Source organism: Balaenoptera acutorostrata, chromosome 14 (genome assembly GCF_949987535.1).
Source record: "Balaenoptera acutorostrata chromosome 14, mBalAcu1.1, whole genome shotgun sequence".
Lineage (NCBI taxonomy): Eukaryota > Metazoa > Chordata > Mammalia > Artiodactyla > Balaenopteridae > Balaenoptera > Balaenoptera acutorostrata.
Genome location: NC_080077.1, coordinates 49,337,520 through 49,481,698, shown reverse-complemented (window position 1 = coordinate 49,481,698; position 144,179 = coordinate 49,337,520). Strand labels below are relative to the sequence as shown.

The 144,179-nt window shown below is 43.7% G+C and overlaps 2 protein-coding genes and 1 long non-coding RNA gene across 6 annotated transcripts in view; 1 reads left to right on the top strand and 2 right to left on the bottom strand.

Moving 5' to 3' along the window:
• Positions 1-212: 212 nt before the first annotated feature.
• LOC130704743 (uncharacterized) lies at positions 213-2,022 on the top strand. Its single transcript, XR_009005194.1, has 2 exons — positions 213-776; positions 1,723-2,022. It is a non-coding gene; the product is annotated as an uncharacterized LOC130704743 (long non-coding RNA).
• A 47,542-nt stretch (positions 2,023-49,564) lies between these two features.
• On the bottom strand, positions 49,565-90,674 carry TRAF3IP2 (TRAF3 interacting protein 2). Of its 3 annotated transcripts, none has more exons than XM_007190712.2 (9): positions 90,218-90,674; positions 77,525-78,361; positions 67,419-67,605; positions 63,588-63,766; positions 61,438-61,526; positions 57,668-57,736; positions 56,468-56,584; positions 52,614-52,688; positions 49,565-50,175 (listed from the first exon to the last, which is right to left on the bottom strand). In XM_007190712.2, the coding sequence occupies exons 2-9, from the start codon at positions 78,351-78,353 to the stop codon at positions 50,029-50,031; spliced, it is 1,692 nt and encodes a 563-aa protein (XP_007190774.1). In that variant the 5' UTR covers positions 78,354-78,361; positions 90,218-90,674; the 3' UTR covers positions 49,565-50,028. The 3 variants fall into 3 exon arrangements, with proteins under 3 accessions (XP_007190774.1, XP_057383885.1, XP_007190773.1); XM_007190711.3 differs by having other exon boundaries at positions 49,566-50,175; positions 67,413-67,605; positions 90,218-90,673; XM_057527902.1 differs by lacking the exon at positions 90,218-90,674 and having other exon boundaries at positions 67,413-67,605; positions 77,525-78,357.
• Positions 90,675-134,544: 43,870 nt separating this feature from the next.
• Positions 134,545-144,179, bottom strand: part of FYN (FYN proto-oncogene, Src family tyrosine kinase) — a 211,331-nt gene continuing 201,696 nt past the window's right edge. Inside the window, exon 12 of one of the 2 annotated variants that reach the window (XM_057527835.1) lies at positions 134,545-136,080. In XM_057527835.1, coding sequence (XP_057383818.1) covers positions 135,872-136,080 — 209 coding nt within the window. In that variant the 3' untranslated portion in view covers positions 134,545-135,871. The remainder of the gene's footprint in view (positions 136,081-144,179) is intronic. The other variant, XM_057527834.1, reaches the window with a different exon arrangement.

Genomic DNA, 144,179 nt, shown 5'->3' with positions numbered 1-144,179 from the left:
TTGGCAATTGTAAATAATGCTGCTGTGAACATTGGGGTACATGTATCTTTTCGAATTAGTGTTTTTGTTTTTTTCAGATGTTTTTGTTTTTTTCTTATCTGGAAGAAGAGCTTTAAGAGGGCAAGCAGAAACATACAAGGCTTCTTGAGGCCTAGACTCCAAACTGGCACACTGGCACTTCTGCCTCATATTGGACAGAGCAGGTTGTGTGACCAAGCCCAGATTCAAGGGGGCGGGAAATAGAATTCACCTTTTAGAGAAACTGCAAAGTGACATGGCAAAGGGCATGAGTTCACACAGGGGTGGAGAATTGGGACCATTAATACCATGGTAGGAATGACCAGAGCATGCTTGAAAGTAGAAAGGAAGGGATATGTAGGATAAAGAAGAAAGTGAAGTAAGGAGGAAAGATCAATACCATAGGTCAGAGAATTAACCTTTGAAAAAAGGAAGGGTACTTCTGGGAATGGAAAGAGGGGAATTCGGTTGAATTAGATTTAACAAATTAAAATACAGGATTCCCAGTAAAATTTTAACTTCAGGTAAACAATGAATAACTTCTGAGTATTAAGTATGTTCTATGCAATATTTGGTAGGCTCTCGGTACACAGTTTGCTATTTTTATTAGTTTAAATACCATTTAAATATTTCTATAATGCAGTACTTGGGACACATTTATCCTAAAATATGTTTCCTTATTTATTTGAAATTCAAATATCACCAGGCAACCTGTATTTTGACAACCCTACTTTGGATGAATTTTAAATAAAGCCATGGTAAGATAATCTACAAAGGGCTAGACGGGTGCATTTGGGGATTTAATCCTGGGAGAAGTTTGGAACAGCTGCTATGGATGCTGTGCAGTGTCAGTGAAAGGACTGCTGATCAGTAGTGAGGCCCACTTACCAACAGGCAGCATGACTTTTTCTTGGATCAGCAGTAATGCTTGACTGCTGGGAAGCAGTGGTAGGAACAGAGACAGCCAGTGCAGGCGACCACCTTGGTCTGACTGCGTAGGAGACGCCTGGGGAGGAGTTTGGGGCATAGTTGAAATGACTAGGGGTCCAGATTGTACACGGAAGCAGGTGAAACCAGAAGGTGAATTGGGAGGCAGAAGATGAACAATTATTCATTTTCATTGGAAGAGGTGGAAGTTCACAGAGAAGAAACAGAATTTACAGTCTTGGAAGAATAGTTCTGTGATAGTGGGGTTAAAAATCCAATTTCATGAGACAGAACTGGAGCTAAATTTAAAGCAAGAGCTCTGGAGACAAGGTACCTAGTTTTGCATTCTAGTTAGGTGATCTTGGTCAAATAATTAAATTTCTGTATGACTTACATTTTTTTTTGTGGTAAAACATGAATAATAATGGTTCTTACCTCATAGGGTTACTGTGAGGATTAAGTGAAATAAACTATATGAAGTACCTAGAACAGTATGTCTGGTGTTTACTATGTTTTATTATTTTAAATACCACTTACATGTATCTATAATCAATAAATGTGAATACTTTAGAGAATATTATTTGAATGACAGTGGCAAGTATACATTGTATGTTCTGCCTTAGCTAACAAATGCTGTGTCTGGAAAATACATACACAATTAGCTACCTGTTGAAGTTGGAACTCATGCAGCCTTTACCACTTAAGGTTTTCTTTACTGTTACTACAAGAAAATAATTATCATGCTCAAGTCATATCTGTCTCCTCATTTCCCCCTAGGTGAACATGCTTTGGGATTTTCATAGTTTGAGTGATTCCTGTGGGCTCTACCACGCAGCAAGTTAAAGAGGACAAGATTCCTCCCTGGGGATTGTGGTTCTGGGAACGTGAGCAGCTTGTTTTCATGAGAGCTGCACCCTGACGGGGCCTACTGTTAGGAGCTGTTGTGTGGGTGGCTGTGTTGTTTTTAGTTGTTTCTTCCATCCTACACTGTTGTTTGTATATAAAGATTTTTGAAAAGTGAATGTTTTACGGGGCTGTTTTGCTTATACAAAGAAAATTAAAACAATTTCAAAGTAATTACTTGTGTTTTATATTTTCTCTTTTAAAATAAATGAAAGTATTAATTGATATTGCCTGGAAAGAAAATGAAGACCAAAGAAATGGCTATACTCTTAATGTTTTAAAATAGGGTAATGTTATTCTCTGTTTGAATGGAGCCTTCTAAGGAATGACCACAGTCTCATACACAATCGACTTAAATGCATTCTTTATCTTTAAAAGGAAGCAGAATAGGATCATTGAATAAATCACATGTGTTCACAGCCTTGTCTGATGAAATCATATACTACACAAACACATTATTCTCTAGTCAGGAGGGTAAGCGGACATTTGAAGCGGGGCTTGCCCTGGCGGAAACCTTTTTTTGTTTAAAAAATAGTGCAGTGAAAGACCACACAGTAGATGATAACAGAAAATATCTTCCATGCCTTCCTCTACCTTTATACTTTCTCATTCTCCTTTGTTCTCTAGGGACATCTGTTGTAATGATTATTCGGTATAACTCATAGGTACATAGCAGAAGGCATATCATATTTCATTTATTATTTTGTTTATTATAATTATTGCTCTCTTTTACATCATGACATTGTAGGTTTTTAAAATATTTTGTTTATAAAAGATACGAAAGATGTTATAGGAAATTTATTAGTTGGCTGTAAATATCTAAAGAGTAAATGTTTTAACTCTGAATTTAATAAAATTATATTTTAGGAAGTCTAGTAGACTTTTATCAAGCTAAATCTTAACGAGATAAATATACTGAAAGATGAATTTCATTTTCCTTTTTTACATCAATTGCAATGTTTTGTTTTTTTTACTTAGGCATTTGAAAGATTCGTAATTATAAACAACATTGATAGGAGATTTTGGAGGCTTTAAAATAGGTCCATTATTTCAAATGTTTTCAACATTTTGATAGCTGATTTGCTGTATCTATATTATGGATGCAATTCAAAATTCAAGTTTTTATGTCTTATTAGGTGTTCTTATATTGCCTCCCAATTTTGCCCTAGGTTGATCCCCTGAGGATTTTTGAAATTTATGTTTGAAACGGTTTTTTTTAAATGAAATGCAGTATTTTTATTTGAAAGAATTTCAAATAAATGTTATTTTTATTACGAAAAATGTCAAACATACACAAAAGTAGAGCAAATAGTATGACAAACCCCCAAGTTATGTCTGAACTTTAAGTGATATGTTAGTACAGGTACTACACTACATTTGTTAATGCAGCATGTTCAGGGACTCAAGAAATGCTTGTGGCTTACTGCACACTTGAAAGAATTTGTATAAATCAAAGTTTTACAAATATTCAGTCATTTCCCAATCTATAACAGATTGTATTTCAAATGTTTGTTGGTCGTTAGCCAATTTTTGGACCTACAAATGTGTTTCTCATAGAAACAATCTTGAAATGGCTATTAGCTTTTCGGGCTAGCTCTCAGTAATTTATCTAATTCACAGTTAAGGGAACCCAAACACCATTTTTAACATTTCAGTGAGAAAATGCTTCCTTTGAAGCATTTGAAGTCCTAGGGAACAGCACCACCCATCTTCCCTTCCACTAAGTATGGGAGATAATGGGAGCAGAGTCAGAAGACTGTAATGAAGATTCACATCCATGATGCGTCTTCAACAAAAGTAGCAGGAACTCAGGACAGTAGGAGTGTGGGGATGGGAGTGCACTCTGTACATTCCATTCTGAAATGATTTACTATTTCCTCTGCCAGTGGAGTTTGTTTGTATCCTTTTTTTTTTTAAAGGACTTTTTATTAAAAAAAAAAAAACACCTTCACAAATACTCTGTTGTATCCAAAGTTTTCATTTTACAGACTTTTTTAAAAGCAGGCTTCTGGTTATTTTCTTCTTTGAATAAGTTTCTGACACAGGGGGAAGTTATTTTCACTGGCTGAGATATGCCCAAGACAACAGGAAAAGATTCCTGACTAGTAAAACGTAAAATTGGAATATAAACATAGGTACTAAACTGCAAATAAGTCAGGTTGTTGGAATAATGTCTATAGTGAGCTTACAAGTAGTATTAACCTTTTAGAGTATCTGGGAATGACAAATGAAAGCACACCTTTGTCATGCTAACCTATACGCTCATTCTTCCAAATTGACCTTACATTCCTACTCTTCCAGGCTCTTATCCTGGCAGCTATTATAGGCTCCAGTCTTAACCTCCTCTGTAGGGAACGTGTATGCTTGTGAGCGACTTGACAGCGGGCCCCCAATGCTAGCTAGCCTCATTTTCCAGAGGTAGTAATGCCAGTACCCTTATGTACAAAGAAAATCAAACATCCTTTGTGATGAGTCCGCTGAAGGTCCCACAGCATGATATGCCACAGCTTCACTCTGACCCACGCTCCCAGAAGATAAAGAGGGTCCTGCTGTGTGTCGAGTACTGAGCTAACAAGGTGCTTTACATATGTTACTGTATTAGTCCTCATAGTAACTCTGAGGGATGGGGGTGCTGTCCTCATTTTACAGATGAGGAAAATTTCCAAGAACTAGTTAGCAGTGGAGTTAGTGAGTGGCTGGATTCAAACTGGGTTCAAACCACGATGAGGGGAATGAACCCACATATCCCTCATTTGAACTTGCCCACCAAACCAGCTAAGGGAAGAAAACCAAAAAGCCTTCTCTGAGTTAGCTTTACACTTACCAGCAACTCTTAGAACTGTGGTTCCTCTGCCTGGGGGACCTGGGCCCTGCAGCTCCAAGAGCTAGCTCATATCCTCAAGATCCCCCCAAATCCAGGGTAAGCATGTCTCATCTCTGCCCTTCTGAAGTCTCAGGTAAATGCCTTGCCATTATCACTAGGCTCCTGCAGCTAGAAACCCAGTCATCCCTAACCCAGATTAGGAAACTCTGGAGCTTGATATTAAGGCACTGCTCCGGAAGAACCCTTCCACTGGAGTGCCTCCCTGCCTACTGACGGTGCTGAGAGTGCCAGAGGAGAGGCTCCTCTGCCAACCAGCGTAACGTGGGAAAATCTGCGTGAAGATAGTAGTCAAGAGGAAAAGAAATAAGATTCAAGGAACTGGAGTTGTCAGGTGATCCTACAAAAGAGCCTCTAGGCCCACAGACGTTTCGTCTGCATTAGTAACTTCTCCAGTAACTTCAAAGATAGCTACTTCTAGATCTCTGAATTCCTAACCACTGATGGAGAGTCCAAATTTAAGATATCAGGCTCAGAAACTCCCAGAAATAGCCTAGGGCAGTCTCAAAATATGTTCCTGGGAACTTGTTAAAAATGCAAATTAATGAGCCATCTCAGACTTACTGAATCAAAAGTGGGGTCCAGGAATCTGTGTTTTAACAAGCCCTCCAGGTGACCCTGGTATTCACTAAGGTTTGAAAACCACTGGCCTAGGAAGATGAAGGATGATCCCAGGTTCTCCACATTAACCTAGAATTAATCTGCAACAGCTACCTGAGGTTAGATTCTACCCTCCCACCTCCCACCCACCTCTAACCAGTGCTGTGGTTAGAGTCGGGTGACTCCCTCAACCAAGACTAACTGCCTAGTTGCTCATTTTTTCCCTTGAAAACTCCAAGGAAAATTCTGGGTAGACAGCAGATGACTGAATTGAAATTTTAAGACTCATTGTTTATGATAGGGGAATTGGAAATAATTTAAATGTCTATTAATAGGGATTCGATTAAAAACAAATTCTATGAGGGTTGGGACCAATGCTGACCAACACTACGTTTGCTATATTCTCATTGCCTAATACAGCATAAGTATTCAATATTCATTAATTGAATGAATAAGTGAATATATATTCATATACCTTCAAATTCTGAAGTACAATGCAGCCTTTAAAAAAGTTTTCTAATTGCAATCTCATTCCCACAGATTTACCCCAAAACCTGAAAGCCAGTGTTTATAGCAACTTTATAATTGCCAAAAACTGGAAACAACCCAAATGTCCTTCACCTGGTGAATGGATCAGGAAGGGACTGCATTTGGGGAAGTAGTTGAGGGCACCTCATTTTACATGTTACTGTTTTAATGATAAGAATTTATTTGTGTATTATATAATTAAGAAATAAACAACATTTTATAGACTGGCAGGATAAACACCCAAAATGTCAATAGAAGTCATCTGTGGTTGGTGGGATGACAAGTGATTTTTTTTTATAGAAAAATTTTATTTTATAGAAAAATTAATTTCTAATTTTTCTATATAAACAGGTTATGCTTTTATAACTAGAATAAAAAACAAGTTATTTTAAAAACAGGGAGTGGGAAACCCAGGAAGCATGACACATGAAAAATTTATACAAATTAGAAACGTGGGGGACTTCCCTGGCAGTCCAGCAGTGAAGACGCCGCACTTCCATTGCAAGGGGCATGGGTTCCTGCTCGGGGAACTAGATCCCTCATGCCACACGGTGTGGCCCAAAACGAAATAAGAAAAGAGAAAGTTATAAAAATAGCCAAAACAAAGTTTCACTGGAAAAAGAATTTGTATACTCCCTCCTCAAATTTAATGTCCATACAAATTACCTGGAGTACTTGTTAAGATGCAGATTCTGATTCCAAGGATTTGAATTTCTAACAAGCTCCTGGTCCATAGAGCACTTGAACAACAGGCTGTAACACTGTTGTCAAAAGAACAGGCACTAACTAGCCACATATGCACTTGAAATGTGACTAGTCCAAATTGAGGTGTACAGGTGTAAAATACACACTGGATTTTGAAGACTTAACACACACACCAAAAATTGAAACAATATTTTTGGACATATGGCGTTAAATAATATATTAAAATTAATTTAAGCCTGTTTCTTTTCATTGTTTTAATATGGCTACCAGAATATTTTAAATTACATTTGTGGTTTGTATTTTTTGGCTTGTATTTTATTTTTATTGGACAGCACTGATCTAGAATAACTATTAACAGGATTTTACTTCACTCTGGGTCTTAAATCACTAAAATAATGCAGGAAAAGGATTAACACCTCATTAATGACCAAATTGGCAACTTTTGTATATTATTCATTAAGTAAACATCCTTAGGATTTCTTAAAATCTATAGGTAGAGGTTGAGACAAATAGAAATCATAGACTTTTAGATCAGAAGAGAAACTTTAAGGTCATCAAGTTCAAACACCTTGTCTTATGGAATTATTTATCAATTTGACAAAGATATATTCGGTACTTAATATCTGTAAGTACTGAATAGGTACTTACGTGATGGGCAAGTAAGTAAGGTGAGCGCCTACGCTGGAGAAGCTGAGAATGATGGTAGTGGTCTGTAACGGCACCCCATGAGGCATGGGGACAGAGTGTTCTCAGACACAAAGGCAGAGGCCAGCACAGACTCCATTTTCCTGAGGAAGATCTAACAAGCTCCAAACAAAGAGGGCTTACTTGGGCTGGCTCTGAGTTTCCCCAGGTTTTATAGCTTCTGTTTGATATCAATGATGCACATAAGGCTTTAGGATTAGATGTGTATTTAAATAATCAACATAAGGGGGCTTCCCTGGTGGCGCAGTGGTTGAGAATCTGCCTGCCAATGCAGGGGACACGGGTTCGAGCCCTGGTCTGGGAAGATCCCACATGCCGCAGAGCAACTAGGCCCGTGAGCCACAATTACTGAGCCTGCGCGTCTGGAGCCTGTGCTCCGCAACAAGAGAGGCCGCGATAGTGAGAGGCCCGCGCACCGCGATGAAGAGTGGCCCCCCGCTTGCCACAACTAGAGAAAGCCCTCGCACAGAAACGAAGACCCAACACAGCCATAAATAAATAAATAAATAAATAAATAAATATTAAAAAAAAAAAAAAAAAAAACATAAGGCATGCTCTCTCCTCTTTCACACAAAATAGATGCACTATTATCAGAAAGCAAGGAAATTTAAACCTGAGAAACTTTGGAAGTTTGAACATGGTTGATGGAAGCAGAATGAAATTTGAAGTGTAGCACAGCCAACCTTCAATTATATGTGCAAATGAGGGGCAAGAATTGCTGAGATGATTAAAAGCTATGAATAAAAGAAGATGCTCAGTTCAGCAATTATTTTTTAAAACTTATTTATGAGGAATATTTTATATCAGGGGCATTATGACTGAAATTTTTTCTTATTTGTTACATTTCCTTTCTGTGAAGGAATGAAAAGACAAATTTAGGATAAATAATAAAGCATTTCAGTGAGCTAAAAAAATTCTTGTTACTTCAAGTGGTAACATGGGCTGAAAATATGAATAGCCCTTTACAATTTTTTTACGTTAATATCTGGGTCCCTCCCCCCCATAATATTTCAAGCATTAATAATGTAGTGCTTCTTTAAATCAGGTTGCTTTGGTATGCATTCTTAACCTATAGAGAAGCAGCTTCAGCGGACAAGCTTCCCTCAGTACATCCACAGACCCAAAGGCCCTCGTGATCATGGGTTGGATCTAATCTGAACATTTGTATTACTCATTTTCAACCAATATTTTTAAAACTGCCCATCTGGAAAAAGTCAAACCTACCTGAGAATGGCTGGACAGCCCTTGCCCAAGAGTGAAAAACTGCCTAAAGCCATTCAAAACCAAAACTTGAACTAAGCAGAATAAATAGTTCTGCCTAGGAATTGTAACTACATTCCCCTGTCTTTGAGAGTAATTGGAGAGACTTCCCTGGTGGCGAAGTGGTTAAGAATCCACCTGCCAATGCAGGGGACACGGGTTTGAGCCCTGGTGCAGGAAGATCCCACATGCCAGGGAGCAGCTAAGCCTGTGCACCACAACTACTGAGCCTGCTCTCTAGAGCCTGTGAGCCACAACTACTCAGCCCGCATGCCACAACTGCTGAAGCCTGTGTGCCTAGAGCCCGAGCTCCGCAGCAAGAGAAGTCACCGCAATGAGAAGCCTGCGCACCGCAATGAAGAGTAGCCCCCGCTCTCAGCAACTAGAGAAAGCCGGCGCGCAGCAACGAAGACCCAACGCAGCCAAAAATTTAAAAAACAAAAGAGTAATTGGAACAGCATATTTAGAACCCAGAATGTTTGCTTAAGAACCAGCAAGTTTTGCCTCATTCACACCAAAAGGTAGAGTGTATTGAGTCTTCAGTTGGCTTTAAATATTCCTAATGATTTTTTAAAAATCTTATTCCCAAACATGAGCAGCAATTATTATAGGAAGTGGCCTAATCTTCTTAAATAATAATCTGCCATCCCCCCACATACAAAAGGAAAACCCATTACGACATCATTTAAAAATGTATCTGTTGGGGCTTCCCTGGTGGCGCAGTGGTTGAGAATCTGCCTGCTAATGCAGGGGACACGGGTTCGAGCCCTGGTCTGGGAAGATCCCACATGCCGCGGAGCAACTAGGCCCGTGAGGCACAACTACTGAGCCTGCGCGTCTGGAGCCTGTGCTCTGCAACAAGAGAGGCCACAAATAGTGAGAGGCCCGCGCACCGCGATGAACAGTGGCCCTGGCTTGCCGCACCTAGAGAAAGCCCTAGCACAGAAACGAAGACCCAACATAGCAATCAATCAATCAATCAATCAATCTTTAAAAATTAAAAAATGTATCTGTTGTAAAGACACCTGTTCTTTGGATCAACATGCTGGGGGTGCAGGAGGTACCCATCTTGGAATATCGACACGTAGAGATCCCGAATTAGGGGCATTTGGGATGATGAGACATTTACAAAAGGTTTAGATTCTGGAAAAATATATACATGTAAGTGTAGTCCAATAATGTGGTAATTTAGGTATGAATTCTTTTTTTCTCAAATACAGAGTTTTAGGAGAGGATGTTTTAGAAGAACCAACACACTGCTCATGTCTTTTATAATACCAAGCTTGCTTTGCTATTTTCCTGAGTTGCGTCAATAGAAGAAATATAAAATGATAATTAGTCTCCTTGCCACGTCATCAGAGGTTTTATAAATTTATAATTTTGGCATGTTTATGACACAACTTTCACCCTTATTTATTTCAGATGATTTTATTAGCTGGTATCTTCAGGCTATGAAAAAACACTTATCTTTTCTAAGCTTTCCATGTCAGTTGGTCATTAGAAAATTCATGGTCTTTTTGGAAAAAATTCTAACATTCCAGCCTCTTAAATAAGTATTTTTTCCCTCTATGACATTAATTTCTTCCTTTAAGGTTTTACTTCAGCTATAATTTTAGAGTACAGGTAAATGGGAAATACACATAATAATAACTGCATTTAAATTTATAATGTGCTGAATCTCTTTTGAAGGTAGTCTTGTAATAAAGAAGGAATTCAAAAACAGAGAACCTCAATCTAGTTTCTGTGAAAACATAAGAAAGCTACAAATCTGCCAACATTTCATTCACATTGAGCTATACATTTCCTAGGCACATCTACCCTTACTAGCAGGCAGAATTTTCTTTCTCTCTCCAGAATAGAATATGGATAATAAAGATAGATAGACATTGGTAATTACTTGGCTTCAAAATTATGCTTTCTTCATGTACATAGATTCAGGAGCAAAATGTTTAGAGAACTGTTTCAAATGTATCTTGGGTTGTGAACACCAACCACGGCAAATCCAAACTATTCATTCTCTTACTCTCCTAATCCACTGTTTCATACCTTCTCCTCCTCAAGCCACCAATACCTCCTTCCCTCTTTCTTTTTCAGCCCTTGTGTCCTATTTCACTGAGAAATAGGAGTAATCAGAGAAGAATATCCAGAGATCCCCTGGCCACCAGCACAGTCACCTGCCAGTATCTGTGCATATTCTCTGCCTTCCTTCCTTGGAATGAAACATACCAAGCTCTGTATCTCTGCGGCTTGTGCACTAGATCCTATCCCTTCCCCCCTACTCAAAGACAGTGAATCAGCAACCTTTCCCTCTCTCCTGCATCATCATTCCCACCTTCTCTACTGGCTCATTCGCATTCGCATAAACTGCTACCACTTTGGTGGAAGCAGCTCTCAGCGCTCTTCCTGGATTCTTGCAGTAGCCTCCTAAGTGGTCTCCTTCTTTCAGCCCTTGCTCCCCTTCAATCTGTACTCACCTCAACAGCCAGAATGCTTCTGTGAAAATCCAAAATTTTACTGCTCCTTTGCGCAAAACCCTCCAGAGGCTTCACATCTCACTGAGGGTAAAAGCTGAAGTCCCTACCAAGGCTTTCAAGGCCCTATTTGGTCTTCCCTGCCCTCGGCCTCCCCTTACCCTCTAACTCAATCTTCTGCTTTTCTCCCTGGGCTCTTCCTGCACCAGCCGCAGGGACCTCTTCATCTTACCTCCAACACCAGGCACACTCATACCACTTGTACCAGATTGTTACATGGTCCGTTCCCTTACTTTCTTTTGATCTTTCCTCAAACATCACCTTCTCAATAAAGCCTTTCCTGTCCACTCTTTAAAATTACAGCTGCCCCGCCCCACTCCGCCTTCCTTGCTCTATTTTTCACTTATTCCATGTGGTGAAATACTATGTATTTTCACTTATTAATTGCTGTTTATAGTCTGTCTGCCCCCATCCCAAGCAAAATCCATGAGTGGATGAGACTTTTTTTACTTCCCTCCCATATTCCTGGTATATTCCTGAAACATAGTAAATGCTCAATAAATATTTGTTGAAAGTATGACTCTGTCTTTATGAGAATGTAACTGGAAAATGACGTGGGAGTATTAGTCATGCTGACTAAAATTTTAAAATCTATTTCGCCAATTCTATTTTACAGACATAATTTAAACATACTTTTAGCTTCAGTTGGGTCTCTATAGGCATTTCTTTTCATTTAGAGGTATTGTGGGACTCTCGTATACTTTAAGAGAAATATACTGTGGAAAAAAAAGGTATGTATCAATTCCTTTTGAACTCTCATATCTTTCAATAGCTTGCTATTTAATTTTTTTTAATTCAATTCAGACATTCAAGTATTTATACTTATTTTTTTATGGTTCCTAATCAAAGATGATCTGCTATAAATTTCCCTCTAAGCACTGCTTTATGTGCATTGTACAAATTTTGATATGTTGTATTTTCATTATTATTCAGTTCAAAATACTTTCTTGTAATTTCCCTTGTAATTTCTTCTTTGACCTATGGGCTATTTAAAAATATGTTAACTTCTAGATATTTGGGGATTTTGCACATGTTTATATTGACTTCTAATTTAATTCTATTTTATGGTCAGAAACTGTATTTTTATAATTTCATTTTAATTTTTTTGAGACTTGCTCTACAGCCCAGCAAATAATCTTTCTTGGTGAATGTTCTGTGTGCACTTGAAAAGAAATGCGTATCCTGAAGTTTTCAGATAAGGCGTTCTATATATGTTAATTAGACTAAGTCCGTTGATTGTGTTATAAAAGTCATGTTTATCTTTGCAGATTTTCTGTCTATTTGTTCTATCAATTATTTTATCAGTCAAACAGGAGTAGAAATCTCTGTTAGTGTGAATTTGTCTGTATCTCCCTTTGGTTTTATTAGTTTTTACTTCTTGTATTTTGAAGCTCTGTTATTAAGTGAATGCATATTTAGAATTGTTATATATCTTTCTAATGATTGACTCTTTTATTATTATGAAACATCCCTCTTTATTTTTGGTAATGTTCTTTGACCTAAAGTATACTTTAATATTAATATAGCCATTTCAGTTTTCTTATAATTAGTGTTTATATTGTCTATATTTTTCAATCCTTTTGCTTTTAATCTATCTCTATGTTTAACATGTATTTCTCATAGACAGTATACAGTTAGGTCTTGCTTTATTTTCCAGTGAGATTTCTCTGCCTTTTAATTGATGTGCTTAGTCCATTTACAGCTACTATAATTATTGATATGGTTGATTTAAGTCCGCTCTCTTGCTCTTTGTTTTCTATTTATCCCATCTGTTTTAAGTTCTTTTTTCTTCTTTTCCTGCCTTCTTTTGGGATATTTGAGTATTTTTAAATCATTCTATCTTCTCTATTGTTTATTAGTTATGCCTCTGTTTTAGCTTTTTAAGGATTACTTTAGGGTAAAACACATATCTTTAACTTACCAGAGTCTACCTTCAAATAATATTATATCAATACTATTCACCTTACAATAGTATACTTCCATTTCTCCCTTCCAATCCTGTGTTTTTATTGTCATTTTACTTCTGCATATGTTTTATACACCCACAGTACATTGTGATTATTTTTGTTTTAAATAGTTAATAATCTTTTAAAAATTTATTTTATTTTTTGGCTGCACCACACACCTTGTGGGCTCTTAGTTCCCTGACCAGGGATTGAACCCAGGCCCCAGCAGTGAAAGCACAGAGTCCTAACCACTGGACCACCAGGGAATTCCCTAAAATTTATTTTATATTTATCCATATGTATACCATTTCCAATGTTCATTCCTTTGTGTGTATTCAATTTTCCATCTGGTATTATTTTCTTCAGCCTGAAGAATTTTCTTTACAATTTTTTGTAGTCCAGGTCTGTTGTTGACAAATTCTCTCACTTTTGTTTGTCAGAAAGGGTCTTTTTTTTTTTCTTCAGTTTTTAAATTCTTTAATTTGTTTCAAAGTTAAACCCAAGACACACTGACTTCATAGGAAATCCACTGAGAAATGTTTTTCTAGGCTGAACACCTCTTTTCCTTTAGTCTCCCCCAACAGAGTATGTACATGTTAATTACTTTCATTTTATAATCACTGCTGTCCCACCACTATACCAAGATCACCTAAACTGTGTGTGTAGTATTCTGAATGTTCTTAGTTATACCCTAATTTCACTAACTGCAAAAGATTTTCTGGGATAGCCTGTCACTTGAATTCTTTGGCTACTTTTGAAGATGAAGTCCAAAGAACTCTTAAATGATTCTCCTTTTGTGGGGGGGGGGGGTGGCGCTGGTGGTGGTATTTTATAGGCATTAGCAACTAGCACCTGGGGCTGTGCTGATCCCATCTGGCATCCCTGGGAGGCAACCTATAAAACCAAAGAATCACTTGATGCAGCAGCCAACTAAGTGACTCAAAACTGAAGGTTAAATTTAAAGAAAAAACTAATTTAGAGAAAAAATGGTAATCCTAGAGCAACTCATTCTAAGCAATCAATCATTATGCGCGTGTGTGTGTGTGTGTGTGTGTGTGTGTGTGTGTGTGTAAGGCACAACCAGAATGGTAATCCTAGAGGAACTCATTCTAAGCAATCAGTCATTATGCCTGTGTGTGTGTGGGGCGGGGGGGGGGGGGGGCGGTGTGTGGAAGGCACAACCAGATCAATTCAGTGCAGCCTGGTAGGTCCCAGATGACTCTCCTTTTCGGGAGACTGTGATCTGAGAGAGCAGAATCTGGCAAGTGGCCAGTACCAGTAAAGAGCAGCCATGAAGTGCTGGCAACATTTATATTCCACCCTGCTCTGGAGTCAAACCTACAGGTTCTGGAATTCCCTGGCGGTCCAGTGGTTAGGACTCATCACTCTCACTGCCAAGGGCCAGGGTTCAATCCCTGGTTGAGGAACTAAGATCCCACAAGCTGTGCGGCACAGCTTTAAAAAAACAAAAGCAGCAACAAACCTACAGGTTCACTTGGGTCCCACAGAGCAGTCAAGTCCACTCAGAAGCAGACTATAACCCAGCAGGTAGACTTTCCCACTTGCGAACACGTCCAGAAAGGGTCTTTCTTTTGTTTTCATTTTCAAGGTTACATTTTCTGTATAAAGAATTCTAAGTTGATGATGTTTATTTATTTGCACGTTTGTTTGCTTTCAACACTTGTCTTCTGGCTTGCTTTGTTTCTGATGAAAAATCGGTAATCATTCTTATTTCTGTTCCCCTCTATGTAATATATCTTTTTTTCCTCTGGCTGCTTTTAAGATTTTCTCTTTATCATTGGTTTATGGCAACTTAATTATGATGTTCCTTGGTGTGATGATCTTGTGTTTATCCCTCTTGGGGTTTATTGAATTTCTTCAATCTATGAGTTAATGGTTCTCATCTACTGTGGGAACATTTCAATCATCATTTCTTCAAATATTTTTTTCTTGCCACACTCTTTCTTCTACTTCTGAATTATACTCCTTGATGTTGTTCCACACTTCACTAGGGCTCTGTCCTTCTTTTATTTCTCCCCAGTGCTTCAGGTTGTATAATTCCCATTGTCCATTTTTCAGGTTCACTGATCTTCCACAGTGTATAATCTGCTGCTGTAATGCCCTTCCAAAGAAATTTTAAATTTTTTATTTCAAATAATGTATTTTCAGCTCTAGAAGTTATATATGATTTTTAAAACTTCTTAATGTCTCTATTTAGATACTTTACTTGTTTCCAAATTATTTCATGTTTTCTATTACATCGTTGAACATATTTATAAGAGATATTTTAAAGTCCTTTCCTATTAATTGTAATAGACTGAGTTTATCCTAGTTATGAGTTACATTTCCTTGCTTCTCTATGCATCTACTAATTTTCTTTGCTGCTGGACATTGTACTCACCATACTGTTGAGCTTCTAGACTTTCTTGTCTTCCTTTTGAGAGTATTTTATTCCAGCAGGCAGTTAATTTACTTCCAGATCAGCTTGGTCCTTTCAAGTCTTGTTTTAAAGCTTTGTTAAGATGGTTTTAAAGCAAAAGGAGTCAAAATTTTTCTTTAAAGGGCCAGGTAGTAAGTATTTTAGGCTCTACAGGCTATATATAGTCTCTTTTGCATCTTCTTTTTTTTTTTAAACAACACTTTAAATACGTAAAAAACATTTTTGTCTCAAAAGGCATTCGAAACCAGTTGGATTTGTTCTGTAGGCTGGATTTGCCAACGCCTGTTTTAAAGAACTCTTTAGGGCTACTTTAGCTGTACGTTTATAGTATGGCCTTTCTGAAGTCTCTATTAAATGCTGTCAGTCAGGGACTATTCAGTGTCTGAGATTTTACCCTACTTGCAAGCCTACAACAGTAGCCTAGATGCCGGCAGAAAACAGGAGACTCCTAGGTCAGAGACAAAGGATTTTATTACAGCACAACAGGCATCCTGCGCTTCATATTCTCCTTGGTTTCCTTTGGTCCCTGTACATCATGGGGGCATTGCAGAGTGGATCCAAGTGGATGTTACACACACAGTGGATCTGTATCACAGCTGAGGAACCCTGAGCTTAGGAAACCTCTCATAAGATAGCTGCTAGCAAACCTGTCCAAACTTTGCCCTGGAAGGAGCCATTCTCTTTATTACCCTGGTCAGGAAACAAATTTGCCCTTTGTCCTGGAGGGTGACACTATAGCATCGAAAGGCTATTGGATATACAAATATCCTTGGAAAGGTAATCTGGGACAAAATTGTCACAAGACATGGAAAAATGTCATGGAAGATTGTTTCTTAGCACCCACATGTTCAAGAGGTCTCTCTACCGGTTGAACTCAAATGCTTCCCATCTCTGTTAAAGTGTTGCTTAAGTCTCAGATCCCCAGTAGTTCTTTCTCTGAGAGTTGTTCTTCTCCCAGTAGTTTTGCCTGGCCTTATGGGGTCCTATTTTATGCATGTGCATCTTAATATTCAAACAAACACTCAAGATGACCCTTGCGCAGATTTCTGGAACTCTTGTCTCTGCACATCTTTCTCCTCTCTGCTACTCTGTTCCTCAAACTGCAGTTACTTCCTGAGCTCCAATCTCTTAAACTCAGCAAAACCACCGTCCTCTGCTTAAGTTTTCCTTCTTTGTGAATTCACAGAGAGCCTCCAGGCAGAAAGCTGGGGCATTTGTGGAACTCAACTCATTTGTTTTCTTTTCCCAGGAAACAAAGTCCCATACAAACCGTTGTTCAACTTCTGAAAATGGTTGTTTTATATATTGTTTTATTTGTATAACTTTTTATAGCAGATCTAGTCTGGTACTGCTTACTCTATCATTGCACAACTGTCTTTTTAGCATTAACTTCTTTGTGTTTTGGAATTTTGATTTGCACAATCACTGAGTGGGAGTTATTTCTGTTATTCTTTCTTACCCCATCTCCAATTTAATGAATATTTTCATCTGCCCTTATCCCCATTCCAGGCTCCAGTCCAGAAACAAGATCTTAAAATGGCTTTAGAGGACTCCTGCTCCTTATCGATATTAGGAATACGTCTAATCTAGTAACTGAGCCAGCTGGTATCTTAGTTCACTTGCTGTAATGATGTTTTTTGTCCTTTTCCTTTCCTGGGTCCACTGCTTCTGATAAACCCACAGCTCCAGGAAGTATATTGGCAGTAGTTTTGTCCAGCCTCCTTTTATGAGGCTGGGAAAAGTCAGGTGACCAATCATCACTGGTTACCTGGAACTAAGGGATTTCCAGAAACTCAGGAGTTTCACTGGTAAAGCAGAGAGTGTCCTAGGGAAACCAGGATGGTGGGTCTGCACCAGTTCCTGGCTTTCAGAACAATGCTGGCTTTGGTCTCCATCTTGACTAGAGCATTTTAGCCTTGGTATTCCACCAGAGCTAAATTTCCAGTTGCCACTAGCTGTTTCAAGACCCAGGCCCTGCCTGATAGGCTGCAGCTTTAGCCCAGCTCACTGCTTTGCATTTCTGTTGTGTTTCTAGTGCACAAAGATGTTTATCTTGTTTTTTTGAGCCCAGCAATGACCTTTTGGTTTTCTCTTTTTCTACTTTATCTGCCTTACCATGTGTTTAGAGCATACAGGATGAATTGAAGCATGAATTCACTGTGCCACCTGACTGGAAATTCTACCGATTCTTTTTCAATTTGATATTGACTTAGTTTAGGAAATAATGCAATTTAATAGCCTGCTTTGTTTAGAAACCCTCCAAGCCCTTCCAGTCATTTTGAGGGACTTCAAATTACAGAAATTCAGGTGAATAGTCTCTGTCCATGCAGTGGCTGAATTCTCTGTTTGAGGGCATTGTAACTCAGTACTTGAGTTAGCATAGAACAAAGGAGAAATAGCATCCTAACTGTGCTCCACTGCACAACTTTCATCAACTTGGTTGATGAAAATGGCACCAAATACTGCTTTGCCATCATCTCCACTTCCACTTACAGCTACCCTCCTTTTCTTATTCATCCCTTCCTGAAGACGCAGAAGGAAGAAAGTCAAAGGGAGGCTTGGGGCAGTGGTTTCCAACCTCTTTCTTACGCAACCCTCAAACTGTTTTTGGAGAATATGTGGATTTTCAGACCCTTTGACATAACTATGGAGCCCTCCCATATAGTTACTACCCTTGAAATTGGGCAAAAGGAGCAGGATAAGCCTTTCTGCTTCCTTGTTTGCCTCAAATTATGCTGTCTACATTCTCTTAGATATGAAGATTTTTAAAAAGTTTTCAGCCTTTTGCTGTTGCATTCTGTTGACAATAACAATCCAGTTATTTGTCTTGCAGATTTGCACTGTGATCTACAGTAAGCGTTCAAACTATTTCTACTGGATTAAAGAGTTTTTGAACATAGGGGTTTTCACATTTCAAACCCAAGTATCTAAATATCATGTAAACCAAGCTTCTATCATAATGCAAAACTAGCGAAGTAGCAAAAATACTTTCTAGAGCAAAGTAGTTCACGTAAACAGCTTAGCTCTACTTAGAAAAATAGTCCCATCACCCAGCTTTGGACTTCTGTTTTTAACTGAAGTGGTAGAAATGTGTACGTGGCCATTCACACCGAGACATTTAAAAGTTGGTATCTTTAAGAGCTAGTCTATTTTTAACAAAAATAAAATAAATATGTGAGTTAACTGCTCACGTGATGGAATTAAATATTTTCTGGGAAGTAATTTAGTAATGATTCAAGAAATGATTACCTTATTGTTTTGTTAAAGAAACTACTTGGAAAACGCCTTGCTGGGTATCTTAAAATAACTCCATAGGTAGCTGGTCTGTGACTCCTGACCCGGGTTGGGGGTGTGTACGGAAAAGTTGCAAAATGAAATAGAGAGCCATTAGCAATTGAGAACACACTTATTTAACTGGGACTAAATATTGCCAGACCAAGTTTTGTGCTAAAATTAGACATTGGGGTTGGTCCAATAGCAGCACAAGTTATAATCCTTTAGAAATCAGAGTCTGTTGGTTCAAATCAGGACACCACAACATGAGAATATAAATCACTTACATCTCCATTGCAGGACAGTAGAGTTACCAAAGCTAGAATTACTTCTACCTAAAGGTTGGATTTTATTTTATTTTTTCTTTTTTTGCTTTTCTTTCATATATGAAAAGACCCTTTGAAAATGATATTTAATTTCCTAGTGCTTTGGCCCCATGCATCAAATGTATATATATATGCATTTAGGTAGGTACTAGGAACAGCATACTAGAACCTAAGAAAATTAATGGGAAAGGTAATGTGGTATAGTGGAAAGAGAGTATATCTTGGAGTCAGACCCACCTGCCTGTGAATCCCAGCTCCACCACACCTTCTAAAACCTTGGAGAAATCACTTCATTTCTATGGACCTCAGGTTTCTTACCTGGTTTTTTAAAAAAGCAGAAAATGTCAGGCACTGAGAAAATGCCTTCCCCTTTCCCCTCTGCACCACCATCAGAAGACATTTAGATAGACAGAATTTCATTAACTTAATATTTACTGTGTGCCAGGCATTGTGCTACGTATTATCTCATTTAGTCTTGACATACCTATGAAGTAGCGGGGCTTAAACAGTCCTTATATATGTCTTTAGGCTTTGCTTGCCTAAAGGTACATGGCTAGAAAGTGACAGACCCAAGACTAGAGCTCAGCACTCTTAACCACTATGATTTCAGACTCACAAAAAATCAAAACTTAAAGATATCCTACCAATTAAATGCTGCGAGAAATGTAATGACAAACCATTAGTTTCTCACCAGATTTAAATTTTTTTTTTAACCAAATTTAATTTTGATACATGTATTAGTTAGGGCTGCCATACAAAATACCACAGACTGGGTGACTTAAACAACAGAAGATTTTTTCTCACATTTCTGGAGGCTAGAAGTCAAAGGTCAAGGTGTGGTAGGTTTGGTTTCTTCTCAGGCCTCTCTCCTTGGGTTGCAGATTGCTGCCTTCTCTGTGTCCTCACATGATTATCCCTCTGTCTATTTGTCTGTGTCCTAATCTCCTCTTCTTATGAGGACACTAGTCATTTTGGATTAATGACCCCATTTTAACTTAATTACTGCTTTAAAGGCCCTGCCTCTAATAGAGACAGTCACATTCAGAGGTCTTTGGGGTTAGGGCTTCAATATATGAATTTGAAGGGACACAATTCAGCCCATAACAATGCATATATAGCATAAACCATGTGATGCCGAATAAAGAAAGCAACTAAACCCCCCAGAGTGTTCTCTATGTGTCACACACTGTTCAAAACACTTTACACATATTTATTTAATCCATATGAGCTAGGTACTATTCTTAGCCCCATTTGTTACTGAGAGGTTAAGTAGTTTATCAAGTCACGTAGCTAGTAAGTAATAGGATAGGATTTGAATCCACACAGTCTGACGCTAGAGTCTGTATTCATCCACTACATTATACTGCCCCTCTCAACAAGAAGCATCCCATTTGGGCCAAAGAAACAGAAAACACAGTAATATCTATTTGAAGTAAAATTATGATTAAACTTCAGAAGTCTGTATATGTTTAATTAGCAATTACTATGCTGTCCTACATGAAAAATAATGAAGCAGCTTTCGTTTATTCCTTGGTTATGGCTGAAGTAATAAATCAGAGTCACTTAGAAAATGGCAAAGAAAAATTCTAAGTAAATTTCTAGCATTCTATTCTATGTAATGAAGAATTAATACAAAGCATTTCTCTTCTAAATCTTCAAAGGCAAATAGTACCCACAATGAAGCATTAATATTTGAAGACCTAGGACACATATGCCTCACCTCTGATTTTTCTCGTTAAGTGGGCATCATTCCTGCTTCAGCCCACTTACTGAAACAAGAAAAGGAGCTGAGTTCCATGTCTGGAGATGGTGGTCTCGGGGATAGCAATACGCTCCTTCCAGCTACTGAAGTCTGCAGGCCTACAGAAGCAAGAACTTGGAGCCAGATGTGACTAGAAAGAGAAATTGTAAACTACCCCCACCCCCTTCCAGAATCCCCCAAACAGTTAGGAAGGAATGTAGGGTTCCCACTGCACAAAGGAACAGGACTTGAGCCAATTTAGTTGAGTCTCAAAGGAGAGCGTTCATCAGCTCACATCTGGTTTAAATCCAAAGTGAACACAAGAATAGATTTGGGGTTAGGAATAAAATCACTGCTGTGGTACTCTTTGCCAGTCATTTTAGTTTGTCAACAGAGCCTCTGCCTTCAAGATGCTTACAATTTGATGACGGTGGGTATTTACAAAGATGGGATAACGAGAGTTTACAGAGCACTCACAGTCAAGTTCTAAGGTGAACATAATCAATATGAAAATGAAGAGTGGAGATACTTGTTACTGCTGTTCAGGATTTTAGAGACCATTGCTGACTGGAGTTAAAGGCAAGCTGACTGGAGTTAAAGGCACACTCACTGGAGAAAAGTTGGGTGTTGAGATGGGCCTTGAAAGACGGTGTAGGATTTGCTTGGGTGGGGGGAAGTGAAGGCATGTTAGAGGATTCAGTAGCAGCTGGGGCACGAAGGCAGGAGTGAGGGAGCCCTCCAGGAACAACAAAGAGACCTCGTCTCTGGAACGGACAGATTTGGGGGAGTCATGGGAGGTACTTTAGGATTAGACACAGTGGGGTCAGATGATGAATATGGCTCAAGCTGGAGGTCAGAATAATTCTGTTAGTTGAATTGCTCATTGCAATCATCTCAATTCTCTAAACATGTTGGTAAGAGCATGTCTCAATAGAACTAAGTGCTTTGCCACTACTGTATATAAAAGGATAACTAGTAAGAACCTACTGTACAGCACAGGGAACTCTACTCAATACTCTATAATGACCTACATGGAAAAGGATCTAAAAAGGAGTGGACATATGTATATGTATATGTCATATGTATATGATTCACTTTGCTGTACCACAGAAACTAACAACATTGTAAATCAACCATACTCCAATAAAAATAATAAAAAAAGAACTAAGTGCTTTGCATTCAGTGGCATGTTTGTTATCCTTAAGGCTGCTCAGACTACAACATACACTGTGGACCGCTGGCCCTTCAGATTTCTGTCATGCCTAATTGAGCTGGGGGATCATGCACCTGTTAGCCGTAGGCCTGCATAGACTCAGGCCTGGCAGGAGGCCTTGGAGCAAACTCACGTGGTTTCTAAGGGCCCTGCTGGAGTTGGGAGGAGGGTGCCACTGCCCCGCGAAGGCATACAGCCTCAGAAATGACTTCAACTTTTTTGAATCAATGAAATACACATTCTCTGTCTGCATTTTATAACCCTTCAGGAGGGAGAGCTCTAGGGAGTTCTGAGACGCCCCACCCGCTCACCGCCCCGCCATGCTGTCTTGTAGTAGAAAGTTTTACAGTCTCACAGACGTTTGACTTCTGACCCTCCTGTGTGACGTTAGACAAGTTACTAAAGTTTCTGAGCCTGTTATATTTTTTAAATCTGTAAAACAGTCCAGTAACTATGCAGTTACTGTTCATTCTCTTCCTCCTCTTTTGTGACTTCTCTCAGTTGCTGACATTTTTGAAGAACATCTTTTTCTAATCATAAATGCTCTCTGCTATCAAGGAGGTGAAAACCTTACCATTTAGGAGGCCTATGGATCCTGAAGGAAATATGGCGGTGGGTAGAGTTGGCCTGCCCCTCCCCCCCCCCCAATCATGTATTTATCTCCTCAGGCTAGGATTTCAAGTCAACCAGAGCCACTCCTCCGGACAGCACAGAGCTCAATAGGGTCCAGAGTTCTTGGAAATCATGTCAGAGTAGAGGGATCAACTATCTTTATTCGTATTGCGTTTAAAAGAAGAAATAATGGCTTAAAGCCATTATGTGGCCTAAAGCATATAAAAATTAAGGTTACATGTGACAAAGCATTTTATGAGTTCAGAAACAGTTGGGCAAGGCCATAAACTATCATATTACTAAATTGCTACCATTTCTAATGTTCAAGTCTCCAACTACAAGTTTGTCCTTAGAAATTGCAATGTGCTCTCAGTAATTTGGGTGTACCCAGTTGTGCTTCCAGCTAAGAAGCACATAGGGTTTGCTGGTTAGTATTCTGCCTATATTTGAATCCTAAAAATAACCACCTCATGAGAACAAGATGAGCTTTGTGAAGATTATATTCCAGTTGGTTAGAAACGGAAGGTACATTTTTCCCATTGCCTCTTGCCTTTCATTTCTAAACACATTTGTCTCTGCTCTGAAGCAGAGGAGACTATTAGAGCAGCTGCAGTGAGCAGCTGTAGAATCTTCTGTCATCTGCTCTCTGGCTTTGCAGACTTTGTCCCATCCTCTGCTCCCAGTTGTCCTTTTCTTTCTTTTTAAAATCACCTGCCCTCCTCAGGTCCTGGCTCTGTCCCTGCAGTGATTTTAGGGGATTTTGCCTGGTGTCTCCCCGCTTTTACCATTCTTTACCGTAAACAAACAAACAAAAAATCAATAGTGAAAACATTTTTATCTTATGAACAACAGCTGGAAGGGGGAAAAAGTCTATCAGCCAATATAGACCTGCTTGCTGCCGCCCCTGCAAGTTCTGTCGGTCATTTTTGGTGGTGCTCTTTTCCATGTGCTGCCATTTCAGTACAACAGAATGCTCTACTTTTACATTTGCATGCAGAGGCCAGACGATTACGACTCTTTGAGGGGAAGCCCGCCACAGATTACCTTGAGAGAAATGATTTATTCATCCTGTGCACAGTCAACAGCTCTCCCAGAGGCCCTAACCCACAACTTCGCACCGAGTGCTTGGGGACTGTCTGAGCCACTCCCAGCATCCCTCTCAGTGCACAATAAGCTGTTACGAACCAGCAGCTATAGAACGCTTTTTTTCCCCCTAATGTGTAGTTGAGCATAAACCTCTCTCTAAGGCAGCTTATGGGAGCTAGTGCAGGACAAGTTCCTTTGCAGAGTATGTTAAAGTAATTTATGTTCCATGGCTTTTAGGGAAGAGCCAGCTCATTTTGACAGGTCCTTTTAATGTTGTTTGATTTTGAACACTTAGAAAATAAGCTTGCATTCTTTTTCTCCTTTTGAAAAGCTATTATGTGGTTTTGAAACATACATATTTTAGATCCCACATAATATATTACCCAAATATTAATTTAAAACAAAGTATTATTTAATATATCTGATTTATAACACATGACGTGCACCAAGCATAGAAATCAGGTAAAAACATATTATAAGTCTTATTCTACTATGTCAGCAACAGAGAATTCTGCCTTAAAAAACAATATAAATCATCTTTTGCCACTGCTCTCTGAAAATAATTGGTGGTTAACAAAATCAAAATTGCACCTGCAAGAACTGCCAGGAATACCTTCAATGTTCACTGACTGCACTCTCCCTTCTCTCCCCCCGCATCTTTAGACTCAGGGAACAGCAGCACGGCGTCCACAATAAAAAACAAAAGTGAAAGAAAGGAAAGGAAGAATTTGTAAAATTTCTTTGGGTGTGAAAGAGGATGGATCCTAGCATGAACAGCATATAAGTACACAGACAAAGCATACCTAAAATAAGGCAGTACACACACACCAGACTACATATGTGGATATGTGTGCACATGTGCGTGTGCCACTGCCCATTTTCTCACAGAAGTACAGCAGCTTCACTACCTAGAGGTAAATATCAATATATCAATGCTATATGTGAAAAAGAAAACCCAACACTAAATTGCCTTTTTAAATATCGCAAAAAAACAATAAGAGTATCTTTGCTTAGAAATGTAAAAATAATGTGCTTGCAAATGCTAATTAATTAGAACTGAGAGTAGATACTTTGTGAAGAGTAGATAAGAAACTAGAACAGTTAGACCTCAGTTGGCCTGGGCCAAGTGTGAAAATATAGAATCACAGAAGCTTGGAGCCAGAAGGATTTGATTAGGCTTCTATAAATCACATCTTAGAGGCATGAATCCCCTTGGAAACATCCCAGTCAGGTGGTCATTCTGCCCTGGTTTTAAATACTTCTGTTGTAAAGATACTCATTACTTCCAATGCAACCAGCCTCAAGTTCTTATTTAGGGAAGATAAACTTATCTGTACCTATGTACATCCATTTGGTTCTTCTTCCCCTTCAACCCACAGAGACTAGATCTAATCCCTCCTTCAACCCTTCAAATATTTGAAGACAACCATGATGCCTTATAACTGCCCTGTAACTGAGCTGTCACTAACCTGGATTGTCTCCTAAACCGGTCAGCCAGGCACTTTATCCATCCACAACGCTCTGCAGCTGAAAGATCTTCATTCCTGGAGTAGACTGGTGGTGGTGCTTCTCAGGTGATGGGCCTGTGATGTGACTGTACTGTGTTGACGAGTTACTGCTGAAGACACTGGAGCCAGAGAGGGGAGATCCTAAACCGAGAGAGCCCAGGGAAGAGCTTGAGTCTTAATTAAGGTGATGGCAACAAAGGCAGGCACTGTGATGTTTCACCTGTGCCGAAAAAACAAAAACAAAAACTATTACTTCATGTCACTGACATTCAACCAAGCCTGTAACTTTGGAGTTAGCACCTTGAGCTCTAGTTGTACCATCAGTTCTGCCACTGGCCAGTTGCATGCCCTGGGGAAATATTCCCCACCTTTCCAGAGTTGCCTCTGTGATGTTCAAAGGTATATGCTGCTTTTCTGCCTAGAAATGGGGCTCCTCTCCCGGTCTCAGTTTAGATGTCATTTCTCCAGGAACCCTTTCCTGACTCCCACCCCTACCTCACCCTGAGACTGGCCTCTGTCTTCCATTGCACCCTATGTTCACCTCTATTGTAGCCTCACTCCATTGTGTTTTAATCACCTGTTCACTTGTCTGTGTCCACTGTACTGGAAGTTCTTTAAGGCTAAGAACTCAGTTTTGGTCTCCAGCACTTAGCTCAGTGCCTGGTGTATACCAGAACTCAGAAAATATTTGTTGAAAAAAGAAGAAAGGAAAGAAAAGACTAAGAGGGAGAAGATAAGATGAGGAAGTTGGGGTATATTATCTATCTAGCTTCTTATAGCTAAAACTCTGCAATTCCTTGTTCTTAAGTTCCATCTTTAATGTCAACCACAGACTTTTAGAAATTCAGATTTTTCTCTAGTAAGAAGATAAGTTTCAAGTGGTTACACCAATTAGAAAAGCTATAAATATTTATACATGTAATACAATTTTAGGACTGAGATTTAGAGTTCATTTAACGAACTCGAAGTTTATTTTATATATGAAGAAACTGAGGCAAAATGAGTTTAAATTTGCCCAAACCCACCTGGTTAGTGGGAAAACCAGGTTTCAGACACTGATCTCTTTGTCCCTGTTGGGCTGTACCCCCCAACCCTTCAAGCTCTGTAGTTGCCCAGCCTCAGAGACTGAAGAAAGAGCCCGGAGATAGCAACAGAGCCATCAGTGGTTTATTGGATAGGGGGAGCTTACACAAAGGATCCTGGAGGGAAACCGCACCATGTGCGGCAGACAACGGGCAGGACGTGACAGCAGTCTTCACTACCGGGGCAGCGGAGAAGGAGGCTACCATCTACAGGGGGAAGCCTGGTCAGGTGGGCTCACCAGTTACCAGGGACAAATTAAGCCCTATAATTAAGAGGATTGGATAGTCATGTGAGTGACGCAGGCACTGGTCAAGCAGGGGATGTATAGAGAGCAAGAACACAGCCATCTTGAATGGCCTAACCATACAGCGCCCAAACCAGGATAGCTGGTCTCTAGTCTTCCTTTTTGAAAGAGCTGCTACAAACACGGCTACAAATGAAAGTGACAGATGTTTCTCCTTTTATGTGATGGTTATATCAATCCACAAGTTTCTGGCTGTAAATGCAGCTTTGATAAACACCCTTCTCTGCTCCTAGAGAAACTTATGAAAATTACTTCTCTTTCTCCCAGAAATGTGGGAGGGTGGTACCATGCTTCACCAGGTTGTCACCATAAGTTGTTTGCTAAACAGAGTTGCAGTCATATGAATTGCTTTCAGCCAGGTTCGCTATCAAGGCTCAGTGTTCTGGTATTAAGCCATAGGGTAGTGCTGCAATGAGACCAGCTTCTTGGCGAGTAGCCCTGAGGTGCAGCTGTAAGGTGACCCTGTGCAGGCTTGAGGCCAGAGCTCAGTGCTCAGTGCCAGAAACCTGAGCCAAACATTGGAACTAATTCCCAGGGCACTGAATTGGTCTAAAGTAAAATTTTAGATGAAAAGATTTTTTTGTTTACTCTGAAGAACCACTTCATTTTTTTAAGCTCACAGGAAAGTTAGATGTTTTGCCACTATACTTGAAATATTCTCCAGAGGCCAAACCTTTAAAAAAGAAGACGAGGAAGGGGAAGAGGAAGAAGAAGAGGAGGAGGAGAATAAGAGGCTTTAGATTATTTGAAAATATCACGAGAATATTTCCTGAAAGCAACATCTTTCATAAGATATGCTAACTGGAGAACCTTTATTTCTCTGTCTTGGAATATGCTGTGAAAGTTGTCAGGTGGTATTGGGGTGGAAATGGTAGAGTACTGGTCAAGGTGATGGTAATGACTGAACCAAACTCTGAACCCACACAGATTTTTTTTTTTTAATTTTATTTATTTATTTATTTATGGCTGTGTTGGGTCTTCGTTTCTGTGTGAGGGCTTTCTCTAGTTGTGGCAAGTGGGGGCCACTCTTCATCGCGGTGCGCGGGCCTCTCACTATCGTGGCCTCTCCCGTTGCGGAGCACAGGCTCCAGACGTGCAGGCTCAGCAATTGTGGCTCACGGGCCTAGTTGCTCCGCGGCATGTGGGATCTTCCCAGACCAGGGCTCGAACCCGTGTCCCCTGCATTGGCAGGCAGATTCTCAACCACTGCGCCACCAGGGAAGCCCCCCACACAGATTTGAATTCAGCACACAGTCCCACCACTTCCTAGCAGCTGACCTTGGGTAGTATACTTAAGCATGGAGACTATGTTATGTATTGGGGTTTTCAACCTGGCTGTGGTAGAATCACCTGGATGCTTTCCAAAACATCCTTGCCTGGGCCCCAGACCAGATGAATTAAGTCAGACTCTCTGGGGTGAGACCCAGACAAGGATAGTTTTGGAATGCTCTCTGGTGATTCTAATGTTGCAGACCAATGGCACAGTGATTATAACTTTGGTGCTGGAGTCAAATTGCTTGGGCTCAAATGACAGATATGCCCTTTCATGATATTTGACCTTGGCCAATTTACTTAACCTGTGTGACCCTCAATGTTCTCATCTGTAAAAATGGGTTAATAGGAGTTTAGAGTTATTAGAGGATTAAGTTAAGTAAGTCATGTAAAAGCACAGTGTTGTGCTTGTGTAAAAGCATGTGTTGTGGGGCTTCCCTGGTGGCGCAGTGGTTGAGAATCTGCCTGCCAATGCAGGGGACACAGGTTTGAGCCCTGGTCTGGGAAGATCCCACATGCCGCAGAGCAACTAGGCCCGTGAGCCACAACTACTGAGCCTGTGCATCTGGAGCCTGTGCTCCGCAACAAGAGAGGCCGCGATAGTGAGAGGCCCGCGCACCGCGATGAAGAGTGGCCCCCGCTTGCCACAACTAGAGAAAGCCCTCGCACAGAAACGAAGACCCAACACAGCCAAAAATAAATAAAAAAATAAAAAATAAAAAATAAAGCATGTGTTGTAAGCACAGTGCTTACAACATAGTAAGTATTCAATCATAGCTGCTATTGTAATTTTTATTATCCATAATTCCTTTAATTCACATTGGGTGTAAAGCCCAGTTAGATCCTGTTCACAGTCCCACAGAGAACACTGAAAAATGAAAGATAGCTTACTAATGAACATGAAAATAAGTGGAAAATTTTTATAGGGATAAATATTTGTGTGCAACCTTCTTGTTAGATTTTGAGCGAAAGGGTAAAGTTGAGTGAAAGGAGTCTGCACTGACTCAAGCACCCATGGGAACTTCATTTTATCATTTCTCCACCTCATGGTCCCAGTTTTAAAAACCTGAAAATAGGTAAACACAGAGGGAATCAAGGGGATACTTTTTGGAAGGAGGGAAATAGAGGCTGGAGGCCTCTAGGTCGGAAGATATTTCTTAGTTCAACAGTGCATCTCAGTAGTTCTCAAACTTTAATAAACATCAGAGAATCATCTGGGTGCTTGTGAAAACACAGATTGTTGGGCTGTGCCCCTGGAGATTCTGGGAGTCGGTCTGGAATGGGACCTAAGAATTTGCATTTCTGACAAGTTCCCAGGTGATGCTGATACTGCTGCTTTAGGAACCACACTTTGAGAACCACTAGTGGCTAGACATGGAGCACTTGGTAATCTGGATGTTCTTAGACCCTGTTGGCTGTTCAGGTTGCTTTCCCATCTGTGCCCATAGAGAGGTGGTAGGCACCCCCAAAATCTCTCTTCTGATGACTTAGGTACTGCCATCGAACAGTGTTGGTTTTCTATTCATTGGTCCTTTCTCAGCCTGGAGTCTCAAACTGCACTTGAAGTTTCCTTATTGTACAGTCTTAAGTTCCAACAGTAGAGTTGCATAGTTCATTCCAGAGAATGGTTGGGTATTCATTTTTGCCCACTGACCAACCATACACCACCTTATTCCCAATTCTGCCAGGGTTGTTGCATATCAAGACAGAGCCCGGATCCAACAGTGTCTTTCTACAGAGGCCTCTTCCTCCTACCTAGCATAGTTCAAACTCAAGAACCTGGGATTTTTGGTACAGTCTCAACCTCTTTGTTTAAAGGACATCAGGGCACATAGGCAAATCAAGACTACCATTCCCCAAATCCAAGACCAAACTCTGTGACAATCCTGGGTCACATATGTTATTAGAAACTTGGGATGATAAAGGACTATCACTCAATACACCCACACTGAATCTTGCTTGAAGATCATCTTATCCTTCCAACTTCACAGTTTCTGTTAACATCACTTTTATCATAGCTACCCAGACTCAAAATTTAGGCATAATGATCTCTAATATTTGTTGAGTACTTAATCCTCACAACAGTATGAATGGATGTTATTCTTTCCATTTTATGCATGAGGAAACTGAGTCTTAGCAAGGTTAAGACATAGCTAGAACCCGGAATCTTTGTCAGTTTTATTCTCTGATATAGCCCAAGTGCCTAGAACAATGTCTGGCCCATACTGGTGTTCAATATATATTCACTGAATGAAGGGAGGAGGGTCATACAACAAACACGTGGAAACTGGGATTTGAAACCAGACCTGTGTTAACCACTACGCCACACTTGCTCTTGCTTCAGCTTTGGCTCTCCTTTTGTAATCCCATAAACTCATTCCCCCAAATCAGTTATGAGTCCTAGCAAGTCCATTATCATGATATTTCTTGAATTTGGCCCTTTCCCCCCCACCATTTCTGCTGCCACCAACCTACTTAAAGTGTTTGCTATTTATTTCCTGAACTATTGCTATTTTTTCCCAACATGCAGTCTTTGCAGACCCCTGTGTTACCTGCACGACTTTTACCAGATGGTTTTTCACAAAGCACATTCAATACGCATCATACCTCTCCTCAAAGACAAGGGAAATCATGTGGTATAATGAAATATTAAGGAACTAAGGATAAGAAAACCAGGGTTCTGGTCTCAATTCTGTGACCTTGGACAAGTTGTGTGTCCTTCTTAGGCTTCAGTGGCCCATTAATAACATTAGGAAGTTGGACTGGGTGATCTCTTCCCACCCCAGCATTGTCTGGTGGTTAGATGCACCCTGACTGTAGAATCCTACCTGGAATCCTACCTTGTGCCTCCAAGGGGTTCAGAATGAGATGAATACATACATTTTCATCAAACAAGGCAGAGCAGTGTAAGTGCCCTCAAAGAAGTAAAGTTAGGAGCTATAGCTGTTGGGGAAGGGAGAGATCACATCTGGTTACTAACGGGGAGTATGGATGGGGCACAGATGCTGCTCTTCCTGTCATGTCAGCCCATCCGTAGCGTGCAGGTCCTTACCTCACTGATGAGAAGAGGAGAAGCTGCTGAGATCCCAACAGTTTTTTTTTTTTTAAATTAATTAGTTAATTTATTTATTTTTGGCTGTCTTGGGTCTTCGTTTCTGTGTGCGGGCTTTCTCCAGTTGCGGCGAGCGGGGGCCGCTCCTCACCGCGGTGCGCGGGCCTCTCACCGTCGCGGCCTCTCTCCTTGCGGAGCACAGGCTCCAGACGCGCAGGCTCAGCAATTGTGGCTCACGGGCCCAGCTGCTCCGCGGCATGTGGGATCCCCCCAGACCAGGGCTCGAACCCGTGTCCCCTGCATTGGCAGGCAGACTCTCAACCACTGCGCCACCAGGGAAGCCCCCAACAGTTTTAAGCTTTAAGCTGTGGCAGAAATCCATCATGAGCACTAAATCTCTAATTCAGAAGCTATTGGCTCAAGACACACAAATTGGTCTAATGCTTAGGAAAGTGCTTATGGGGCAAAAAGGAAAGAGAAAACAAAAGTGGTTGACATGTTCCTGATAAACGCTCCGTGTCTTGCTCTGACGCTTAATAGTCAGGCGGCCTTGGACAGGCCACTTATCCTCTCTGAGCCTTGGTCTCACCTTGGTTCCCCATCTAGAGATTGGGGATGATAATATCGACCATGCAGGATGGCTGTGAGGAGATGTAGTATGTGAAGCCACACTGGGAACACAGTAGATGTTCAGGAACTTTTATCCTCCATGTTACCTCCTGCCCCTGTAACGTGGCCGTGTTGAGAAACGCCCTTTAAATAACCCCTGGGGGCAGAGAGAGAGAGAGAGAGAGAGAGAGAGAGAGAGAGAGAGAGAGATCCTCCCACATTGGTAACTCAATAGTATTCTATATACTCTGCCCTTGCATACATTCAGGTATTGGAAATCATGTGCCATATTTACTTAAGAAGCTTCCCTACCCCTTTGTAGCTATTAAAAGAACAGGGTAGCAAGGGAAAATCAGAAGTTGTCCCTGATTTATCTGTGGCTGAAGAAGGAACTAGGGAGGTACAGCGAGCAGCATTATTTCTTCCTCCAGGTGAACTAATGAAGGCTTAGAAGAAACAGCTGCATCATGGCCAGGGTGGCCTAACCTTGTCCTTTCAGTTTCATTATATGCTTATCCGGCCTTCAAGCAGCTGTTGTTGACAGTCATCACTGCAACCAAGGAAAATGTATGTGACCAAAAAAACTACATTTCATTAAACTTTGGATTGAGGAAGTAAATGTATAGGATATAATTATTATTTTTTAGAAATTAAGGAAAATCATCCACTCATTCAGCCTTCAAATATTTATTGACAGCTACTATTGTAACAAACACCATTCTGGGCACTGAGGATACAACAGCAACTAAAACAAAAATCCCTGCCGTTTGCAATTTCTATTCTAGTGGAAGATGTAGAAAGTAAAAAAGATAAATTAGTAAGATATATAGTATGTTAGGAAGTAGTTAGTGCTCAGAGGAAAAATAAGGTAGAAAAGAGGACTATAAAATATCAAGAGGTATGTTGGATGGTGATCCAGGGAAGGTCTCATTGATAAGGTGCTTTTGAAGTAAAGAACTGATGGAAGTGACAAGCCAGCCTTGAGGATGTCTGAGGGACAGCTTTCAAGACAAGGGGTCCTGAGATGAGAGGGTGCCTGGTGTGTCTGAGGAGCAGCCTGGAGGCCAGCGTGTGAGCTGAGCATAGAGGGAAAGCAGTCTGAGATCTGGTCAGAAAGAAAACAGGCCAGTTGTATGGGGCCTTAGAGGACATGATAAGGATGTCGGCTTTCACTGGTAGTAAGAGGAAAAGCTCCAGGGAGTTTGGGCAGAGGAAAGATATTATACAACCATTTTTATTGAGTGCTTGCTCTGTTAGATTCTATTTTAAATGCTTTATTTGTAATCCTCACAATTATCTTATGAGGTAGGACCCACTATCTTCTCCATTTTACAGCCGAGGAAACAGAGGCCCAGAGAGGTTAAGTAATAACTTGCATGAGGTCACACAGCTGATAGGGACGTGGTGAAAATTTAGACCCAGGCCAACACTTAACCACCTCATTGTCCTGACCCCAAATGCTTAAGAGATTGAGACTGAGGGGTGTATTTTCTTTCTTGATATCTGTATTTCCAGAGTACACTTACAATGAAATCACTTCATACTCATTCATAAATACAGAACTTCTTTGCTTAAACTGATAAATATTCCAAGTATTCTGCTTTATGATTTCAAGTTTAAAAAAAAAAAAAAAAGCCCTCAGGGACTTCCCTGGTGGTGCAGTGGTTAAGAATCCGCCTGCCAATGCAAGGCACATGGGTTCGATCCCTGTTCCAGGAAGATCCCACATGCTGCGGAGCAACCAAGCCTGTGCGCCACAACTACTGAGCCCATGTGCTGCAACTACTGAAGCCCATGTGCCTAGAGCCGGTGCTCTGCAACAAGAGAAGCCACTGCAATGAGAAGCCCACGCACTGCAACGAAGAGTGCCCCCGCTCGCCACAACTAAAGAAAAGCCCTCAAGCAGCAGTGAAGACCCAAGCAGCCAAAAAAAAAAAAAAAAAGCCCTCAGATTAGCATATTAACAAGCATCTTGACATGTTTCGCTTTAATTATGCAGACAGCAATTTCTTTTTTGCTTCTAATGTAGAGGTTGATCTGGAAATTTTTTATTTTATTGCTTACAATCTTACCCTAGCTACCTAAATCACTACTATAAGATTTGACATCTATAATTTATCATTTTCCTCTGTTATTAGATGAAATGCCCTTTAAAACATTCCACAGCAAGGTGAACACAAGTCAAGCTTGCAAAGTTCTAGAAAAAAGAATTGCAAAGAATCATTAAAGAATAATGAAAGTTGATTTATATAGCATATGATATCAGGGCTGCCCAGTTTAACAAATATAATTATTCCAAGTCATTTTCAGAAGGCCTCTAAATTTCAGCACTTAATTTTCATCATCTTTCAAGGAATAACAACAAAAATATGTTACTTTTATAAAGACTCTAAAAGCGAACTCTTTAATTCATTTCTCTGGATTTCACTAAAGTGAAGCATGAAACAATAGACAATTTAAAATATAGGAAACCCAGCTTCCTTTTACTGTTGTGTGACTTTAACATTTTACTGCTATAGCCAAGAGTCCTTAGTTTCTGGGGCCAACAGCCTTTTGCATGCTGATTTTGCAGAGAGAGTCTCTCAGGAGTTATTACTTTTGAGTACTATCTACGATGACTCTACTCTCTGCAGGAAGTGGGAGGTAGCAGAGTTTGGGAATGAAAACACTGAGGGAAAAATCTCTCCAGATAGAACTGTCAACTCAATCTAATTTTAGGTTTCGGGCAGAACACATAGCTGTACCTTCAGCTACCTGCAAACATTTGCCTCTCAGGTGCCCATCATTGAAGGACTACAACCAGGACAAACAAAAATAATGAAGTTTTCTATCATAATATTTTTTAGTAAAATAGGTGATGTGTCAGAGTATGTGTGTGTATGCAAGCACGCGGGCAAACCATGTGCGTGTACCCCTACATTCAAGGTTTCATAGCGTTCAGAATAAGGAAGATGGTCCAAAAGGATTTCTTTCTATTTTTCATAAACTCTATTTAATTTTTCCTTCCAGTCCCTCACAACCAAAAGGACTAATAGTCCCAGGCTCAAGACCTCAGAAACATGTTATTGAGTTATGCGAAACAGGAATAGGAGACATTTTTAGTCATACTTTTTATGTGGTAGCTATTTTGGTATTGAAACAACTAAATCAAATCTAACAAAGGTTTTTGAGAGGAAATGGTTAAAAGGGCACGTCTTTCCTTTTCTAAAAGGAAAACCACAGCAAAGTATTCCGATTAGGAATAAATTAAAGAGCACTACACTTTTCTGTAAGGGTCAGGAAGCCAAACTCTTGGCCTTGAGCTGCTTCTCAGCCCCACCCCAGCTGACCCTGGGAACGAGGCACCCCCCATCTCTGTGTGAACTCAACAGTTGCTGTCAAGTCCTGCCATTCCTCTGCAGAAAAGAGCCAGGGATTTTCTGGCTCTTGCCAGAAATCAGAGTCAGAAGGAGGTAGCTAAGGTGCCGGGGGGCTTTCTATAGTGTCCCAGGGCCAGCTTTCTGTCGCCAAAGGAAAATTCCCTAAACTCACTAAAGCCAAATCTCACATTTTGAAAAGTCTCCAAAAGAAGTTTCATAAGCTGTTTTGCTGCTAGAAGATTAAGCTCTCATTTCCCAGATTACATTTTTAAAATATAATTTCCTTAAATTCAGCAGCACTTTTAATCCATGACACTCGCTGGTAGACAAGAAAAACAATTCTGCTGTCTTCACAATCAATTTAAAGTTTACAGATGTGACGTCTCAGCACTTCATGTCGTGGTTAATTGCCTTATACTAACATCTGATGAATATATATATATATATATATATATATATATATATAAAATGTTCTTTAGATAACCTGTGCAGCTGACATGTGATTAGCTGGGAAATTGGGGCTGTGAGGTGTCCCAAACAGCTGAATTTGATCAAGATGTCATGCACTCTTGACCTCTTTAATAGACTATTTTGCTCTTTTGACAGCATTCAAAATCTACTTGTCCTTCAAGGTCTAGCTCAGTTCCTGCCTCCAGCCCAAATCCTTGCCTGACCATTTAAGTTCTCACTGAGATCTTCCCCCTGGCACCACCTTAAGGCCCTATTACCTGTGCTGCTACTATGGCATTTGGATATGTCATCGTACACCCTATTTTATTCACTGACTTTCAAGGGCTGTGCGCTTTCTCTTTGGCTCCCCATAGTGCCCAGTGTGGTGCTGAGGACATGTGGATGCTCCGAGGTGGAAGTGAATCAAATGGACTTACAGCCTTTTTCATCATTTTCCCTATGATCATATCTAGGGCTAAAATTTGCATTATTGCTTTTTATTTCTCCAGTCACTGTTCCTTAGTGACCCAGGAGCATCTAGAAGGAGCTGCAAGTTAGACCACTCCTGGAATAGGTTGGTCACCTGTGGTTTTTGGCTTGGATGTCACTGTCTGTACCACCCATGGAAATGGGAGACAAGTTATATCCCTTATGACTGTAGTCATTAGGGAATTACCAGTGAATATAAAGAGAAAAAATAAGCTAATGGAACAGAGAAAGAAAATATAGAAAAGGATGAGGGGAAAAGAGATGGGGAAGAGGCAAAAAAAAAAAAAGCTCCCGCAATCCTACCCTCTGATGTACATACGTTTCCTTTTTAAATGACAAAACATGAAGACTCCTCGCAAGTATATTTAATGGATGATTACTTGCACATCTTAATAATGTTTGCTCTCTGGGGAATCATATACAGAAACAACTGCCTTTCCAGTTTGAATTAGGAATAAAGTGGAAAGGCAGTTGCTTTGGGAGGAAGTAAAAGCAAAGCCTAGTAACACTGGTGCATTGTATGAGGCAGTGAGAAATGACAGTTCAGAATGAGGCAGACTTCTCTCTTCAGTGATCAGCCTGCTCGGCCCTCAATGAGTCCGTGAGATTCCGCATTTTATAGGTTGAGCTTCCCACTGGCAGCAACTGAAGCAGTTTATTATGCACATCTGTCACGTGATCCACTTCATCAACCAAATGGAACTGGGAGAATAAGCCACCCTAACAAGATCCTCAGTACCCTCTTAAAAACTACTTACAGATGTACTCTTCCTCTGAGGGGGTACAATGCGTTTCCTTGTACTGTGCCACATGATACAGGAAATGCATTATCCCCATCCAAATTCAGGCATACCAGGAGGAAGCCCATGAAAAGAAAGCAGCTCAGAAAAGCACACATGGCTTTTGCAAAAGTCCTGAGAGGGGCTCCCACACCAATTTGTGATAACGGCGGATAAAATCCCAGGCCTCTGAAGCTCGGTTCATTATAAATGCTAATGTCCACGCAGGGGAAAGGAAACCACATCAGCAGTCGGCATCGACACAAATGTCGCTAATGCTTTCTATTTATGGTTGTCGCTGAGTCCCCTCAGCAGTATGCCAGATCTCTATTTGTGTTGTAGCTTTAACTACTTTATGTGCTTTCACAACTCGCTATGTTACGTACCCATAGGTGATTTGTGCTTTCAGACTGTGTCTGGTGAGATGAGCGGCCACACGTCTAATCTTGAGTCGGGAACCATCTTGTTCCCATTCAGATAAGATCAAAAGAATGCTTTTGTAGATGCATCCAGGAATAGTAACACCTGCCATTGTTAAATCTTTCTGTTTCAGTTGGGGTGATCAATTTATCATTCAGTCCGTCAGCCAACAGATATTTATTGAATACCTGCCACGTGCCAGGCACTGTTCCAGGCATTGGAGATATAACAGTGAATAGAGCCCTACCATCAAAAAGATTACATTCTAGATGGGGGAACGGGGAGACAGCAAACAAATATGGAATATGTCAGAGTGTGTCAGTCAGGATAGGCTAGTTATTTTGTGGTAATAAACAACCCAATCTCAGTGGCTTAAAACAACCAAGTTTATCTCTGACTTACACTGGGTGTTCACTGCAGGTCAGCTGGGGGCTCAGCTCTGTGCAGCTACACTCTGGGACCCAGGCTGCCTGGAGAATACCCATCTGGAGCATGGCCAGTCTCTGTGGGAGAAGGAGAAGATAGAGTGGTGAACTGTGCACTGGCTTATGCCCGAAAGTGACACACGACCCTTCTCCTCACGTGGCACTGGACAAAGTAAGTCAGGTGGCTGCACCCAACTTCAAAAGGTGAGGAAGTGCAATCATATCATATGTTTAGGAAAATCAGGCACACTTGGTGGGCAGAACTGTCCCAATGATGATGATTGCTATGAAGAAAAAAAGCAAGGTAAAGGAGATGGTGTCTGGGGAGGTGGTTTCCACTTACAGAGATGGTCAGGAAAGGTCTCTCTGATATGGTGACATTTGAGGAGAGATCCCAAGGGAGAGAGAGAGGGCCGTTTGGATGGGGTGGGGACAGCATCCTGCAGAGAATACAGCAAGGGCATAGTGTGCCTGGCATGTTTGAGGAACAGCAAGGAAGTCAAGATGGCTAGAGGGGAGCGAGCAAGGGGAGAGCTGTAGAAAAGTAGGTCAGAGACATAAGAGAGAGTTGTGGGACCCAAGTGAGCACCTTATTATAAGGGTTATGGCCATTGCAGATTTTTGGGTGAAGACATGATCTGAGTTAGGTTTTAAAAGAATCCTGTAGCTGCTGTGAGGAAAGTTGAGAGGTTCTTGCAATAATCCAAGTAAGATAAGAGAGTGGGTAGTAGTCAGACTCTGGAGAGAGTTTGAAGGTAGAACAAACAGAATTTGCCAATGTATTGCTGTAAGAGAAAGAAAGGATTCAAGGATGACCAGAAAGGTTTGTTTCTTCTAGTAATCCCTGGATACACATAAGGACTACTTCATGTGACTTTTGAGAATCTTCAAATTTGGCAAAATCATATAGCACATAACCTCCCTCCAAAATGAGTTGAGAGTTGAAGAGCCAAGTGGAGAGATGGTTGCTGGGTGGTCAGCTTGATTCATGGACCATCTAAGGGACATCTCTCCCACACTGGCCTAATATCCAGTCTCTCTTAGGGTTTTGATCCATGTTACTTTATAAAACCAGAAAAATGAGCTTCATAATTACAAGCAAAACAGGAGCTTATGACTGAGTCATCCCAACCTCATCCCACTTCTCCACTCCTCTGTGAACCTCGGGTATCACTACCAAGAAACTCAGCTATACAACACAAGATCTGTCCTCAATATATGCTGGTATAGTGATGTGTCACCAATTCTCCTAAAAATAGGTTGAATAGAAATCTTAATAAATACAATAAAATAACATTATGGTGTTCTTCTGAATAGTTTCCCCTCTTTCTCCTCACCCTGTCTTCCCATCACATGGTTCTCCCCATTCGCCACCACCCATCAAATGGCCACTAGAGCTCCCTACTACACCTGGGCCTTCTCTTATGTCTTCTCCAGCTTAGGAGAGCACAGGTTGAATGCACAGTTTGCCAACTACCGTAATGGAATGAATAAGTAAAGGTCATTGCTGTTTTGTTGTTTTTTTTCCTTGGCCGCACTGCGCAGCTTGCGGGTTCTCAGTTCCCCCATCAGGGATTGAACCCGGCCCACTGCACTGAAAGCCCAGAATCCTAACCACCAGGCCACTGGGGAACTCCTTATTGCTGTTTTTAAAAACTGTATATTTTTGGTATTTGTAATCAAAAGCATTCGTTCATTCAAAACATCTTCTTGAACTCCTACCATGTGCCATTTCCTCTTCTAAGCACTGGAGACACAGCCATGAATAGAATGTGGAAGTAATACATATTGTTGAAAACTGGGAGAGCATAGAAAAGTATTAAGAAAAGATAAACTTTCCACTAACTCACCACTGAAACATAACTGCTAGTAACATCTTGGTGCCCTATCTTTTTCCAAGCATACATATTGTTCCTCCCTGCTCTTTTGAATAAAATTTACAACTTTGGACTTATATAGTACATTTTTTTCTTTAAAAATTCTTTCGTCTTATAAAAATAAATCATAGCAGATGCTCAGTAAGTATTTGTTGAATGAAAGAATTAATTATAGAAACAGTAAATTACAGAGAAGCAAAAAATTAAAAATGAAAGTCATCAATAATATCACTACTAAGAGATAGCATCACTACTAATAGTTTGGGTTGTTCAGCATGGTTTTGAATAATCAACATATTTTTATAACATCGCTCCACAATGATTATTTTGTAAATGACAACTTTCTCTTTTTTCCTAATTACAAAAGCAACATGCCATTGTAGATATTTTGGAAAATACTGAAAACTACAAAAGGAAAAACCAAAAGTTATTTGTAGTCCCACTGCGCTGAGACTACTGCTATTAATATTCTCCAATCTTCTTGGAAATTTTTTTCCAATCTTTTTTTTTTGAGCAGTACAGTAGGTTAGTTAAGAGCCTGGGCAAGTTACTCAGCCTCTCTGAGCCTCAGATTCTTCATCTGTAAAATGATACTAGTAGTACCCACTTTGTAAGATTGGTGTGAAATTTAAATGAGATAAGATACACAAACTGTTTAGTTTAACATCTGACTGACCCATTATAAGTGCTTAATATGGGAACTCTTACCACTTTGCAAGACATTTCTACATAGTTGGTCAGACTTTATACGTGAATTTTTTGTCCTCTTTTTCTTGAAGAAAGAAACAACATTCCTCAATCTCATTAAATTTAAAATTCTGAGACGATCTCAAATTTTCAGAAAAGTTGCAAGCAAAGTACAAAGATCTTTTCTCCCCTGAAATATTTGAAAGGAAGTTGTCAGTCCGATTCCTCCATCACCCCTGAATATCATAGCTCACATTCTACAACTCAAACAGAGACATAGCTCAAACAGAGACATTCCCCTACAACTCCAGTGCAAACAGCAAAATTGAGAAATTAACATTGGTACACTGGGGTCTAATCCTCAGACTCCAGTCAAATTTCTCCATACATACCTTATAACAAAAGGATTCCAGTTCCAAACCACACCATGCAATTATTCCCCATGTCTCTCCAGTCTCCTTCAATCTGGAATAGTTCCTCCGTCTTTCCTTGACTTTAATATCCTTGACACTTTGAAGGAATATGGGCCAGTCATTCTGTAGAATGTCCCTCATATGATGTTTACTCATGATTAAGTTATGCCTATGTCTTTGTCAGGAGTACCACAGAAGTGATGCCGTGTTCTTATTGTATCTCATTAGGTAACATACCCGTTTTGGCTCTAACAACCTGTGCTGGACCACCTTCCTACACGGATACTCCTCTCACCCCACCTGGGCTCTGAAACATCCTCTTCACCTGCCTCGACGCCAACATCTCGCACTAGGCGATGCCTTTGCAAGAACACTCCTCTTACCCCACGTGGGCTCTGAAACCTCCTGCCAGGCTGTCCCTCCCACCCTCAATCCTCAGCCCACCTGGGCCACCCTGCACTGAGCCATCCTCTCAGCCTGCTTTGGCTCTGACACTGAGCTAAGCCGACCCTCTGCAGGGGTGGCTCTCTTGAGCTGCTTGGGCCCAACACTGGCACCAGGTGTCCCACTCGTGGGATGCCCTCCTCACCCCACTTTTGCGGTGTTCTAATTCTTTAAAGATTTCTATTATCTATGTATATAGTATCAGTTTTTCCTCAAACTAGAGGTCTGCGTATGTATTATTGATGATCCATCAGTAATAATGTGTTGTCATTTTAATGATGATCTAAAAAAAACTTACATTATAAAATATAAGCATATCTGGGATGTTTGTTTTATCACCACATACTTTTAGTGTTGGTGCTTTGTGTTTAAAATTGGGTTGGTACCACGTGATTGTTAATGTGTCAATATTTAACTTTTAAATTGGTGGTAGTTTTAGATTGGCATTCCCGGCATCAAAATACAAAAACCATCTTGATTTCTGTTCAGTAAAAATTATATTGCGTTTTCTTACCAACTATAAATCTAAAACTGCTCAGTGATGAGATTTATGTCTTTATTTAATAAATTAATTTTGACTTTCCATCATAAAAATAACCATGCTACTTTAATTGTCACAGGCTGATGAAAAAAGAACTGAGCTGGCTGACTTAATACACAAATGATGCACTCATGCAAAGTGAAAGCCAAATGAATCATGGCACTGGTATAAATGAAGCTTTACAATAGTTCAAATAGAGGAAAGTAGAGAGAAAACTGAGTCATTACAGGTCTCTTGGTATCATAGGTTGAACTCAAAAGAAGCTAGGCAAAGCAGTCACTTTTTTCAGATTATTGACAGATGTGTTTGTGTGTGTGTGTTTATATGACATATCAGCTTGCAAATATTCTCCATGAAGGACTTTTGTTAGGAGCTTTTTAAAAAAATAATTATCAATATTATATTTTGGAGAAAACCATTTTTAGATGAGTTGGACCAATTAAAATAATCAACTGGTGGTTTCAACTGAGTAACCTGATGGAAGGAAAAATTATGGTAATGATAATGATTGTGAATCAAAGGACTGTCCATCGTGCTCAAAATCAAATATTTAGGTCAACAATTGAGACATAAAATGCATAAAAGCATCTTATGCTTTTATAATTACATGTATAAATTGTAATTAAATCCAACATTGGCTACTTAGTTTCAGCAAAATTTTACCACTTTTACACTAAATTAATGTTTCTTATTTGAATTTATCTGGTGATCTTGTTTTTATCTAGCTTGTTAAATTTGATTTCTTCTTATGGTTTGTTTTAATTGTGGTAAAAAAAAAAACACATAACCTAAAACTTACTGTCTTAACCATTTTTAAGTGTACAGCTTGGTAGTATTGAGTATATTCACACTGTGTGCAACAGATGTCTAGAACTTTTTCATTTTGTGTACTTATAGTTTTTAATGAGCTATAAGTATAAAGCATTTATACCTAATTATACATTGGCACATATTTAAGGAAAAAGATGATGAAAATTATTTAAGTCAGCATGGAAGGTGGTCTCAAGAGAACTTTTTCCTTTTGGGAAAAAAGGAAGAGGTTTAAGAAACACTAATCAATATGGTAATTAATTTCCAATCTAAATGTTTGTTTAGGCCCACCCCCACTTTTCTCCCTGGCTGGATAGTTCACAGTGGGCTGTGAGGAGAAGGCAGTGATACCTCATTTCTTGGAAAAGCAGAGCCAGGGGCGAGCATAGCAGTTTTCCCAACCTGAATTCAAAACTTCCTTTTAAGTAATAGGTATAATATGAACACAACACTGCCTTTCAAATTACTTTTCAAAATAGTTTCAAATCCATTATCCTATTTTTGAGGCCCCATTGTAAATCTCTAAAGTTAGTTTCCTTTAAAGTCAAACCTCATTGCCAAGTTTGATATGTTATAACTCTAATCATCCAAGCCAGTGCTGCTGGAGTTTTGCTCCTTAGCAAGACGCTGGAGGGAAGAAGGCTGTCTCCAGGTGCTGTGATTGTTCTGAGTCTGCTATGGCCTCTTGCAGGCCTTATTAAGAAAACAAACCGTGCTGATTAGTTTCTCTGAAAAACTAGATGGAAGTTTTCAGCTTAAAAGCTCATATGCTGACCTCTCCTAAGGCTTCATTTTTAAAATGAAAGTTTTTTGTTGTTGTTAGGATTTGCTATTTGACTTTTTAGAAATAAGAAAATATCCAAAGTTCCCATAAATAATCATTAATTATGAGGTGGAAAGCAAGAAGGAAAGGGCAAGAAAGGAAGGAAAATTTATTATTTACTATGTGCCAGGCACTATTCTAGAAGCTTTATATCACCCATCTTACCTTATCCTGACAACCCCCCTAGGAGTTGGTTCTGTTGTCCCCATTTCAATGGCTGAGACTCTGAGAGGTAAAGTAACTTGCCAAAGATCACACAGCTTGTTAGCGAACAGGGATTCAAACTCAGGTTTGTCTGATTACCACTCACTCAAGTACGAAACATGTCAAGACACATCACAGATCAGCTTGGTCAGTTTTCTGCCGCAGATTTTGTCTGGGGAAACTGGACCATGCCGATACTCATTCATGGAGAAAGTCTCTCTGCCCATTCCAGCACATTATCATTCTCTGCTCTCTCGCTCAGTTACTTGTGTATTTAGCTGACAGACTCAACTTTGAACACTCCCCAGACCCTACCCAACAGAGTGCAGAAATCCCTTTGCTCTCTCGCAGCTGATCCCAGCACCGGCTAGGTTTCTGCTCCCCCAGATGTGGAGGCCGCAGTGTAAAAAGCACTTCCTCACCTTGCCACTACAGTATTGTCTGCAGTATTGTCTGGCACTTCTTGAGGCACGGGTCTAAGCTGCTCTTTAGAGAGGCCTGATGTATGCCCTGTGGGCTGCACTGTCATTTACTGGTTTAATATGCACACTCTGTGATGCATTTTTATACTTCCCCATTTCTTAAATTCCATCTCCTAACTCAGATCTCATTTACATGGTGATTTATAGGGCCTGAATATTATAATCTAAAAGGTGCATGCGGAGAGGAGTGAGCACATCTTCTATTTATTAGGAAAAGTCTCCAATCATCTGCTTCTTTGAAAATCTGACCTTGAAACTGCATAAATGAGAGCTCAGTCCCCGATCATAGTGAGGAGCAGGGAAAAGGGACCAGCTGGCCCATTTGCTTAGCATCTACTGTACGCTGCCTTGGGTTATCTCTTTTCACATGATGGCCTCTCTCCCCAGTTAGATTTTAAATAATTGGAGGGCAAGAGCATGTATCACTGATCGTTGTGCCAAGCATAAGCCCCTTGCACATAGTAGGCATTTAGTAAATAACTGGATGTTGGTTGCTGATCTGTGACTCACTGCTGCTTAAACCTCCCCATTCCCCACCACACCCCTGACCTTTCTGGTTTAGCTTTTACATGACAGTTTCATTAGAAATGGTAGCAGGAGCTTCCCTGGTGGCGCAGTGGTTGAGAATCTGCCTGCCAATGCAGGGGACACGGGTTCGAGCCCTGGTCTGGGAAGATCCCACATGCCGCGGAGCAACTGGGCCTGTGAGCCACAACTACTGAGCCTGCGCGTCTGGAGCCTGTGCTCTGCAACAAGAGAGGCCGCGATAATGAGAGGCCCGCGCACCGCGATGAAGAGTGGCCCCCACTTGCCACAACTAGAGAAAGCCCTCGCACAGAAACGAAGACCCAACACAGCCATAAATAAATAAATAAATAAATAAATAAATAAGTTAAAAAAAAAAAAAAAAGAAATGGTAGCAGGATGGAACCAGAACTTTCATGCTCACACTGGGGTATCAGAGACTTCTGCTTCACGTGTCTTTTCAAAGAATAAGTATAGGCTGGTATCCAAAGACCTAGTTCAGAATCTTGAATTTTAAAAACTTGACTGTGGGAAGGCCCTGCCCACTCACTTTGGAATGCCCCCCCCCCCTTAAGCATACTATACAGCATGGTTTAGTGCCTGGACTTGGTGACACCACTTTGCCTGGGAGGGCTAGTGCATGAGACCCTTTCCACACTGACACCACAGCTTAAATTCATTCTTCAGGCAGCCATTGTTTTTTCTTATTAGGGTCAAAGATAAGGTGATGGGTGGAAGGGCAGCCGGGGCTGGGGGGACAGGACTCTACAAGAGGGGCAGGAGCTGATGCTGGGCATGTCGTTGGAGGAAAGAAGGAGCCCATACAGAAGCAGGGGATGGGGTTCAGGTGCTGTGGAGCATTAACTGCTGCCTGAGAGTTCTGCACTCAGCCGGCTGGCCCTGACTGCACAGTTCTCCTCCGGCTGGCTGTTTTGCCCAAACCTAGTTTAGAATTGTCCGTGTTCTAGGAACCTCTTATGAATGAGCATCTTGCTTTGAAAATCAATTTGAAGCCAGAGTGGAAGTTTTCTTTTAGTTACAAAGTGAGAGCAAAGAAAATAGGACTATCCTGCTGTATTATTTTTGGCCTTGTAACAGTACAAAGTCAACTTTTCTTTCTGACTCAGGAGCGTTTTATAAAATCTCCACATTTTGTGTACATTTCAGACACGAGAATCTGCCACCCCAGACCCCATTTGAGAGGGATGATTTAAAGCTCAGGGAAACAGCAGCTCTCTGCAAGTTTCTGAGTAACTGAACTTCGTTATAACAACAGATTGGAAGATAGAATCTGTTAATCTCCAAACTCAAGGAACCCTTGACCCCTATCCCGGATAACACAGGATGCTGAAAATTGGTCGGGTCCCTGACTCACCTTCTCACATTTCTCCTCCCCCTGGAAGAATGCAGCTTTTGACCACCGTGCGAGCATGAGAGCTGGGCCTCCCTGTCACACCTCAATGAATGCGTGACCAGGTGGATTTCTGTGCCGGGCGTCGCCTGGAAGGTGGCAAAAGCCAGACAGGTACCTGTGGCCCAGCTGCTGCTCAGCTACGAGGCTGGCAGCCAAGCCGAGCGCCAGCTTTTCGAAAGCAGCCCTTTTGATAACACCGATTCCATTTCCCTCACCAGAGCCTTGGGCTGATTGAGCAACAGCCAGCTTCTCTGGGTAACAGAGGAGGGGAAAGTAATCCAAACACAGGTTTTATTATAAAAACCTGGGAGTGAGAGAAGTATATTTATTCTGTAAGATAACACACCTGCTCAGTGCCCGGGAGGCTCATTTCCATCAGTTGCCATGGCAAACTCGTTATACTTCAAGGCCATGTGGCTTTGTTTCCTTTTGAGAGCTGGTCCTTGTCCTACCTTTTCTAACAACTGCAACACAATGACATGGAGGCCTGCGACAGCATAATTGATTTCTCCTTCCCTCTATCAACGGTTCACATTTGTTCCGCACAGGACTGAGCCTGCCTCTTCCTTTGAACTCCTGGCTAACCACGAAGGCATGCTTCAGAGAGCCGTCCTCATTAACATTCCAGGTCTCCCTTCCCTGTCAGCGATAAACAAGCCCCGCATCAACGGCCTCCTTCCTTCCAGCTTTACAAATGAGTGGCTCAGTTCCATGTTTCGCTGCAGATCCAGGTGCCCAGGCGCACAATGCGGGGCTAAGAAGCACGCGGGAGAGACTAAAAATAGAACAGCAGTTTTGGACGCATACCAGAGCAGCTACTTCATCTCAACTTGCTTTGCACACTAAGCCTAATGGGATCCATCAGGCATGAGTTCTCTCACTCTCGCCGCCCTCCCTCTCCCACTCGCTCTCCCTCCCCCCCCCCCCCCACCTGCCATCTACCGTTGTCAGCACCTTCCTGGTGAAGGGAGCAAAGCAGGTCAGGCCAGGGACAAGAAGTGTGTGCCCTCCTGGTCTTAGTTTACGAGTCCTGGGAGATCTGGGGGCTGCAATTCCTCCTTCCGTACAAGCGTTTCTAGAAAAGAGCAGGCAGGTCCAGAACATGGTCACCTTTGCCCAGGTACACTTCGCTCCTCCAAGACTTTCATTGTTTAGCAAAGGCTCAACTATCACTTCCTACACACTGCAGTAAGTGTGACCTAGCCCCAAACTCAGAAGTTTCTTGGGCAGTTAAATAGAGAACTAAACTACACTATAGCGTTCCTCTCACAGGTCCCACCTGCTTGGCTTGAGGCTAAAGATTTGGGAGCAAATGCACCATCACAGATGGTGGGGCTGTGGCTCACGTGGGTGGGTGGGAAGCACGTGACTGCCCAGGGTCTGCGAAAGCCTCCCACCAGCAATTCTATCTGAAAAGCCTTTTGCAATAGAAAATGGAACAAATCAGTATGAAGTTAGGAACATGCTGTCCTGCCTGGGCACCAGGCCTCCCCAGTGCCAGCTGTATTGAATGAGCGAGGCTCCTTTGTGTTGTTGACGTGTCTCCCTTCTTGCAGCCTCCCTCCACCCAAAGGAGAGTTAGCCAGACCCACACATTTCTCATGAAGGCTAATGCAGGTGTTCCAAACAGCTAAGTATTACTCCAAGGAGTACCACTCGTGTGGAATTAGGAGAGGGAGGGAGAAAAAACAGAAAAGAAGAAGAGAGAGGGAAAGATGACTATCACAGTGTTAAAAAATAAAAGCCTTTTCATTGTTGTTGTTTTGGAGATTGGCCAGATACAACGAAAAGAAATCAATCTACTGGCGGGTTTTGTCTGTAAGCTTCTGGAAGGTGTCAAGATCTTTTCAATTGTGCCTTGGTTTCATAGAATAGCAGGATAAAGTAAACATGCCAAACTACTTCAAGAAAAGTCACCCTCCGTACAGCAATAATTAACCCCCCAAAGAATTTCCCACAGAACAAGTTGCAACGTGATCGTTTAATCCTCCAGTCGCCAGAGGACAGAGGTGCATCTTCCCTCAGCCTTCTCCTATGTTCATGAGGCTCAGTTTACCTCCAGGAGATACTGGGTCATTTGTTGAATAAATCTACCATCAAAACCTAGAAAGTTTTCTAGGTTCACCGAATAAATGTCTGTAGACTGGAAGCCAGGGTGTTCTAGCCCAAGGGTGAGTTTAGCAGAGCCACGGTGCCTCTGCACCTCACTTTTCTCATGCCTAAAGCAAAACTGCAGAGGTGCATGATTTCTAGAGTCCTTTCCAGACTGAAGATTCCCCGGCAGAAATAAATGATATGGGAATTAAATTTTTGTTGGTGATTTCATTCATCCTTTCTCGTTCTGGTGGTGGTTTATTTGGTTGGTGGGCCCTTATAGAACGATGTAGCTTGAAAAATATTGCATAATTCTTCAGGGGGAGAGGCATTTCTTCTTTGTGGCATTTTCCCACAGTCTAACCTTCCTTCTCTTTCATTTGCCACTAGGAGGTGGGTCTCACTGATTCTTCTTGGTTCATTAAGAAGAAACAGAAAGATCGTGTGTTTTGAGAGACTCTTTCTGGATCATTTCCCAGTGGTCACAGGACTTTGCAATTCATTTGGCAAAGGTGATGGTGACAATGGGGCATTTGGCAAAGTGGCTGAGGTGGCAGATGAAGTGACTGAGGTTAAGAAGGCTCCTGGCAAAACATCATGAAACAAGGTCCGGAATGTTCGAAACGGAGGACCTGCCTCCCTCGCAGACACGGCTCCGAGAAGAGCTCAGTCTTTAAACAGGTGATTTGTTTAATAAGAAGCAAAGAAAAAGGGTATCAACAACAATTCTGGGGGTCACTGAGCCGAGAAAGAGCTAGTCTAATACTTTGATTGTAGCCATGAACTGAGATGCCTTTGAATAATACAGAAATTGAACTAACCAGGCAGATATTCTGAAACCAGTCACTGAAATTAAAAATCACGTTTTAAGTTTTCAGTTAGTCACTAAATATCAGACAAGACTCTAGCCTTGCACTCCGCACACGTCACCCCTAACATCAGTTTAGGTCTGAATAAAGCTTTGAGGCTAAGAGGTTATTTTTACTGAGTCAGCCCTAGCCCACTTCCATCCCCTGCATACCTGCAGATGAATGCAAGAGGACCAGGGTAACTTCCCTCATTGTTCACCTCGGGGAGGAATAGTGGCTGAGGGCTCAGGACAGGCCTCCGAAGTGAGGAAGGGGTAATAACATCACATTATTAAACCTCCACACACTAGAAACATTTCAGAGTAATCATTGCTGATGCCATTTTTGTACAACTGTGTGTAGAATCTTTAATGATGGTGTCACCTCCAAAAAAAAAAACAATAAAAAGAGAGGAGGAAGCCTTGATGTTTGTGTCTGGGGTGTTTTCCAGGCATTTTGAGTTAACTAAACAAGCACATCAGTTTTACCAGGTCCCAAATGCTATGACACTAAAGGTACTCGTCATAGAGTCTTACAAATGAGGACTTCGGGTATACTAGCTTTTCTTTTCTTTTCCAATTTTAAAAACAAAGACATTCACTGTACCCAGCAGACATCTAGGTTATAATGTAAAGAAAACCAGTGTTCTTTGCAATTCATCAGCAAAGTTTCTTATTTATAGTTGATAAGTACTCGTCTTCCTGAGAACTATGATTTTATTTAGAATCATGGTTGTGTGTGGTACAAACAAAGTTGTTTTGTTCAAAAAATTCTACTGCAGGAATAAAGCTTTCAAGATTAAGTTAAAAGGGATTGTTTAACTCTCTGGCCTCAATCCTTTAATACAAAGTAGTCTGTTACATTTGTCTAATATTCTATTTAAGCAGCTTTATTGATGTCCTTGGAAGCACCTGCCCAGATAAATTAATATCTATCTATGTCCTTTGAGATAAGCGAAACACAATTTTACAAAAGAGTAAATATTTTATTATTTGTACATGAATCAGTTTGGTCTGAAGACACACAGCATCTGGCTAACTCAGAAAAGTAGCCCAAAGCGATGGGAGAGTGCTTGCAGTCGTTGACATTTATCGCAACGTCACTTGTATTGTCTACTTGCTAAGTGCTGAGAGCCCATTCTGGACACAGTCAGACTCTTAGGAGGAACCTGCAATGGGCTTAAGAAGCAGGGAATGCAGAGCATCCATGGCCTCTGTTTCAAAGACAAGGTCCTTTGAAGTCTGGGGTGGCCGGGAGGAAGAGGACCCTGCAGAACAGGTTTTCTGGGGTGGGAGGGCCCCTCAGGGAGAGACTGAAAACAACAGCCCTGAACGCGGCCACACAGCCTCAGCCAGAAGAGTGCCCGGCAGAACAGGGGCCCAAACGGGGCACGGCCCCCCGAGATCTGGGGATGGAGGGAGTCACAAGGGAACCACCTGAAGTGTGGGCAGAGGCCCTCGGGGCGGAGCTACATACTCTTCCTCTCTGAGTAGCCGCAGCAGGATATTTTTTTTATTCTTCGGCCAGCTGTAGATGTGAGTGTTCTGAAGCCAGGTGGGCACATGCTCCTTGGGGAGAGAGAGTGACAGAAGCAAAAGCCATTAGAGGAAAAACCTGGACTTCTAGATCCCAGATTCAGTTCCCAATTTTTCCTTCATGGGCGTCTCCTACTAAATTCTTCCGGGAGTCGTACCGTTCTGCTTTCGGAAGGGGTTCGAGTGTGAAATGTTCTTGGCTCCGGGTGCAAGCTGTGTAGCTTGTTATGGAAAGCACCAGGTGTCCAGCATCTTCCTTCAGTCTCCCAGGCTACCTGCCCTTTGCATCTCAGTGTGCTTTTCACCACCCTCCCATAAAAGGGGTAGGACAGAAGTCATGCAGAGGGATGTGAATTCCCCTGTGGCTTCCGCAGAAGGGTGCCAAGGCTTTGGGCTTAATCTAATTCATTATCCTTTCACTCCAGCGACAGGGCTGGCTCACAGAAGAAGAAGCCCACCAGATCCCAGTTATCGGGCAAAAGCAGAACCTGTAAGCCAGGGATCGTGAGGGTGCAGTTTCAGAGTGCCCTCGGGGAGTGGACATTCTGTTGGGGAAAGGAAGACAATAAGTAAAATATATAGTGGGTTCAATGGTAATGCAGGCTGTGGAGAAAAATAAAACAGAGAAAAGGGGTAGGGAGTTCTGGGCAGGGATGAAAGATCTGCAGTTTTAAATAGGGTGTGAGGGACAGGTCTCACTGAGAAAACAAGCAAAGACGTGACAGAGTAGAGGGAGCAAGCTTTGTGGATGTCTGGTTCCAGGCGGATAGGAGAGCCAGTGCAAAGGCCCTGTGGTGGAAGCATGCTTGCCAGTGCGGCCAGAGAAGAGTGAATGAAAGAGAGTAGGGGAGGGGTTTTGGAAGTAGAGGGGGCTGTATCAGATAGGACCTCATAGATTTTTCACTGAGTAGATAGGACTCCTTTGGGGATTGCAGGATGAGCTTAGACACAGCACCTGCTGCAGGTCAGGCGCCGTGCTGGGTATTGACGATGCCCAAATGAAAAAGACACAATTACTGCCTTGAGGAGTTCACAGTCTTAGGATGGAGTCAAAATGTAACTATTTTCTAGGCCATAGCATGCCAAGTGGAGCAGTCTGCCCTGAGAGCCGGTAACAAGGGGACTGTTTGAAGAAGTTTAAAAAACATTAACAAACCCAACTAAAAGCTGGTCTGCTTTTTTCTATCACCATAACGCTCCAGTAATTCTAAACAATTACTCCCAACAGCCACAGCCCCAGCCCCAGCCACGCACCACTGACTCAAGGTACTATAATTAAGAGCTCTCAAGAGAGGGACTATTCAGTACCTCGGCATGGGGGAGGAGCCGTCAGGAGAGGCTAGAGGGATTGGGTGCTATGGGGATAAGCGAGAGTTCGCCGGACAGACAACCAAGGAAGGGCACTGCAGAGCAGTGAGAGCACAAGTACAAAGGCACAGAAACATGAAAGAGTGGGGCGTGTGTGAGGGCAAGCTGACAGAGGCCACCGTGCCCAGAGTGTAGTGTCATCTGTGCACACGGTGGCACGAGGGAAGGCCAGGCAAGCGGCACAGCCCTCTTCTGAAGGGCCAAGCACGCCATACTAAGGAAGACCGATGTGATCTTGTAGTCAGTAGGAAACCACCACAAAATTTCTAAGCTGGACAGAGACAGATCAGATCTACATTTCGGATGTTCTTGTTTGATGGCAGGACAGAGGATGGCTTGTACCAGGTCAAAGCGGACACAGGGAGACCAGGAAGAACATGTTGCAGTGAAAGCAGTCAGAGCCGCCTGGGCGAGGGATGGAAAGCACACTGTTGGCAGGCTGTGAACTGCGCAACCCCAGGGGTCCCGTTCCCATAAATGGAACCCTCCCTCACCCAGGGCAGAAGTCTCAGTGCAGTCCTGACATCTAGGGATCCTCCAGGGTGGGGCTGGGCCTGAGCTCAGGGTGCTGTGGTCTGGCTCCCAAGATGTTTACTACACTGCTGCCTTTGCTTCTCCAAGCCTGGCTTGGGGCCTCAGATGGTTTTGCCCCCGTTCTCCAAATCTGCTGGCCTGCCCTTCCAGTGAAAAAACCCTCATATGACCCACAGCAAAGTTCCCTTCGGTAACTGTATGGGTTTAATTCCCGCATTCTACAGCTTTGAGAGCTGAACTATGTGCAACAAAACATTTCCTTGGAACAGCCTGCAAAAAATGCACACATCTTGACTTTTATGTGCAAGAGATAAGAAGTATCAGATGAACAGTCTCTTTTCGTCTCACGAGTTAAAACACAAACTACTTCTTTGTGTGTGATGGCTGCTTGAACAATTAGGAGGGTCTATCAGGTTAAGCTCTGAAACCTTCCTGACTCATGCTGGTCAACTGAGTGCTACAACCTGTTGATCTTTCTGGCAACACTGCAATCTCGAAGGATGGATAAAGAGCTGACAAGCTTTTCCACTTAAAGTCCCAGATAACAAACAAACCGTTTGTTTGTTTACCTTCTTAGCACTTGGGAAGAGCACAGGGATGAATCTGAAGTTCATACTTCCTTGTTTTATGAACTCAATCTGCATCTGGAAGAGAACACACTTGAAGGATTAATTTCAGGAATGAGGATGAGGAGTTAATGGTACCTACGATCATGCAAGCCCGCACAGGATTTTTATTCTGATTTCCTTCAGTGCCGCACACTCATAATCTTAAACTCTCCATCACACGTGTATGCCATTTGCTCATTCATCCGTCATGTATCAAAGGCCTATTGAAAGTCATGCTCTGTGGTCAGGGGGCCCGGCCAGCACCACCACCTTCCCCGCCATGCTGTGAAGGCAGGCCCCGCACCCCAGTGCCCTGGTCGCGCTCGCACTGGACTCTCCATCTTGTGCATATCTTTAACAACAGCTTCTGTCTCTCCCCAATCTTCTAAAGACACTCTCTTTATCTTCTCATGCCATGGGTCCCTTTGACAGTCTGGTAAGGACCCCTTCTCCAAATAAAATACGTAAGAAAATAAAACACCTAAGAGAACAAGAAAGAATAGAATATCTAAGAAAATAAAGGAACTATTGTTACTGTTATTGAAAACCACTTGTCAAATATTTTTGAAATATGTAAAAAACCTATTTGAGATTAAAAAAAAAAAAGTCATGCTCTGTGCTGGACTGGGGGTTTCAAGGACTAGGATACTTTACAGGGTGTGCTGAGCTGCCTCATAGCAGTTCACGGAAGCCACTCACGTGCATCTCTTCCCAATTCTGTGTTCAGTGACTTCACATTGGTAGCTTGAAATCGGCCATGTGAGAGTATTTGTACCATGGAAATGGGCAAATGCTACAAATCAGGATCCTTTTTTTTTTTTTGAGAACCAGTTTACCAGACACCATGGATATAATTCCTATCCTCACAAAGCCAGCAGTTTAATGAGCAGGCAGAAAGGAAAACTACCGACCACAGTGCAGTGTGAAAGGTATGAACAAATCGCTGTGGAAGCCCAGTGGGGGCCATCCTTTTCTACACCAGTGGCTTGAAGGAGTTACAAGGGGGTTGTCATCTGGATACTAAAAGAAAATAAGAATTTGGTCAGGCAGGGAAAATGGGGGGAGGGGAAGAACATTCTCAGCAGAGGAAACAGCATGAGCAAGTGTCTGGAGGTGTGAAGGAATGTTTGTGGGGTTGGGACCAGCTAGTAATGCGTTGAGGCCGGAGCACAGGAGGGCAAGGGAGGCCAAGGGAGGCCGAGGGAGGCCGAGGGAGGAGAGGCTAGGAGGTCAATGAGAAAAGCTTCATCTGCCAAGCTTTAGGTTTCCCACACTACTTCCAATTTGCTCTGACACAGTGGTGGCCCCACAAGATTTAGCTGCCAAGAACTCTATCAAAACCAGAATTTTCAATGTGAGAGGAGTTAAGAGTCTTCCAAATCCTGTAACCAGAACAAAGCTTTCAGTCATCTGATGACAAAGGAGATGAGGAATTATGTGTTCCCAACTATCTCATCTTCCAACTGATTTTTATAACTGAGAAGTCTTCACCATGCATGGGAATAAAAACAGAACAGAGAAGAAAGTGACAGTGGTGATGACTGAAATCACCATAGAAACAGCCTCATAAACACTCACTCTTACACTCACACACACACACACACACACACACAGAGTCACAACACACACAAACCGTCCATGAGGTGTTTTCTCAGAGCCATCTCACATTAAAAATCAGAAGACGACACCAAAGGCATATTTTAAAATGGCCCGAGTGAGGTGCAACTAAAAGCACCAACCACATGAGTACAAACAAGTGAGAGGAAGGGTGTAGGGCTTGTAAGTTAAAAGTGAAGAACTGGATTTAGTCCCTGACTTCCAGGACACTGCATACTGTACAATTTTGCTTGTCCATTACGCTACCCCGGCGGCGGTGCATTTTTATTGTCTCTTATGTTTCCAGAGATGGGCCTTCTGGGAGCCGTTGGCTCTATGATGCAGTTACTTATGGGTACCTCTTCGCTCTCTCTGTCCTGGAGTTTCCTGCTGCCTGGAGGGGACCAGGAAGTCAGCCAGGTGGGCAGGAAGGCACTTCTGCAGCTGGCCTCTTCGACCCCTCCAGTGATGAGGAAGGGCCCGAGACATTGTTGCCCCAAGAGACCAAGTTTGGGGACAATCTGGTTCATGGCTGGGCACCGTCAGAAAAGCCCTGAGGTTCAGCTGCCTATTACTGCCTGGCGTCACCACACACCAGCAGAGCTTGACAGGACCTGGAGCCCTTCACACGCAAGAGCTGTCGGCCCCGGGACGGGCAGTTCCTAGAGATGAGAGCTTCGGGGCCACGCAGACAGCCAAGGGGTAGCAGCACCCAGAGCCAGCCATGACCTTTTAGGGCAGAAAGGGTGGCTCATCTGGGCCCCACCAGGGTCTGTCAGGCTGGGTAAGAATGGAATAGGAGGGATGCTTATCTCCTGACTCCCTGACCTCACTCTCTGACCTCCCTACCTTGCCTTGGCTTTTGCTTTGGGTTGGTTCTGAGCTCAAGTAAGTGGTCGGCACTTGGTAGAAGAGGAGCCAGAGACCCTGAAGACCCAGATGGGGAACACCCACCCAGCCAGCCTGCCTTTTTCCGGTGCTCCCGACCCACAGGACAGACCTGGATTTCAGTCCGCCTCCCCTGAGGTGAAGCTGCATGTCCTTGACCGCCTGACTGCCTCCTGCCTGGTGCTGCTTACTTATTCCGTCTGGGCCGTGTCTGCTTCCTGCCCCATCTTCCTGTCTTAATCAGTGACCTTTTATGCCCATTCCAGGTGCCTTCCCCCCTTGTGGAATGTTCGAGCTGAAATGGAGCTTACAAGTTCTAGTCCAGTGAGTTTCAAGCCTTTTCAAGTCTCAGAATCCTTGGTAAACCAGCCTGAGAAAGGCAGACAGCTCTGGGTGGGGTGGGAGGCCCAGAGCCCCCAGCACATATGGGCACCTGGAGGGACTCTACAGGAGAGTGTGACAGTCACAAGTCTAGTCCGGCGTCCTAGTCAAGCAGGCACCGTCTCCACAGGGTCTATACGGTCATGGAGAGCAGGGAGGTTGCTTGCCCATAACACAGCCAGTTCCAAAGCTGGTGATACCTTCAGCCAGAATGTTCTGTCAGATGCTGCGTAAGTCAAACTTCCTATAAATGTCTCCCCCTGGTTTTAGTTTGACCAGGCCCCCATAGTTCAGGTGTTGCTCATGTATCATGAGCTAGAACCATCCCTTCCCTTGACCGAGCATCTGATCTGTGCCATGTGCTCCACAGACATTAGTTCATCCAGTCTTCACAACAACGCGGTGTTAGTGACCCATTTTCTGAATAGGGACATGGAGGCACAAAGAGGTTTAAGCCTTTGGCCGGTGGTCACACAGCCTGTACAGGAGGAAGCTGGATTTGAACAGTCTCTTTGACACAACAGGCGGTGTCCTTTTGGCTGTGCTACTCTGGCTCTCTGAAAAGGCAGGGGACAGAGCAGGACACAGATGCAGGCATCCACTCCCCTCACAGCCCTGTCTCCCGCCACCCCACCGCACCTCCCAGACTTCACATTTGTTGATAAACAACCAAGCCAGTGAAGCACTGCTTTCCAGCATCTTGGAACTTAGAGATCACAGATTAATCTCCCTGTTACTGAGATGTACACTGAGTCCCAGAGATGTGGGGACTTGCCCCAGGTCCTGAAGGTAAGCGGAGCGAGAACCAACACCCGCCTCTCCTGCGGGGGTTCTTCACCCATCAGCTGGCCTTCCTCAGTTGGCCTCTGGTGAAGGACAGGCCTTCACAGAAGAAAGAGCCTGACTCCGAGGCCCCAGGGCCGCCGAGGTGCTGTGGTTTCCTCACTCACCATTCGATGAATGTACTTAGTATGTAAGCCATGCTCATCCTCGTCCAGCTGCGACTCAGCACCTTCCACATCCTGTTTGTATTTGGGGCTGATTGCTACAATTATCATCACTGTCTTCTGTTAATGAGAGGGAGAAAGCATGTTTATGGAAGTGTGGAGTGCGGTCCATTTGGTGACGGCAGGCTGGAGACCGGCCAGCAGGATTGTGAGCATTCTCTGATACACTGCGGGATGGGGGGCCGGCCTCCATCCGCAGAAAGTGAAAGGCACGGCCCCAGCCCAGGCAGACTCCCGCCTCCCCTCCTCCCCTCTGTCTCCCTCCCCAGCTCCCTTCAAACACCAAGAGCGAATGGCTCCGGCTCTCCTAAATGGATGCGGTTCTGCACACCGATTTCTACAACCATTGCCAGTAAATGTCTAATGAAAACCGGAATCACTAAGTGACTATGCATTGTGGCAAAATGGCTCTGCAACGGCAACGATGTAAACCCCCTCCCTCGGGCAGCAGGATCTAAGCTGTCAGTTACTGCACCCTTGACTGCCCTGCTTGCTGAGGAGCAGACCCTGCAGCACAAAGCAAACATCAGGCTGCAGACAAAAGGAAAAGCCTCAAAACCCCAGCCTGCTGAGACTCTGTCCCCCACCGCTCCCTCCGAAAGAGGCGGCCGACACGGACAGGCTGGCAGCAATCAATTTCTATCTTGTTAAAGCACAAAGTGTCCCAGTGGTCGGTATAGATTCTGTCAGTGGAAAACAAATCACAAGGCTGTGAGGGGGCGTCGGGGGCTGGGGGTGTGTGGGCAATGTGCTGCACGGCCTGTGAGGCGGCCCTGGAAACCTCTTCAGCCTGATCCCACAAAACATTTGGGGTGGCCTCAGATTCAATTGAATTCTGCCACTCCCACCCCACTCCCCGCCTTCATTTCCTCCTTTCCTATTCTGGTCAAAAAATTGTTTGCTGTGATTGTTATCAACCACCTGTGTCTGGTTCGACAGTTATTTCCTGCCTGTGCATGTCCAGGAGGGTGACCCCATCCTTCCTTTCCAAGTCTTTGCACGGCTGCCAACAAGGGAAGCTTTGTTGGGACTTGGTCAGCTTTGGCCTTGGTGGGTATGCCAGTGCTTCTTTCATAAAATAACTCCACAAGCTAATTGTCTTTCTCACCAGAAAACAAGTTCAGAATTTTGGAAAGTACTTACATCCCTAAGGTAGCGTTCCATCCACTTAATGATATCAATGCCTCGGATTCTATCCTCAAATATGTCAATCTACAAGAAAAAGATGTGGAAAGTGACTCTTAATGAGAAGCTCTGTCTAGATGCAAAGCAAGAGAAAGCACAGGAAGCTATATACATTTAAGACTGAAAAAGTCACTAACGCTTTTTGCAAGGAGGAGCCTGTAAATTTAAAAATCAAGATACAATTTTCTTAAAATGTTTCCTATTTCAAGATTAGTAGGCATTTGAGTATTTAGTATTTGTAATTATGTTTTAAAAATCTAGGAGACATAGTAGACCACCAGTTGCATGTAAGCCAGCAACATATGCATATATATATGTCTGTAATTTGGAAGGCAAACATGATTCTGGAGCATTTTAATGGATGTGTAGTATGTGCGTACTGAGATACGACATGGTACTTTGCTTGCATTAGCCAGGTCATTATTATGGTATTATGTCCAGTTTCGATCTATATATTTAGAAAGGATTGCATGAAACCTGAAACAAGTCCAAGAAACAGTCACAAAAACAATTACTGAGATGGTCGGGGAAAGGTTTATGATGAAAGTCAAGAAGTAGAACTCCTGGGCCTTGAAAAGACTGGTATTAAATATCAAGCCTTCGAAGGGGAGAAAAACCAGTTACTTTCTGTTTTACAGAAGACCAAATAAGAAGGCCTTTCCTGAGTTCAGCCTTGTTCTGCAGCCAGAGAGCAGTGTGTTTGTGCACAAGGCGCTCTTGATTGGAAGAGGGATTATATACGGGAATGGGTAATACAAGGAGAGTGTCCTTGAAGAGGGGTTATTTGATTCAGCCACACTGCTCCCAGATCAATTGTCCTAAATGTTATGCCGCCATTTAGGGCCCATCAAGTCAAGTCTCAGCCATGCAGCAAGCTTCTGTGCCACCCGTGATCCAGGCTTACCTCTCTTTTCCACACATGTCCTGTCTACTTTACTCCCCACATTGGTGTCCCCTGCACCCTAAAAGCACAGTGCAAGCCCCCCTGCTCTGTGAATCCTCCTCACACACTGACTTCCTTCTCCTCACCTTAATGAACTCTACCCCTTTGTGACCACTGGTGGTACTGGACACTGAACACATTATTATAGCATTCTTTCATTTACTGAATGTCTCATTGATGTCTGTCTTATCTCTTCAACCTAGTTCTAAGCTTCCTATGGAACAAGATCCTGCCTTGTGTACACCAAACTCAGATACATATAGTACAAATATGAGTTCAGAATGTTTTTCTTTTTAACTGATGGAACATCAAAAATGGAATGGCTTTCCTTTTGGTTTGGATGATTCCTGCTTTAAAATGTCCGATGGCCAGTGGCTACATTAGGTAATCTGGAGAGAGCTTCTGCAGCTCTCCGAGGTTGTGCCAATTATCCATTTCTGTGCTACGAGAGAGAAGCAATGTGATGTCAGGGCTGAGAAGAGACAGGCAGCTTGGCTTTCCTCTTGGCTGCTGCCCTTCCCACTTGCATGACTTTGGAAACGTTCCTGAAACTCTCTAAGTCTTAATATTTTCATTTGTAATATGTGGTTAATAAACCTACTTCCTAGGGTGGTTGTGAGGATTAAAATGAGTTAGCGTGGAAAAGGCGCATCAAAATGCCAGACATGAAGTAAGTACTCAATAAATGGTCATTCTCATTATTACCCCAGCACCTAATTCCTTCCTTGCTATGGAGGTGGACATTCTGGGCGGCACAATGTGCTGGAGATCTTCCATGAGTCTCTCCAGATCTCTACTAAAATCCACAGCTCCTGTCAGGCCAACTTTTCCACCCAGCCACTATTATGAGCTGAATCGCCTCCCTCCAAATTCGTATGTCTCAACATATGTCTTAACCCGCAGTGCCTCAGACTGTGACTGTATTTGGAGATAGGGCCTTTAAAAGGGTGATTAAAGTAAAATGGGGTCTTATGGGTGGGCCCTGATCCAATATGACTGGTGTCCTTATAAGAGGAGATTATAAAGAAAGACCAGAGGAAAGACCGGGTGAAGACACAGGGAGAAGATGGCCATCTACAAGCCAAGGAAAACACCTCAGAATGAAAGCAACCCTGCTGACACCTTGATCTTACACTACTAGCCTCCACAACTGTGAGGAAATAAATGTCTGTTGTGTAAGCTCCCCCACCTGTGGTACTCTGTGGAGGCCCTGGCCAGCCAATACAGCACCCCCTTTAGGTTGCAGGCGTCACTGTTCCCTTGCCTCTTTAGACCTCAGGGTGGTAGGAACTCCTGCTTTTGCTAGTCCTGGGATATTGAACTATTTATTCCCTGTGGATTCCCTAAAACTCACCTAGAACTTTGGAAAATTGTCCCTTTATTAAATTACCCATTAAGTTTATTTTTCTCCACTAAGGGGATCTTGATGTATCCATATAGTAACTTAGCTGTCCAGGATGGGGCTATGGGATTCTACCACAGGCTTCATAGTGATGAGGGTCAAGGACAAATTTAAACTCGGCCTAAGCAGCCCCTGATTGTTAAGGTCACAAAAACCTGTCCTCTTCTCCAGAGACAAGCAGTATGCTTATTTGGAAAGGACCAAAAGTAAGATCTTTTCTGAAATGTTGACCTTATGTCTTGTAATTTGATTTTATATCATGGTTGCCACAGTGTTTCTTATCCCAGAAATGAGAAATTGAAATGTTGGTCTCTATATAGTCATATAGTTATATAGTCATGAAGTCATGAAGTGTATAAAGTCATGAAGTGTATAAAGTGTATACTTTTAACAACTTTCATGTACTTCCATTTAAAAAGAATTATAGACTGAAGAAAAAATTTGAATAAAACTCTTGTTAGAAATGCTAAATAATCTTTAAAATTGACATTTAGCTACTAAATGACAACATTTATCCTTTATCCTTCAACATTCCTATTTGTAGGTATTTCCCTTAATTTTTCACCACTCTTTAGAATTGACTGGCCCTAAATACCCAGAGGAGGTCTCTGGGAAGGAAGAGAAGCGATCTCAGCGTTTGAGGAAAGTCAGTCCTCCAAGCAGCCTCCTGTGGTTCTCTATTTATCCTAAGGAAAACTTACATGGGTTTAAGCTGAGCTTTTTCAAAGCACGGCAGGGGACTTGAGGTGCATGTGCTTCCTGAGATTTCTTAGGCTAAGATCACAGTGAACTGCAGGGCTGGGGTGTCTACCTTCCTGAACTAGCCTAGACCAGCCGAGAACCTGGCCAGGTACCTCCCCGTCCAGAAGCATTGCTGCTGCAGCAAAGTGTGGTCCAGCAGCTTTGCACAGCGGGGCCCCAGGCTGCAGGGGCCTCCACTGCAAACCTCACAACCCAGTGCAGAACGAAAGGACCTTGTAAGATGAGTAGGTGACCTGGTGAAGCCTGCAGCCTCCTGTACCACAGGAAGCATAACCAAAGCGGGCATGATTGGTGAGGATGGGCAAAGATGTCAAGTGCAGCGAGAGCCTGGCGTTTTCTTCAGGCCGGGCGCCAGCTGCATACATGCTCAGCGTTTACGCCGTTCTGGCTGTTCGGAGGCACTCGGGGTCGCGCAAAAGGCATGCAGGAAAAACATGCTGGAGACTTTGGGTAGTTTAAACTCTAGAAAATAATTACCTAAATCCATAAGCATTTAGTTCATAATCACGTAAATCAAATAACATAGCTTAAAACATCAACAGCTCTTTACAATTTTTCTTGTTTTTCTTTTCATTATACTCACTTTAACTGTTCAGTCTTCTCTTTGGATAAAATACTTACTGCAGTTTGGAAGCCATTTACCAACAAAAAGTTCACAAATTTCACCACCTCCATGGCCGTGTCCATAGAATAAGTGATAAAGACTTTCCCTAAGAGAGATTTTTCACATTTATTAGAAACTAGTCAAATAATTCTACTCTAAACCACACTTGAAAAGTGTATGCAATGTCTTTTGTCCTTCTAGAATAATGAAGGGAAGCCTCAGGATGGGAGTGGTCTAAGGGCTTATGGCTACAGCAGGGTGAATTGCTGTCCTCAGGACATAGATCTGCAGGCCCAAAGGGGCAGGGGGGTCTGTCCAAGGGAATGCAGACTGCTCAGGGTGCATGGAAAGGAGAGAGAGTTCTGGCAGGCTGAGACAAGCAGAGGAGGTCTTCTGAAAAACCACATGATGCGTTAACAAAAAAATCCATCACCCAGAACCTGCAGGGCCTTAAGATCAGGCCACCCCTGGTATATTAGAGACACTTGGCTCTGTGCCCACAAAATACTCTCACAGCAGGCCAGGAAGTTAAGCCCTGCTAAGGGGCCACCCAGCAGCGTCCTCTTTTGATCTCATGATGCTCTCCACTGCCCTGAACTTGACAAGAGCAAGTGAGGAGAGGGAGAAAGTGGTTCTCCTCCCCCTCCTCCCCCTCCTCCCCTCACTGGTGGGGGAAAGGCCAGGAAGTTGGAGTAGACTAAAACGCAGCTCAGAAACATTACTAAGAACTTCAGCAGCTTGAAGGAGAGAGCCCGCCTCTGGCAGGTCCAGCATCATTGACTCCCTTATTTCTCCCTGAGTCAGCCTAGAGCAGCAGATGGGATTGTGCCCATAAGCCTAACCCAGTCAGGGTGGGAACCAGTGTTTTCCCAGGCTAAAGTCTTGGGTAAATTATCTGGCTAGCGTGTTAATGTGGTAGATGAATAATCTCTCTGTGTTGGCTTTTAGTCTGGAATCAACTGGCTACATCTCAGGAAGCCCTGGGGCAGAGGGTGAAGAAGAAAGCAGGGGCTGGAGAGAACCTACTTATCTACGCTTAGGCTCTTGTTTTTTGAAGCACACCTCTCAAATGGAAGTATGTTCAATGGTCATATTGACTCATTTAAGCAGCCAGGCATATTGATGGCACTCTATTTTCTTCTCGACACCTAGTATTCAACCAATTCCTCTGTAAGAATTTTAGGACTCCCTTTATAGGTTATGGTAGGATAAATATGGTCTATAAACTGACACCCAGACTATATGTTAACATCTTCCATTCTCCAGAAATGCTCGAAATTTAAAGGTCTAAGATTTTAAGAAGATTAAAACAAAAATTTTTAATAAAAAACAACAATGGATAATTGTCATAGAAATCTTTCAGAGCCTTAAACGACCAAAGAGCATGGATTCCCCCAGTTGGAATTAACAAATGCAAAGGGCTTAATTTTAAGTTTGGTTCAAAGCAGTGCCTAGATTTGGAAAGGGCTTATTAGAATTCCAGCAAGCACAGCAGAATGTAACAATTTCACAAGTAGTGACTGTTTTCTTAAGATTTCTGGAACTTACTGTCCTGACAGACCTTAATATGAGAACATTTTGGTGATATTTCAACATTTCTGGTTCTGGCTGCAAAATGTGGAAAAAGCATCATCACCTGACACTTAGTCGAATGTTTCTTTAAATAAAAGGCTTAGTTTGCATTTGGTTGTAAAGCAGTATGGAGAATGTGAGACTGCTTTTTCCAAACAAGATTGCTTATTCCCACAGGAAATGACCTCGTTCTTGAAGGCTGCTGCTAATTTATGGTGAGACGCTAGATCCCTGGCGAGACGCTAGATCCCTGGCCAATACCACATGGACATCTAATCAATCTATCCAGGGACAAATCCACTCAAGAGCATCATTTAGAAGAAGGAAAAAGCGTGGGGGTCATTTGTTGTTGGAGTACATGTTGAAGAAAATCTAGTTGTTAAGCACTTTGTGAGTATTGCAGGTAGTGTCAGGATCACTACAAACAGTCCTACAAAATGCTGGTTACTTTTTTAACAAAAAGCAAAAAAGGAAATTTCATTTCACTGTGTAGTATGTGAGAGATATCCAAGATTATGGATGAATAATCATCAAGTACTCTTAAAGTATAAGACCTGACAAGAAGAAGGAAAAAACAACATTGCAAACAACTTACGCAGTTCTTCTGGCAAATTGCTTGTTTTCAGAGTTCCTCTGGCTGGAGGGTTACTTGGGGGTCTAGGGATAGCAGCTGGGGATGGAGTCTGGGGACCCTGCGGTCTCAACTCTGCAGGACACTCCAAGGACTCCTCAGGAACACCAGCTCTGTGAGGTGGCTGGTTGTAAAGCCGGTCTCTGGAAAGGAATACATTCACAGTAAATGTTCATGTTTTATAAACACAAACCTAGGGGGACAGAAAGACTTTAATGACTATGGGAAATACCAGTGAGCTATCTCTCTCCTCTGCCTCCATTTCTTTCCTGACCCAGAAGGACAAGGTTTTTTTCTGCAGAGATTTTGGTCCATGAGCAATTTGGCTGGCTGCCATTTGTAAGGGCCTGTGCTAGGGGTCAAAGACGGAAGAAGGATTTGACTTCTCGATTTAAGGACTGTCTAATGGGGAAGATAAGTCTCTCGTACAGATCAGACAAGATCACCAACAAAACAAAGTAATACAATGGGTGACATACAAGGTTTGGCGTTTAGGCATTCTGATAAAAAGACAACTTTTAGCTCACGATACATAACATTTAACTATATCTCAAAAGATGGAAAAGACCATGTAGGTTTAAAAGTATCTATGTTAATGTACGAATGAAAATCTGATTTTGAAGACCCTTTAAAGAGGTTTGTACCATATTATTATATGGCATCTTTATTATTATTTTGGTCATCAAAATATTCCCATGAACAGTCTGCTGAGAGGAACAACCAGATGCCCTCGTGTGAGATTTGGAAGGTAGACGGAAATGGAGGCCATGCTTCTGCCACTTCTGTGGTTTCTGTTGTTAAGGGCTGTCTGTCATGAGGTGCCGAGTTCATCAGGAGGCATCCCAGTGTCCCGTTACAGCTTCACAGTGTCAAGGGCAGGGCATGGGCATCCGTTTTTTGCCACTGCAGACCTAGCAGGAACAAAATGTTTCCAGTAGCTGAGGTGGTGGCAGCTTCCGGACTCTGGATTGTGCTGTGGGAGCATGGCCTAGAATGGAGAGCTCCGTGGTGGCTTTCTGACCCTCCGCCTCTCTGACCATGCCAGAGGAAGCAGCCTCTTTGGTCTCCTGTTCTGTGACGTTGCTCTGGGATCATTCCTGGAAGCCCAGCCTAAAACTCGTTCCTCCAACCTCCAACAATGTCGTTAAGTACCCAATCCCCTATATTAAATCCCTTCTGTTTACAATAGCTAGAGTTGTTTCTGTTTTCTGTAACTGAATTCTAACTGATACGGAGACTAAAACTGTGTCTGTAATGTTTTATTTCTTCAAAAAAATACGAAGTAAATGTGGCATTGTTAACATTTTTAAAAACCTAGGTAGTGGGAACAGGAATGTTTGTTATTTGTTATGTTTGAAATTGTTTTATATTCTAAATTTTACAAAAGTTTTGAATATAAAAATCTGTGTGTATATGCCTAGATTGTTGCTTATGATTTCATACCCAAAAGAGTATTAAAAAAATTCTGAAAGTCCTATGTAACAAGATTTAAAATAAAATTATACAGAATCTCAGCTATATTATATTTCTTTTTTTTTTAAATTAATTATTTAATTAATTAATTTTTGGCTCTGTTGGGTCTTCGCTTTCTGTGTGAGGGCTTTCTCTAGTTGCGGTGAGTGGGGGCCACTCTTCATAGCGGTGCGCGGGCCTCTCACTATCATGGCCTCTCTTGTTGCGGAGCACAGGCTCCAGACGCGCAGGCTCAGTAATTGTGGCTCACGGGCCTAGTTGCTCCGTGGCATGTGGGACCTTCCCAGACCAGGGCTCGAACCCGTGTCCCCTGCATTGGCAGGCAGATTCTCAACCACTGCGCCACCAGGGAAGCCCATCAACTATATTATATTTCTAATTGTGAATGCTTGAGGAAGTTATTTTTATTTTATATTAATATAGAAAAAAAATTTTATGACATATGCCTTCATCTAATGGGGATCCAGTTCCATATTCTTTTTGGATTAAATGCCTTTGTACCCAAAGTTGCTTAGTTGTTATAAAAGACGGTTACTCATTTGACAAAGCAATGTTAAGGCCTTGATAATATTCAAAAACTTTCATATAAAACAATATCATGGAGAGTAATGACAAAGTAAATTTTCTGTATTAAGGTTCTCTTTCAAAAGACCAGTAAGAGGGGAATTAGCTTCATTACCTGTACTTATTTTTCATTATCTTAAAATGATAAAATAAATCCAAGGAGACCATAGCAGGCTTAAATTGATGTTACAAAAGCAATTACTCTGTACTACATTTGCTATTCTTCTGTATATCTAAAATTATTTCAAAATAAACATTTATTTTAAAAATTACTATTGTCTCTCCTATTCAACACTAAACATAAAGATGCTTAAATTTTGTTTGTTTTCTTGGAATTTTAGATATTTTTTCTGCAAGAGTGCTTATCTGGCTGTGAATCATTACTTAATTCCATTATATAAATTCCATGCAATTTTGTTTTTAAAAAAATAAGGCATCTGTCTGCAAAGAAAATCTGAGGGCTTGTCAGTTTTTGAGTGAAGAGGAAAGGCAGATGTGCCTTATCTGCCATTGTAAATAGAGTGGGCTTTTTTCTTTCAATAAACTTTTTGAGCTGATTACCGATTTCTCTATTTCTGAAAAAAACTGCTTTAATAGGACCTTCATATCTCATTCCGTTCTCAAAACAGAATATAGATTTACCCTGAGTGGTATATAAAAGTCATGCTTGAGCAAGAGCAAACATTTTATCTACTCTCTTTCCAATTTTGTCATAAATTAGGAAGCTCCATTTACATGAGTTGTTCCTGTATATTTTAGATCTATAAATTAAGAGAAAAAGAAAACTTGAAAAGTCAAAAGAAAACAATGGGGCTTCCCTGGTGGTACAGTGGTTAAGAATCTGCCTGCCTATGCAGGGGACAAGGGTTCGAGCCCTGGTCTGGGAAGATCCCACATGCCGCGGAGCAACTAGGCCCGTGTGCCACAACTACTGAGCCTGCGCTCTAGAGCCCGCGAGTCACAACTACTGAAGCCCGCGCACCTAGAGCCCGTGCTCCGCGACAAGAGAAGCCACCGCAATGAGAAGCCCACACACCACAAGGAAGAGTAGCCCCCTCTCGCCGCAACTAGAGAAAGCCCGCACGCAGCAACGAAGACCCAACACAGCCAAAAATAAATAAATAAATTTATAAAAAAACGAGAGAACAATGAAGAGAAATATGATTAAAGGATTAGACAATTAAATTAGACAATTAAACAATTAAAGTCAAGAAAAACCAAAATTGTTTTTCTGGAAGAAGTATCGGAAAGACCTAATAATGGTGTTCAACATGTGTGAATTCTTTTATTACAAAAGAAAATAACAGGTTATTTTAAATTTCTATTAAAAGCGAATTGAATTTAAAATTTCAAAGTAAGAAATGGGCTTAAACAGGTGTAGAAACTAGGGATATAAAAAAGAACTTCATAGCTTTGGAAGTCAGTCATAGTAAAACTAAAAACCTATTTCGTGGGCTAAAAGGCCAGGGGATCTGAAAGTAAAAGAAGCAGGTGTGACTTAGCATCTTAAGAGCCTTTCCTTCAAGAGCATTTTGACTAGTCACCAGTGGCTTTATGTGTCTGGTAAAGAGATTCTTATCAACCAGCTTCCCTTTCCTCCTGACCTGAAAAGTCTATGTGGGGCGTTCCAGTGTGTGACTTGGTCAGCAGCCTGGGTAGCAAACCAACAGAGAGTTTAGATACATTTTGATTGCATTGGCATCATTCTTTTTCATGTTAGAACTGTTTGAAATTTGGCCCCATCGTACTTACTGATACCTCAGGAGCCCTAGGGAGGAGTAGTCTCTTTGTGGAGGCCTCTCCTCTTGGTCCCAGGGGCTGGGATAGTTCAGGATGACCTTCTGCACAGGGTGCAGGCCTCTCACACTGGCTCCAGGTGGGGCCTGCCCAGGTAGAGCCGGCTGGATCACTTGCTGGTAGGCTGCTCGAGGGTAGTCGTGGCCATCTGCAGGTAAAGACAGCAAAGAAAACAGGGAAGGCTGACCCTAGCTCCTTTGTGTGAAAGGAGAGGTAAGCTCAGTGCAAATTTTTGTCCTGATACCAACTGAGGGTTCCAGATAATGTTTACCACCTCTAAGATGTTTGCCATATTTCTGTACTATTATTTACTTGATTTCTTTCATGAAATTGAGTCATTGTTTTTATTTTTTTCCTAAATAAAAATGTCTGTGAAATCATGAGTTTGGTGTTCTAATTGGAAAGCACAAAGCTCCACATAGGCCCCTATTTAAATAAGATGCTTAAAATAATCCAAACTGAGCCTATTCCAGCTGCCTGGCTGATAAAGACCAGGACTTGGAGGGCATCTCTAAGAATGGGGAGGTAGGACCACAGAGACCCCTTTGGTCTAGGACAAGATATACTGCCCAGGTTTTGCTGTTACAACCTTCCTGGGGCAGGTGAGATACATCCCAAGGGGTCCAGATCACCACTATTCCTACCATAATTCCCCAAGTTTTTAGAACCCAAGGCTAGGAGAAATTATCCTAAGGGTAGATACAGAATCACTACTTGCTCTTTTCCTTCCCTGGACACACACACACACACACACCAATCCCTCAAGAAGAAGTCAATGAATGAAAACTTGGCTCACACCTCTGGGAAGTAGCCAACCAGTTGGCAACACCTCCCAACTTTCTCAGTCCTCTTTTGCTAAAGGCTATGTGCACCTGGGGCCAGGGCAGTTAGAAGAGGGCAGTCTCAGAGCAAAGCCAGGCCTGGCAGTGATTTATATGAATTTGTAACCTAGGAGAAAGTTGGTCCCAGCCAGACCCAGGAGTAGCAGAGTCCCAAAGGAAGAAGGGCAACCTGCCTGACCAGGTGAGAGAAGAGAAGCAAAGGTCAGAGGAGGCATGCAAGGGAACACAGGAAGGGTGGGAGAGGAAGGCTCTGGGGGAGAACTGTCCAGGCCCAAAGGGGCTCAGGTGTGGGAAATCTGAGAGCTTTGATATATCTTAGGGGTAGGCCTAGCTTGGAGAGGGACTGGAGAGAGCCAGGTGGACAACCCTGCAAAATGAACCATGAGCATGTCCTGGTAATCCAAGCATTGCCACCTCTGCCCAAGCAAGAACTTGGATGATCGAGGAGGCATAGCTAGTTAGGGCAAGAAAGAACCTTGGTTTTCAAAAGATATTTATTGGTCTTTATTCTTTTTCTGATTATATAAATAATAACCAATTTGCCTGCTGTGTAGGTAGGATACATGCCGGGATGTAAAGTGAAATAAAACTAGGAAGTGAGCAAGAAAGTAACAGATAGAGAAGGTTCGAACCAGAATGCGGAGAGCGAGAATGTGGTTAAGAACTTTATTCTAGTTTGGTAAGTAGTCAGCAACCACTGAAGTTTTCCTGGGAATATCTAGGGGACTATGGCCTCAAGTACAGAAGACAAATAATACGTGTATTCACTAGTGTGGCCCCACTGTCTGGACTCAGGAAACTTGGCTGGGTGACCCTGGAAATGTGCACAAGCCAGTCTCTCAAGCATGGTCAGAATCCCTGGATTTAGTCTATTGTCTGCTCTGACCTGTGACACCAGCTAGGTCCTTCCTGTCCTGCTTCCTTTGGCAAAACTGACCACACCCCTCTTAACCCAGGTTGTCTCCCAGCCCTGACCGTGACCCTTGCCCTGCTATTGCTTAAGCCTGGTCATGATATTAGGGGCTTAATAAAAGGGAGGAGGATAAAAGGATCTGACTGGGTCTATCCCAGCCCCTTGGCTGATAAAGACCAGGACATGGAAGGCATCTCTAAGAATGGGGAGACAGGACCACAGAGCCCCCTATGGTCTAGAACAAGATAGACCACCGAGGTTTTGTTTTTACAGCCTTCCTGGGGCAGGTCAGACACATTCCAAGGGGTCCAGCTCACCAGTTGGAGTTTCAGGGCTACAGGGCTGGTCTCTCCTGCTGCTCTTTTCCACAGCTAGAACAGGGTACAAAGTGCCACTGCTATCAGGTCACTAGGCCAGCCATGTTTTTAGGTGTCTTGTATGAGTGGACCATTTACAAAACCAGCTATAGATACAACCCTCCAGAGATTTCCCATTGCATTTAAAATCCACCTTGCATGATCGGGTCTCTGCCCTTCTTGATTTTATCTCCTATTATACTCTGCTCATCAAGCCCCAGCTATCCTGGCTGTCTTTCTTCTTCTTGAACGCCCCAAGCTAGTCCCCACCTCTGGGACCCTGAGTCTGCCATCCCCTCTGCTCAGAATGTTTTGCCCTGTGTCTTTACAGATCAACATCTCGACATTCAGGGCTCAGCTCAGATATCACCTGTTCACCAGTGGATTCACCTGTTCAAATCCCATCTCCCTATTTTATTTTCTTCCTAACGCTTATCATGTTTGTGTAAGTAAGCATGACTCTTACTTGTCACCTTCTTACCTGCCTTCCGTACGAGACTCTAAGCTCTGTGAAAGCATGAACTGTGTCTGTTTGCCACCACATCTCCAGGCACAGTGCCGACACCCAGGGGATGCTCAATAAATGAATGAATGAAGACTGAAGAGTTACAAAGCCAACTTGACACACGCACACAAGCGAAGCCATGGAGCACTGCACAATCTGCCTGGTAGGTCTTGGGTCTTCTAGACTGTCTATGTCTCATCTGCTATCCATTTGCGGTATTTTCAGTGTGCATCCTCTTCCTACTTCTCTGGAAGTAGGAAGAAAGAAGACAAGGAGAAGAGGAGCAACGTTGCCAGTGGCCTTGAAAGTTTTTAATGCTTAGAGCCATTCTTGTTTCCCATATCCATTAAAAAGTGGCTAATAAGGTTTTATTTGCTTTAAAAGGACTACCAAGCTCTAATCATAGGGTTTGTTTCTTTTCCAGAAGGCGGATGTTAGTGCCGTTAATCAAAAGCCTTTGAATCAAGGACATATGATTTCTAACAGATTATTCCTCACACAACAGGTTTTTGTCTCATAGCAACCAATCATATCATTAAAATCACTAAGGCATGTGGGCTAAGTGTTTGATTAGCTGTAACTCTCATTTCTGAAATGGCCACCTGTAATAAAAACTTACACTGGTTTGTGTGAGCAGATGAAAATGATCCACCTCATCTATTTTTGAAATTAGGGTACTGACAATATAGTTCTCTATGCTGTCCTTTGATTGTTAAAGCAAAGAAATATTGAATATCAGAGGGTCAATCAAAAATAAGATTTCCTTTTTTTAAAAATACATTTATTTTATTTATTTATTTTTGGCTGCATTGGATCTTCATTGCTGCACGTGGACTTTCTCTAGTTGCACCGAGTGGGACTACTCTTTGATGCGGTGCGTGGGCTTCTCATTGCGGTGGTTTCTCTTGTTGTGGAGCACGGGCTCTAGGCTTGCGGGCTTCTCTGGTTGTGGCACGTGGGCTCAGTAGTTGTGGTGCATGGGCTTAGTTGCTCCGCAGGATGTGGGATCTTCCTGGTCCAGGGCTTGAACCCGTGTCCCCTGCATTGGCAGGCAGATTCTTAACCACTGTGCCACCAGGGAAGCCCAAGGTTTCCTTTTTGTAAGTGGAACTTGACTGGTTTTGTCTGGAATTTGGTTTGTTGTGTGGAAAAGTTGTGAAATAAAATCTGTATTTGTCGGGTAAATGAATGTCTTTTCATCGCTCAAATTTTGATAGTTTTGTTTCACTATTTTGACCAAGGCTTGCTAGTTTAGCTGGGTACTATATATATAATGGCTAACATTTATCGAGTACTTGTTACATGCCAAGTACTGTTCTAAGTTCCTTATTCAGGATTATAGGGTTCAATTTTTTGTTTTCCTAAAGAAGAAGTTTAACTTAGAAAAAAAATCCAAATTCCTTACCACAGTCCTTGCCTCCTTCATTTTCTAGCATATCATTCTCTCCCTGCTCACCCTGCTCCAGCCCCACTCGCTTGCTTTTGGTACATTAACTACACCAAACTCCTTGCTTCCCGGACCTTCTTTTCCTTTAGATTTCAGCTCACACGTGTCCTACTCAAAGAGGTCTCCTCTCACCATCCTGTCTATTAATGTCTGTTCTAACACCTGGCTATTTCCTTTATAACACGTACACTTTGTTATTTTGTTTGCCGATTTCTTATCTATAGACTTATCTCCAGTAGACTGTGAACTCCGCAAAGATAGGACCATGTGTGTTGTATTCACCCCTGCACACCCAGTGCCTAGCAGAGAACTGGGCAAATATTTGTTGAATAAGTTGATAAATGAATGAACAAGGTCTGTTTCCAAATCTCATTGACCTCCTTTCTTTCCTCTGCTCTCCCATTTGACAAGTAAAGGTGGCCTTTCCAAGGCTTGATGTCACAAAGTCTCTACTCACGATTAGGGAATCACTCCTTTTCCCAGGAAGTAGGGAACAGATTTCTTTTTGTTCATTCAACAAATATTATTGAACCTCTATGGCTAGGCAGGCGGTGAATAGAAATAAATAGGTTATAGTTCTCCTGAGTAGCTCAAAACAAATGGAGAGAGAAAGAGGAAATCTGTGTGTCTATGGATGTGTTTGGAAACACAAACCCACACTCAGTGCGTAAGAGAGGTGTGCAAGCCAGCAGCCACCTACATGGTAGACTTAAGAATCACTGCCTAAAATATCTCCCCCAATGACTTGTCCTCATGCTTAAAATTCCATAAAGAGAGTGCATTCTGTAGAATGTGATAGACAAGTGATTTGTTAGCACAGTAACTCCTAGATTCTGATGCAGTGTTAATCACAAAATAAAAATACAAATCTTGCACAATCATGAATAGGTGCCCAGAACTGTATGTTACTTGTCAATCTTATGATCCTCTTGGCCTGGGTACACACGGTCTTTGTGTTACTGGGCTTTGACCACTTGGAATTTGTAAACCAAATCCTAAACGAGGTTTTCCACTTATCAGTCAAAACATTCAACATTTTTCTTCCTTATTAAGAATGGTATTAAAAGAATTTATGAGAGAGAAAATAAAATCTGATTTTCAAGTTGTCAAAAGACATGATGATATAACGCAATCACTTTAGCCAGGAAAACAAAATGGCCAGCATAAACTATTACAGGAACTCCCACAGCTGTGAACAGCTGTAGTTCCTGAAAGGCAACACCTTTCTTTATCATCTCTTCCATCTGGTTTGTTTTTTCCTTACTTTTAATTCTGCATGCATTCTAGCATACAAATAATCACTCTTTGGGGTCCATATGAGCAATAGTAGGCATGTGTCCACAGGTTTATTTTATTCAGTCTCCTTGGTAGAGAAAGCAAGAATTTTACAGTAAAATAAGAGTCTTTTAGACTTAATACATTCTTTTCTCCCAATTTATTTGCGTCATGGGTTTTATTTGATTGCATAGCTATGATCTCCAGTCTGGTGACCTTCAGTGGAAGGATTTTGAGGCAGTAAGAGGTTGACTTCTCCCGGGGGTGGGGGGAAGGAAAGAAACAGTCTTTTCCCACTTCTTGTTTTCACCTGCTTTGATAACTTTTTTTTTTTTTGACATGAAAGGGGTGACCTGTAACCATTTTTGCTTTAACTTGCAAAGGCTAAGGTATGCCATTTGCATGGTGATCATTATTTATTTATATTTTCATTAATGGATGAGGAAGTAATACTCTTCTAAAGCCGAGTAGAACCACGTAGCCATGGTTTCCAACTGCACAAGCATCACTTAGGTGAACAGCTCTTTTGAAGTGGTTTTGTTGGCAATTAAATGCAGTTACAGCCCTGACATGAAACTAAGGATTTATACACCTGCTTTGAATGCTTAAAATCTGTGCCAGCAAGGGGGATCTAGAAGTAGAGGGGTACTTTACAGGGCTGGCTACAGGATCCGTTTAGATAATAGCAATAATAACTAAGAGCAGCTAGTTATTGAGAGCTTACTACAAGCCAGCCACTTTCCTAGTGTCTTTAATACATTATCTCATTTAATCCTCAGAGCCACCTTCCTGGGAGCCATTGCTATCGGAGGCTTCATAAATATTTTGGGCTTGCAGTGCCCTGAAGAAAAACTGTAAGCACTGAATTTCCCTGACAAACCCAGCCCGACCCTGACCCTCTTCCCTGTGATTAGATGCCCCTGGGAACCAGGACCAAGGCACATGCAAGGTGGATTAGGCTGAGCCCACCTGTACACTCTCATGCCCCTTACTTTTCTTTTTCCTTTTTAACTTTTATTTATTTTTAAAAATTATTTATTTATTTATTTTTGGCTGTTTTGGGTCTTCGTTGCTGCGCACTGGCTTTCTCTAGTTGCAGCTAGCGGGGCTACTCTTCGTTGCGGTGTGTGGGCTTCTCATTGCTGTGGCTTCTCTTGTTGCGGAGCACAGGCTCTAGGCATGCAGGCTTCAGTAGTTGTGGCTCGCAGGCTCTAGAGCGCAGGTTCAGTAGTTGTGGCACATGGGCTTAGCTGCTCCGTGGCATGTGGGATCTTCCCGGACCAGGGCTCAAACCCGTGTCCCCTGCCTAGGCAGGCAGATTCTTAACCACTGCACCACCAGGGAAGTCCCTTTACTTATTTTTTAAATTATAAAAGTAATGCCTGTTTGCTCTAACAAATTCAACAAAATTATGTAGAGTTAGAAGAAAAATCTCCCTGTCTCTTCCTAATTCCTTGTTCCCCTTCCCCCATGATCACAGTTAACAGTTGGGGCCATCTTACACACTTTTTAATGGAGTTTTTAACATATATAATAAAAAAAAATAACATGTATGGGATCAACACTTCATGCTTCTCCCTTAATCTTTTTTATGTCAGAGTGTGTATTTTAGTCTACATAACAGGGGCCTAGTAGTCTATGGTATAAATAAATCACAACTTATTTACAATGATGTATATTCTTTATAACATAATTTGATAATTATTTATAATTTACTAATTTATAATTATTTACGATAATCTGTCCCCTTATTGATAGGCATTTTAGTGTTTTTATTCTTACTCTAATACAAGCATCCTCATTCAGGTATTTCTATATGTTCATTTAATGTGTCTATAGGACAGATTCCTACAAGTGAGACTACTGGACCAAAGAGGACACATTTAAAATTTTGATAGTGAAATTGTCTCTTGGAAGATTGTACCAGTTTATATTCCTATCAAGGGTAGATGGGAAAGTTCATTTCCCCATAAACCCACTAACACTAGATGTTGTCCCAGGGTTCTTTTCTTTTTGTGCACCTGATTGGGAAAAATACATCTTTAAAAATTTTGCATTTCTCAAATTCAGTAATAGTAAACTTGGTTTCATATGCTTATTGGCTGCTTATAAGTCTTCTGTGAATTATTCCCTTCTCCTGTCCAAGTTCTCTCCTCTCTGCCTTTCATCATTTATCTTCACTCCCAGGATCCTAGGCCTCCCTTTCCTCCCTAACTTCAATAGAAGGAAACAATATAGAGAGCAAGGGAAGGGGATCTGATGAGAGAAAGCAAGTGTTAGAGACTAAAAGTATTCCCAGTGGGAGTGTTTGCATTTTAACAGAGCCTGCCCAAAGAGGGCAATGCTTACCTCCAAAGACTATATTGCTAACGATGCCATTTCAGGGTTCAACAGGAAAAATATTTTCAAGTGAGACGATCTTCCTGGAACCCTCAAATTATGAGTCCATGCTTTCTCTGTCTATCACAATGGGCCTTTCTCCTGTTAGTGGTTAAAGGCAACTGCTTGGGACTTAGTATCACAAAGCCCTTGATGAAGTATTCACACTTCTACATATTAATCTAAGAAACTAATCAGAAATGCAGGTAAAAACTTATGTACATGATGTATCATATCATTGCTTATTGGATCAGAAATTGGAAACTATTTAAAATGTCCAACAACAGAGAATAGCTTAAAAACAACTTGATAGATCCATCTGATGAAATAATATGCAGCATTTTTAGGTGATGCTGGAAGAATTACACTGAAATTATTTTAGTTTTATATTAAATATATATGCAAAAACCCAGTAAATATGTCAAACCCCAGTAAGGAATTATTTTTGGGTGATGGAAACATGGCTTTTGGGCATATTTCAACTTTGAGAGTGAACAAACATTAGTATTATGATCAGAAAAACTATCTTTAAATGCAGATAGTAGAATGTTAAAAAAAAGTATTTTGTGGTATTATTTCCACAAAATTATTCCTTTTTAACCTAGAAATCTTTGAGAAAAAAATGCAAATCCTGACCCTGCCAAGGTTCAGTTTTCAGTAAGTGATTCATGCTCAAGGAACTCTGCCACCACACCCATCCTATCCCTGGGTGCTCAGAGTAAAAGGGACGTCCTTGCTTCCCAATCAGCTAACTTCCCAACATCCCACACCAACACCAGAGTCACACTTGTAGACCTTAGGGGCTCTTTCTCCCGAAGCTCCGCTGCTTCCTTATCTCTTAGCCTCACTCTTAACTCACATTCATTCTTGCCTGTTTTCTTCCAAGCATCTTCTAAGTTAAATTCCTTTACCTCACTTTTTTATTTTTTTATTATGAATTACTCTGTTGCTCCATTTGCTTTAGGAAGCTTTATATTAAATGCACATGTATAAATACATAAATTGTGATTGATTATAGGATGTGTAATTATTTCTATAATTTATTTTAAAGCTAGGCACCAGATTTGGTCAGACTCTTTGGTCAGACCATTTGAACTGCTTTCGATACGGTGTTTTTTTGCTAAGAAAAATATTGCATCTCCCAGCCCCATGTTTCATCTGTAAAGCCCTATTGTTATTTTCCAGCAGCCTCTTAGAGAGCTGACATCAAGAATTGTGATGAACCTTTTATCTCAGTCTAAGACTTTATCACTTTCAGAGATGCTTACTGCACTGATACATATTATTCATTCATTCATTCATTCATTCAGAAATAATTTATTGAGAATCTAGTATATGCTGGTCACTGTGCTAAATGCTGGGGAATTATGGATTGAAAATACACCTTTGCTGAATGTGCAAAAACTTACAGTCTGGAAAGAGAAGTAAACAATTCCGTAAGTAAATGCCATACTGGCATTAGGTGCCCCAACAGGCAGAGTATAAGGAAACAGAGAGCCCAAAGGAGGGACTGATCTGGGGAGACTGCCAGAGGGACACTTGAGCTAAGTCTTAAAAGAGGTATATAGTGATGGTTGTATAACTCTAAATTGCATTGTACACCTAAATGGGGGCAGGGTGAACTTCATAGTATATAAATTAGATCTCAAAAAAGCAGTTAAAGAAAAAAAGGTATAGAACTGGTTCAAATGTACAAGAAGGGGAAAAACATCCTGGGTAGAGAGAAGAGTGTGGGCAAATGCAGGGGGATGTGAAACAGCTCAACAAGTTAGGGGGACTGCCACTCCTCAAGTGTGGCTAGATGGTAGGGTAGATGTTGGTGGTTCCACCTCCAAAGGCCTTTAAGCAATATAATCACAGGAGCAACTGGATCTTCATGTAATGCATGAATTCAGAGTCTCCATGACATTCTGGGCACCTTCTGATTTTTTTTGACAGAAGGCCCCTTCCTCTGAAAACTCTAAGGTGGAGAAGAAGCACGTAAAGAAGGAAAACCCCAGATGCCCAAGAATTTGGATAACAAACAAGTTTTCTAGAAGTTATTTGCATCGTCTCCCTGCCTCTCGGCAAGTTTCACTTAACACTACCCTGGAGAGGAATCTGTTTTAGACTTACAGTTTCCTAGAGAAGCAGGTTCCAAGCGGAACGAACGGGCTTTGGGCCAAGATAAAGCATTATTCTAAAGCCCCTTGCAAATCCAATCACGTGCGGAAGGCCCCATAGGAAGCAAAATGTCCTCCCTGCCTTCTGACCTGTCTGTGCTGGTCTAACCCTGCAAGACATTGACGTGAGATTCCCGTTTACTCAGTTACCCAGCCCAGAATGTCCAGAGGAGGTAAAGCTCACTTACATGGTACCAGGTGATCGGGGCCTCCAGGACAATAGTAGTGATAGTTCCACTGAGCCTGTGGGGAAGAGCTGGGAGGCAGCATCTGTGCACATGCTGGATATCTCTGAGGTTCAAACTGATGGAACTCCCTGGATCTGAGAGGCCTGGGGAGGTCCTGGGGGTAACACACGGAGGTGAGGGGCAGGGGCCTTTCCAGCTGCCTGATGCCCAGGACGTCCTGGGGCTGTGAATCATATCCCGTGTCTATCGTACACAGGTCTGGGGCTGCTCGGTTCCTGTGGGTCCGGGCCCGTGGTACCATCTCTTGGCTACTGCCCGGGGGGTCTGCTGAGGCATTAGGTAAACTTTGGTCTGATTTGTCTGAGTCATGGCCAGGGTCAGGAGAAGCTGCTGAAAGCCGAGATCCCAGCCATTGATTACGTTTTTCCATAAGTGAAAACTGATGTTCCGGGGGGAGGGCTCCAGCCACAGACTCAGCCTCAGGCTCGCTGGCTGCAGAGCAGCCCAAGGGAAAATCTTTGCCCGGGTCTGGGTGTCTCCTCCAGAAGCTGTCTTCACTCTCTGCCAGGACTTTAGTGCGCAGGCAGGTGACCTGCTGGGACACAGGCTGCTGGTGATTTGAAAGCTTCAGGGTTGGGTGAGCGTGAGAAAAGTCTCCTGAGGAAGAGTGAGGGGTTTGAGGTGCAGATAAGCTGTTGGGTACCATGTTCCTTGTATTTAGAGCAGGTAGTTCGGATTCTTCTTCCAGGGAATATTCTGAGAGCGGTTTCAGCAACTGACTTGGGTATGGTTCTGATTCATCAACCTCCACAGGAATGCTTCGGCTCATCCTAGTTTCTGGAACGAGAGAAAACATGCCACAGCCTCAGAAGTCAGATCATTTCTTGGAGTCCCCCGCCTTATGACCTTAAGGGACCTCATTCAAGATGTGGTTTAAATTAACAGTAGAGTGACACCAATGCGCTGGCAGAGCCCTGATCACGTAAAATTGTTCACTTATCCTCCAGGCAAAGGCACTAAGGCTTATTAAGATATTTTTATCTGGAAGGCGATTCAAAGAATGTGACTGGACCATTATGTGGTAGAAGTCATACACCAGCAAGGGAAAGACATGGATGAAAATCAACAGCCAAGTTTTGAGGAAGGAGAAGTAATCAGCATGTGGGTTGTTTCATGTGTATTTGGAATCCATGATGAAAGAAATCTCAGTAACGAATGTGGAATGATCTCTAAAATATACTGTTAAGTGATTAAAAAAAAGCAAGGTGCAGACCAATGTGTATACGATGCTGCTATTTTGTGTGAAAAAATAAAGAGAGGGGAATGTGTGTGTGTGTGTGAGCACAACTGCTTGCACACATATAAAACGTGTATGGAGGACACACAAGACATTGGTGCATTGGGTGCCTTTGAGAATGGAGCTAAGCTGAGGGAGACGGGGGAGGGGGAAAGTTTTTACCTTCTGAAGTTTTAAACTTTTGCCCCCTGTGACTATTGCCCAATTTAAAAAAAAGATTTTTAAAGCCTGAGTTTAAAAAGCACTGGAAAAAAGGTCATAGTGACATTTTCCACTTACAACTATAGGTTATTTGGAGGGCTTAATTCCCTCTTGCACAATGCCTGCATGACCATCTGGTCTGTGATGTAGTAGCTGCACGGACAAGGCTCGCTAAACTAGCCTTTAGCCCACAGAGCAGTTAGCCCACAGTCCAGGTAATATTGGCTTTACCTATAAAAATAGAACTCTCAATCAACATAACAGAATGAGAAAGAAAATTCGCCTCCCCTTATCAGAAGATTGGTTGAGATGATGTCCCAGGATGCTTAGGCTCCAGGGGAAGGAAGGAGGCAGGTCACGGAAAAAGATGTCACAGGGTGATGACGGGAGGCCTGCAGAAGTCTCCGGAGCAGGGATAGTGGGAGTGAGGAAGTGAAAAGAAAAAATCCTGGCTGTCTGTTCCGTGCAGGCCTCGTACATAGCATACCTCAAGTGCCATACAGGGAGAAAGGGTGGTGCTGGGGGTGGTGGATTTTTAAATTCCTATTTTATCCATGTAGAATTTCAAACACAAACACTCACTGAGGGCTTACTGTGCCCAAAGGCACGATGCCCATCAGTTATTGTGCTAAGACAAGTTGGAAAATTATGAATTCCCCTTCTCTTGTGCCCGGTACCCAACCCAATGGCAACAAGACAGCACGCATTTTAAAAGGCTGCCCCAAAGAGCAGAAATGGGATCAGTAGTTTCCCACCAAATTTATCTTCCCGGCCTGTAGAAAGAGACCTCAATCTGCCCTGCACTCGCTGCCAAATGAATGCCCTCTAACACTTCTCTGACTCTCACTTGGTATCAGACTTACCCATCTGCTGCAAACAACCTTTGTACCATTTTCTGGCACAACAGAGAATTCCCTCAGGCTCCAAGTCCCTGCCAGCCCTCCCTCCTTGCCTTGGTGTCCCCTGCCCCGGGCTGGCTCTTTTCTAGGCTGCTGTCTAGGCTGGGTGTGCTTCCTGCCCCTTGACTCTGCAGAGGATAGACCTCATCACCTAAATTGCTTAGACCCCGTAAAAACACACAAATTTCAACTGATTTCAGTTGATGAGACCTACCCAAAACACACATATTTCAAATACTGAGTATTTTAAAATGTTCACCATTGTTTTCCTTTCTTTCTTACAATTTTTCTACAGCTATGAAATTGGATATGCCATACAACATGCTCTTCAGCTGGTCAGGAAACAGAAGTATTTTCCGAAGGGCTGGCTGAGTGTTGCGTAATCTCCTGCAAGCATCTGTGGGCCCACAGCTGAAAGGGGGGGGGTGTCGGGGGGGGGATGTCGGGGTAAGAGGGTCAGCCAGCAAGCCAGCCCGCAAGAGAACTAAATGCTGTCAGCTATTTCTTGGTATGCAATTCATTTTCATTTTCTACACTTCAGGTACAATTGTTTATATTCTCCCTGGGTCTTCAAATGTGAATACCTTAGAAGTGCTTCCCTAAAAAAATTAAATTTAAAAAGTTGCAAATTCTCTTCTAGCTGAGGAACCTTCAAGGACTTGGAGGAAGCTAATAAAAAGGGTGACAAATGGGGTCATCTCTGGAGCGCGGTCACTGCCTGGGAATCTGAGGTCCATCCTAGGGTGGGAATTCTAGAGTTGAAACTGGTAATGAACAGATGGTTCCTCGGATGATAGTGAATAAACCTGGTATGGCAATAAACAACCTTTCAGGAAAGCTATGGGATTAGTAATCTTTAAAAAACAAAATGAACTCTGATGTTTTAAATTTGTCATTACAAATATTCAAACAGCAAATGATTACTGAACCTTACTATGTGTCCGGCTCTATGCTGTGTACCCCCTCTTCTGAGGCATAAGCTCAGTTAAAATTTTTTTACAAATGGTAATACCTACAAGTGACACAAAACTCAAAAGGTACAAGAGGGTATATTGTGAAAGGTAAACAAAATTATTTCTAAAGTCATAAAACATTATTCCTACCTTCAAGTTGCTTGTGATCCAGCTAAAGGAAGACAACTAATACAGGAAATCAAAGGCCCTACCTCAGGGCCTTTGCACTTCCTGTGCCTTCTTCTTGGAACACTCTTCCCCTACATATCTGCATGGCTTGATTCCTTTCTTTTTTAGGTGTTTACTCAGCTCTCGCTTTCTCAGTGAGGGCTCCCTGGTCACCCTCTAAAATTTTTACATGCTCCTTGCACTCTCTGTCTCCCTTCCCTGCTTTATCATTCTCTCTAGCAGTTATCACCACTGTATATACTATAAAACATATGTTATAAATACAAATATCTAGTACATTCCTTGTTTATTGTCTCCCCCCTTCCCCAGAATGTAAATTTCATGAGGGCGTGATTTTTGACTCTTCTGTTCACAGCTGTATTCCCAGCATCTAGAACTATACCTGGTACATAGTAGGTGCTCAACAAATATTTGTTGAATGAATGAATGAATGATTGATGCCTGTTTCAGAGAGGAGACAGATCCATGTAGCTGGAAGGATCCCGGACAGTGAGGATGTCAGGCTCATGAAAGGTGGCAGGGAGGATTTCAGAGTTCTTGAAATTATACCCTTCCCTCTTCCTCTCTTTCTCTCAAATATGTATTAAGTTCCCCTAAGTGTCAGGCCCCGAGGCGGGCCTGGGCCGTGCCTGAAGAGGTCCCACCCACCCACAGCAGGGTTGACCTGAACCCTCGCTGGCAGAATAACAGTGAGTCCACCAGCCAGCGTGCTGGGACATCTGCTCTTCTGCTCCAGACAGGAAGGCGGCTGGTCTCCTCTTGCATCCTCAGAGCCTCTCGAAGAACAGCAGAGGGTGGGGCAGGCCTGCAGTCACCACGAGGGCCCCTCCAGCCCTAGACCCCGGCCAGAACTGACAGAAAAACCCTGCCACCCTCCTGAGGGTGTCACAGAGAAAAACTACACGCCGACACCACATCAGAAGGCCTTGGGCAGATCAGTGGGTTGGGTCGGAAATGACAGTTTTACTTTTTGGTCTTTAATGTCAATATTGTAAAAAATAAATAATGCACATTGAAAAAAATTAACTCAGTATCTCATTGCTCCTAACCATTTCTAATTTCCCTGTTTTATTCCAGACCCTTCTCTATATGATGTCCAGGCGGTTGTAACCCTGGCACAGCCTGTGCTCCCATCCTTAACAGCGGGTGGCAATTGGTTTTAAGTGGAAAAGCCCTGTTTTCTAGCCATGACCTAGAGGAGAAGTCTATGACCCCTGAGGGGGACAGAAGACCTGCCAGCCAGGCCCTGGTGAGCCCCAGGGCTGGCGGTGCTCTAGACAGTCTCAGCTTATCAGCATGATGCTGAGCTTGGAAGCCGGAAGCCAGGGAGAGGCTGGAGCAGACAGCCATGTCTAGCTCATTGCTTCAAGCCCCTGGGGGAAGGGAGAGGCTGGCTGGCCAGGGACCCCAGGAGAGTTTCTGTTTCAGAAGCGCTTTCTGAGGCTCACAATACAGATGTCCAGGCCTCACACCTAGAGATTCTGAGGCGGGGCCAGGGCTCCCTTTTTCTTCTGTTTTAAGTCCCACAGGTAAATAGGTTCTCTCATATTTTGCCAAGGGGAGTGTAATCTGTACAATTTGGCCATAACTATCAGAATTTTAAAATCTTATGTCCTTTGACCTAGTAATTTCATTTCCAAGAATTTCCTCTACAGAGATATGCACGTATTATGTAAAATGAAGAGGCTATGAGGATAGGCAATGCAGCAATGTTTGTAACAGCAAAGACTACAAACAACCCACGCGTCCAAAAAGGTTCTGCTTTTTAAAACTATGGTCCAGCCTTACAATGAACACTCTGCATCTTTTTGAAAAGACTGAGGAAGGGCTGTGTGAACTGATGTGGAACCATCTCCAAGATTTACTGTGAAGTTAAAAAAGGAAAGAGCAGAACAGTGTGTAGAGTACACTACCCTCTGTACGATCTGAGATTGTATATGCCCACACCGTCACGTCCGAAAGCTGCAACAGAGGATGCCTCTGGGAAGGGAACTGGGTGACTGGGAACAGGGGCAGGAGAGGGACTTGCTTTTCAGAGCATTTTTTACCTTTTAAGTTTTGTACCAAGTGCCTGTATATCTACTTAAAAGATAAAAAAAGGAAAAGGAGAAGCTCCACCAGTGATTCTGATGTTCACAAAGATTAAGAACCAATGTGAGAGAGGCACTGCTGAGACCACCCAGGAGAGAGTGAACCGTCCCATAAAAATACAAAAGACCAGGGCTTCCCTGGTGGCGCAGTGGTTGAGAGTCTGCCTGCCAATGCAGGGGACACGGGTTCGGGCCCTGGTCTGGGAAGATCCCGCATGCCGCGGAGCAACTAGGCCCTTGAGCCACAATTACTGAGCCTGCGCGTCTGGAGCTTGTGCTCCGCAACAAGGGAGGCCGCAATAGTGAGAGGCCCGCGCACCGAGATGAAGAGTGGCCCCCACTTGCCGCAACTAGAGAAAGCCCTCGCACAGAAACAAAGACCCAACACAGCCATAAATAAATTAAAAACAAACAAACAAACAAACAAACTCAGTGGATCTCAAAAAAAAAAAAAAATACAAAAGACCGTTCAGCAGATGGTGGGGACATTTGTCCGCGGTGGGAGTGGGTGGGATTGGGGTGGGACTGGGGTGGCACAAGCTAGGAATGGAGGGCTAGTCCCAGGGCCACACAACCAGGTGAAACCGTGGTGTATGTGAGCCTGGTTCTTACTCTGATCTGACCCAAGAGACAGCAGTTTTCCTTCTCTGGAATCTCACTGCCCTTTGGACGGTGAGCTGTGATTCCAGCTCTTAGATTCTGACCAGCATCTTTCTCCAAATCCCTCTGTCAGTTTTTCTGTCCCAGCCTCTCTCGCTTCCTTTCTGCCCCCTACCCTTCCTGCGTAGCCTGGTTTTGCAGATAAGACCTTATCCAGACATCAGCAGCTTTGACATCCCCTGTGACAATGCTCCCTGGTGTCCCATTCACAGAATTTCCCATTCATTCTCTCTTTCTCTCTCTTTTGCTGCCTCCAAGTCTTTGCTCATGTCTGTTCCCAGCAACCTTTCTCTCCTCCAGCACATTCTGCCTTCAATTATTAGTTTCTCGAAACAGAGCCTACCAGTCTTCGCAGCACTACCTTTCTTATCTCATGGTTCATCCAAAAGCTTCTTTTCCTCCCATCATGCCCGCCTCGCTTTCTGCAGGTCTCTTAGACCCCAGCCTGGTGTGCATAGGACACAAGTCTCTCTCAGGGCACATATTCACAGATATGATGTCCACGTTCACAGTTAACTGTGGCTTCTACCATCCAGACGGGCTTACCCTGAATCAATACATATTTCTAGGATGTGGAAAATATGCAGGACTTAAATGCACAGGCTCTAGATTCAAGCTCCCCATGATTAAATTCTTTCTCTGCTAGCTGCACGATTAGATGTGTGACCTTGAGAAAATTACTTAACTTCTCTGGGCCTCATTTTTCTCATCTGTAAAGTGGGGAAAATAACAGCATTTGCCCCATAGGAGGGTATTGTGAGAGTAAAAGAAGAAGGTGTAAATAAAGTGCTGGCTGTAGGGCCTGGCCCATATTAAGCTCTCCAAAAACAATGGCTATTTTGTTATTTTTACAACAACAAGTGATTTGGCTTTAGAACTGTTTTCTAGACAATGTTCACTTGTTTTATACCTGGACGCTAAACCTATTATATGAACCTAATGTATGGAGACCATATCTTTTTAACCAACATGTGTATTTCTGGCAGATTTGATATACATCATCTCATCTGGTCCTTAAAACAGCTGGGTCACAGGCGGGGTATGTGGTTTCACTTCACCATTCCTATTGCACAGAGCCTTGGGCACATTAAGTAGCTTTTCCAAAGTCACCGCCAATTCTAGCCTATAGATCTCCTACCTCTTTCCATTAAACCACATAGATCAGGCACTGGCAAACCTTTTCTGTAAAGAACCAGATAGTAGAAAATAGTTCACATTTGTGGACCACATACCGTCTCTGTCTCATACTCTGCTTTTCAGTTAGTTTGTTCTTAAACAACCCTTTAAAAATATAAATTCTTAGCAATAGGCAGGTACAGAAACAGACCATAGGCCACCTTTGGCTCGAGTTGTAGTTTATCAAGCTCTGACATAGATTATGCTGATAAGTCAATATAAACTTAATGAAATGGATATACTTAAGAAACCTTACCCTTTGTTAACAATAATTGTTAATATTTGTTAAATGTTTACTATGTGTCAAATACTGTTCCAAGTGTTTTACATGTATTAACTTATCCTCTCAGCCACCCTATTTGTAGGTACTGTTGTCAGCCCCATTTTTGGAATGGGGAAACTGAACACAGGGAGGGTAAGTAACTTTCGCAACATCACAGGGCTAGTAAGTAGCCGAGCTAGGGTTCAAATCCAAGCAGTTCAGCACCAGAGCCTGGGCACTGAACCCACTTGATTCTCGGCTAGGAGCACTGACTTGTACAGCAATGTGGGGCGAGGGGAGAAAGGGACTGGCAGGAGCTGAGTAAACCCTAGACGCTCCTGGAATAGATAGGTTTCAGAACCATTCACCCTGAAGCTAAGGAGGCGTGGATACATGCCACCTGTGTTTTATGAAGAATGGCCAGGCTGGAAACCTGTGGTGGCTCTCCTTCATGCCACTACAATAGAGGATATGGATGAGACTGCAGAGGCATCTTGATTTGAGAAAAGCACTTGATTGGATCTCATTAAATTTTAATCATAAACTGAATTCAAAGTAAATTGAAAACTTGTTGACAGAGCACAAACAAAGGGTGACGATAAATGGCGATGCATCTAGAGAGGGGATATCTTCCAGGGGACGCCTCGGAGGCAAGGATGGATGGGATTTAATGAAGGTGTTATGTCCCTGGAAGAAGACAAATAGCAGAGCAAGAAACAGAGGAAGGGCAGGAGTGAGCAGCCTGAGTAATTAATAAACCACATTACCAGCTCCTAAATGATCAAAGCTTGCTGTTACAAACTGCTTGGATTTTTTTTAAAAAGCATTCTTTGGGTCAACAATAGGGTTGAAGGGTCCTAGAGACACACAGCATGAATATTTCAGGTGGACATATTAATAAATATATAAATTTACAGCTAGGAAGATCCTCAGATGCAATTTGGACCAGATCCTTGCAGCCACAGATTCTCAAGGTCTCACTTCATTCTCCAGAGAGTAATTTTTTTTCAGAACTGTCCCAAAATTTCGGATTTTAAAAAGATCTTTAAACTCATTAATGTTCTTTGTTTACTGCCCCAACGCATGCAAACTCTCCCAACATCGGTTTGCTTAGTGGAAGTTGGTTTTGAGTGAACCGTGTGGCTCAGGTTCAAATTCCAGTGAAGAAATATTTCCAAGTTTACTTGCAGAATTTCCCAGACAGAGAAGTTCTTCCATTTGGTTTGCCAGAGGATTGGAAGCAGTGGTGAGCCCTGGAGACAAGGGAACATTTACTGGCCCTTGTTCATACCCTGCACAGTACGGCTCACAGCAGGCTGAAGGCGGTGCAGCGTGACCTGACCTGATGTGCAGAAGTTCGCTCTGCAACTCCTCTGAGCTGCTGAACTCAATGCCGGGGCTAATGGGAAAGGACTGACTCCACCACGCTGGAAGCTGGTAAAAACCGTTTAGAGAACAACCTCAAACCAGCCCATGGGTTCTCTTGTTTGTTTGTTTTGTTTCAGATAAGGTTTCTCTAAACACACGTTCGTGATTCTTAATTCAGTCCAGACCCCAGAGTGAGGAAAAGAAGGGGCAGAAAGGAAAAAATCGGCAGAGGGAGGAGAAGGAATAGGAAGAAAGGAAGAAAGGAAAATGGAAGAGAAGCAAGGAGTGTGGGAAACCTTGAAGGAAAAGTTTAAAAAACTTGTCCTTTATTGGTGGAGGAGAGAGGCTTGCTTAAACTGTGATTTTTACATATTGCTTAAACTGTGATTTTTACGTATTACAGTTGGAAGGGAAGGGAAAGAATGAATGCAGGCAAAAGGCAAGAGTGTTAGAGGTAAGCTGCTGAGCTGGGAGGAGTCTGGGCAGACAGCACAGAGGAGGAGGAAGGGAAATCGGAGTTGGGAGGGAGACCTGGGGACCCCGCCTGGGAGAGGAAGAAGGAAAAACACTGGAACCATGAGTGCAGGAAAACAGTGAGGTGGGGAAGAGCCAAGTTTCCATCATCGCTCAGGGAGCTGCCCAGACCCCAGCCAGCCTGCGTCTTCAGGATGAAGGAAGGGGGTCAAGCAGGCTGGGGGCTCCAGTCAGTCCTGAATAGCTTGATCTCAGCTGCTTTATCAGAGAAGCACGCCAAACTGGCTCAGCTCTGCGAATCACGAGGGGATGAAAGCCCACCTCCCTCCCTCAGCCAATTTACAACTTCTGGTCCCCAGGAAGGTCTGTGTACACATCTATACACATGCACACACACACACACACACACACGCACACACAGGCACAGAGTGAGCTTAACACTCAGGCATCGAAGCACATGTGGGCGAGTAGGAGGCCTGCTGGGCAAGAGACGCAAAGAATGGCAAAGAATGTCAAATGTCGGAGGGAGAAGGACAGCCTGGGCTTCAGGAACTAAAAATATCTCGGTGACAATGCACTAGGAAGAAACAGGAGAGGCCCAGGGGGAGAGCTTCTTGATTCTAATCCTCAGATGCTTTCTCACGGAAGGCCTGCAGGGTTGTTTTGATAAGGAACTGTGATCAAACATTAGGGGTCATTTCGTTGGATCTGAAAGGAATTTAAAGTTTAATATGGCTCATCTGTGTGCTCTTTTTTGTTTTCCCTGCAGCAGTTGCCTGCAATTCATATGTGTTTTGAAAGGCTAATCTAAATTTTCCTGTAGCAGAAAAATGATTAGAATTCAGGATATTTCCGAGATTTCGATTCTTCGAAACATAGATTTAATTTAGACAAACTACCCGCATAATCGATCTTTCTGAGTGCCTGCAACTATGATTCTGAATTCGTGCAACTATGACTGCCTTCTTCTCTTCTTCTTCTCAGAGCATTTGAAAATCACTAACACCTTAATCTTGAGAGAAGCAGGCTTAAATATTTTCCATCTTTGCACCCTCCCAAAGTGAGTACCCCCAAGTTAAAAGTCTTCTCCCCAACACGCTTTCACTCCTAGTCAGCCCACCCCAGGCACAGAGCAGAGCAGGGGGCTTCTGTCTAGTGCCACCCCATCACAAATGACACCAGATGAAGAATGACTGTGGGTAGCCTTTCTGGATCAAAGCTAGGCTGGCAGCAAATAACAGCCTGATTTCAGATAGTGGTGCATGTTATTTGAAAAAAAAAAAAAAAATCAGTAACTCATCACAGGTGAAACATCTTGAAATTCCTGTCCTCCCATCCCAGGGTGATAGAGAGAGCCATCTAAAAACGTGACAAGGACCATACCAGGGCCTTGATATTCCACAGAAACAGCTGAGCAATACCAAAAGCCGTGAGTCAGTCCATCCCACACAGTCAGGGCCTGTTTGAACTGTATGGAGGGAGAGTAACAGCTCAAAAGAAACAATCAGGATCTTTTAAAAAGTAGTGGTTTGGAAAAGGTTAAGGATTCTGTGTGTCGGTCATCTAATAATGCGTCTGATCCTAGTCATCACCCTTACATGGTATCAGGATGTGCTTCACAGCTTCCCTTCACCCCCCCCCCATTAAAGGCCCCCCACACAGTGACTGGTCTAGCCAAGGAGTGGTTTCCAGCTCCTGCTAAGTCAGTAACGTAGCCTTCTGGAGCCAGGCTCGTCTGCCAGCTCTCGGGCCTGCCTTGACTTTGTGGGCAAGTGCACGGACTGGTTTTTCCTGGGTAACCCAAATGGGACATAAACTAATTCAAGAAACCCCCTGCTTTCTCCTATTTAACTAGAGCCAATAATACCACCTAAATTCCAGGCAGCCTCCTGCAGAGCCACGAGGCGGCCCAGCACACCACGCTGCCACTCTCAGCCTTTTATTCAGACTACGGCTTCACCTTTTGCCTCCAGAGCAGATGAGTGAAACAAATCAGAGCAGCTTATATGGAAGAAACCTGAGTGCCTACAAGGTGTTTGATAGTATGCTGAGTGCTCGAGGGTAGAGAAGGATTAAGAAAGGAGTCCTTTTCCTCCAGGGACTAACTATCTCTTAGTAGCGAGAGGTAAGATGAACGTATTTGAGTAATCAGTAAACAAAACGCACTCTTCTAAGACCACCCATTATGGCTACCCCTCTGGGATTCCCATCACCCCAGCCTTATTTCGTTAGAAGGGAATTTCGACATAATCTTGTTAGTTCACCACCCCACACATATTTTATTGATGAAGAAATCCAGGCCTAGGGAAACCAAAGTAATATTGCACAAGTCACAGGGCCAGCAAGGAGTGGAGTGAGAACTTGAAACCAAGTTTCTTGTCCTCTGCTTTTATTATTTATTTGGTCTCTTTTTTTTCCCCGTTCATTGAAAAATATCCCCCTATGCTAAGAAATCATCTTGAACTTGAAAGTCACAGGAAGCTCGATTAGCTTCTAAGATCAAATAATAGCACTTCTCCCCGGGTTTTCCCTAAAGGCTCAGGCCTACTGTCCGTGCCAGCAAATGTCTGGGTCATTTGGGAGGGTGGAGGGCTGTGGGAGAGGAGCTGAGAAGGCACCACAGCCAGCACAGAGCGGAGATGAACTTACTGGCCCAAGAACGTGGTGTTGATTTTTTTTTTTCCCCCCGAGTGTAACAGGGATCAAGAAAACTTGGGAGTTCTCCTTCCATCTCTGCCACTGATGTGTCTGAGGCTGGAAGCCAATTCCTTAATCTGTGCCATCCCCCGCTCCCTCCCCGGAGAATGGCACTTGTCTTCTTAATCGAAACTTGTGGGGACACTAAGTACTCAAACACAGGCATGTGTGTGTCTCCACTCCTCAAAGAGTTAATCTTCGCTCGCCCGTCTGAAATACTAAACCACCAGCATTTTCTCACAGCAGAAATGTAGCTGTCATTTTCTCAGCCCAAGCTGGCCTCTCTGTACACAAACAAACGAAAGGTGGGGAGAGGCGGGTGGAGGAAAGTAAGGCAGCACATTTCAGTAAAGGAGAAAACTGTTTTGGGAAACGGGTCAAAAGTTAAGAAGTAAGGCGAGGCAGGTGACAACTCTGAACAACTTACCTTAGAGCCACCACGGACAGACAGACCGGGCCACGGGGTGATCACGCTCTCTCCTTCTTGGGTCACTCCACCTTGGGTCGCTCCGGGCCTCCCTCCACCCTCTCCCGGCCCAGGTAAGCAGGAACAGGCTCCGAAGCAGGAAGTGGAAGTTGTATGCAAATTTCTACCGAGGCTAGGAAGCCTCAGCTCAAAAATCTCCCTGTGGGCAGTGAATCAACAGCCGCGGAGAAGTCACTTTATTTCTTAAAACAGAAACCTCCTTCATTCACTAGAAAAGGCCACTGGCCAATTAGGCTGCATTTTTTTTTTTCGCCACCCAGCTAAGTAACTGCTGAGGAATGTTCCCACTGCCCCGGACCTCAGCGTTGTCGTCGTAGTACCCTGGCCTGAGATGGTGCCCGGGGACCGGATTGAACTTGGGTGTTAAGATCGGTTATTCATTAGCAGCTCCAGAGGAGGAAACTGGGGGCAGATCATGGGGAGGAGTATGAAGCAAAAACTTCTTACTGTCTCTAACTGCATTTGCTGCTCTTAATCACAAAGGGAGGACTCACTGCCCATCCCCCTACACACACGCGCGCACACACACCCCCTGCCCCATCCACAGGCATGAAAAAGTGGCTAGTTTTGAGAACCACCCCCCCCCCCACACACACACAGTCCTCCTCTGGCTGCATTTTTCATGTCCTCAAGTTTATTTCCTCGCCTTTCCTTCTCCTTGCTTAATGAGTGCCTACGGAGTTTATGGCCAAAGGAGATGCTAGAAACAGGACGACCAGGACGGCAGACTGTAATGGGAGCTGTGTTGGCCGCAGCTCTGGAGTCAGAGGGACCCGGGTGTGAACTCAGTTATCCACTGGCCAGTTGGGTGCTGGGCAGGCGCACCGTGCTCCTGGACGCCCCGCCTGCCTGCTGAGTCCCGAGGGTCCGCCCACTCGGCTGGCCACCCCTCTACCCTCGAGCAGGGGACAGGCCCCAGAGCATCCCCATCCAGACCTCCGGGGTCTGCTCAAGTGAGCCATGTGGAGCAGGTTGCTCTATGTTCTGCAAGCAGAGGGAATGCTGCTTGTTTTTAAAACAACATATACAGGGTGTATCCTTACAGTGGAATACTACACAGCTGTTAAAAACCATAAATATTTATTTATGTATATATTTATTTCTACATACAAGGAAAAGTGGCTCTGAGATATTATTTATTGAGAAACATAATCTCATTTTTGCCAAGAGATATGACAAATACATGTGTCTGTGTGTGTGTATATATATATATATATATATATATATTTATTTATTTATTTATTTATTTATGTTTACTCACCATTGGTTCCAACACCTATCACTCTGCCCAGAATGTAGTTGGCAAGTACTACGTATCTGCTAAATGACCAAAAATGACAGAAATGTCTGGAAGAATGCATACTAGACTGTTAAGTGGTGGTCACCTCTAGGGAAAAGGATTGAGGGGAATGGGTCAGAACGGAGGGCTTTTATCCTATTTATAGTATTGATATAAAATATGTATACTATACATATGTATATGTATAGTATACATATGTTGGATTCCTTTTCCCACAAGTGTGTAGTACTTCATTCATTAAAAAAAAAGATTTAAGGGCTTCCCTGGTGGTGCAGTGGTTGAGAATCTGCCTGCCAATGCAGGGGACACGGGTTCAGGCCCTGGTCTGGGAAGATCCCACATGCCGTGGAGCAACTGGGCCCGTGAGCCACAACTGCTGAGCCTGCGCGTCTGGAGCCTGTGCTCTGCAACAAGAGAGGCCGCGATAGTGAGAGGCCCGTGCACCGCGATGAAGAGTGGCCCCCACTTGCCGAAACTAGAGAAAGCCCTCGCACAGAAACGAAGACTCAACACGGCCAAAAATAAATAAATAAATAAATAAATAAATAAACCCAAAAAGTTAAAAAAAAAAAAATTGTATTTATTACCTTGGCCTTGAGCTTTCTGCCTCAAAATTATTATTATAATAATCTTTTTTTAGTTTAGGGGAAAATATCTTTTTTTTGCATATGGAGCAGTTGATACCAGGATACTTTGAAAAAGCTATCAGTATTAGGAGATGAGAATAGAAAAGACACGAAGAATGACAAGAGGAGGAAAAAAGAGGGAGATCAAAGAAAGGGCAGGGTGAAGATAATTTTCATTTCTCTTAGATGCCCTTAAATGGATTGGGAAAAGCCTGAAAGATGCTTCTGTCAAGTACTGCCTTTGGAATACAACCCATCAGCAAGAACAAGAGGAATCTTTTTTTCCAATTCTCCCACCAACTGTTTCCCCAGATGTGAGCCTAAGGGAGATACCAAGTGTTGCAGTGCTGCTTTTAATTGCTGGTAGCTGGGCCTTCCTCCCATCTCAGTTTATCCCGAGCAGAAAGGCAGCACTTGGGGTAGGAGTTAACGGTTCCTACCTAGGAGCCCTTGCTGGGGCCCCACTGGAAAGCGGCCTGAGGATGTAAACTGTTTAGAGAGGGTATCCTGAACACAAGAAACTTCCATCTGAACATGCCTGAGGCAGTTACAGTGAAATATGGATGACAGGGAAAGTGTCAGAGAGCCTAGGAAATGAACACCTCCGGCCCCCAGGAGTACCCCCTGCTGTTCTCAGGCTAATACACACACCCTTTTAGCTGGCATCACAGGACACGAACTCTTTTTTAAAGTTTTTTTTTTTTAACACACTTTCTTCTAAATTTCTTTTTTTTTTTTTTTAATTTATTTAATTTATTTATTTATGGCTGTGTTGGGTCTTCATTTCTGTGCGAGGGCTTTCTCTAGTTGCGGCAAGTGGGGGCCACTCCTCATCGCGGTGCGCGGGTCTCTTACTGTTGCGGCCTCTCTTGTTGCGGAGCACAGGCTCCAGACGCGCAGGCTCAGTAGTTGTGGCTCATGGGCCTAGTTGCTCCGCGGCATGTGGGATCTTTCCAGACCAGGGCTCGAACCCGTGTCCCCTGCATTGGCAGGCAGATTCTCAACCACTGCGCCACCAGGGAAGCCCACGAACTCTTTTTTAAAAAAATATTTCTCATTTATTTATTTATTCATTTATTAATTTATTTTGGTTGCACCGGGTCTTAGATGCAGCATGCGGGATCTTCAGTGGCGGTGTGCGTGCAGGATCTAGTTCCCTGACCAGGGATCGAACCCTCGCCCCCTGCATTGGGAACATGCAATCTCACCCACTGGACCACCAGGGAAGTCCCAGGAGAGGAACTCTTCACTGAGGACCTACCATATACTATTTGTTAGTGCATTTTATCCTGCAAAGGGTCCTGTGAGATGCATTTACTACTGTCATTCCCACTTTACCTTTGAGGTATCTGAGGCTCAAGACTTGGAGTAACCTCTCCAGGGTCACCCAGCTAGTCTGTGGAGGATTCCTGAACTGTCACTTCTAGGTGGATGTTACCTCCCCTTCCTTTGTTGCCCTGCTGTAGTCTGTCCTTCCTATGTGCTTGGATGGAGCCCACATAACTTGCTTTCTTGGCACAATTCTTGACAACGCTTAATGTGGGTGGGGAAAGGTGTAGGCAATAAAAGGGTGGGGCTGAGACTGTGCCAGTTACCATGCTGCAGTGTTTATATGGTGATGGCTGCTGTGTACATAATAGGTAGAGTAGTCAAGCGGTGGGCCAGCCCTCTCCCTCTAGGTAAAAGTCTAGGAGGGGAGGATTTGTGTTTGCCAGATTCTAGAGTTGCTCAGTATTCTTGCAAAAGGCATAATTCCATAAAGGTCAGCTTTCCCCACCTTTGTAAACAAAACCGTTTGGACCTAATGCCCAGAACTTGCCATTCTACAGCTTTAATAGTTGGAAAGAAAGGAAAAAAGAAAAAAGGAAAAGATCCATTCCTTGGACAAACCTTGATTTTCCATTTTTAAATGCTATGATTTTAAGTGCTGAAATGGCAGAGTGAAACTATGACACACCATGAGGAAGAGAAGGAAACTCCTGTCCTGCATTTCTCTGAGGATGGTCCTCACCCAAAGTGTCCCTAGCATTGGCTAACTCTCCCCATAGCTCAGTTCTGGCGTCACTGCTGGAACCGAGGCAGGAAGAAGAGAAACGCCCAGGCTCCCAGTGCCTGGTCCTGCCCTTCTGGCTAACTCCAGTCCCACAACCTTTAGTGAGCCTTGCCTTATTCCAGATGTGCACTGGGTGCTAGGCACGCAAACTGTAAGATTCTCAACATGTTCTTGTGTCTCTTTCGGAAGCAAAAACTGTGGAGATACAGGCAGTTCGAAATAAACTAGCCACTAGACAAAGCCGTAGAGCCACTGGTTACTTCTCCACTGCTTTGGTGGGATGTTTCTAGTCCAGAGGGTCAGCCAGACGCAGGCAGAAGCCAGAGCCCATCACCACCCTTCTCACCCACCCCCGCTGAGCCCCGGGATCCTGCCCCACCGTCCAGGTGGCCCTCCTTCTCAGTGAGTTGCCCTCTAGAACTGTTTCCTGTTCTGTCAGCTGATTCAGTCAGGACCTCACAAATCTAGCAGAGAGGTCCTGGAAACACAAACTCTCACGTGGAAAGGATTACCTCTCAATCTTTTTCTTTTCGAGAGGTTCCTTGAGCCCCGTACAGATTTATTCATCTCCTTCCCCTACAAAGGGTATATTGGGAACAGCACCTTCTGTCAAGCTACAAAAGCTCTGTCATTCCATTACCCCAGGGCAATGGCGTCTATTCACCTTACATTTGCATACTTAAAGGGGAACACTTGAAAGTTCTGGAAAAGCCAAAGATTATCTGCTCCAAGGTGACTTTCCTCAGACTGGTCAACTGGACCTGAAGTGGTTGGCAGCATCTCTTGCTAAAAAGTGATTAAATCCTAACAAACTGAGCTCCCCATTACTACCAGTACAATAATAACAGCTAACCTCAGCACTTGAGCGTTCTAAGAACTTTGTGTGCATTTATTTACTCACTTAACTGTTCACAGTACCCCTGTGAGATAGGTACCAGAAGATTAGCTAGCATTTATTATCTACTATATGTCAAGTGATTTTCATTATCTGTATAATGAAGTGGAAAATTTTATTCACCAGAATTCCAGACAGCTGCTTTCCAAGAGAGAAAAGCACACAGAGACCAGATTCTACTTCCTGTGGAGGCTGAACACAGAAGAGCAAGTCAGATGAGAGAGGAACGTTTGGAAAGGGATGATGAGAAAGTAGCACGAGCCCCACAGAGGAGGTGGAGGAGACACAGAGTAGTAGTGAGAGAGCAGGAGGGATCCTCTGCCCTTCAAGAAAGTCTGTGATAAATAATCCCATGTTATTCTCCAAGTCTCCTCTGTACTCATTTGTTTGACTTTTGGACATGTACATGGGCAGCTTTATTCAGGTTATATTTAAAAATTAGGATGGTTAGGGCAGAAGAACTAAATAAACATTTCTCCAAAGGAGACATACAGATGGCCAACAGGCACATGAAAAGATGCTCAAATCGCTAATTATTAGAAAAATGCAAATCAAAACTACAATGAGGTGTCACCTCACATGGGTCAGAATGGCCATCCTTAAAAAGTCTATAAATAATAAATGCTGGAGAGGGTGTGGAGAAAAGGGAACCCTCCTACACTGTTGGTGGGAATGTAAATTGGTACAGTCACTATGGAGAACAGTATGGAGGTTCCTTAAAAAAACTAAAAATAGGGACTTCCCTGGTGGTGCAGTGGTTAAGAATCCGCCTGCCAATGCAGGGGACACAGGTTCAAGCCCTGGTCTGGGAAGATCCCACATGCTGCAGAGCAACTAAGCCTGTGCACCACAACTACTGAGCCTGTGCTTTAAAGCCGGCGCGCCACAACTACTGAGCCCGCGAGCCACAACTACTGAAGCCCATGCGCCTAGAGCCCGTGCTCCGCAACAAGAGAAGCCACCGCAATGAGAAGCCCACGCACCACAATGAAGAGTAGCCCCCACTCACCGCAACTAGAGAAAGCCTGCGCGCAGCAACGAAGACCCAGTGTAGCCATAAATAAATAAATAAATAAATAAACAAACAAAAACTAAAAGGAGAGTTACTATATGATCCAGCAATCTCACTCCTGGGCATATATCTGGAAAAGATGAAAACTAATTTGAAAAGATACATGCACCCCAATGTTCATAGCAGCACTAGTGCTTACAATAGCCAAGACATGGAAGCAAGCTAAGTGTCCATTGACAGATGAATGGATAAAGAAGATGTGGTACATATATACAATGGAATATTACTCAGCCATAAAAAAGAATAAACTAATGCCATTTGCAACAACATGGATGGACCTAGAGATTATCATACTAAGTGAAGTAAGTCAAAGACAAATATCATGTGATATCACTTATATGTGGAATCTAAAATATGATACAGAAGAACTTATTTACAAAACAGAAACAGACTCACGGACATCGAGACAAGACTTATGGTTACTGAAGGGGAAGGGTGGGGAAGGATAAATTGGGAGTATGGGATTAACGGATGCACACTACCATATATAAAATAGATAAACAACAAGGACTTACTGTATAGCACAGGGAACTATATTGAATATCTTGTAATAAACTATAATGGAAAAGAATAGAAAAAAGAATATATGTATACATATACATGCATAACCAAATCACTTTGCTGTACACCTGAAACTAACACAATATTGTAAATCAACTATACTTCAATTAAAAAAAATTAGGATAGTTACTATAAAAAAAGAGAAAATAACAAGTGTCAGGGAGAACGCAGAGAAATTGGAATCCATGTGCACCATTGGTGGAATGTGAAATGGTGCAGCCTGTGTGAAAAATAGTATGGCAATTTCTCAAAAAATTAAAAATAGAATTACCATATGACCCAATAATTCCATTTCTGGGTATATACCCAGAAGAACTGAGGGTCTCAAAGAAACCCTCAAGTAAAGAGAGTCTTGAAGAGAAATTTGTACACCATGTTCATAGTAGCATTATACACTACAGCCAAGGTAGAAGGCAACCCAAGTGTCCATCGATGGATGGATGGATAAACAAAATGTGGTATACACATGCAATGGAATATTAATCAGCCTTATAAAAGGAAGGAATTTCTGACATGTACTATGACAGGGATGAACCTGGAGGACATTATTCTAAGTGAAATAAGCCAGTCATAAAAGGACAAGTACTGTATGATTCCACTTAGCTGAGGCACCTAGAGCAGTCAAATTCATAGAGACAGAAAGTAGAATGGTGGTTATCAAAGACTGAGAAGAGGCAGGAATGCAGAGTTATTGCTTAATGGGTATAGAGTTTCAGTTTTGCAAGATGAAAAGAGTTCTGGAAATAAATAGTGGTGCTGGTTACACAACAATGTGAATGTACTTAATGCCACTGAATTGTACACTTAAAAGTGGTTAAGACGGTAAATTTTATGTTATTTCATCACAATTAAAATAAAATAGTCCCCAAAGCAGGCCTGCATGGTGGGTTTTATTTCCCTCATTTTACAGGTGAGGAAATTAAGGTGCACAGAAGTCAGGCAGCTTGTTAGGGCTGCACAGCTGGGTTTCAGACCAGAGCTGACTCCCTAAGAAAGCCACGCCTCTCCCCTGCACCGGGCTGCCCAGTACCCACCGGGGGCTCAAGGTGGGTGCGGACATATGCTGAGGCCACACAGATTCACCTCCTTCCTGTGCCCTTTACCCTCTCTAGACTGTCCTTTCTCCAGCACCGGTTACCGGTTTTTCTAGTATCCTTATTCTCTCTTCTGCCTTTCCCTCATCAAAAGGTCCTCTCAGGAAAAAACCTGATCCCTCATTTATACCTCAGCTACATGGTGTGAATTTAAATCACTGTGCTACCTCTCTGAGGGGCGCTTGCATTTTAAGCTTCAGCACTCTCTATGAAATGAAAGCCTTTGTTCCATGTTCAAGGAATTTCAGGCATCAGGGAGCAAGCAGGAAGGAACCGGAGGGTGCTGGTGGCAGGTAGGACAACTATAACCCAGAGAAATGCATTAAATGGTGGGAATTGGGGTGCAAAGTTAGAAGGCAGATATATTTTATGGACAGACTGATCTTTCAAGGCTCCACAAAGATGTGAGGTGTGGGTGCGAGGGAGGTAGGTGGACAGTTCTTGTTAAGCTTTCCCCACTGAGCAAACTGGGCTGCCTGACCTCCAGACTCCAAACTTTTGTTTGTCGTCAGAATCTAGAGGGTTGATTTCCTCAGGGTGTTGTTTCCCTGACAGTTCTCAATGCCTCTTCTCTTCCTGTTACATCGTGAAATTCCAGTCTAAAGCAGCTGGCTGCAGTAGCTGGAGATCTCTGCCCAAAGATCTGAGCAATCATTCCTTTAGTGTCAAGAATGCATCTCATCTGCTCACTGATGTAGCGTGTTGTGTAGAACCCAAGGCAACTCATGTGGACATGAATGCTTGTCTTCTGGGCACTCACAACCTAAGACTGAGCATTCCCAAGGGTGGGAAAGACACTACACCAATAGCATCTGGGTTAAGAGCCTGGGCTGCAAGTTTGGCTGCCGGACTAGTCTCTCGACCACCTCCTGCTAGCTGTGTGACCTTAGGGAAGTTCTTAACCTCTTTGTACCTCGGTTTCTTAATCTGGATAATGGGAGACATAAGGTATCTCTTTCATTGGCGGTCAAGGCTCCCCATGCACTGATTCTGGCTGCTGCCTTTGTGTAAAGAAGACATCTCCTTTCCTCCAGGGGCACGAGACCTCTGCTCCAGCACAGAGCTTGGTGGGTGGGGGACCAGGGTTGATTTTGCCTTCTCAGCCGGGCGCCAACTGCATAACTAACTGTGTACCACAGCCCTGAGATTGTTATGGAAGATTAGATAAAATGACCTCTGTGCAGTGTCTGGCATTGCACTTGATAAATATTAGCTAGTATTATAATAATAAGTATTAAATAAATGCATAATTCAATTAGTATACCAAGAGTCAGTTATCGGTCAATACTGTAAAGGAAAAAAACTCAACAAAATAGTAGATGATATTAAAATATTCGTATGCAGCAATAAGATATTCTTATGCTAACAGTTAAATAAGGGTGTGTTGTATGTTAGAGAATTTACTGCAAATCAGAGAATCCAAACACATGTGAGGATCCAGTTGAGCAAAAACCAAAGGCCCAACCACGTACCTCTTGAGGGCTTTTGCCGGCTCTGTTCTGCGTTCTGTTCTGGGAGCAGAGTGACCACCTCACCTCTCAGGCCACCTGAAAGCTTAGGTATTACAAGCAGACTTGTCTTCACTTGCTCAGCTTGTTGCCTTGATGCTCACACCTTCCTGGCAGGAGAAAAATTATGTATTCTTTTAATTTAAAAGATCTTCCCTTTCAGCTTTGCCTGGCTGGCAGATTGCATACAGAAGAAAGCGTAAACAGGGATAGCGGTGGTTCCACCTGTAAGAAAGATGCTCTTAGAACTTCATCTTAAAAACAATAGGCCAGTAAATTTTACTCGTGTATGTGTGTGTGTGTGTCAGAGAGAGAGAGAGAGAGTTGTAACTTTTAGGTTACGTCAAAACCCCCCAAACTCCACAACCCTTTTTTTTTTTTTGGCCGTGCTATTCGGTGGCATGCGGAATCTTAGTTCCCTGATCAGGGATCGAACCCACATACCCTGCAGTGGAAGCACAGGGTCTTAACCACTGGACCGCCAGGGAAGTCCCTCCACAACCTTTTTTTTCTATAGCTATTCTACCTCTCCTCGTGAGCTCCCATTCCACTAAATTGTGGGGAAAGGACCATATGCTTGCCAGTGAGAGTAATTCAGTCTCCTTCAGTTCTGTCTCTCCTTGGTAATTATTGAACATTTTGGCATTTCTCCCTCTTTCTCTTCGGCATAGGGTCTAGATGTAGAGGAGAGCCTGTGGGTCTTCCCATTAGTGAAGGCAGAGCCTCAGGTCCATGTTGGGGTTTTCTGTTCTCTGTGAAAACAGTGTCCCACTGGGCACCTTGCTCTTATCTGAAGATGGTGACAACGCGAGCACCTTCTAAGTGCTCACCTCGGCTCTCCTGGAGGGTAAGCTGACTTGTTCTTCACCTTCCCCGGGACACTCTCTCAGGGAACTGGACCAAGCTTGGTGCAGCTCAACCCAGTTTGGGTTGTTGATGTCTGAGCGGAGGCTCAGTGTGAACCCCAGCATTCACTCTCTTCTTCTGCCATAGTAGTAGAATCTTTTGTTGGGCAAATGGCTCCCCAGAATAAAGACCCTGTTACCCAGCCTTCCTGTCAGTAGGGATGGCCATGTGGACTAAGTTCTGATCAAGAAATGAGAAGTGTCATGCCCTTTGAGCAAAGGGGCATGTCTTCCTCTTCTTCCCTTTCTCATTGGCTAGAGCGTGGATTTGGTGGTGGGGGTGAGCTGTTGGGGGACCATGTGGTGACAGCAACACCCTAAGGATGGGGGAGCAACAAGAGGAAAGGAGTCTGGGTCCCTGATAACACCAGAACCGATATCCTAGATATGTAATGTTGTACAAGACTCCTACTGGGCTCTGATTTGATTGTCTTACTGGAATTTTCACACTAAAATTGCATCTGAAACCATTTTCCCCCCAAGAGCTTTAGGTAGAGGATAGATTTTCCTTGAAGCTTATTAATCACCTTGAGAAGAGCTCAACCATAGAAAGGATTTGAGGACTAAGACAGGCCTTGGAACAGAATGGGATACTAAGCTCTTCCCCTCTTGGGGCCTCCCGGATAGGGCCAGGCCCCAGGAGAGAGGGCACGTCCTCTGAAGGGAGGGAAGCTCGTCTAAGCGAGGAAGTTGCCGGCTGGGACTCCCTGAAGATGGCCTAGTTCGGGGTTGGAAACATACAAGCAAAGAAGAGCCTGCCTCTGACAGTCATTGAGGCTGACAAGGAAGCTGAGGCCATGAGACCCTCACAACGCACCAGACAACCTCCCTCTCTCGTACACACACACACACGGTAGAAATGTCAGCCTTCTGGGGAGCTTTCAGGCCCTTTGAGAGGCTGGGTTTCCAGCAATTTGTGGGGCTCAAGTCCTCACCCTTTGACTATTTTAAAGGAAGTGTTACTCGGCATTTGGGTGAGAGGGAGAAGGCTGGTGCTAACAACCTGGGAAGGAGGTGATGTGTGTCTTTGACCTTTTTTCATTAATCGTTTCCCTTCATCGGTTCTGGGTGCCCTTCTTTCAGGGCACCATCTTCCCGGGAGACTCCTCGCACAGAGGCTGCTGCCTGTTCTGTCTCACCTCCTCACTGGCTGCCCGCTCTGGGCCTCCCAGCGTGACTGCCACGTGGCCCTTTGCCCTCCTTGACCCTTTCCTGCCCCGGATCTGCCCCAACTCTCTGCCTTCCGAGGGCACACTAGCTTCCGATACTCTCCCCGAGGTAGAAACAGAGTAGGAAATGGAAGCTTAAGCCACTTCCCCAAGGCCACAGGCTAGTCCGTGGTGGAGCTGGGAATTTAACCCTTGCAATCCAACTCCAGGCTCTGGACTCCTTGTCCTGAGTCCTCCAGACTTTAGAAATCATCCTTCCTTTAACAAATAAATAAAATGCCTTAAGTCCATCTCCTGCATCCTGTGGGAAGTCCAGTGCCTCCCCAACATTTCCAAGGGCTCCTGGGGGGTGAATGGTGAGTCATGTCCTCCTGGGTATTCCCACTTAAATTCCTGATCCTTTGAGTCCTCTTGCCTCCAACATGTGGGGTCCTCTCTCTCCTTCCCTCACCCCGTGCAGGAGCACTGTCTCCCCACCGATTCCCCAAAGCACACCTAAGCCCAAACCAGCACGTTAAGCGTGTTCTTAAGGATTGGGGATGCGTGGTGATAACAGAGAGCCACCATGCCATAGCAGAGCTCAGGAAAGAGCTGCAAACTCAAAATGGGGCAAGCCTATAATGCAGGCCCACTCCTACATTTACAGGGATGGGGCAAGAAAGCACTGGAAGCCCAACTCTCACCCTCTCTCCCATGCCCTTCCTAACACCAGCTACATCCTGCACACGAGGGACCTCAGCTGTGAACACTGTGGCACGTGTTTAAACTCTGAATCACCCCCTTTGGGAAGAGGCCTGCATAGCATCAGGGAATTCCAAGGTCCTGAAGGACGGGGAGAGACTCGGTGTAGACACACCCCACTGGCCCCATGCAGTGGTGTGCCGGTTAGCACAGGCTCTTGAGAGTCAAATCATTGCTTCCTGGACTTCCCTGGTGGCGCAGTGGTTGAGAATCTGCCTGCCAAGGCAGGGGACACGGGTTCAAGCCCTGGTCTGGGAGGATCCCACATGCTGCGGAGCAGCTAAGCCCGTGCGCCACAACTACTGAAGCCCGCGCGCCTAGAGCCCGTGCTCCACGACAAGAGAAGCCACCGCAATGAGAAGCCCGTGCACCGCAAGGAAGAGTAGCCCCCGCTCACCGCAACTAGAGAAAGCCCGCGTGCAGCAACGAAGACCCAATGCAGCCAAAAACAAATAAGTAAATTTATATAAAAAAAAAAAAAAAGTCATTGCTTCCTAACTTCACTTTCAGGGCGTTGCACTGGTAGCTTGAAATCAGCTGTGTTGTGGGAGGAGTGGAAACTGGCAAACATTTCAATCTACAAATCAACCTTTTTTTTTCTGGATAGCCTGTTTATCAGTGCACCCCCGGACCATGGATACCTCCCACCACACACAGGGGCACAGCCAGAAAAAGCCCAGATTGGAGCCCTCTAAGGCAGTGGTTCTCAGATTTTGCTACGTATTAGAATCACCTGAGAGTTCTGGTGGTGAGTTGTCAGTATTTTTAAAAGTTTCCTGGGCAATTCCAATGCACAGCCAAAGCTGCAGACCAATGCTCTAAAAACATGGCTTATGAAAATTTAGTGTACATATAAATTGCCTGGGGAGCTTTGACATGACAGATTCTGGTCCAGTAAAGTCTGGGGTGGGGCCTGGGATTCTGCATTTTTAACAAGCTCTTAGGCGCTACTGATGCTGCTATTCTGTGGACCACAATTTAAGCAGCAAAATTCTACAGCACAGGCCCGAGGAGGTATCGCTATTCTGAGGACCCGCAGCTTTGCCTGTCATGGAGAGTTTCTCACTGGAGTTACTTTTCTCCTTAAGCCCTGACCTTAGCCATTTTTGGAGCCTATTCTGATCCCTTTTACCCTATTCTGGGTAATGGGGCACAAGTCTCCCTTGATGCCTGGGGGGAAGCCCCTAATTCCTACAACCTCGTTATGCAGATGACTTCGGTTCTCCTGGCAGATGATGCCAGAATGCTCACCTTTCATAACCAAACAGGTGTTTTCCTAAACAATCAAGCCATTTTTCTTCTGCTTCCTCTCCTCCTCACCCCGTCCAACTACCCTCCATCTCTAGAATTCAGACATGCACCTATAGTGGTTTATTTTTTGTATCATTTGTTTTCCTTTCCTGTGTTGGCAAAGACTGAGACTTAGTGATAAGGGCTCTGATGCAGGTGTGAACAACCTACACGGAGCAGACGATGTGGGATGAGAACAAGGTAGGACGTGTAGAAGAGGGACCAGTCTGAGGAGACGGGGTTGGGGGGGGGGGGTAATCCCTTAGTCATGTGGGCTCTAATCCCCAGAACTTCAGCTAAGAGACAGGACTTGTTTCAGAACTAAAATGATAGTGAATCTTTTAGTTTGCTGTGTAAAAGTGTAACTAGAGATGAATGAAATGACACCTCAGTCTTCCTACAGAGTGTGGGTCCATTTCATGATAACAAGTCTTTCGTTGCTTACAGTCTTGATGAAAGAAACCTCCCTTGTGTTTCTACAGATGAATCTCTGGACAGAGGTGACCCAGTCTGATCATCAAGGTCAGGGTTCTGATACCCACGGTGGCCTTACTGAGGTGCCAGCCCGGTATGAGGTCCTGTTTCAGTGTGAGCGTCTCTGTCTGGGCAAGTTCACATTCCCAGGCCAGTCCCTGCTCTGCATCGCCCCGGAGTGACTCGTTGGGGGAATGTTCCTCATGGTAATGGGAATTTAGATCTAAACTAAGCTGCCCCAGTGTCACCCAGCTCCCTGAAAGCCACAGGGTTGTTTCACAGGCTGTGCATTTTGCCGAAACTTGGCTCCAAGAGGGCGAGTCTCTGTTTCTGGCCTGCTAGAACATTCACTAATATTCTGCCCACATATGATGCTGGAGCTTCACCGCCAGTGGCCCTGGTTCTTCTGCGCAAAGGCATGGTATTCTCGGGATGACCCGGAAAGCCCCAAGTCTTCCCTTTGTCTGCAATTGTCTTTTCCTTTAATTTCTACTCCAAGTGGCTGCAGTCCCCGCCTCATTTCCCGTAGGATTTGACGTGCCCCACAGGAACCCCGCACTCAGTTCCTGCTTCCGCTCAGCATGGGTGCAGCCCATCTCCCCCAACTTTGGAGAGCCCCTCTCCCCCCTCTCTGTCCCTCCCATTTGCTCACAGGGCCTTGCACATAAGAGATTTTAGCTGAAGGTTTAGGGACAATGGAGGGGAATTACAGCCCAGGGCAGACCAAGTAAGCAATTTCTCAATAAAATCGACTATGAGGCATTCTAGCTTCATTGGCAAAGATCTCCTTGGTCATCTTTCACCTTAGGACCCCGGACCCTGGTGGTGCAGAGCTTGGCCCCCTCTCTCCAGAGACTTCTCTCCCTTCTTTCAGGGTCTTAGACCCCTGCCTCAGCACCACCCAGGGAAGACAATATTCTTGCAACTTTATCAGGCCAATACCGTCTAGTTCCTTTTTCTGGGTGGTAACCTTTCTCCTGATCACTGAAAGGGATCTCACCTTTCACAGCCAACCATGTCCTATCAAGGTCATTCCATAAACAGCCATCTACTACGGAGATCAGTTCTATTCCCTAAACGACAAAAGAGATCATTATTTTATCTTTTTGTAATGATTTTTTTCCTTTCTGTTACATGAGAAATTAGGGAAATAGTTAAATTAGGAAACAGTCTGGTGATTCCTCAAAAAGTTAAACATAGATAGACTTACCATGTGATCCAGCAATTCTACATCAGGGTATATACCCAGAAGAACTGAAAGCAGGGACTTGAACAGATATTTGTTCACCCACGTTCATTGTAGCACTATTCATAGTGGTCAAAAGATAAAAAGAGCCTAAATGTCCTCCATGGATGAATGGATACACAAAACGTGGTGCAGACATAAAACAGAATATTATTCAGCCTTAAACAGGAATGAAGTACTGATACATGTTACAACACGAATGAACCTTGGAAACATTATGCTAAGTGAAATAAGCCAGACACAAAAGAACAAGTATTACATGATTCCACTTATATGAGATGCCTAGAGTACTCAAATTTATAGGGATAGAAAGTAGAATAGAGGTTACCAGGGGCTGGGAGAGGGGAGAATGAGGAACTCTTGTTTAATGGGTGCAGAGTTTCTGTTTGGGATGATGAAAAAATTCTGGAAACTGGTAGTGGTGATGGTTGCAGACCATTGTGAATGTACTTAATGCTACCGAACTGGAAATGGTTAAAATGATAAATTTTATGTCATGTATATTTTACTACAATAAAAAAAAAAAAACAAATTAGAAGTCTTGGCTCTTTCATCTTGCACAGCCTCAGGCCAGGCCTTTCTCATACAAGTCCCTGAGGAACCCCCGAGGGGACAGGTGAGGGCTGAGGGCATGGTGGGCTGGTCTTGCAGCACAGCAGTGCCTGTGAAGCAGGCGGGGCTGTTCTGCAGATTCTGCTTCTCTTTAGGACTCAGCATCAACGCCTGGCTCACAGGTAAGCCTTCCCTCTAAAGATCCCAAGTGCTTTGCTGTTCTCAGTTTTCACCTGTCTTTTGATTGGGTTGAAGCCAGCTCCCTCCCTGGGATTAATATTCACAACAAGCAGTGAGCGATTAATTTAACCAGTTGAAATTTATTGTGCACTCGCCTTAACTCCAAGCCAGCTTCTGCTGGGTGTTTATTTTTCATCGTTGATGCATTGCACATGACAGCCCCTAAGCATCTGAATTTAAAGCACACCGTTGTGCAGAATTCCTGCTGCCCCCCTTCCTCTCGCCCAAACCTCTGAAATCCACAGAGCTCTGAGTTCCACACCACGTCTCAGAGAAGGGAATTCTTGACTGCTGGCCTATGGGAACAGTTGTGAGCCTTGGGACAGTTTCAGATTTGGATTTCATGCCTGGCGCAGGGAGCTGGTGACTCATTTCATTTCAGGGGGCTTCAGTCAATAAATTCTGACTCTGACCTACCGGCACATCCTACCCTACCACCAGCTGTCACAGAAACAACCAGAGTCCGAGCCTACCTCTCAGAGCGTTCAAAAAACCCTCTCTGATGGGTCCATCCGCACCCGGGTTGCACATGGGCCACCGGGCATTGTGTCGCTTCTCCAGCCCAACCCCTCTCCTCCCGCCTCACCCCACTGGCCACCCTGCAAAGTGTCTGTCTGGAGAGGACTCTACTGCTGGCACTAAAAAGGCAGAACAAAGGCCTGCGTGCTCGCAGACTTCCATTCGGAGTGCGCGACAATTTCAGAGCACAAATGGAAAAAGAAAAAAAAAAGAAGGTTTGAAATCTATAGCTGGCTTTTATTAAACCAGAACTTGTAGCTCTCAGCTGACAATCAGCCAGCAGCTAAAACCCATGAGGGACGGTTCTTTCTCGCAGCCTCTGGCTGGCTATTAGCTACCAGCAGCCTTCTGACCCCCTTTCCAGGGAAGTAACAGCTGGCAGCTGACAAAGGCGCTGGCAGAGTGGGCAACTTTCTCTTCTCTGGAAACAGATATAAGATTGGCAGGAAATAAGGCATTTAAAATATGACGATTATAAGCATTTTTCACTTGCTTTCTTTATTATGCTTTTGGATTCTGGCTCTGATTGCTGAAATGTATTATGTGCTAAGGAGCTTTGATGGCTTTTTTTTTTTTTTTCTTTTCCAAAATAGAAGTCCCAGCTCTTTTCCCTGTCACTAACACCAAGCCAGATAAAGGTGCATTCCACCAGTGTTGTCTACTTAGCTGTCTTTCTTCTTTTTTTTTTAAAATTTTATTTATTTTTTTATACAGCAGGTTCTTATTAGGCACCCATTTTATACACATCAGTGTATACATGTCAATCCTAATCTCCCAATTAGCTGTCTTTAAAACAATTGTCAATAAACAAAGATAATTGACTAATGGCCACAAGTATAAAGGAACTTAAATGTGATGCTCTTGACTGATTAAAACATGGCTCTAGCTTATCTGAGCCTGTCGGGCAGGGCCTTCTGTGGTGTTTGTGGCAGTTGAGGAGAAGTGGAATTGGGAAATATGAGGTATACATGGATTCATGGGCGGCGGGTTGGATAAAGATCAATTTAGCTTAATTTCTCTCTTCTATGCACCACCCAGCCCTCCATTTTTCTGTCAGAAAGGGCAGAGGTAGTAGGTATACAGCAGGAGGCCCCAGCCAAGGACACAGTTATTGCGAGAGGGGACACTCATCCTCAGGAGAGGGGAAGGACACGGTGGGAGGGTCTGAAACTTCAGCCACTTTGGTTCTAGCTGCTTTGCCACTGTGTCTCTCTTCACAGGGCATAGTACTCTGGGCTTGTAACCAATACACTATTTGCAATATTGCTGTTTTTATCCTGATAATAATATTACAATCTGCCATTGTAACAGTTGACCTATGCGGAAAATTTTAAAGTGTAGATGTTCAAGGTAATGTTTGTCCAAAGAGCACCAGATGGATGAGGACGAAAAGCCTGGGTTCTGAACTCAAGTGGCCAATAGGACAGAGAAATATCTAGAAGGTCAAAAGGACTAGACTAGATGGAAGAAGTATGTTTTCCATTACAGACTTAAATGATACACATATATATGCATTTTGACTTGGCAAGCAGAGAATTTTCAGAGCACTGGATTCTGTTTCTTAAGTTGTTCCCTAAGAAAAAATTGAGTCAACCTTGAGAGGAAGGCTTATTTTTCAAGATGGCAGACTGTGTACATGGGTGTCTGTCTGCTCCCTTCCTAGGACCCATTAGAATGACAATGAAGGAATATGAAAAAGATACAACCCACAACATGAAGAGAACTGAGGAGCAGGAATCAGTGGATGGTGGGAGAAGGAAGGTAAAAGAGAGGACAGTTGATTCTCTAAATAAGCCGTCTGTAAAATTGGTTTTTTAAATTGTGTAGATATGTTGCTTTTTTATTCTGTTTTGTTTTAATTTGGATGGGAACTTGGCTGTTGTCTTGTTCCTACTCCTGCTTTTAATCAAGACCACACGTACACCATCCTAAAGACACAAGCTGCCATCCTATTCTTTTTTTTTTTTTATTTTTTTTTATTTATTATTTATTTATTTATTTATTTATTTATTTATTTATTTATTTTTGGCTGTGCTGGGTCTTCGGTTCGTGCGAGGGCTTTCTCCAGTTGCGGCAAGTGGGGGCCACTCTTCATCGCGGTGCGGGGACCGCTCTTCATCGCGGTGCGCAGGCCTTTCACTATCGCGGCCCCTCCCGTTGCGGGGCACAGGCTCCAGACGCGCAGGCTCAGCAGCTGTGGCTCACGGGCCCAGCCGCTCCGTGGCATGTGGGATCTTCCCAGACCAGGGCTCGAACCCGTGTCTCCTGCATTAGCAGGCAGATTCTCAACCACTGCGCCACCAGGGAAGCCCCATCCTATTCTTAATAATCCCCAGAGAAAGGCAATGCCAGCCTCTCCTTAACTGAGCCATTTCATTGTCTGACAATCCTCATAGTTTTGATTCACGTTTTCCTTGCAGCCTGAAGGTGATAATGTCCTGTCTGAAGGAGCTAATGTACATCCAGGGAGTAGCCTGGCTCTGTTCAATGAAATAAAATGTCCAGAGCTGTCCTCTTTCTGTTTTCTATGGCAACACACTTTTATGTGTGATTAAGAAACAAAACAACAAAGGGAAATGTACGGAGCTTAACAAAGTGCAATAGCTGCTGCTTCACCAGAAAAACTAGGCTTTCATTCTATTTCTGGTGCTCTTAGGCTGACCCTAGGGAACCAAAGATGTTTTGCACTGAGATAAAGATTAACACTTAACAGTTACAGTCAGCCCATGGCAAAACTGTGAAATAGGCAAAGTTTGTCATTAGGATTTTTCCAACATCCCCTGCTGGGTCTTTCTTCTTATGGTCCCCTCTCTCAGCTCCAAGGCACCTGCTGCTCTCTAGATGCCAGGAAAACAAAACAAAACTGTTTTACACTAAAGTGTCATTGACTGCCTGTGAATTCAACCCCAAGGACATTTGCATCCCATATCACTCTGGATGCAATCAAGAGGGAAAATCTATACAGTAATTTGGACAGAGAAAGTATAATATAAAAAATTATTAACGATAACAGGAGATTAAAGTAGCAAAGAGTTAGTAAGAAGTAAAGAGAGCTCCAAAGAATTTAGGAATGGCAGATAAGGAACAACAACCCATAGGGCTGAGATAGAGGTCTTGAGGAAGAGGCCCCCAGGGCCGAGATTCAGACCTTCTTGAAGAGGGCACAGCTGTGGCTCACCAGATGGCAGAGAAGACTCCGGGATGCTGCACCGGGGGAACTTGCTGGAAATCTGCTTTCTAGGGTTTCAGGAAAAGCTGATCACAGGGCGATATCTCACCAGAAGTACTCTGCTATAAAACTACCCAAGGTGAGGGGCTTCCCTGGTGGTGCAGTGGTTGAGAATCTGCCTGCCAATGCAGGGGACACGGGTTCGAGCCCCGGTCTGGGAAGATCCCACATGCCGCGGAGCAACTGGGCCCGTCAGCCACGATTGCTGAGCCTGCGCGTCTGGAGCCTGTGCTCCGCAACAAGCGAGGCCGCGATAGTGAGAGGCCCGCGCACCGCGATGAAGAGTGGCCCCCACTTGCCACAACTAGCGAAAGCCCTCGCACGGAAACGAAGACCCAACACTGCCAAAAGTAAATAAATAAATACGTTTAAACTGCTCTGCAACATACTAATTAAGTCTGGGACCCGATTCTCAGATTTAAAAAAAAAAAAAAAAAAACTACCCAAGATGAGGGAAGCGCCAGGGAAGCTGCTGACCACTGGGTGCCGCTGGCCACTGTGCATTACAGGAGCTGGGCACTGGAGAAGCTGCTGGTGCTACGGGAGCCTGGTAAGCTGCAGCAGTCTGCCAGGCAAGCATAAGGGAGCCAGGACAGAATCCCCTTCCTCCTGCAGTGTCTCTCCAGCATCCTCTATTGATGTAACTTACAATGGCGCCAGCTGCGAAGGAAAATATTTAAAGGGTACAGGTCCATTTTTGAAGAGCAGGTAATGAAGGATAAATTTGGAGCTGGGGAGGCAATACATTGATAACTGGCACGCATCTTAAAAGAGACAGACAAGATCAAGATGATGCTGAAGCCAATGGGATGATTCTCTAATGGTAAAGTCCCAGAATAGGCAGGCAAGAGAACGTATTTTGGAGCACAGAGCTTTCTAATGGTCCAGAAATCACACTATGTAGGTGACATAAATGTATATTAGGATTGAGTGGGATTATTAAATGTTGCTTCTTGGTAGAACAGGGATGCTGTCAGGCCTTGAACTCTTAGTTCAGGTTCACCTCCATTCCTAGATGTGGTGGAGACTGGCTAGATTGCCACCAGTTCTATTTCTTCTTTCAAGCACATGCGGAGACAGCATTCCCCAGAGTATGCAACATGTTCTAGTTGATGGAATGTGGGAAGAAGTAATAAATGCCACTTTCAGATCTAGCCCCTAAAATGTCCCATTAGACTGTGAGTTCATTGTCCCTTCACTGATGGGCAGATGAAGGCAGAGGATCCAGTAGAGGCTTCAGAGAAGCTCTCGGGAATGGTGTTGCCATAAGATGGAAAGAGCCTGAGTCACGGCTCAGAGGAAAGATATACAGGTGAGCCGCTCAGCCCACATTACATTAGAATGGGACTAAATTGTGTTAAGCTTCTGAGACTTCTGGGATTTTGTTACTGCAGCTAGTGTTAATTTCCCTGGGTAAATTAAGACCCCTAGGACAGCCTCAATCTTAAATAGGAGAGAGATGGGACCCATCATTCCTTTTGTTTGAGCTCGTTAAAACCAGGAAGATGAATCGTATATTCTCTTCCATCCTGTGTCTCATAAGTGTGGGATATCAGAGTCCCGAAATAATTTTCCATGGCCCACTGTGGAGGGCAAAGCATGGCAACTAGGTTTCCTTACGGAGCAGAACAAAGACTCCCTGAAGGTGAACATCAGGGCCCGTTTTTTTCTCACTTCTGGGAGTTAGTTGTTGGTACAAAAAGGATTGACCTGGAGGCCCACGGTTGGCCTCAGTGCCCAAGAGAACTTGTCCTGGTGTAGGAAGGGAGCAGATTCCTGCCAAAGCTCAGCCTCCGCCACTTCAGATGGCTCTACTTCTGGTCCACACCGAGTGCCCCCGGAAGAGCCCCAAGCTCTGGGTTCCACTCTTCTCTCCGTTATTCACCAAACAGCAGAGGCAGATTTGACCCCCTCTGCAAATATTTAGAAAATGCATTGTTTTCTATATTTAAATGGATAAATATTAAATATGTTTTCCCCTTCATTTCTTTCCTTTCAACACGTCCAGACTCTTTCTGAGTGTGCATTGGTAATGAAGGATATTACACATGGGTTTTCTGCCATCTGCAAAAACCAAGTAAGATCCACCTCTGCCGCCTCCTCTGTTTTACGGCTGTCAGGATTTAAAGCCACCAGGAGACACCTCTGCCACGTCAGCCTTGGAGGAGCATCACCCCAGACCTCTGCCGTCTGAGGCCCTCAGGAACACTGCTCTGAGTCTTGGGGGCTGACTTTATGTGACTCGAGTAGGGTTAGCGCAAACCCCGTGAAGGTCTGCCTCCTGCCCTCCAACACCCGCTGAGCAAATCACTTTCGACAGCAGCGTGGCACTGTGTAAAGTCCATGTAGGATGGTCTGGAAAGAGCACAGTTTCCTGTGGTGACAGGCAGCTAGGCTGGTGTGCTCTAACACCCGCTCACTCCTTTATTAGATTGCAAATTATATCAGCCGGAGGCCTTTGGAGCAGAACAGAACACACAAGGAGGGCCTGGGGAGGGGGAAACACTGGCAAACGGTATCTGAACCCAGACTCGGAAAAGCTTTTTATATTGTGAGGTTTCTTGGTGTAGGAAATCTGTTACCCTGACGGCAGCCCCCTCTAACCCCAAACAGACACCTTTCTGGAGGTTATGATGAACTTCAGAGAAACCAGAGAATTAGAAAGATGGGGGGGGGGGTGACAACAGTTTTATTCTCTGACACATGGTTACATGGTTCCACCTTAGAATTCTGGTTTGGGACAAAGGAGCTCCGAAAGAACTCACTGAACCAAACATTTGAGGGGCTTTTTACATGAAATCTCTTATCAGTCCCCCAGCATCGCTGCAGGATCCACATTTTCAGCTTTGTCTTTGATTTAACAGGGTGGCATAGGTTGACATTTGTGAACACAAGGGACCTTGGAGTCTACAGAATTGAGGGCTTTTCACACACCTAAGCCCCAAACCACGTTCGCCCTGACAGACTTGCTTATGGCGACGGCTAGGCTGCCCAGGTGCTATAAATCATTGCTCTCCAAAAAAGGGGTGGGTGTTAGAGGAGGGAAATGTCATCTTCAAAAAATGTCAAGTGGCATGTCTGGGTTAGCCCTGGAGCATCCCCAAATGCCAGATCATTAGAGGCAGCTTTGCAGGTCTGGAAGAGGATAAGGCTAGAGAGGAAGCTGAGTGCCACTAGGGGCAGTGAACTCTGCCCTGGGGGAGCCTGGACCACGAAGGCTGCTATGGATCCTTCAGCCCCAAAAAGGTGAGGTGGAGAAGGGAGGGGGCGAGGTGCATCAAGCAGTGATTCATGTCCCAGAAGGGTTCCCACAAAAGCTGAGCCCACGTTAGGGAGGCGGCACAATGCGGAGATTAGAGAGTGGATTCCGGCTCCGGGCTGGCTGCACTCAGTCCTGGCTTCCCCCACGTATTACCTTGGGCAAGTCACCTGGCCACCTTGTTTGCTAGTTCTCTCAACTGTGATGTGAGGATAATAGGCCTTTCGACGTGTAAACTGTTTAGAAGGGAACCTGGCATATCAGGGGTAATTTAGGAGCAGTGGTCATCCAAGTACCTACAGGGGAAGAGGAGGCAGAAGTGCCTCTCCTCCCCTCACCGTATGCTTCACGACCGCGGACACTCTGCTGGCAGACACGGAGGGCCAGGCACATGAAAATCAACACAGAATTCATACTTGCCCCATTCCTCCCATTTATTCAGGCAGTGAGTGCCGGTGGAAAGACCTCCCGGTGGAACGTCAAGGGACCGGGGGCGGGGTGGGGGGGTGTGTGGGGGGTGGGGGGTGGGGGGTTTTATCTCAGCCTTGTCACAGGAGTCAGAGGCCATAGCCTAATCTTCCTGGCTTTTGTTTTACAGATGCCTCCAGCAGCTCAATGGGCCTTGAAGTTAATCTGGTCCGTATTCATAATGTCGACAACAGCAGTAACAGCTGCTACTATTAGCATTTATCGAAAGCTTCCTGTGTCATACACTGTTCTTACTGCTTTCTGTGAAGTAGCTCAGAATTATTGAGGTAGTTACTACTTTTATACTCATTTTACAGATGGGAAGACTGAGGGAGAGAGAAGTTAGATGACGTATTTTACATACATTAGCTCATTATCAAAATAGTAGAGGTATTATCTACTATTTACAGATGAGATATTATCTCATAATGAGGTATTATCTCTACTTACAGATGAGAAACTGAGGCCCAGAGAAGGTAAACATTCCTTCTGACTCCCAAAGAGAGAGTAGACTTAAATTTAAACCCTTGTAGAGTCTCTTTCAATATGAGAAGTCTTTCTCAATTATTTATTTCTTTTTCTCTTTTTTTGGCCGGGCAGAGCAGCATGTGGGATCTTAGTTACCAGGGATGGAACCCACGCCCCCCTGCAGTGGAAGCACGGAGTCCTAGCCACTGGACCGCCAGGGAAGTCCCTCAATTATTTATTTTTATCAAGGAACAACTTACATTTAATAATGTGCGCTAGTCTTAAGCGTGCAGCTCAGTGGATTTTTACTGATGTATACACCAGTGGAACCACCAACCTGATCAAGATTTATAACATTTCCTTCACTGCAGAAGGTTCTCCCAGTTAACACTCTCCCAACCCCAATATAGCCCTAGGTTAACTTCTATCACCATTGATCAGTTCTGTCTGTTTTAAAACTTCATATAAATGGACTCACACAGAATGCACTCTTCTGTGCGCCGTTTCTTTCACTCAACATAGTAAGTGTGAGATTTCATCCGTGTTTTGGCGTGTATCAGTAGCTTGTTCTTCTTTATTGATTGCTATGTAGTATACTCAGTTGTAACGAATTTATCCACAATTTCACGGATCCATTCTTCTATTGATGAACGTATAGATTGTTTCCAGTTTTTGGCTATTAAGAATAAAGTTGCTATGAATATTCATGTACAAGTAGGTATATGCAGTAATTTCTCATGAATATATACCTGGAGTGAAATTGCTGGGACATAGGGTAGTAGGCATACGCTTAACTTTGCTGCCAATTTTCCAAAACAGTGGAACAAAGTTATACTCCTACCAGCAATAAATGACCTTTTAATCGCTCTACATCCTCACCCAACATCGATATTGTCAGCCCTTTTGCTGTTAGCCAATCAGTGCTATCCCATTGTGACTTTAATTTGCATTTCCTTGATAAGTAATGTTGTAAAGTACCTTTTCCAGTGCTTACTGGCCATCTGGATATCCTCATTTGTGAAGGGCCTGTACAAGTCTTTTGACCATTTTTAAATGGATTATTTGTCTTTTTCTTATAGACCTATAGTTCTTATACATTCTGGGTTTGAGTGCCTTGTAAGAAATATGTATTGCAAATATCTTCTTCAAGTCTGTGACTTGCTTATTCACTTGCTTAATGGTGTTTCTGATGAACATGAGTTCTTATGCTTAATAAGGTCCAATTTATCTTTTTTTTTTTCTTTTGGCCATGCCGCATGGCATGCGGGATCTTAGTTCCCCCAGCAGGGATTGAATCTGTGACCCCTGCAATGGAAGCTCGGAGTCTTAACCACTGGACCACCAGGGAAGTCCCTATCACTTTCTCATTTTATAATTTTTCTTTTAAAAAGGTCCAATTTATCATGTTTTACTTTTATAGTTGAAAGAAGTCTGCCTACTCCAAGGTGAAGATAATCTACTATGTTTTCCTCTAGAGTTCTTATTGTTTTACCTTTAGAAGTATGATTCACCCTCAAATTAATATTTGTGTATAGAGTGTGGTAAATGTGAAGGTTCATTTTTTTTCACATGTATATGCAAAATGATTTAGCGGCATTATATTGAAAAGACCATCCTTTTCCTGTTAGATTACAATGGTGCCTTTGTTGCAAACCAAATGACTGTATTTGTTTGGGTCTGTTTCTGGAGTATATTTTGTTCCACTGGTCTATTTGTTTATTATTTCCCCAGTACCACTCTGCTTCATAGTTTTATAGTAAGTCTTCAAATCTGATAGTATAACTTCTCCAACTTTATTATTCTTCTTCAAAATGGTTTTGGTTATTCTAAGTCCTTTGCATTTCCTTATAAATTTTAGAATCTTGTTGTCAATTTCCATAAAATCTTCCATTGGAATTTTGACTGGGATTGCCTTGACTCAACGGATCAATGTAGAGAGAACTGACATCTTAATAATATTAAATTTTCCAGTCCATGAAGATAGAATATCTTTCCCCAATTATTTAGTTTCAATAACAGTATTTGAGTAAATCTTTAGTATTTTTAAACAGTTAAGCATAGAGTTACCATATAATCCAGTAATTCCATACCTAGGTATATACCCAAGAGAACTGAAAACATATGTCCTCATAAGAACTTATTATACATGAATGTTCACAGCAGCATATTCACATTAGCCAAAAAAGTAGAAACAACTCAAATGTCCATCAGCTGATGAATGAATGGATCATAAAATCTGGTATATCCATATAATGGAACATTATTTGGCAATAAACTAATAAAGTACCAATATATGCTACAACATGCATAAACCTTGAAAATATTATGCTAAATGAAAAAGGCCAGTCACAAATGATCACATATTGTATGATACTATTTAAATGAAATGTCCAGAATAGGCAAATCTATAGAGACAGAAAACAGAGAGTGGTTGCCTAGAGCTCGGGGGATGGGAAGAAAATGAGTGAGTGATGGCTAAGGGGCTTGGGATTTCTTTTGGGGTAATGAAAATGTTCTAAAATTGATAGTGGTGATGGTTACACAACTCTGTGAATCTACGAAAAGCATTAAATTGTATGAATCAGATGGCATGTGAATTATATAAATAAGTGAATCAAATTATATCTCAATAAAGCTGTTTAAAATTTTTAAAAGTTATTTTGTCCATAATCTATTGTTAGGGGCTGAATTGTGTCCCTCCAAAATTCGTATGTTGAAGCCCTTACCCCCAGTCCCTCAGAATGTGACTGTATTTGGACATAAGGCCTTTGAGAGGTGATTAAGTTAAAATGAGGCCATAAGGTGGGACCTAATCTAATCTGACTGGGGAAGATGAGGACACAGAGACGTTAGGGGTTCATGCACACAGAGGAATGACCACGTGAGGAAAGCAAGAAGGTTCCATCTGCACACCAAGGAGAAAGACCCTGAAGAAGAAACCAAACCTGCAGACACTTTGATCCTGGACTTCTAGCCTCCAGAACTGTGAGAGATAAATTTCTATTGTTTAAGCCATCCAGGCTGTGGTATTTTGTTATAGCAGCCCTAGCAAACTAATACATCTATGTTGCTTTTTATATTCTTCAATGACCAATTTAGTCTAAAATGTATCAATATGTAAACTTCCCAAGTCTAAAGAGGAGTCAAACTGGGCCATGTTTTCAGCATCTGTAGAGGTTTTTTTGTGTGTGTGTGTGTGTGTGAAAACATTTTGATTGTAAGCAGTGCTTTGGAATTCCTGAGGGTTTTTTCCTTTTTAAAATTTTAAACAAATGAGACTAAATTTTGGGGGAAAAGATAATTATTGAGAAATAGAAGTTTGAAATACACAGAATTCTAAAAAATTCTCAAGTTAAAAATTCTCAATCTGAATTTCATATAGTAAATAATTATAACATGATAATTTTTGACGCTATTTAATTGACAGTTTCTGTGTGTATTAATGCTTTAGAGCTCAATAAAAAGTTCAAAAATAGATAAAATTATTGGAAAACTCCACTTAATCATTTTTGGGTTGTTCATTTTTAAAATTGAAATCTTTTAAGGAATTATGGTAATTACTGTATTTTTTTTTTCTTTGAAAAAAATAAACTAAGTGAATCTTTCTAAACCCCACTTGAATGAACACAAAGGAAGGTGTAAGTATCACATTAATGAGAGGATGCAAGGGAACCAGGACTTGATTTTCTAACTTGAAGCCATGTGTGTTTCACGGGGAAACTGAACAACCCTGCCACTACAAAAGCAGTTTTGAAATCTAATTTAAAAATTAAATATTAAAAGTAGACACTTGTCTAAAGCAAATATTAAAGTTGACCAAAACATGTTTTTGGTGAGGATCATCTCAACACAACAATGGGGAGTAACAGCCCTATACAGTTGACCATTGAACAACACAGGTTGGAACTGCCCAGGTCCACTTATACACAAATTTCTTTCAATAAATATGTACTGCAGAGCTATATGATCCTGGGTTGGTTGAATCTGTGAATATGGAACTGTGGATATGGAGCGCCAACTGTAAAGTTAAAAGCAGGTTTTTGACTACGCAGGGGTGGGTGCCCCTAACCTCCGAGTTGTTCAGTGGTCAACTATATTTGGTAATTTCCCCAAGGTCACATAGGCAGGGGTTCAAAATCAGGTGGTTCTGGAGCCAAAGCCTGTGCCCTTAACCACTATGGTAGACTGGAGTGAAAGAACTGGTCCTGATTCTTCACTTCCCTTTGCTGTAACTTTGCAGAGCTCCCACCAAGGACCGGTATACTCTCTTGCCCTACTGATGTGCGTTTGGCCACATGACGTGTCATCAGTGATCACAACGCAAGCAGAGGTCTTAAAGGAGTATGAGTATGGTCTTAGATATATTGTCGGCCCTCCTTATCCACAGGTTCCGCATCTGAGAATTTAACCAACTCAGGATGGAAAATATTAAAAAAATAATTTGAAAAAAATTCCAGAAAGCTCCAAAAAGCAAAAGTTGAATCTGTGCACTGGCAACTATTTACATAGCATTTACATCTTATTTACAACTATTCATATAGTATTTGCATTGTATTAGGTATTATAAGTGATCTAGAGATTATTTAAAGTGTGTACGAGGATGTGTGTACGTTGTATGCAAATACTACACAATTTTATATAAGGGACTTGAGCATCCATGGATTTTGGTGTTTGCGGGGGTCACGGAAACCAATCCCCTGCTTACCAAGAAACGACCGTACTTAAAACGTATGCAGGTTTGGCTTGACTGGGTGTAATAGCCATAAGATAAGCGTTTCTACGAAGCCACTGACCCCTTCAACCTGGACCCCAGCACAAACACTCCTGGAACAGACCTGAACTTGACCTGAAGCCTGGATCCAAGTCCTGCAGTGGGCAACTTGGAACTCTGAGCCTAGAGTCCAGCTAAGCCTAGCTGGGTTGTGGTCCAACTGTAGATCACACCGAGAAAAAATCCCCTGAAACTTGTTATTTTAAGCCACTGGGTTTGGGGATAACTTCTGTAAGTGTAGTATTATTGCAGCCATGGTCAGCCAATACAAACACTATATTCTCATAGTATGGTCCTTAGACACCCGCATCCAAATCATCTAGGCACTTGTTAAAAAGATGAAGATTCCAGGAAAATGATTACTTACATACACTGATTAAGTGGTTTGATGGGACAATTCAGCAGTACATATTAAACTTAAGAATGTATTTAAATGAATAGCAAAGCAATTCCACTTTCGGACATTTCTCCAAGAGAAATCCTTGCTGATATCCACCAAAAAATGTGCAAGGATGTAGGTTGTTTGTAACAGTGAAAATCTGGAAATAACTAACTATCCATCAATGGAAGAATGGTTAAATGAATGATGCTATTTTCATTCTATGGAATCCTATTGAATACTATTCGTTAAAAAGAAGAAAGTAAATCTCAATGTGTAGACACGGAGAGTACTCTGAGACAGATTACTCAGTGAAAAGTCAAGGTGCACGCACACTACTATATTTAAAATACATAACCAACAAGAACCTGCTGTATAGCACAGGGAACTCTCCTCAATATTCTGTAATAACCTAAATGGGAAAAGAATTTGAAAAAGAATAGATACATGTATATGTATACTTTGCTGTACACCTGAAACTAACACAACATTGTTAATAAACTATGTTACAGTATAAAATAAAAGTTAGGGGCTTCCCTGGTGGCGCAGTGGTTGAGAATCTGCCTGCCAATGCAGGGGACACGGGTTCGAGCACTGGTCTGGGAAGATCCCACATGCCGCGGAGCAACTGGGCCCGTGAGCCACAACTACTGAGCCTGAGCGTCTGGAGCCTCTGCTCCGCAACAAGAGAGGCCGCGATAGTGACAGGCCCGTGCACCGCGATGAAGAGTGGCCCCCACTCGCCGCAACTGGAGAAAGCCCTCACACAAAAACGAAGACCCAACACAGCCAAAAATAAACATAATAAATAAATAATAAATAAAAATTAAAAAAAAAAAAGTTAAAAAAAATAAAGTACTCTATAAATTAAAAAAAAAAAAAAGTCAAGGTGCAGAACAGTATGTGTAGTATGGCTTCATTCATGTAAATAAAAAGCCCTGGGCTTCCCTGGTGGTGCAGTGGTTAAGAATCTGCCTGCCAGTGCAGGGGACACGGGTTTGAGCCCTGGTCTGGGAAGATTCCACATACCGTGGAGCAACTAAGCCGGTGTGCCACAAGTACTGAGCCTGCGTTCTAGAGCCTGCGAGCCACAACTACTGAGCCCACGTGCCACAACTACTGAAGCCCCCGCGCCTAGAGCCCGTGCTCCACAACAAGAGAAGCCACCGCAATGAGAAGCCCGCACACCGCAACGAAGAGTAGCCCCTGCTTGCCACAACTACTGAGCCCACTTGCCACAACTACTGAAGCCCCCGTGCCTAGAGCCCGTGCTCCACAACAAGAGAAGCCACCACAATGAGAAGCCTGTGCACTGCAACGAAGAGTAGCCCCTGCTCGCCACAACTAGAGAAAGCCTGCACGCAGCAACGAAGACCCAATGCAGCCAAAAATAAATAAATAAATAAATAAATTTATTAAAAAAAAAAAAAAGAAAAGAAAAAGCCCTGTCCATGTATCTGTTCCAAGACGATTATAAGGACACAAACCAAGATGATAAGTGATAACCTGTGGGAAGGAATGGTGTTGGGAAGGGGTGGGGGGCATTGCTTTGTGTGAACGTTTATTGTTTTTACACTGAGTAGATACTACATATATCTACATATATTACACTTGTGCCATCAAAAAGAAAAACTTTATGTATTCAAAAATGTACATTTCTGCATATCGCCCCAAGATCAGAAGAGTCCAGGAATCTGCACTGAATGGAAATTTCAGACCCTGTTCTCTCAGCTGCCTGAGTCAGCAGTGAGCTTTCGAGGAGGCAGCCAGCCAGGGTAAGAGCTGCTAACTGAACTAGGCAGGGCCAAAGACAAACAGTAGGATTTCCCCTGTGAGCCGGAGGTGGAGGACAACTTTACCCAAGGGTTTCTCAGTTTTAAGAACACCAACTGGGGCACAAAGCTCTAGAGTCATTCTGCTTCTGGAGAAAGTTGCTGTCAGTTACAAGAATCCCCTCTACACAGCATTCTCCATCCCACCTCTGCAGGCGCATATCTGAATCTCTGAAGGGTAAGGGGAGGTACTTGAGAGAGTTACATTTATCAAAAGAGGGCGTGAGGGGCTTCCCTGGTGGCGCAGTGGTTGAGAGTCTGCCTGCCAATGCAGGGGACACGGGTTCGAGCCCTGGTCTGGGAAGATCCCACATGCCGCGGAGCAACTAGGCCCGTGAGCCACAACTGCTGAGCCTGTGCGTCTGGAGCCTGTGCTCCGCAACAAGAGAGGCCGCGATAGTGAGAGGCCCATGCACTGCGATGAAGAGTGGCCCCCACTTGCCGCAACTAGAGAAAGCCCTCGCACAGAAACTAAGACCCAACACAGCCATAAATAAAATAAATAAATAAAATTAAAAAAAAACAAACTAAAAGAGGGCGTGAGGAGTGAGGCAGGGCATCCGTCACTGTGACCAGCCCCGGGACAGGACCCTGCAGGCCATTCCACATGGAGACACTCTCATTATGGAAAGGACAAGGTCGGGGGCAGGATAAAGCACATGGGAGCTTCAGTGAGTTTTTCTTCTTTTACTAGTTTCATCTATAAAACTAGGGGTTTGCTCTGAAAACCAGTCCCGTGTGCTGTGTTAAGTCTGTGATCTTCCGGGACGCTCTGCTAGAGGTCAAGTTCATCAAATGCAATAGGACGGCACCTCCTTGAAGTGCTGGGGTTGATATCCAGGCTGAGGCCCTGCTTTGCGGCCCCAGATCAGGCGGGAGAAGAGGTGTGAGCCGGGCATCTCACCTGGCGTGACGGGAGTCAGGTTATCCCGCTCTCCAAATCCCAGTCCCACCTGTCAGCTGCTCCCACGAGACTGGCCACTGGTCACCGTCCTTGTTGCAGCAGGGACCTGCTTTCTCAGGGGTTGAGTCGGGTCAGGCCCACCTGACCTGGCCTGGTTGGCTTCTCCAAAAGCTGAAGGCCTGTGGCCAAGACCGCCCTGCTGCCCTGTCTGGAGCAGAGCACCCACTGCTGTGTCCTGAGGGCTCCCATCACCAGCTCCTTTGGTGTCTCTCCTCCCCAGCAGGGTTTCCCTCCCTCCCTGGACTCAGGGGCAAGGGCCTGGCTCACCCCGTGACCTAGAGCCCCAAACCCAGCCCCTGGTCCAGAGGGAGCCTGGGCAGCTGGGCGGGGAGTGTGATGGGGAGAGCAAGCCCAGGGATGAGCCCCAGGCAGAGGGCCCTGGAGGAGCGGCCAGGCCATGGCTGCAGTCAGGATTCTGGTGGGGAAATTCTCACACACTGGCAAAACGCAGCCATTGTCTCAAGCGCTGTCTGCACGAGCAGCTGTTTTCTATTCTCGACATGGGTCCGCAGGATCTTGAATCCAAGTGGACATGTGAGAACATGCAACACAGACACACCCTCTCTTGATCCGCTGGAAGCCAGGTGTGCCTGTAACTCCAGCGAAGGGCGGGGCTCTACAGGTCCCCCGTCAACAATGGAAGCTTCTTCTAAGTCAGGCCTTCTGGATTCACTAGCCAGTTTCAGCAAGAGACACGGGAGCTTTAATGTCAGACGAGAACATCCACTTACAGTAAAGAGGTGACAGACTTTCCACCAGGCTAGAAGTTTCACCAAGTTTTATATTCCAGCAACAAATCCAGTGTTACGGTTCTAATCATTTCAGGAAACAAAATGTCTAAATTTACTTGGGTCTGCAAGACTCAGAACTCCTGGCCAAAAATGTGCCCTTTGATCTTTATGCCTTTAATCTGAAGCATTCTCTAAATGCATTTCCATTTTAACCAACAATGCCTTACACTGGCATAATACTCTTTATTGAAGAAACTCAGATCGTATCTTAAGTTTCACAACCCTTGGAGTAAATTCAGTGTAATATCTGAGTGTCAAGTTCCTACTGGCAGTGAGTACAGAGGCGAGAAGGAGCCCTGAGGAAGAAGGGTGCAGGAGGCCCTGGGGTGACCGGAGCCGAGTGCGGGGAATTCTTGGGAGGGGCCACCATTTACGACTGAGGGATCAGAGAGGGCTTCAGGAGGGAGGAGAGGTTTGAGCTGGGCCTCCAAGGATGGATAGGCTGCTAAGAAGAGAAGAGATGGCAAAAGACTGTTGGTGGGAATGTAAATTGATACAGCCCCTATGGAGAACAGTATGGAGGTTCCTTAAAAAACTAAAAATAGAATTACCATACGACCCAGCAATCCCACTACTGGGCATATACCCTGAGAAAACCATAATTCAAAAAGAGTCATGTACCACAATGTTCACTGCAGCTCTGTTTACAATAGCCAGGACATGGAAGCAACCTAAGTGTCCATCGACAGATGAATGGATAAAGAAGATGTGGCACATATATACAGTGGAATATTACTCAGCCATAAAACGAAACGAAATTGAGTTTTTTGTAATGAGGTGGATGGACCTAGAGTCTATCATGCAGAGTGAAGTAAGTCAGAAAGAGGAAAACAAATACTGTATGCTCACACATATATATGGAATCTTAAAAAAAAAAAAAAAATTGGTTCTGAAGAACCTAGGGGCAGGACAGGAATAAAGACGCAGACGTACAGAATAGACTTGAGGACACAGGGAGGGGGAAGGGTAAGCTGGGACAAAGTGAGAGAGTGGCATGGACATATATACACTACCAAATGTAAAATAGATAGCTAGTGGGAAGCAGCCGCATAGCACAGGGCGATCAGCTCGGTGCTTTGTGTCCACCTAGAGGGGTGGGATTGGGAGGGTGGGAGGGAGATGCAAGAGGGAGGAGATATGGGGATATATGTATATGTATAGCTGATTCACTTTGTTATAAAGCAGAAATTAACACACCATTGTAAAGCAATTATACTCCAATAAAGATGTTAAAAAAAGAAACAAGGCTGGGAACATCATCTAATTCTGTACAAAGTGATACAACCTAGAACGTCTTTTGCTGCTGAGCAGGAAACAGTGCAAAGTGAAATAAATTTTAATTCTGAAATGAAAAAATGACTGACTTGAACAAAAAATATGATTGACTCATTTTTACAAAATGTTAAATAAAAATGACGCTCAAAAAAAAAAAAAAAAGAAGAGACGAGACGGCAAAAGAACATTCCAGGCAAGGGGTAAACACTGGAGCAGTGCAGAGCATGCTTGAGGAGTTGTGGGCAGTTCAGCAGCCAGGATCCAGGGCGGGGGTGATGGTAGAGGGGACAGGAGAGATGAGGCTGGCAAACAGTGGAGCTGGACTGCAGGGGCCTAAACTCCCTGGAATTAGCTCCACTGACAAAATGGTATCTTCAGGGGTCTAAGGAATCTCATAGAAATGGTGCTCAGGAAGTAGAGTTGGACCTGCAGATACAGGCGCTGGATAGCAGCTGTTCCCAGGCACTCTTTCTCTGGTGGCCCATGGTCTCCAGCCACTGATTCTCTCTGCAGACTGCATCCTCTGCTCCCCCATGGGGCCATCTCTGGTCCTGACTCAACCTAACCTGTAGGCCAAGCGTCTGTCACCACAGCCTCTTAATTCTTGGTCCTAACTTAAAGGAGACAACTCCATTAGCTAGTGGCCAGTCAATGGACTGGTTTCCCCGTCAGGCATCTGACCTGGTATCATCAGCTGTTCTGGTGTCGGGGAGGGTCATATGGTAAAAACCTGACCTTCAATAGAGAGTGTAGTGCTGTGGGGTAGGGAGTTTAAAGAAAGGGGTGTGGCCTGGGCAGCCCCTCCAAACGTGTCCCCTTCCACCAGTGGGGGTCAGTGGGAACCATTATATTTTTAAAATAGGAGAACACCACAATCACAGCTGAGATTTTAGGTTACTCTCCACCACGTGAAGGATAGACTGAAGATGAAGGGGAGGTGCCCACACAGATCAAATGCCTTCCACGTACCAAGCACTATGCTAGATGCTGTGTGCATATTCCCTTATTTCATTTTGACAAGAGTCCATTTCACTTGTGAGGAGACAGAAGCTAAGAGGCTTGGAGATGTGAAAAAGTAGCTGGCCCAAAGTCATACAGTTAGTAATGGAAGAATTGTGATTTGAACCTAAAACTGGGCAAGACTTGAAATCATGCTTTCCCACCACACCAAGCAGGAAATCAGCCAGGACAGCCTCTCACGATGTCTGCAGGCACCTCATGTGCCTGAGTCCACACCGAGTCCACAAGCTCCTGCCTACTCTTAGCTCCTCCTCCTGGGACTTTCACCTCCGTTAATGCTCTCACCATTTACCCAGTCATCCAGGCCCAATCTCTCTAAATCTCAGTTTCCTTCTCTGTAAAGCAGAGATTATAACGGTACGTTCCAAAGGTTGTTGTGAGAACTAAATAAGACGGTTCTCATGGAGTGCTCAGAGCTGAGATTGGAGCTTGGCACATGTGTCCGCAGAATGGACAGAGCGATTGATTGGGTGTGGGGACAACAGGATCCTGACTTGGAGTTTTATTTGTCTAATGCAGGAGTTGGCAAACATTTTCTGTGAAAAACCAGGTAGTAAATATTTTCAGCTCTTGGGTTATACAGTCTCTTTTGCAACTGCTGAAATTTGCCACTGTAGGGAAACATCAGCTGTAGCCAAGACAGAAGTGAATGGGCGTGGCTGTGTTCCAAGAAAACAAAATGAACAGGGGGCTGATTTTGCCTGAGGGTAGTAGTTTGCTGTCTCCTGGTCTTTGCCTTGGCTCCTTCCATGAGGGTGGAGCCATGTCTGTTTAGTTCATAGGTTTTTCTCCAGGTCTAGCACAATGCCTGGCACGTGGTAAATATGCCATAAATATTTGCCGAAGGAATGATTAAATGAGAGAAAGCAAGCAAGCAAGAACAAAAGTGGCTGAGAAGGGGCCGCATGTTAAGGATCACCTGGGTGTCAGTTGCAGGGTTCAATGTAGGAAATAGGAACCACGCTAGGGATTTTAAGCAAAAAGGTGGAATTACACACTTGCTGGAAGGGCTGGAAGAGAGGGCTCTATGCTGGATTTCCGGGAATGACTCCCAGAATGTGGCAGAACTGACCTGCCAGGAGGGCAGCCCCCTCTCCCACATTCAGGAAGGTGGGACTCAGGAGGCTGCCACTGGCACTGTTGACCTCATGGACATTGTAGCTGCAATACAATGGTCAGAATGCGGTCAGAAAGTTGGGAACATCTGCCTGCATGTTGGGATGTCGAGCTTAGCCACTGCCACCTCCTCAGCTGACTCCTGACACCTATGAAGCTGGAGATTGGACCTCAGTGGCCCCATGACCTTGCTTTCCAGCAGAACACAGACAAGATCTGCAGGAAATTGGCTTCTGCTTCACTTCTGCCTTCCCAACTTTGCGTTAATATGTCTCATTGGCCTGATTGACACTCGTGATCCTCATGGTAAGGGAGTCTGGGAAATGTAGTTTTCTTCGCTTCCTTGATTCCACAGCACCGGGAGGCAGCACAGAAAGATGTGGGAATGGATCCACACCACGTTCAGCCCCACCTGTACATTCTGGTGATCTACTCCTGCAGAACAAGCCATCCCAAACTTCAGTGGCTTAAAACCAGTCATTTATTTTTCTCAGAAATTTGAAATTTGGGCAGGGCTTAGTGGGGGCAACTTGTCTCTGCTCCATGAGGCATCCGCTGGGGTGGTTCAACTGGTGGTTTAGCATGGGCTCCATGGTGTCAACAAGCCCTCACAGCCGCCTGGGAGCGCAAATGGAGAGGAACCAAAGCCCTCGGCAAGAGCCCCAGCCGAGCTCCTGGGCAGCAGCCAGCATCTGGGCAGCAGCCAGCATCAACGCACCAGCCGTGTGGACGTGTGTAAGCCGCTGGGAAGGCGGGTCCTTCCGTCCCAAGGGGCTGCCCCAGCTGATGCCACACGGAGCAGAGATGTCCGTGATGAGTGTTGTCCAAGTCGCAGACTCGTGGGCAAAATAAATGACTGTTTCTATTTCTGCTACTAAGTTTTGGGGTAGTTTGTTTTGCGGCAAAAGATCATCAGAACATGCAGGTTGTGCTGAATGTGAAGGAGGGAGGGGAACAGAAGGGGCGATCAACAAGAAGCGAAGCAGCCGATGCCAGGGAGGGGGAATGGTTGACCTAAATATAAGCCAAGTTCACTTTCCTCCTGCACCCACAGCATTGAGACTTACCAGCTTTCTAACTGATGCTTCCTGAAAATCAGCCCAATGTGGTTTGGGCTATATCTGCCCAGCCAGCAGGCCAAATCTTGGGCTGAATCAAGAGCCCTTTATTCTTGTAAGAATTGCTGCCTGGGGGTTCTCTGTCTCTTCCAGAAATTGCCTCTCAGCAATTTTTGATCATGGTTGAAAGATTTAGATTTTGAAATTGCCAACCGTCATAAAAAGGCAAGACTGATCTGCTGTGTTCTTACTTTTACAACCAGCTTCCAGGATAACTCAGGTGATTTCCAAGTACAGGGTTGTCACATACAGTTGTGCCAGTTGTATACTGCACAATTCTAGGGGGCATCATTTGCATTCCAGTCATGATCTCTTGGCATATTTTTTTAATTTTTTTATTTTTTTTAAAATTAATTAATTAATTTATTTATGGCTGTGTTGGGTCTTCGTTTCTGTGCGAGGGCTTTCTCTAGTTGCGGCAAGTGGGGGCCACTCTCCATCGCGGTGCGCAGGCCTCTCATTATCGCGGCCTCTCTTGTTGCGGAGCACAGGCTCCAGACGCGCAGGCTCAGTAATTGTGGCTCACGGGCCTAGTTGCTCCGCGGCACGTGGGATCTCCCCAGACCAGGGCTCGAACCCGTGTCCCCTGCATTGGCAGGCAGATTCTCAACCACTGCGCCACCAGGGAAGCCCTTGGCATATTTATTACAATAGTTTTCTGGCAGGTGGCAGCAAACTGTCTTGAGGTAGAGTAGCTTTTTCTAATTTGCAAAAAGGCAATTTATAGCTAGTGGCAAGAGGCATAGGGACAAAACTAGTGTCTAATAAATCTTCGGCCAGTGGCAGGGGTTAGTAGGAGAAAAGGAAGAAGTGGGGAGGAGTAGTAGGATTGGGGGGGGGGCCCTTTGCTCATCCAAAACAGGCACCCAAGAGATAGAAGTGCTGAGATTTGTGGGGTTCAAGATTCAGCTTCTTGGGGCCAGCAGGGTTTTAGAGGAGGCAGGATTTGGCCAACAAAAGAAGAGTACTCAGGAGAAGCAGAGAGAATCAGCTACACACTTGCCCTGAAAAGTTGAGATTTAAGGGCTCACTGGAATAAGTAAATAATGACCCTTTGTGGAGAAATGGGGATGAAGAGAATGAGTGAATATCTGAAGAAAATTTCTATGGTTCTGGTGGGGGTGGGGAGCAGAGGGAGAGGAAGGAAAATGAACACTGATTGCCATGGGAACGCACTGTTTGAGTGGAGGGTACCCAGTCCACTGCCGGAATTCCACACCACCTCTGACCACTCTGGTTCTGGAAACCTCCATTAGTCAGGAACCAGTATCATAACTCATAGCAATAGCACAGCTTCTGAATGTCAAGGTGGATTACATGATGCCTTTCTATTTCAGATATTATAGACTGCAAAATCTTTGCAGTTGAAACAATGTTCTCCATTTTGCATTTGATTCTGAAAGAGAGTCCCAGCCAAGCACAGCTTTTTGTTTTATCTATGTATCTTCCAAGGTCTCCTTTGGCTGTGCACCGTTGCTTTGGTTCTTGGCTTGCTGTTTTAAGTACAGCTTTGCTACATTTCCATTTTCCCTAGTATTCAAAAACTAGTACTTATTTGCATTAAAGCAGAAAAATACTGAATAGAATGAAGCATTGCTTTCCCCCTCTCAAACATGGTGAGGTCATGGTTTAGTGATAGCAGTGACAATGATGAATGCCTTGCACTTTCACTTAGAGACCTTCAGGAGCGTATAAACAAATATTTTCCAAAATGCACAGGTGAGGGAGGAGGCGAAGTGGTTCACACAGGATTGGGCTGATTACGGTCTGATTCCTCTTTCCCTTTCCAATTATCTCACAAATTATGCTTTGGTGAACAGGACTGGAGCTGTGCATATTTTAAATCAAACTAAAGTCCACTGAAGTAGGAAAATTATGCATTTTACGTAAATGATGTGGGCAAATTATTATTCAATTTTTAACAGGGTTTTTCCATCACTTTGCTGTGCACAATGTAATATGGTTAATTTACCAGAAAGCATTGTTATTCATTCCCTAATTCTCTATGCAACTGCTGCCATTTGCTTACCATTTCCTCACTGCTGTCTGGGAACTGACAGACCTTCAGGCTCCATTTAGGGTGGTTTGTGTTCCAGGGCAATCTCTAGGGGCTCCGCTCACCCCTTGGGAGGAGTCTGAAAACGAAAGGATTCACACACCTGGATTTAGTTTCTGGGTGGCTTTAAATGAATCCTTTTGTACACACATACATACACACACACACACACTAAAATCTCTTGCTATTTACTAGTATTTCCCCACAGTTTTACATGTACGTCGTCTGTTAAAAACACTATCTGAATAATACGTATTTCATTCTCTTACTGCCAATTAGCTGCTCATTGATTACATAGCAAGCACTTGAAAATTAACCAAAGGGAAAAGAATTCCAAAACAAAACAAACAGAATACCTTGCAACAGCTAGCATATACCTTCTTTCATGAGTTTACATATTGCTTGACGATTCAAGCAAAATAGCCTCATAAATAGGAGGAGAGGGAAGAATGAAATGGGGGTCATCAATGGGAGAAAACCCCCTACTAACTGTTATTAAGAGAGGAAGTGAGGCGTTATTATAAGCCCCTTTCCCTGCAATTCTCTTATTCTCGTACTCAGTCCAAACCACATTCCAAAACCCCACCTGAAACCTTACTCTCTGTCCTTTTATGGTACTATCTCCCATCCCTCCAGGTAGCAGTGCACTAATCAGAATAAATGATGTACCTACATACCTTTTAATGTCCGCGTTTGTGGGGAGGAGGGAGAAAAAGAGATTTAGATTTTTCTTTGCTTCGTTTTGGTTTCTCTTCATTTAGATGCATTTGCTGAGCACCTTCTACATTTAAAGCATGAGCTGGACCCTAATGGGGTTGGGGATCAGAAGGAAACACATCCAAAGGCAAAAAACACTGAGCTTACCATTAAGCATTACATAATCCACCTTGCTTGTCCTTTAGGAACACCTCCTCTAGGAAGTCTCCCATGCACTCCCCATTCCGGGCCATCTGGCACTCCTTTGCTGCCACCCATCTTTCCTCCCAACAGAGAGCTTATTGCAACTATCTCTTATGGGTCTCCATCCTCACTGGACTGGGGATACTAATTGTCTCTTTGGCTTTCTAGTGCTAAGCACAGGGTCTAACCCATAATAAGTACTCAACAAATGTTTGCAGAAGAAATGAATGGTTAAGTCCTTGCACATACCCAAAGTCATCTCTCTGGTCATCCCACTGCCTTGAAGAGCCCTGGCAAAGGGCTCCTTTCATCCCAGTTCTGGTTTCTTCCTCCTTGACCAACATCTCCACCCCGTCTACACCCATTTGCTGCCATCTTGTACCAGCAGGCTGACCTGACCAAACCTTCACTTCCAGGCAGCTCTGGATGGTTTTCCTCTTCCCATTATCAAACCCTCCCATCTTCTGTCCCATTCTCAGCCAGGGGGCTACTTTTTGCTGGGTGAAAAAGGGAATCAAATAAAGAGAATCCATATTGATGGGGGTTAATGTTACCTCTCCCGACTACAGTATTTTCATGTTAGCAGTGCTATTTTATGGACAACATCTTCATGTGGTGTGGTTCTCAAGCGGGGCACATGCACTCCCTGGGTCATGCAGAGGTTTGCCAGGGATACTACAAGCCATAGGCTGGTTAACAATGCACAACCTGAAGGATGGGAAAAGTATTTTAGATGAAGACGAAAAATGGATACCTTAGAAAAAATACCAATTTTTCATAAAATGACTAAGTTAGAATGAGACTTTGAAGGCCCCAGGTCCCAGGGGGTACAGGTTTAGTCCCATTGATGTTGGGACGAGTTCTGGGGCAAGGTTCGGGAAGCACTAACGGTGTTCATTTCAGGCTACAGACTGGGGCTTCAAATCATGTATGGACACTGGTGAGCCCACATTCACAATGGCAGCGCTAGTGCCTTGGGCAGCTCACAGCAAATCCCGGGACGCGCAGCAGGCCCTTAGGTGTGTTATTCTCAGGTCTACCTTTCACTCCACAGGACGGCATCACCCATCTAGCCATCCACCCACTCATCCAACATCGGCCATCAGCTCATCACTGCCCTTGGTGCAGAAGACTGGTGAACAAGTAAGGCAGTTTCTGTTCTCAAGGAGCTCACAATCTGGCAGGGAAAATGCATTAAGAGAAGAGTCATATTATTAAACACATTATTAGAAGAGCAGTAAGTATTCTGGAAAGGAGCATAGGGTTCTGGCTGCTGGGGGGAGCAGTCATTTGTCACTGATCACATTCTCCTTAGAACAGTCCCTGTCATACTGGAAAACCACTTATTTTTCTTTCCAGTCCTCAGAATTAATTTAAAAAATAAGGTATATCTCCATGCCCCCCCCAATGGAATTCTGAATATTTTGCATGTTTGGAAAGAATGAGGTATGATTTAGGAATTTATTATGAAAAATTTCTGAGAATGTAGGTATACATAAATTATGAAGTTTCATTTGATATTGCAAAGATATTAGAGATACTAATTTTTCATTCTATTGAAAAGTATTCAGTATTTCATGAAATACTAATTTCATTCTTCTCTGTGGTCACAATCTACATTTGAGAAATAAAATACATATACTATTAGTACCTGCCTTAGTAAATCTGTACCCCACAATATCATTTTTAGGATAAGAATTTGTTTGAGCTTCCTTTCTTCTCGCTCCCCCTTTTGCCCTTCCGGAATTATTTCCTCCCTCCCTCCCTCCCTTCCTTATCTCCTTTCCCCTTATTCTCTCCCTCCCTCCCTCCCAGCAAATATTTTGGAGGGCCTAATTGAATTCCAACAGTTTAATATATAGTGGTAAGAAAGCCAACAAAACTTATCTAAACCTATTAAAATACCTTTCAGCAATGAATCGACCAAACGCCATTTTATCCCAGTGCAACTTGTTAGGAAATGCCTATTATGTCAAGTGAGGTTCTCTTGTCTGGAGCCATGACAAAGGAGCAGATGACATGCTTCATGCAGCGGGCTTCAGTGCCATCCTCCTCTGCATCCTGCTGAAAAACTTACCTTCTTTAGGACTCATGAAAGAACTATTCCAATTAATATAGTATACATTCTTAAAGTCCCATAGGAAATTTCAGATAAAAATTTTGCAGCTCTAATACAACTAGAAAAGTCCTCTGGTGCCAAGATTTAACCACAGGAGGATTCCTGTCTTTCTCGAGGCAGGTAAACACCCTCTGGCGCTTGTCAGGGAATCTTCAGTTGTGTGGCTGTATTTGAAGGACTATGAATACATTGAACTTATCTTGTGGAAATGCCTGGCTCCTCATACACCTTTCTTCGCCATGAACGAGGTAGACCGGAATACATCATTGGCTTCAGTCTACACCTTGATGCCCTAACACGGGGGAGGCCCTGCATCTACTGGTCTTCTCGCTGGTCCTCCCGGCCCTTCAGTACGCTGTGAACAAAGCGGACTCGGAGGAGAGTGTGAGGGGTGAGCACAGGTGAACAGAAATCATTTTGTCTCATTTACAACATCTGAGCTTTGGCAAGTTGTCTTCTCCGGTAGGTTTATTATTTGATTTTAAGAAAGTAAAAAGATGAATTGGGAGATTGGGATTGACATATATACACCAATATGTATAAAATAGATAACTAATCAGAACCTGCTGTACAGCACAGGGGATTCTACCTCACTTCGCTGTACAGTAGAAACTAACACAACATTGTAAAACACCTATACCCCAATTAAAAAAAAAAAGAAAGTAAAAAGAACTAGATTATTAGGAAGCCTCCCTACGAAGCAGAGCAATGCCAGATGCCAGCTCTCCTCAGGGAACAGAGCAGGTCCTTACTCACTGCCAGGTTACGAAAGACAAAAAAATATTTCACCATCACTTGCCGCTAAGGCACCTTTCAAGATACAAGAGAACTTTTTGGTTAGTGCATTTAGTTTCCTAACCCCAAACTTCTAAAACTTTCGAGGGAGGGAGGCTTCTTGGGAGGTGTTGGGACTCCCTGGAGGTGGTGTTTCGTTTGCCTGGACTGGTCTGCCTCGGCAAGATCTCTTGGCATCACATAAGTTTCTTGGAAGAAAAAACCTGAAATGTCTCTGATTTCTTCATATTTATAGCTACTCTTTTCCCTTTAGTCTGCAACCCTACTCTGTTTCAGAACGGTTCCAGCGAGCTGCATTTCATAAGTGTGTCCTCAAGTTAACCCAAGTCTTGAGTTTTGCTTCATGTGAGAGAATCCACAGTTAACTCAATTGAAGAATTGAAGGCTATACTTTGAAGAGACTGCTTTCCTTTAAAAATCTGTTTAAAACTGGCTGTTATGACTTTTTCATATCTTTTTGAATGACCAAGTCAAAAACAAACACAAAAATCCCCCAGAGAGTACTTGAAAATTATCTGACCTACTGGGATGTGAAGATGAAAAACAGTTATATCTTTAAAAATATCTAGAATGTGTTAATAACTTGCCCAGTATTGTGATAACAATTTTATGTAACAAGATCTTTGAAATTTTATCAATTTAGCAATTAATACCAAAACCAATACCATGAAAACTTGGTTAGCCAGAAAATCCCTGTTTCACTTAAAAAATGTCAGAAACTTTCTAAATATAAAGGCTACTTCAGCAAGAAAACTGTCTTCTTTGTGTAATTCTACACATCATCAGTTATCTTAGAATCCCAGGATCTCAGATGTAGGAGCCTACAGCAAATCTCATCCAACCCTCTCGTTTCTACAGGCAGGACCTGAAAGGGAGAGATTCCAGGTGGCTGTTGAATGAGTGCAGCTGAATGAGTGTGGAGCCAGGCCCGGCCTCTTGGCCCACTCCACCTACTGCCCCTTCTGCAACACCAGGCTGTTCCCCTGCTTAGCGACTTCATTACAGGGGTGGAAGGACACTGGGAAACATATGTATTGACTCCAGGACAAGAAAGATTCTTCTTGCAATTGTCTCTTTCTCCTACAAGTGGGACACAGAAAATTTTAGTTAGCAAAAATGCCTGATAAATTAAAATGTTAAGGTATGCCTAGTCTTGCTTTAACAATCCTCTGAATTAACTAGACAATAGCCCAGCCTTTCTTGGTGGGGGGGGAACCCCACTCCAGGTGTTCTGAATGTTTCTGTCATTTGGAAATCACTGCGCAATGGTTAAATTCTCCAGGTGGCTCCTTACCACTCAGTATGGGACAGATATGTCACTCCTAGAGTACCTTCCATGATTTAAACAAATGAACAAAAAAAAATTCAAATGTAAAATGCTCTCTTTTTAATTACTAAATTAAGAAAGTTAAACAATTTAAAAATGTAAACTCACAAAGAAATGATAACAAAAAAGGAATTAAGACTTCAGAGTTGCCACTCAGTATTAAAAACTCAGTAGAAATAGAGTTTTTGATTTGTTGTTAAACATACGTAATTCAAGGTTGGTACAAACAGCGACTAAAAATGTAACACTTTTTTTTTGGGCATCCCCATGAGATGTAAAGTAGTGCATAGTTATTTCACTGGAGGACCCTTGGACATAGAGAAAGTCATTTCATTAGCAGTACAGGACATTCAAACACTTATTTTACAATGGGAAATGTACGACCTCCCACCCTCACCTTCCCGTAAGGGTTAGTTGAATGAGAAAGTTTAGCAGGTTGCCATGACTACAGTGCTATGGGTTTCAGACCATTTAAATGTGGTTACAAGGTTTATTAAATTAAAAAAGTTGGAAACATTTCAGCATTCATGTTTTATACAAGAAGTTTGTGTGATATCCATCTTCTAGTCCCCCTGGTAGTATTGGCCACTTGCTTGCTTTAAAGAGGCTCACTTTTAAGTTTCAAGAACAAATCGTAAGTCGAAGCAAATACTGGAAACAGAACTTGTGAATTCAGCTCGGGGGGCTGCTGAAAAGAGTCAAAGTAACAGCCATCTACAGGCACAGTCATGAACCAGAAAAGTGCCATCCAAATTAAAAAAAAAAAAAAAAATCAAATCATGTTTTGCAAAAGCCAAAGAAGGAGGCCACTGGTTTTCAGAATAACACTGGTGCTTTTATGTTGATTTTCCAGTCAAATCCTCACTCTGGGTCCCGAAGCTCTGTGGCCCACATCGGCCACGGTCTCCACGTTAGCACCCACATGGTGTATGTACAGGGATGTATATATTATATACATTCATATTTATAAAAAAGAAAAAAAAACAAACACCTGTCCTGGTTGGTTTTTGTTAAAACATGAAAAAAAATTTTATTGTTTTAGACAAAGAGGCCACTTTTGGAAAATAATACTTTTTTTTTTTAGTTGAATCAGGTGAAGACAGAGTTAAAATCACATAGGATTTGCATTTTAAAAAAAGGAAAGCACTAGGATCGTTGGCACTGGAATAACTATTTACACTGAACAGAGGTTTGGCCTGTTACATAACATCGATACAACGCATTTTCCAAAGTCTGAGAAATAACAAGGTTCTGTCTCGTATGCTTCACAGAGGAGGTTCGGATTTGGGGACAAGTGTCATTAATGAGGGCCATGGAAGTTCGTCAGCTTCAGAGTCACATGCAATCTGATCCTGGACAGTTCTCGCTGCTCTGCTCGGAGCAGCTGGCTACGGAATTGAAAGCTAATGGGGAGGGGGCGGGGAAGCCTCTTGGACCAGGCCTCTCGCGGCAGACCCAGGTCTCACAGGTTTTCACCAGGCTGATACTGGGGCTCTGTCGCGGTGAAGTAGTCTTCCAGGAAGCCCTGCAAGTACTCGAAAGTGGGCCGCTCTTCGGGGTCCTTTTTCCAGCAGTGGATCATGAGCTCATGGAGGGAGATGGGGCAGTCCTGCGGGCAGGGCATCCTGTAGCCGCGTTCCACCTGCTCCAGCACCTCCCGGTTGTTCATGCCTGCAAAGACAAGGGCCGTGAGCGCGGGCGCTCCGGGCGGCCCAGCCAGGGCCACCGCCCCTGCACCTCCTCCTGCTTCTGCTTGGAGCCTGCAGGTGGTTAAAACATGTTGAGGGCTGTCTTAAATTAGACCCTGTCTTTAATGGGCTATCACACCACTCAGAAGTAAAAAAGGACCCCACTACTGACACACGCAAAGCCCCAGAGGATGAATCTCAAAAGCATTGTAAGTGAAAGAAGCCAGACACAAAAGGCAACATACTGTGTGATTTCATTTATATGAAATTCTAGGAAAGGTAAAACTACAGTGATAGAAAGCAGATCAGTGGTTGCCAGGGGGTGAGGGGGAGGGGAATCCTGCAAAGGGGCCGCAGGGAACACCAAGGAGTGATGGAAACATTCTGTGTCAGCAAACCATCCCCGTAAAGGCCAGATGGTAAAGATTTTAGGTGCTGTGCGTTGCATACGGTCTCTGTCGCATATTCTTCATTTTATTTATTTTTCTACAACTCTAAAAAGGTACAAAACAAAAACAGGGTGGGAGCCGGATTTGGCCCACAGGCTGTAGTCTGCCAACACATGTTCTATATCCTGTATGTGGAGGTGTGACTGTTTATGTTTGTCAAAACTCATTGAATTCTTAAAATTGTTGAATTCTATTGTATGTAAATTACACTTCAATTAAACTGAGAAAAATATGAATGAAGCAGATAAAAACAAATCCATGGAATGAAAAATAAACTGTCCTTTGTTCACAGGACCCATGAGCTCCATTGATGAACTTCATAAATTGGCTGCCCTCGTGCCTGGGCAAGCTCTTGGTGCCCCGCTGTCTGAGATCTGACATCACGCCACCACGCTGGGCACCATCCAGCCCAGCGACCCCTAGGTGCCCTGAGGTTTGATGACTGCGATGGGGAGACAGGGTGTCTGCGTTTACTGATGACCTTGGACAGGCCATCTATCATTGGAGACCTTTGCGACCCTCCGGGGGAGCTGCCTGATAGTGAAACATCAGGATGCCTGGAGCTAACAGGAGACATTCTGGGAGATTGCTAACCCTCTGGAGAATGCAACCTCCCTGCACGTTGGCCTTCTTGACAGAACAGGAAATACCACACTGGGGGTGAGCCGAATGCCCTGACCCCTTTCCCAATCACTGCCAGGCTCTCTTCTCTGGTTTTCCCTCCCTTTTCTGCCATATCATGTTCTGCCATTGCCTGCCAAGTCCTTGTATGTTTTGGCTGCTCCTTGGCCCTGAGCCTATAATCCTCTCCCAAATTCTGACCCAGTTAATTTACAAAAGCAAGAGCCTCAGTTCCAGCCATTCAGAAACCCAGATTTCTTCCCCCAGCTCTCAGGGATGTAATCAGCAGGACACAGCGCATACATGTAGCAGCTCCCTTTAATGCTGGAGGAGGTGGCAACCTGCTGGCTAGAACCCTGTAAGCCTGGCCAGAGCAGCTGGGCCCAGGTCACAACCCTGTCCCCCTGAGTAGGGGACACTCAGACTTTGGGATCTGTTGTCAGTTCTCTTTGTTGTTGCTTTTGGAGCTGGGTTGATCCCGGCTCCGGTGGCTGTCAAGCACAGCCCTGTCAGTCACATGCTTATCCAAACCCTTTCAGGATGCCTTCTTATTCTCTGCCACTGTAATTCCTTGAGGGGATAAAATCCGTGTATTATTCCTGCTGTGTTGAAGTAGGCCTTCAATTTAATTATTCTAATATAACCTTGGTCACATTTTGGGGGTGACCCTTATTATTAGTGAGAGAGGCTCGGTGAGTGAATCTGGGTCCCCTGCCTCTGCACCATGCCTGTCTTTACAGGGGCCCACTTCAGTTGGATGTTCGGTCAGCTCTGAGGCTTATTACCTTAAATCCTCCTCCAACTACTGAAAACTCATTTTGACAGCTCGGGATGGAACGGGGAGCTGGAAGCAAGGAGAGACACTGGAGTGTCCTGCAGCGCTCTGGACAAACCAGGGCACGGGACAGGGACCAGCATGTCCTTATCCACGATCCCCAAATCCAACAAGCTCTGAAAAGCGAAAGTTCTGGAAACTCACTTGGCAGCAAAATTGATCCGAACTCACCTCATTCGGCCGTAAAACTTGACCTGGTGTGAGGCTATCGACTGTTTCTCTTCATGCCTACATATCGCTACAGAAGTAAGAATGTGTTTGAACACAGAGGGCAGCCCCGGACTCCCCCAGGGTGTTATATAAATTATGCTCTAAGCATTGTATGGACTTTCTAAAAAAACCCAAAAACCAACGAGTCAGACTCTGAGGCTCATCCAGTCCCAAGGGTTTCGGCTGGGATGCTCCGGCATGAGGAGGGGCAGCAGCTACCACATTCCAGCCCCCCCGAAAGGGTGAGGAAGAGAGCAGAAGCACGTATCGGGACTGGCCTTCTCCAGAGTGTCTGCTTTGTACTTCAGTACAGACCTTGGCTTCATAGTACCGGTATCTCAGAGGCCACAGGTGGAAGGTCTAAAACCTCGGAAGGTGTGACAGGCCCTTCTGGAGGTGGTACAACCCACCCCCAAATGCCTTCTGATGCTTTATTCTGGCACTGAGACCACCCAAAACTACACCACGGAGTTTAACTAATCGTTCTCCTATTGCTCCGTGGCCCTGTGTCAGTAAATGTTGCATGTCCTTGGAAAACAAACTACTCAAATGCAAAGATTGCATGTATGTTTTAAAAACTCTTGATTCAGTCTCCACCAACGGGAGGTTTAATTGGCCACTTGGGTCAAGCCTGTTTTTCTAGTGCTCTGCCTGAGCCTGGGACACAGCGGATGCAGCGGCCTGACCCGCAGCATGCAGCGTCTCCCGAGGCAGCCTGCTTCCCAGGCAGCTGTGACCAGGGACGGAGCTGGACCTTGGCCCACGTGGGACAGGGCACGAGCAGCCTCGCCGCCAGCACCCGTGCACACTCTCCACCTCCTTTCTGCCTGCACCCTCTTCCCGCTTCTCCTCTTTCCCCTCTCTTGCCTCTCCCCAGGCTCCCCAGGCGTGGGGAGCACACAGAACCGATTCCACGCACCAGGCCAAAGAGAAACATCCCAACGTCAGCTTCGCTGGAAAAGTGGGATATAAGACAACGCACTTGGCTGACAATGACAGTGTGAATGGGGCTGGCTCTTTTCCAACCAACCATAAGCCAGAAGTGGACCTGGCACCTTCACGATGGGCCTCGGCAGCAGTAACTGCACAACCAAGATATGCCCGCTCAGCAAGGCTTGGGTCAGTTTTTATTTCACAAACAACAGCCTGAATAAGTGGGTTGTGTTCCTGTTTTTTAAAAAATAGTACTCTTGGCTATAAGAACTTTGAAAAATCATATTTAAGAATTTCTTTTTAGCAAAAATGGATTCTCCTCTTTATACTACTATTTCATGTTTTCTTTTTAGATGGCTTCATATTTTTGTTACAAAGAAAACTGTTATTTCCCCTCTCTTAGACACTTTTCCCAAGACATTGGCTTTATCCAACACCTGGGAGGTGAGGGCCAGGGACTGGGAAGGGAACACACACAAGACTGAGTGCCAGGGCGGTCAGCAGAGTCCCGAGGGACACGGGAACACTGGAAGAGAAGAATCTTCGTATCTTACTTCCAATTGAGGAAGCAGACGGGGGGTGGGCAGGGATGGGGGCGGCGGCAGTGGAGGAGGGTGCCTGGGAATGTTCTGCCGTTTTCTTCCTTCTTAAGTGGGGAGAAGGCCAGGGGAGAAACAGAAAAGGTAGAAACTTTAAAATATGGTGTATGTTTTAGGGAAACTTTGTCACCAACAGCTCTCAGTGGAAGCTGCAGTAGAGGCTGTTTTTCAATAGGAGGGTGGTCTCCACCAGCCGGTGGTGTCTCACCGTGGGAAGTGTCATAGCCACAAAGCCCCCCAGGGTGTGTTGCCTGGTCCCCAACCTCTGCGTCAGAGAAGGGGCGCAGGGCTTGGCGGCCAGCGAGCAGACACGCTCTCTGTTTTCACTCCAGCCTGCCCTCCTTTGCTCTCACCTCAGCAGTTCCTTACCTTCCTGCTCTCCCTGGGGTCAGTCAGGAAAATGGGCCATTTCCACTGGTCACTCTCACAGGGCACAACCCAGTGGGCCTCAGTTCACAGAAAATCTGTGTAGTCTGCTGTGCTGGGGTTTGCTTTTCAAATTGCTCTTCCCTGCATCTTCCATGAGGGCCTCCTGTCACCCTGAATTTCGGGCTCTCAAACGTGGTCACTAGTATCATCCTTTCCAGTTGGTCTGCCCCAAACCCTGCAGCTGAGATTCTCTGGCTGAGTGGACTGCATTTGCTTCCTGCCATTATGACCATGTTATCCTTCCAAATCACGGTGCTGGCTTCCTCGAGGTTCCCGAATTAAGGTCCAGTTTCCAACTCTCACTTTGCAACCCTTACTACGTATGGTTGCCAACAATGTCTGCTTTCACGTGTGTGTGTTTTCCTTCCCTCTCTCCTTTTTTTCCCCTCCCTCCTTTTCTTTTACACTTTCTTATTCCTCTTCTTTGAGCTAGATATTAACTCAGTGGCATCTCCTCGCTTTTCTTTTGGATTCTTTAGGGAAGAAAACAATTCATTTTCATTGTCAGAGCCACTTCACTACTTCGACTCTGTGTCTCTCAGCAGATGACTTGACTTCCCCTGGCCTCAGTTTCTCTATTTGTCAAGAGAATACCTCCACATTCACTGTGCTTTTTTAGCTCTTTGAAAAAAAATGTCTTCTATGAACGGAAGGTGTTGGGCTTTATAGCTCTCCGTTTGTGCAGATTCCTAACATGGATCTCCGAGGGGCCATCTCTATACAATCGGGGATCTTCACTGTTATCCGTTCAGGTTTGCATCTGGATTGGACTAGGGGTTGCAAGAACCTGGATTTTTGTGCCATGTTTATAATTAAGCACTTTGACAATGGGAATGATGCTCAGGTTCCCAGATATCCAGCTTACTTTAGCAAACCGAGCTTTCCATTGAAACGAAATTAGACTCTATTGTGCATAAGGGTTTCCGTCAGAGGCTCCCCCTGGCTTCTCTGCGTAAACCCTGGAAAAAGCCCTTCTGTTTACTTGTCTGCTGAGCATTTCTGGGAGTGCCGGGAGGGCGGAAGGACGGAGGGCGCAGGTAATGGTGCTTGCTCAGCCCGAGAGCGTGCTATCAGATCACCGTGTGCTCTAGTTATCTTACCGGGCTACAACTGGGACGCTTCAAGTTAGGTTTTGGTTATGAGATCAAAGTACAGATTTTGGGCAGATAGATGTTGTTCCAAGAGTATAGTTGAAAATAAAGGAGTGACCTTGAGAAGGCACAATGATGACTAGTTTTGTTTCCCTTTCTGCATCTTAACCAGATGTTAAGCTCAGGACAGCTGTTTTTATTAAGCCCACTCTCTTAATAAATACAGAAATGACGGCTACTCAGGTGCCATAACACACAAAGGTTGTTTAAAGTTGATAATACAGTATCAGGAACAGCTCCTTTGTCCCAGAAACGTGAAAAAGGGACAGTGAGGGTAAGGGTGCCCCCCGGGAAGGCCATGGAAACGCACAGTGATAGGGGAGAGCTGCCCTCTTCTCCTGCACTCTCCTCCCGCCCTCGCTCCTTCACCTGCCACACTGGCCAAGAGAAGCTTTGTGGGGGGAGGTGACAACACGACTCCTGGGCATTCCAGGCCAGATTCCCTCTGGAGGGAACACCAGGAGCTGAAAGAAAAAGCCTGCAGACTGTGGATGGGGGCAGGGAGGACAAAGCACCCTTGGCTGAGATTCGAAGTTTCATCCCACCTCCCATTCTCCGGGCTGCAGAGTCCTAACTTCTTCCCCACCCAAGAGAAACCTGCTCCTGTCATCATGCTGGGCACAGTGGGGATAAGAGTGCAGGAGACAATGATGGGCTGCTGAACACAGAGGAATTTAAGTCTACAGTTCAGGCTCTGTCTGAGGCATCTGAGTGGGGCAGAGGGAGGACAAAGGTGGAGACTTCTAATTCTTTAAGGAAAATGCTATACATTCACTATTTATCTTCCTCTTCAAGTCATTATCAAGTGACTAGATGCATTCACGAAAGTCAGGCAGCTGTCAGTTGTTAAAAGAGTTGAAAGTGCTTCAAATGGATGAATAAATGTGATATACTTAAGAGAATGTTCCTGCTTTGTCAGATCCTGCCAAATTCCCAAAGCAGGTGTTCAGCTGAGAGCCAGGGCACTGAACGGCCAGGACATTCTGCCTAGAATGGTGCTGGGACATGGTGTTTGAACTGATCACGGGGTCAATTTCTCAGAACAACTTTGAGGACAGAGGCTACTTTGTGGCTGGGAAAAAACATGCTATATTTATTTGTGGAGATGATGAAATAGAGCTGAAAGGCTTTGCAGGCTATGGACAAAGTCTTGTTTTAGAAGCCTCATAGGCATAATCTTTTCTCCCCCTGCCTATATCCATCCATGCATGCATGCATCCATGCATTCACTTAGACTTCCTGAGAGTGTACTATGGGGCAGACACTGTGCTGGGCATGGGGAACACATAAAAGGAGCCCCCTTCTCAAGAGTTCAGAGCTACTGGGAAATAGAGACACAAAGACAAGGGCTTCAGCAGAGATGTACCCAGTGGCACGGAAGCAAGCAGAAGGTGCGACCCAGGAAGAGACATGGAGGAGGCTACACAAAGAAGGGGGTGGGCGTTTGGGCCGGGCTTTGAAGGATTCAGAGGCAGAGAGTGGAGCTGAAAAGAGAGACTTGCGTGTTTGAGAGAGATCTCTTGGTGCGAAGGGTTGGCGAGCGGCAAGCAAGAAATCACGTCTGGTCATGTCACCCGCTCAAAACCCATCAGTCACTCCTCATCTCACTAACAGTAAAAGCAGAAGTCCTAACCATGACCTAGGAAGACCCTACTGATCTGCCTGGGGCCTCTTGGCCCTCCTGCTCCCTCCGCCCTAGACACACGGGCCTCGCGGCGGTTCTTCAGGGCCTCTGTGCTCCGGTTGCCTCTGAAGGGAGGCTCCTCCCCCAGGTATCAACGCTGAGCCTTGCTTCCTCAGATGTCATCTTCCTGGGGAGGTCCTCCCTTGCTACCCTCTATCCCCTTCCCCGTTTTATTCTTCTCCTTACCCATTACCACCAGCCAGTGCTGAATACATTTTGCTTATTTGTTTTATTGTCTGTCTCCTCTAAGGAATGAAAAGTTCAGGAGGACAGTTTTTGTCTTTTGGTTCACAGCTACACTCCTGGGGCCTAAACAGTACCTGGCATATAGTAGGTATTCAATAAATATTTGTGGCATGACTGAAGGGAAGAGGTATGAAGGACTATGCCACACAAAGGCTTCCGGAGTTTATCTGGAAGGCAAGGGGAAGCCGTGGACTTGTTAACTAGTAGAGTAGGATAAGCGGGTCTGTGTTTTCCAGGATAACTCTGGTGGTGACAGTGACAGAACGGTGGGGGAGGGGAAGGGGGGAGAGACCGGAAGCAGGAAATTCTATGAAAGGGGGTCACTGCACCAGAGGATGACAGCCTACCATGGGGCAGTGGGGAAGTCACTTTCCCTTCCCCCTTGACCCCCATCCTCACCACCAGCCGAAGTAACTTTCCTGTGTGTGAAGGTGACAGAAAGCCACTCTCAGGTATCAAAGAGTTCAGAAAAATGTATCTCCACCTACTGCTCTTGAAACAAGAATTACTTGAAAATACACTCTAGCCAACTGAGAAATAACTGCATCGAGAAGTCAGGATGGAAATCACGGTGGAAGGGGACTAGGAGTCTGTCCTGGGTGCTGTCCACAGGCACGAGGACGCAGGGCAGCGGAGAAGCAGCCCCTCGGCACACACTGCCCACGCGGCGCACCAACAGACGGCGAGAACGCGGACAGGAAGGGCCTTCCTTCCATGGCGACGCTGGGTGAAGCTGAATGACTGTCTGCTCCTTAGCAGTTGTTCTTCTTCATTAAGGTAATCATCCTATAATTGGAATCCCTCTCTGTAAAAGGGATCCCTCAAGAAGGGTGTACTGTGAGATTCAGAAGTCCAATTAAATGTGATTACAGCTGTGTTAAAGAACAAAAACAAGCAGCATCCACGGCGAGGGGCAGGTCAGGGA

Excerpts from the sequence above, each read along its gene's own strand:
- TRAF3IP2 (XM_007190711.3), bottom strand. The coding sequence starts at position 78,353 with ATGAGCCGAAGCATTCCTGTGGAGGTTGATGAATCAGAACCATACCCA. Across the intron at positions 52,689-56,467 it reads CTAAGTACATTCATCGAATG|ATGCAGATTGAGTTCATAAA; the intron begins GTGAGTGAGGAA and ends GTTCTCTTCCAG. Across the intron at positions 50,176-52,613 it reads TCTTCCCAAGTGCTAAGAAG|GAGCATGTGCCCACCTGGCT; the intron begins GTAAACAAACAA and ends TCTCTCCCCAAG.